At 40.0% G+C, this 144,179-nt stretch overlaps 2 protein-coding genes across 2 annotated transcripts; one reads left to right on the top strand and one right to left on the bottom strand.

Moving 5' to 3' along the window:
- Positions 1-63,620: 63,620 nt before the first annotated feature.
- ATP11B (ATPase phospholipid transporting 11B (putative)) lies at positions 63,621-116,505 on the top strand. Its single transcript, XM_086468609.1, has 30 exons — positions 63,621-63,653; positions 68,864-68,980; positions 69,814-69,903; positions 73,050-73,130; positions 77,367-77,474; positions 77,643-77,771; positions 77,898-78,001; positions 79,265-79,312; positions 82,362-82,426; positions 82,989-83,070; positions 84,222-84,372; positions 86,541-86,738; positions 87,009-87,167; positions 87,466-87,638; positions 88,030-88,098; positions 89,028-89,101; positions 89,188-89,291; positions 89,422-89,603; positions 90,335-90,538; positions 90,810-90,963; positions 91,811-91,913; positions 93,562-93,707; positions 94,964-95,023; positions 95,328-95,455; positions 96,290-96,428; positions 99,705-99,770; positions 100,066-100,169; positions 100,821-100,986; positions 112,574-112,707; positions 116,386-116,505. Exons 1-30 carry the CDS (start codon positions 63,621-63,623, stop codon positions 116,465-116,467), a joined length of 3,453 nt encoding a protein of 1,150 aa, XP_086324735.1. The 3' UTR covers positions 116,468-116,505.
- Positions 116,506-123,168: 6,663 nt separating this feature from the next.
- On the bottom strand, positions 123,169-143,365 carry DCUN1D1 (defective in cullin neddylation 1 domain containing 1). Its single transcript, XM_086467686.1, has 7 exons — positions 143,354-143,365; positions 134,427-134,643; positions 132,984-133,152; positions 132,276-132,406; positions 127,799-127,881; positions 127,468-127,564; positions 123,169-125,956 (listed from the first exon to the last, which is right to left on the bottom strand). The coding sequence occupies exons 1-7, from the start codon at positions 143,354-143,356 to the stop codon at positions 125,877-125,879; spliced, it is 780 nt and encodes a 259-aa protein (XP_086323812.1). The 5' UTR covers positions 143,357-143,365; the 3' UTR covers positions 123,169-125,876.
- Positions 143,366-144,179: the final 814 nt, after the last annotated feature.

Here is a 144,179-nt window from a genome sequence, read left to right as displayed (position 1 = left end):
GGTATTTATTCAGTCTGAGTAAAATACACTGCAGTTTACTCATTAGCACCCAAAATGGCACATTTAATTGGAGAAATATATTGATACGAATAGGGGATTACAGCCAAGCAGGGTTCTTAACTGTCCACAGTTAATTTATAGTTAACCAAGGTGCTTGTTTACCCTGGTAAGAGTGTACATCCATACAGTAGCTTTGTAAGAGAAGGATTTTGTCATGCTTTAGAGAAGTGTAGGTGCTGGGTCTTCTCATGTTTTATCTGACCTTATCAGCTTTAATGCATTTCCAATAGGAAAAGCCACTTTTCCTTTGCCCAGGTAAGGTTAAAATGGACGTTCTCAACTCAGCTTTTCTTCAGCTGACCATCTAATAGCTAAAGCACAGTAAAAAATACAGTCTATTTTCTCATGACTTGTATTTGCTGAATCTTTCCTATGTCCATAATCAGGGCTGATCCTCAACTAGTTTAAAAGAGATTTATTATGAGATCATAAGCTGGTTTCATAAAACTCAGACAGAAGTCTATGTGGGCACTTTTATGACTGATGAAGCTTAAAATTATTAGGAAACAGTCTCAGCTCAACACAAAGCAATTATTATAAACCAACGTAGAAATGTTTTCTCAGGGATTTGTGCTGATTGAAGTTCATGTGTACATTCATCTGCTGACTCCTTGCTGTGTATTTCACCATGCTACCTGCAGATCAGGTGGAGAACATCTTGATCTGGTTGAGTCTTTCAATTGTTCCATTGAAAATGGAGAAGCAGACCAATAGAAAAAGAGGGTGTTGGGTTTGTTAACCACAGGTGAGGCAACTTTCTGACTATTGGGATGGTTGAGAGGCTATAAAAGGAGGAAAAGATATGGAAGACATTTTTGTCCAAAGTGAGCATGTAGGAGTAATTTTAGACAAAAAAGAACTTGGGTAAGGGTTATTGTATGGGATGATTTAATTCACTGAGTTTGAAATAAAAAAAAAAGGAGTTGCCATTTGAATTCTAATCTGTTCTTTCTTTTTTTGACAATCGTTCTTCAAGAACTGCTCCAGCATAGGTCCTTTCCGTGGGGTTCAGCCAGTCCTTCAGGAATGGACTGCTCCAGCATGGGTCCCCCACAGGCCACAGTTCCTGCTGGAAAACCTGCTCCTGCATGGGCTCTCCACAAGCTGCAGCTTCCCACCCTGCACCTGCTGCAGTGTGGACATCTGCTCTGATGTGGTCTTTCATGGGTTGCAGGGAGACAACCTGCTTCACCATGGTCTTCCCCATGGCCTGCAGGGGAATCTTTCCAGGACTTGGACCTCCTCCTCCCTCTCCTTCATTGACCTTGGTATCTGCAGGACTGTTTCTCTTGCACTTTTTCCTCACTCTTGTCTATCATAGCTGTTGTGCAGTGTTTGTACCCCTTCTTAAATGTGTTTTCACAGAGATGCCACCAGCATCGCTGACGGGCTCAGCTTTGCCCAGTGGCGTGTCCACTTTGGAGCTGGCTGGAGCTGGCCCTGTCTGACATGGGGGCAGCTCCTCCTTTCTTCTCACAGGTGCCACCCCTGAGCCCACCCTCCACTACTAAAACATTGCCACGGGAATGCAATACAACTGCCTTAAATGATACTCTTCGGTTTTGTGAATGGGTGAAAAAATCCTGAAAACACGTACATATATGTTCTGTATTTCTGCTTGGCTGCATTTACTGCGTGCTCTCCGTAAGCTCATTTTAACAGCTGTTTTTTCTTATTAGCTGTTCACACTAACTAGGTATTGCTATGCAGTGGGATGTCAGCACAGTGTGCTGGGCTTTTTATACCACTGGTCACTCTGCCCTAACCCTAGATGTATGCGCTGAATAACCACATTGTTCGTTTATAATGTCCTTGGCTTTTCTATAGCCTTGTCCCTGTGATATTACTTGTGGACACAGTGGGCTGGATTGAAGACAGTGAAGTTAAAAGCGGTGATGTATGCAGCTATGTAACTGTGAGAAGAAATGTATTGATTCCACATACTTCCTTTTCTAACCTGCTGTAAGGTGTTTCATCATGTAGGACATCATGGAGATCTTATATTTGTTACTTAACATACATTGAAAGGTCGGACTTTTTCTTGCTGGCTTTCTGAATGGAAAAAGCTGTTGTTAGCATGTCTTGCGTGTCAGAGATCAGGCTGTTCATGATAGCTTATGAAGCTTTGAACATATATAGTAATAGAGAGGAATGGCAAACTGTTATATTAATGTAGCTGAAGCACAAAAAGTGGAACTATTGACCTTGCTAGCTCTGCATTTGGGGCAAATGTTACTGCAGTGAATAGAGTAACTTCAACTAGCGTTAAACAGACGTTGTACTGAATTTTGGTTTGCATGTTTTGCTCATTTATAGATAAATGTGAATGCCTGAGAATGGCTGGGCAAAATGTTAAAGATAGTTACAATTTTGCGAACGTCAGGAATTTTTTGGTAAAAACTTTACTTTCGGACAAAGAAGCCAATAATGAAATAGAAGCAAAAATTATTTCCGTGGGTCCCTAGGTCACTGAAAAAGCCTCTGTTACTCAACTTCCTTTTCTGAAATAATGCCCTTTTAAATCAAACAAACAAAAAGCTTTTACTATCACTCTTGCCTAGCATGCTGTTGATATTGCCTGAACCGAACCAGCAGGTATCCAACAGGTGATTCAGCACAGTACAGCTCTTGACCTCCCTCAGACGCTGCAAAAACAGATGGCAAGAGACATTAATAAGATTGTGTTGTGAGGTATGCATGAGCTACAGGGAGAAGCAAACTGCTTAGTTGCTTCCCGTTCTTTTTACACAAATCCAATGTCAAAAATCAGCCTCACAGGGGCATATAAGAGAAGATAGAGCTTATCAATGGGCTGCTTCCAGGCTCAGTGATGTTCTGTTCCTGCCCAAGGCCCTTATTCCATGGAAGTGATTCCTGCCCCATAGCTGATTTACGAAGTCTTTCCCCTGTGTGCAGCATCATGTTTGCTTACGCAGCTGCCGTCCCAGCAGGGGACAAAGAAGTTGAGGGCAGAAGCACCGACGCACCACGCTTGGCCAGCCAGCCGTGGGTTTGCATGTCTTGCATTGCTCGGTGCAGCCCAGAAAAACTGCCCTCTGCCTTTTCCCCAAAGGAAAGCCCACACGCTCGAGCCCAGCCCTGTTTCCCAGTCTGGCACCGAGTCTCTCGAAGCAGCCTCCTTTCACCCCGCTGGTGTGCCGCAGCACGGGGAGCGTTCTGGGGAAGCCCGTGCCGTGGCCATTAGCGCTGCACCAACAGCAGCCTCTGCGGATAACGAGAAGCCCTTCTGCCTCGCTGCTATTAAACTGCTGCCTTTTCACGAGAGGAATCCTGAATTCTTCCTCAAACCTAAACAAAAAAGTCAGCCTTTCATTCGTTTCATCATTATCTAGGGCTGCCACATTCAAATGATTCTCCAGCAGTCCCTTCATTTCCGAGTGCACACGTCGAGAAGGGATTGGAAGCCTTTTGATTAAGAATAAGAGGTGATGACATTACAACCAGTGCAGGGTTGTCATCATTACCGTGTACCTGCACTTCCACAGAGCTCTCGCTCTGGGTTGCCTCTGATATAAAGCTGCTGTACTCTGTGCCCTAATTGAATGGAACTATTTTATAAACACGCATTCCCTGAATCCCAGAAAAGATCCTTTTAGAGGGGAAGATATGGGGAGGGTGGTGGGGAGGTGAGGAGCTAGATGGGCTCAGTTCCTGGCAGACCAATTTTGTCTGTGAGAGAGATTTCTTTGTTCCCTGCAAAACTGCTTGTCGTCTACGAGCAGATATCGTGGGGATTTTTTCCCCTACAAGTCAAATGAATGATCTGACCACCCACTTTTAATCCTGTGATTTTCTGCTTTTGTCCTGGATTACAAGTCACCTATGTCCACCTTTAGTGTGTAGCAGGCTGCAAGTTTACACAAGGCACCTAAGGGAAAACATCCGTTCCTCCCTGGCCCCATTTGTTAGCTGTTCATGTCTGATAATTTAACTGTCTGACTTGGTCACAATATTGACCTTTTGGTAGCAACACAGGGAAGAAACCTGCCATCTACCCACCAGGATGCTCTCATCTGTCTCATGAGATTGTATTCCTGTGTACATCCTAAACCCACACCACTTATCACGGGAGCAACACTCTGCAGATGACTTGTTAAGCAGTGTCCCTCTTTTCAAGCACTCTGTGCTCATGCTCTGGAATGTCTGCTGGTGATTTACTGTTTTCCAGGTTAACTTTTAAGTGCTGATTTTGACCCATATTCCTGTCCTGGCTATTTCTCTGTTCCCATGCGATATAACTGTAGCTATAGAAGACAGAAGTGCTGTGCCCGAGCCTCGGAGGATGCAGGATCTGAGCCAGTGCCTTCTTGGAAACCGGTCCCTCGGTTGCAGTTCAATAGTTAAACTAATCCTCTGCTATCTGTGTGTTTAAAGGTGAAAGGCTTTTATTGTTAAACAAGCTTTCCCTGGAGCCTACATTTCAGTAAGAATACTCTAAAACTGCTATATGAAATTATATTAATAGACAACAAAATTACAGCCAATTCCTGGTACTATTTCAATAGCTATGTATGAAATTTACTGCATAAGGGATGTTGAGTTAAAAGTGGTCAGAGGAGTTACTTTTATCTTGGCTTACATATAGCATTACATTTACACCTGAACACAGGGTGAATTATCATCCAGAGGAGTTGAGAAGGAATCTCTTTTCTCCAGGAATGGCAATTATATTTGATTAGGTACATGGGAGCTTTTTCCTCTCCTGGCCAAGGAGCTGAGGGCAGTGCTTTGAAGATACCCAGCCTCATGATCAAGGTGTAAAGCATAATGACAAATGTGAAGTTCCTGCAGGGTCAGAGTCAGCTACAATAGTTCAGGGGAGAGGGCATCGGACTGGGACTTAAGAGGCTTGACTTGACTGCCCTGTTCTTCCACTGGGCTGCAGGACAAATCACTTCCTTTCTGTGCCACAGTTTCCTTATCTGTGAAATGGTGGTAATGAGCCTTTCTTCTTCATTTCTCTTTGTAATCACTCCAAGAGCTGCAGGTAAAACATGCTATACAAGCACTTGGTATTACTGTGTTTGATTTGCGGGATTTTTCTGTGTGATATCCTAACGCAAGGAGTTGTTTCAGATTTGCACACACAAGCTCAAGGACTGTGGTATTTGTCATCCTGCTGTTAACAACTCTTCCCTGAAATCATTTGGATGTATAGGCAGTACTCTGGTTTTGTTTTTGTTAGGATATCTGCAGTCTGCAATCTTAGTGCAACAGGACTTGTTAGTCAAGCATAGCCCTTAAACAAAAGCACTCAGAGGATGTGCCTTTCTAGATGCTCTCCTTTGCACAACGAACTCCCCGGCCTTTTGCCTCTGGTCTCTGCTGGTCCCCTGTTGAGAGGCCTCCATGCCTGTGGTCATCAACAGTTTGCCAACATGTTGAGGAGGAGGGGAAGGAGGAAAAAAAATCCTCTTGACGTGTGTAGTAACCTAAGCCTCATTCCAAATGTGTTTGCTTAAGCATTACTAAGGGTTCCCTCCTTCCCATCTCCATCACTTCTCCCCTCAACCTGTCTTTGTTTCAGGACGGGAGGAGGCCGCTGGAGGGGTGGGGGGTTTCTGTGGCGGTGCCTGCTGTGATCTGGGCACTCTTTGTTTGACAACGTGTACAGTCCTGGCCACCGTCTCCTCTTGCTAATGAAATACATTGGGATGAAGAGTCCTAATTGTGAGGTGATACCCCACTGAGTGTCAGAGCAGGCGGGGTGTGCATGATGCTCTTTAGTTTGGGTCATTGGAAGTGACAGATGCAGGAGGATGGTAGATTAGTTCCTGCTGAAACCTGAGAAGCTGCTTGTGCGGGTGAATGTCACCCAGTGCTCGGCAAATGCATTCAGATGAAATCGCTGAAATCTTGGGTTTCAGGCCTAAGTGACCACTACAGGCACTAGCAGTTCCTGCCCGTGGAACAAACATTTGCTGAACATGCTTCAGCATAATAACACCTTGTGCAGCAAGCAATCGCTCACCACCCTCTGCCTCTCTTCACTGTTGTGACAATCCAAATGCTACTCAGACCACAACTATGTCAATCTCTCCTAGAAGTGTTTTACTAATAAATTGCTTAACTTCAATTCCCTTGACCAGAAGTCAGGGTGCAATATTTGCTTGTTGAATATATTTGAGCTTACTGTGCTGTTTTTCCCTGATCTGTTTCCTGGAGCTGGAGAGCAGGGCACTAATGGGAGATACAGGAGGTGCAGCCTTTCCACTAACACAATATGAAGATAGTGCTTGGTGCGATCGGTGACCTGAAATATAAAATTACTTGTCCAAGGCCACACGTTGCCTCCCCTTCTCCACCTCTCCAGCTCAACTGCTGAATACCATTAGCATTTTGGGGTAGCAGTTGTACAATGTTGATCGTTTATCCAGTGCTGTGGGATATGAGCTCTCATTCTAATACAACCAGGTTTTTTTAGTGGTAAATCCATTTTCAGGAGGTCCAACAGATGAATCTTTTCTTGACAGAAAACTTCACTTGCAGAGTGAGGACTGGAGACAATTCTCTTGACTCCTGGCCCAGTACGTCATCTGCAATGGGATCTCGTTCTGGGGTTGGAAATCCATGATGCTACTACACATTTATGCAAGAGGACTGCTCGCAGTAAAAGATGACAGGGTCTGCTTTGTAAAAATGAATCTGTACCTGTAAAACTGTTATAACAAAGTGTGGACAACGGACAGTATTATGACTTCAAGATTATGAAGATTACAAAAATGGAGAAGTGCTTCTCTTGCATTTTATCAGGCAGTATATAACTATGGAATCAAATTTCTCCTCCTGTTTTCCAAATTTATAAAGCCAGCCATGAATTAGGGATGTGTCAACTGGAAATAAGGAAGCATTTGACTTTGACACTAAAATTAATTAAACTGTTACTACATTGATCTTTACAGCATCTGTTCCACTTGTATTCAGAAATGCTAGTGTACGCTATGGGGCCATTTCATACTGGTGAAATTGGATGCTGTGATCAGCCATATGCTGATAAAATTATTCTTTTGTCAGCATGTCTGCCTGGAATTGCTTCAGGACTTGGAAACATTCAAAGCAACAATGCTCAGTGCTGAGTGCTTAAGATTCCTGATGTGAAAGGGACTTTTGGTCTAGTTCCATGCTCCACATACACTTCACACCTCACATACAATTTGGCCAGCCTGTTTGTCCTGGTTTAGCTGGGACAGAATCACAGGCCAGCCATTCTAGGCAGGCTCAAGTCAGCCAGGTCAGCTGACCTGAGTTAGCTACAGGTGTAGCCCACACCATAATGTCATGGTCATTATAGAGGGGAAAGGTTTGCTAAGGAAGGAGAGTTCCTGTGGGGTTCCTGCCGGGGTTCCTCTTGCTCCTCCTTTGGCTTCTCCCGGCTCCTGAGAACTGGATATTCATTTGGCTGAGTATAATTCTGTCTACCTCCGTTGGTATTGGTGTTATCTCATTGAAATCTGTTTTCACCTCTACCCATGGGTCTGCTCTCCGTTTTCCTGATTCTCCTTCCTGGCTGGTGAGGGGTCATTGGGTGACAGAGCAACTGTTTACAGTTTAGCCCTGGGTACAGGCTAAACATAGACACTGTTCCTGTATAAGCATCTAAATATGGGCTTTTAAAGCACTTGAGTTTTGAGACCAAACTTTGTCTGCTAAATGGGATATCACTTGTCGGCAAAGCTCCATCCAACTCTAGTCCAGGTAGATCTGGTAGTTGCCACTTCAGGGGAATTGGGTCAGACCCCAGAGAAGTCAGGGTAGAAGAAAGCTGACATAAAAACCCCGCTGACTGAGCGTGTCAGGTGGAAAGTATAGGTAAGTGGGTTTGTTTGTTGGATGGTCCTTGGTGACCTCTCAGTGTTATGCTTGTGAAGCTTATAGATAGATCAGTCACAGGCACCAAATTCCATCAGAATATAAAAGGTTTGTGTGGCAAACAGAGCTGCATTCATGCTTTGCTTTTCTCTACAGTTTGCATCCAGAATTTGCAATGAGTCCCTATTTCACTACGTGTGAAGAATGTGAGATTTGCTAGGTGCTGGGAGGGGAACTGGGGGGGGGAAAAACAAAACAAAACAGCTGTTGCAGTGGTTTGTAAAGTAATGATAAAGGAACTGTCTCCGTCCTGAGGTGATCTGCATTCACTTGGTGAATTCACTGCTTTGCACATGGAGCCCTGCAGGGAGTTTAAACAAAAAAAATGATGATGGCATGGGCCAATTCTATCCATGGGTAAAGACACCCTGATGATGAGCAGAGCCTCATCTGATTGTCTGGGTAGTGTCCATATCTGTAATTAGTCCTGAAATATGCACCTGAAACACAGCTGTTACAAGAATTTTTTTAGGAAAAGTGGTCATTTAAAAATGGGTATTGTGTTGGAGAATTTTCTTTTCATAGTTTCTATTTACAGTTGAAAGCAATTCTCTTCAAGCCTTGAAAAGGATGTAATTATTTGCTTTTACAATTAAAGCCATAAAAGTGGCTAGCTATTGTTGCATGCTCCTTGAAAACATGCTATTGCGTTTGATGACTGTGATGTTATTAATCAGTTAATTATCATCCCTGGATTAAAATAAAAATGCCCAAGTAAACACAAACACCTTCCCTTTAAATAATTCAACTGAACATTTCTGAGCTTGCATGTGTGTTGTTGAGCACTTGTTACGGCTGTGCTGTACCTCTATGCACAACCGCCCCGCTCTTGCACGTAGCGTGTGCAGGCACCACCTGCAGCTCTGAAAGCATGCAAGCCTCTGAAAGGTTGGTGCTTTGTCACAACTCCATCAGATGTCACCACAAGGTATTTGTCTTTCAGCAATGGCCAGCTAAGTGATTAGCTGACACAGCTACTCACTGTATGGGTCACTGGCAAAACAGACAGGTTCAAAAATTTAAGACATTTGTTCTAACTCCTCCTGAATGTTTCACCTGCTTCATTCAGCCATCAGCTCAGTCGCCTTGTGCCAGCAAAATAACACATGTTGGCACTTAAAACAAGCTATTTAAAAACAGCCAGTAAGCTCGTGGTGGGCAGAAACACTGGATTTTGTTTGTCTGCAGGGAAATTTTTTTTGGCCTTCCTAGGGGTGTTTGCTGCCTCTGGTAGAGTAGAAAGGAAACGCAGCCCCATCTTCCATGCTGAGCACTGCGTGTGTCCACGCTTGCCCTAGTGCTACCTGATAACTACATTAAGTTTCTTAACTCTGATGTCAATGTTGTATCCTGTTTTCCCTACAGTGGTAGGAAAACCCACATCAGCCCAGCTGGTTTTAAGAGACAGATAGAGCTTTTCTGTCTCCAGAAGTGCAGCTACCTGAAATGGGAAATTTTTTTCCCTCAACTTACGTTTCAGACTTGTTGTTCCCATCTCCTTTACTCAAGCAGAATTTGTGTGAACAATAACCAAGAGATAGTTTGGTGGCTAAAAACAAATTAGTGGTAATGTCCTAGCCCTGTAAATAAGAAGTGTATGTGAGTGTTATGACTCTGAGCTCTAACAAGCCATAAATACTAATGCCCAAAGGCAGTAATAAGAAATACCAAAGGACTATGGTGGAGCTGGTGGCTTAAGAGATGGACAGCCTATTCATGTTACAGCACAAGGAAAAAGCTTATCGTCTTTTCTTAATTAAAGCTGTGTTTGGCACTTAGGAGGGTTAAATATTTGGTGTTTCATTTTTATGAGAATTACCCTAATGATATGCTACATCACCGTTTCATAAGGGCCTGGTTTCTTGAATTGCCTCCCCTGCACTCAATGCATGTGACTCTCTCTTGAAGTGGTAATGGCTGGTGATGAAAGCTAAGGGACGGGCACAGGGTGATCCTGCTGGCCAAAAAATTTGCATAGATGGAGGAAGCTAAAGAGCAGTTTTCATTAAATAAAAGAGGTAAGTGTGATTGAAAGTCTGGCAATATATTTAGATAGAACAGGATCGTGTCCTGTGTCCAGTTTCCATGGTGTCAGTCTTAGCTAAATCCTCATATCACAAAAATAAAAGTAGACAGACATGTACTGCTTTAAATTTTTATTATGCATCAGAGGGGCAGTAGGATTTGAAGATCTTGTCAACAGACAAAACAGAGAAGTATTCTTTTGTAGGATTTAGCACACAAAAGACACTATTCAGTTGACCACAAATAGACTCACAGAATGAATCATAGAACGGCTTGGGTTGGAAGGGACCCTAAATCTCACCTAGTTCCAATCCCTCTACCATGGGCAGGGCCACCTTCCACCAGACCAGGTTGCTCCAAGCCCCATTCAACCTGGCCTTGAACACTGCCAGGGAGGGGGCAGCCACAGCTTCCCTGGGCAACCTGTGCCGGTCTCACCACTCTCACAGTAAAGCATTTCTTTCTAATATCTAATCGAAATCTACCCTGCAGCTTAAAATCGTTACCCCTCATCCTATCACTAAACTCCCTGACAAAGAGTCCCTCCCTATCTTTCCTGTAGGCCTCCTTTAAGTACTGGAAGGCCACTATAAGGTCTCCCTGGAGCCTTCTCTTCTCTTCAAATTCAAATGTTGAGAGATACAAGCCAAAGAACATTTTGTACCATGTGTGTAAAGCACTTTGTGACTTACTCTTGGCTTAAAATGCCCCCAAAAAGGCCCATGTTCTCATAACATTAAGGGTTTGACTTCAGACTGAGAGAGCAAAGCTATTCAGATCCTGAAAGCAAAATGTTCTGCTGTGTCGGTTATCTGAAAAAGACATGTAGCATCCCACTGAGAGGCATGGGGGAGGAAATATATCTACCACTCCTCCATCCATCTCTCCAGCCCTCAATGTAACACCCTTTTTTCACAAATCTTAGTGAAACTCAGTGGCTCTATTTCAATGGACCTATCTTTTTTTCTTCCCACCAAAAGAAAAAAAAAAAAAAAAAGGGGAAAACCATGAAATCCATGAGTATTCTCCCTTTTTTTAAAAACCTGAAGAAGAGAAGTGTCCCCAGAGGACACATCACTACTCACTTCCATGTGTTTGTGAGCATGGTCGAAAGCAAAGATGGCCTTATTTTGGTGAAGCTCATGTACGCTCCACTGCAGTATTTTAGCTGTCCTGTCTTCAGGACTAACGGAACTCCTTGAAGTTACACAAGTCTATGGATGCCAGCAACTCTGCAGTAACAAGCCATGGCTCTGCACTCAGGCTGATTACAGCTGAAGTCAAAGAGAGACGAATTATTTCCTGTCAGAAAGTGCTTGGGCTGCAGCAGAACGAATTCTGCATGCAGAACCATTTGCAGGAGTCTTACTGTTTCCCATCCCGAATGCTGAAATTGAGGCAGAGCAGAAATTAAGTGATTTGCCAGAGGCTGAATGGAGAGGCACAGACTACAAGGGGAAAAGAGGTGGGGCTGGTGACTCCTGAGATATATTCATCAGCTGGCAGATTGCTCTGTCCTACCAGCATGTGTTGCAAGGAAAATGAACTACCGAAATGAGATGATTTTGAAAAGACTTTTTTTAGCATCTCCCTTGGCTGTTTTTTTGGTAGAGAAAAATGTGGGATGTCAGCCAAAACTATGTATTCCTGTAATTGCCAAATGTTATTCAAGCACCACTACTAATAAGAGCAGGATTTGTCCCTATATGTTTGTCCTGTGCTCTTCTCTCTGCTCTATACTACTTGATGCTGGATCAGGTGTTATCCCCCACCTGTTATTCCTCCTGTTCAGAAAACAGGAGAGGCTTGTTCACATGAGAAGCTCTAAAACTCATTTAATTCATTGTTAATTAAGAAGGGGTAGAGGAGAGAGCCCCACGTCTAACTCTCTTGTTCAGTTCTTGCAAGAAAAAGTCCAGCCTCAAGTATATTTAAATTTTTACTGCCAAGTTAAACCCTTGCACAAAAAAAAAATCTTACAATGGAAATGCTGACAGGTCCTTAACTGTAGTAGCAGTAGCAGTCTCTGCCATAATAAAGATGTTGCATGTTATCAATAATCCTCTTTTTGCCTGAATCCCTGTCTTTCTAAAGAGAAAGGGCTTACTGACTGGGCAAATCTATTTATAAATTTTGTCTTGGCACAAGAGGAACATATCGGCAATGCAGTAAAGATCTTGGGAGGCAGCTGGTCTGACTGCACGCAAGCAGCAAGCTAAGTGTCAAAACAGGGCACTTAAATTTTCTCTCATTCCTCTGAAAGAGGGAGTGGGGGGAATTAGGAGAAAAAAAAAAAAAAAAAGCTTTCCTTTGAACAAGGCAGGGCCAGAGGAGTTACAAAAGATTGAGTAAACTGTCACACTTGGCTCACTGAAGAGCTTTGAAGGGCTTTCACATACTACTCACCATTGGACAGAGTCATCTGAACTGGGAACCAGGGTGTGAGTATATACCGTACAGAGGCACGTGTACCATGACAGCCCTAGCTGATAAGGATAGCTCTTCCTGGGGTTTGATGATACTTTGCTTTGAATAAAACAATGGAGGGGTAAAGCTGGAAGGAAAAGAGATAAGATCTCAAGGAGGGCGCTTACTTTTTTTTCTCCTCAGTGCCATTTGAAAAGGATGTTTTTCTTTGAATATGCTGTGGTGGATTTCACATCTATTCACATCTAAGCGAAGTCTTACAGAGAAGAGGTTGGATTTATCTAATCAACAGCATAAACTAGCATAAAAGTTGAAGTCCTGTCATTTACCATCCTTTCACATCAGTGATATTCCAGTAAAAATTGGACTTTTTCCTTTCAATGGTAAGAAACAGAGATGTCAGTGCAGCTCTACACCTGCATCTGAGCACTACCAAATAATTATTATATTTCCCCAGGTCATTGGCCCATTTCTAGCCAGTGTGATAGAGGATGAAGCCACCTAGATATTTATTAAGTGTCCACGTTCCTGTGACAATCAAGGCTTTGTGAATTTTTTCTTTCTCTTTTCTGCAGCTACCTTTCACAATTCATTGTATGCATAGCATCGATACCGCACATGTACAAACACTGAGCTGCAGTGTCCTACGACTTACCACCTTAGCTCTGCCTGCAGACTTTCATTACAATTCTTTGCAACCCTTTCTGTATGTACTCTCCTGGAAACACTGAGCAGTTGACAAGAGAAGACCCTCTTACTGGTGGGGTTGATGAAATGATGTGGTAATGGAGTGTGTACTGAACAAAAAAAAAAAGGGTGCGCTGACATAGTCTGAGCAATAGCTCTGGTAATAATAAGATGGGTGTTTGGGTGGAGGTGAGGATGTGTGCTCTTAGCTTTGCTTCTCTTTTTTTGGTAGCTGTGTTGCTTTGCAAATCCCATGAGTGCTTCACAACAAAGTACTTTATGTATTGGTATACCTTGGGCAGGATTTTTTTTTTAAAAAAGAGCTCACTGTTGTCCTAGCAATGTTTGATTTCAGGCCAGGGATGAATGGTTTTGAAAAATCCCACTCTGAACGTATATGGCTGTCCGCTATTACATGGATGTCAAATTTTCCTCTTATACTCAAAGGCTAAAGTTTACTCAAAGCAGAACAGCAAGGATCACATTGCTCTCGTCAAAATAGCTTACAACGTGCAACCAATAAGTAGGTCACTTATCTGAATGGGATACTGTATAAGTAGCATGTTTGCCACAAGAGACTTATGAGCGAGTCCCCTATGGTGTATATATAATAGTCTGTCGGTCTGATTCAATTCCCACAGATGTTTAAACTAGACCTCGGTTTAAATGGAGATGGATCAAGGGGTATGCATCATGTATGAACTATAGATGTCTCTTTTTCCACAAGGGCTTACTGAAGTAACTGGGGATGTCACAAAAGGCCAAAATTGATTGTTCACTTTCAGTCTTCACAAGCCATTTGAATGATCCAGACCTATTCCTCCAGAAAATGCAGGGTATGCAGGGGAGGAGAATAATGCATGTGGCAGCATTAGCTTAGGACATCGATGAACTGTTCAAATCTTGTAGGTGACCTGACTCTGACCCTTTTAGTGACTAAAGAGACATCAGTGTTTCTTTTACATTTCTGTCTTCATTCTCAGCTGGCTTTGGCAGAGTGGCTCAAAGTTATGGGGAAGACGATAAAGACAAAATTCCCAACTGAAGTAAAGAAATGCTGAAAATCTTGCTGGAGAGGCTGTAATTTGGGCAATTGATTGCTGACTGCATTTGCTAATGGAGCACATTACATCCAACAGCCCTAGCTTGAGAAAGGAGTCATGATTTGGGGCCCGGGAGCTGTTAAGTTTCTCTTCCATCACTGTGCATTTTGGGAGCACTAGAGGAAATCTCTCTCCCTCTGCAGTGAAATTCCATCTAGGGAAGAGCATGACCCAATGTGTTTAAACTTTGACATGGCTTGCGTGAAAGATAACCTTTGACTGCAAGGACCCAGGAAAGCACTCGCCACAGGAATCATACAGTTGAAATCCCAGCACTGAGTTTTCTTCCCTCTGAGTTTTGAAGACTGTGACTATAATTAGGAGGTGCCTTTGATGGATTCCACCAACACCTCTTCTCCCAGAGGACAGAAGTCAGGCTTGTGTGGCTCGTGGGAGATCAACTGTGAAAGCCGAGACTCCAACTGTATTGCACTGGAAAGCTGCAAAGAAGGGGACAGCGTCATCATTAATTTAAAACTATTTACAGTGGTGATAACATGACACAGAGAAAGGACTGGCACTGAGAATGGGTTGTTCTGCAGGGACAAGTTTAGTTCTGCAGTTATGACAGGAATTGCCTTGCTTTGAAGAACGCAGCAGTAAAGTACAACATTTTCAAGTGATTTAAAAAAAAACAACAACCAAACACTAGAAAAAACAGCCATCTTTGCTCTTTTTATAATTGCATATGTTCGAAGAGTGGTTGGTCAACCTAGGGTAGAAGAGTTGAGCACTGAACAGAACCGAACAAGATCAGATTGCCTGGCTGTACACTCTCTGCAACTATTCATTTTTTTTTAAAGGACAGGAGATGCATGTGGATTTATTCCTCTGGGTATCCAGGGTTATCTGATTTCAACCAACATAAAAAGGAAGAAAAATTATGTGCCTTTTTAGATGCTCTGTACATACCTCCGTGACTGGGTCCTCACTCCTCACCTTGTTGTAGCTCTCCCTACTAGCAGTACAGATTTTATACAGGCCTACCTTTTTGCCCGTGGTCTTTGCACAAAATTTCAGTGATGAAAAATATGCTTAAATCAACTCTTCTGGTGAAGACGTGAAATTAATCGTGATTTTCTTTCTCTTGTCTGGACTAAGATACTTCACTTCAAGGAGCGCCCTTTAAATCTCTGTACAGGAACCCTGGCTGCCATCACAACAAACACTGTGTATGTGGTGCGTTACAGAGCAGGAACAGGTGACCATGACCTTAATTAGATGGCAGATTTCCACATTAAAATGAACATTAGCAATTTCAGCCTCAAAACCACTTCTTCTGAACACAGTTAAAAGGCACCGAGGGCAATGAAATATTAATCATTGGCAGTTTTAAGAAAGTAAAAGCATTTCCCAAGGGGCATCTTGTGGTGCTACGGCCTTGCCTAATGCACAGTTTCCTACCTCTCACTTCCTTCCTCATTAGGTTGTCATTGGGATAAAAGAGCAGAATGGGTCAGGAGGTCCCGTTCCAAGTAATTAGAGAGTTGCTTCTTTTATCTAAGTGTACCTTGTTAAAGTATATCAGTGTCAGCCAGGTTAATTGGAACTTTAATACATAATTGATGCTAATTTATGGCCCTTTTTGTTCCAGGATGCTCATGTGGACCCCAAAGTCAGGATACAGTTTTCTTGTTATTAATTATATACTGAAAACCAATATCCCATTGGGAGGAGACCCACAACTTATTACAGTTGCATAGCTTTTCTGCCCCTAAACTCCTTCCTTTACTAGTGTTTCACATTTTTTTTAATAAGCTCCTACTTAGCCTCAGCCTAAAATAAATGTAAATGTTTATTTCTGCTTTCACTTGTCAAGGTACTCAACTCAATGGAAATGTTCTTCAGTTGTGTCACTGCGAGAAGGGTAGGACTCCAGTGCTGTAGCTGACGCTATTGTTCCCACAAAATGCTTTTCCTCATCAAATTGACAAAATATCCATGAAGAGAGAAGTAAATGTTATCACTGCCTTTTAATGAATTTAAAGGATGAAGTCAGGGCTGTGCCTGCTTTTCGAGGTGGATACTACTGAGAAGAAAACACTTAAAGGCAAATGAGGGCTGAGTATTGTCACCTTTGAGGCACATTGTTTTGACTGTCTGAGGTTTGGACTGTCATTTCACTGAACAGCAGTATTTAGCAGAGCTAGAGAACCAAGCTTCTCGCAGTGATGTTTCATCTGAGGCACCTGAGAGCCTAAAACTTTTTCCTTCATTCCTCAGTGACCAGGAAGGGCAGCAGAGGACATGTGGGCTGGTCTGTAGTTCCCATGTAAAATAAAGACCTGCTCATAGGACGGCTGGTTTATTCATTTTCCTTATGGTCTGCATATCTCAGATTCAATGTCTATGGGCTTTCAGTGCTTGTGCAGGCAAAATGTGAGGACTACTTTTCCCTCTCATCAGTATAGCTGAGATTTTAGTCAGATTTTCTCTTAAAAGGGTTCTTCTATCACCTAACTACAGCAGCGGTTGCACAGATAATATGGTGTTATCAGATGTCCCTGCTTATACATATCCAAAAATAATGCCATTTCTGGGGTTAATGATGGTCCTACAAGTATGCTGGAAGTTCATCTGCTCCTGTATGCTGCCGGATATTTGAACTGGTTAGATCCAATACAACTACAACTGGTTCCTTCTTTAATTTGCTCCTAAGTTCATTTTGTTCTCTGGAAACCAGATGTGGCATAACATGATAACATACCTGTAGTGGGTTATGCTGGAACATGACACAACATGTGTCAAGTTTCTTTTGAACCTTTCTGAGATCAGGTATCAGTCAAAAGGAGGTCATTTTAATTATCAATGATTAATTAATTAGATGATTGTTTGACAGATGAATCCAAAGATTATATAGCATTCTTGATCAGTGTCTGTAACGTAGAAGAAAAATGAAGATTTTTTAAGTTGAATGAATGGAAAGATTGGTGCTCAAAATTTCAGCTACTCCTGTGACATTTGTGTAGCATTTCAGAGGGTTGAAAGTGATGAGGTGAAGTAGCATCTCTTAGTACAACCTCATGAACAGTGGCAAATAATTAGGGATCACTTTGTATTTTAGAAATGACTTCTTGATTTAAATATATTCCTACCCCTTTATGGGTTTGCTTTCTAGATGTCCAAACTGAACTATTTTTATTCATACTGCTATTTAGGGATTTGAGTGCTGCACAAAGCTAGTCTCCGCCAGCAGTACTTGCCCAGTTATCCCACGTGGATTCTCCTGCTGATGCTACCGGCTGGTTTGGGTGGGGACCTGTAGGACAGAGTGCTCCCAATCAAATCAAAGGCAGCACTGATCGCAGAAGGCAAGGCACAGACATTGGAATAAGGGTGTTTTGGCAGCAGAAAAATCCTTTTGGTCAGATCTGCTGTTTTTAATTATGCCTCGTGTTCTGCAGCTCTGTATATGCCAGGGCCCTGCGGCCACTAATGGTCCTTGCTGACCCTGAGCAGGCCAGCGACCCCATTTCAGCCCAATAGTGTGTACACAACTCAAGCGTTCATGCACCCAATATTGTACACAACCTAAAGTGTGGCCAAATTTTGATATAAGAATAGTGCCTTTGATAGGACAACCTTTTGGAGACCAGTTTACCCAGGGGGAGATAAGGACATGTTAACTCTTTGCTTTCTTCAGTATTTCATCTGATGCACTGTTTGCTTTTGCAGCATGTGAAATGTTAACATTAGACAAAGGTCCACCACTGCCCCAGGTGTGGTGCAGGTCATGGTGAGAGACAGCATTATGAAAGCCTGGAGGTCAGTCCATGGCTTCCATCCTGAAGAGAGAAATACAGAGGTGAGCTCCAGCTGCTGCAAAGTGATAAGAAGTTTGGGCTTTTCACTAACAAAACTGCATTTGTGAGTGCCCACTCAACAGAAATTGTGTTGTCAACTGTGGCAAAGAGGGCTTAGCAGTTTGATTAGGTTCATTGTTGCCTGGATGGCTCCATAGACCAGTGTTTAACACACCAATCTCCATGTGACTACAATCACTTGAACAGGCTTCTTTGCACTTCACACTTTTTGGGTGCCAGGCTATACAAGGTAACTCTCTTCACAAAGTTTGGGGAGGTCTAGGGATAGCATCTTGAGCAGTTCTGTTAACTGACATGACATTACGCTGTACCTTGCTATACAGTGTTTCAAGTGTGGCAAAGACTGGGTGCTCTTGGCAAATTAAAGGTGCAGCTCAGTAGTCGGGTTTTTTTATTTAAGAAATTATATTAGTATCTAGAAGCATACTTTCCAAAGAGGGTGAGACTGAGACAAATACCATTAAAAATTGAAGCAATCTTGAGGCTATAAGGATTGCATGAAAATCCCCATTGGCTTTTTCTCTCCTTATTCTTTCCTGTCCGAGGATTTCATGAGAGAGCACTGAGTGGAATCGATTAACCTCACAGAAACTCCAGCAAGACTTAATATTCTCAAAGGAAGGTCACCAGGTTTCAGTTTGTGCCAGCACTCACTGTCCCGAGGTATTGAAGGCTGGGGAGCTGGAAGTGAACCTTGGTCTCCAGCAAAGGAACTACAGAAATCTGCCAAGTGATTTGAATAGAAATTGATGTGGCAGTAATTTTTTCTTTTTTCTTTTTTTTTTGGAAGTTGCTCCTGTTTTCAGGACCGTGCTCACCTCAGAAAGGAGGCTGGGGAATAATGCTTCACACAGCTGATTGTCATGGCTTTGGTGGCACAAAATAAACAGAATGGGGAAGGCAGCGAGTGCATTAGGGCAGGAGAAATAAAGAAGCATTTCTAACCTCTCGCAGCAATAGGCAGTAGGGTACATAATGAGCTCTGCTGCACTAGTGTGAACTAAGGGAGTTTTTTTTCTTCCCTCACCTTCCTCCTGATGCCACATCTACCCATGTCCCATGGAGAGCAGTCAGCCAGGGTTAGCAGCAGATAACCCTGTCTTATTAAGTGCAGGGTCTGAATTTAGGGGGTTTTATTGAATTAGATTGGAGGATTTTATTCTCCCTAACGGGTAGCTGAGAAACCTGCAGGCCATCAACTTGGATGGAATTGGCTGGAGTTTTTTCAAAGTTGGGCCAGAAACTGTCCCTTGTGTCCATTGTAGCTGCGGCACAACTCTTCAGGTGAGGAGCCAGTGCTGGAGTAAATAGCCCTTAAGAAAAACAAAGCCCCCATTTTCCTGTAAATGTCCACAGCGATTAAAAACAAGTGAATCATGAGTTGTCTGGCATACCCACAGCTTTGCGTCTATACAGACACGGGCTTGGCATGACAGACAGGCTGGTGGTGGGAATTTCCTTTCTCTGATACTTCTCAGCTCTTTCTGAGACTGCCTGCTTGTCCCTACTGCTTTCTGTACTGTATGTACTGCTTTGCATTAAATGAATAACGATAATGAGAATATTATTGAGTCATGAGTCTCTTTAAGACAAAGAATGTGCAAAAAGTACCACAAGGTTGCCTGTTTCTAACCAGCCCCCCCCAAAGAAGCCCAAGGATTTTTTTTTTTTTTTTTTTTTTAGGAAGAGAATGCAGAAAACAGGGGATTTCACTTATTAATAAACAGTTGACTCCAGCAGTGACTGAACAAAACTGGCTAATCAGAGCTCCCTCAGGAGGGCCAGCAAAATTGGGAAGGGCACCATTGCTCATGCCAGGAGAGCAGCTCCTTCTATAGCTCTATCACCTGCTAGAAACACTTAAACAAAATGAGAAATACTCTCCCGCCTGGTCCCCAGCCCCAGGAGCAGCCCTTCCCAGCCATCACTTTGCCTACGGAGGTCCTTTCTGGCTGTTACGCATGTTTTGATTTTATTTTTTTTTTACCTCAGGGACACTTAAATCACGAGGCTACGCCTGCCACACATAGCGGATGCTGCTCCCTGGGGTTTGTAGCTGCTTGGATTTTAAATCACGCTGCTGTTGCAAACCAATTAGGTCTTTTTTTGCTGGTGTTTTCCTGGTCACAAGAGTCCAGTGGATGTTTCTGCTTGAACAGCTCTGCTTACCTGTTGCAATGTATTTGCACTAACAGGCACCGATTGCACTGACGATGCTACAGGCATCTGAAACTGCCTTGTGCTTCAGTGTGAAAGGGTGATGTGTGACTTGGCAGACACTGGCTTTGTAACTCTAACGTATTTAGGTGTTATACCACACCCCTTCAAAGCTGTTCACATTTAGAAGAGATGTGCTTTATTTCAGACTCGCATGTTTCTGTTGTAAGCATCACTGTATGTGTTGCATAGCAGCACTTTTAAAATCTTAGCCTTCAAAAAGAGGTGAATGGAATTGGAGCTTTATTGAGTCTCTATTGACAAGCTTAGGCTATAAGTACTTTCTAACACCTATGACTGTGTTTGGCTCCAAAACAAAATGCATCTTGAAGACATTCCCAGGCAACACCTAGTGAAACGCTGTATAAGCTTCACACTTCCTCAAGGTGTACGAAGCTCCCAAAGGAGTTTGCAGCTGCTCTATTGCAAACACAAAGTTAAGGAGCAGAATTACATTTCACAAATGTCCCTGTAAATGCACCATTAATTCTCTGTACCTAGTTACTGCAAGAGGAAAGAAAACGGTTCGGGTGACATTTACTGAAATGGGAGCCAGTGCCGAGCTCTGAGCCTGGAGCTCCCTTTAGCGGAGCGAGGTGTGCAGTGCACTGCCTCTTGTGCTCGGGCTGCTGGTGACTCCAAATCGCAGCAGCTTAGACAATACGAAATGCCGTTATCCAGCCCTGTCAGTGTAGAACTGTTAACAGAAATCCCCTTTTTCAGCAGCGCTGACACAAATCTTAAAATGCAGCTCTGTTAAAGATGGGGAGAGATGCCAGCTCTCACAACTTCCACTGGGCAACAAAAAGACCAGCCTTTCCTACATTTGCAATAGTCTGCTGAGCAAAAAGCTGGGGTCCTTTGTTGGTTGCAAGTCTGGACTTGAACCACTGCCCCCCCTCCCCAAGCTGAGCTGGTTCTCCTGCTTGATTTGGAAAGCAAGTGCCTCTTTAATACTAAGTTCATAGATCTGGGACTGCTGGGACTTGAAACAGCTCTTTCCTTCCTTGGTCAAGTGGGTTACAAAAACAAACGTGCTCTGTTACTGTGTGCCTCCAGCCCAGGATAATGGAAGGCCTCAAGACCCAAGTATTTATCCGTAGAGAGCAAGAGGCCACCTGAGGAGGTGACAGGTGGAAGGGAAGGAATTGTCTCCTCTCCCCACTGGGTGTGAATTAACCTGTCACTAAAAGGACACACCATAGGCCTCTTACATCTCAAGTGCTGAGCGTGTGACTTGCTTGTTTCACCTTCCCTCTCCCCACTTACTGCGATGGCTGCATCTCGGGCATTTGGAGCACTCTATCATATGGTCTCTCTCCCCCTTCTTGACCCCATGGGCAGACTGCTGACTTCTCTGGAAAAGTAGGACAGGATGTAGGACAGTAATGTCAACAATGCATCCTTGGAAATAGATGGGCTGTCTCTGGCATGTGACCTCTGCTTACCTGAGCCCATACTTTGGGAGTGGGTGCTACTCAAGCCCCTCCCGCACACCACGGCTGTCTATGTGGTGAGGAGGGGGAGATCTAGCAAGTTTGTACTCCAGCCTATTTCCAGCAACTTGTACACCATCATTAAGTCCTTGAATTGATGATGTAGAGTCCTTTTGTTTATACACGCGAATATTGGGGGCAAAATTGTTAGAAGCCTGATCCTTTGTAACTTACCCTGCCTGCTGAGGGCAGTTAGAAGCTCCCAGGGATTTACCTGCTGCTGCAAAGCCTTGATATACAACTTACAAACCATGATACAATTCTGGAGTTAAAAGTGCTCATTAAGAGCTATGTGAATGACCAGAGCAACTGTGAATGGAAATATTGAGAATGAAAACCTGAATGAGTTACGCTTCTGCAGATAAAAAGCTTGAATTTCAAAATTTTGTATTGACTTTTTCAGGTTATGACAAAAAGATGTCCTTCTAAGATTTCTTTTCCCTCATAGATTCCATGCAAATTTTAGATTTGCATCCATTATTCATGGGAACTTTTATTTTTATTGGTTCTTTTGCTATGTGAGTGAAGTCATCTTTATATGAAAGCTAACATTTGGCCTGATCATTTGGGTGATGAGTATTACTTACACGTCTTTCTTGCATTTATTTCTTTGACAAATAGTTTATTCTTATTTGTACACACCCCTTTCCAATCCCTTACCTTGAGTCCAGCATGCCAAGAGTGCTTGTCTTGCTGAAGTTCAGATTTACCATTAACCACTAAAATTCACACTGCAATGTATGTCATCATTTTTAAGGAAGTAATCTATACCACTGATAATAAATACTCAAAGAGCACTGATAAGTGTGTCTTCCCTGAAAGTATGTCTTGGTAAGGAGAAGTCTAGTCTCCATATCCACTGAGTACAGATAAATGAAAACCAATGGTCTGAGTTGCTGGCAGCCTATACTGAGTTTGGACTGATGGCCTGTATGCAAAATGTTTGATTTCAGTATCAACTGCTTTGGCTGTCTGGTCCCCAAAAGTTTTTCTTTGCCATCCTTCACTGTGATGTGATGGAAAAATGCCGGTAACATGCAGGCATATTAGAGTAAACATGCGAATTTGAACCCCCACATATTATAGAATTCGTTGCATTTTGGAAGATAAAGAATGAATGGCTTCCTTGGGAGCAGGAGCCAGTGTCTGGCTTTGGAGGAGAATCTAAATTTCCTAAGTCCCAGGTGTGGTCAGCTCTTGTACTGGAGCTCTCAGCTCACAGCACAGTTTGGGAAAGACTAGTTGCATGGGGTAGCACATCCAACAAATGTGCAGAAAATCAGCAGCAAGTCTAATTGATGACTTTGAAGGATGGGGGAGCCGGCAGGAGAGAGCAGGGGATAAGATCTTGACAACGTTGCAACTTTCCATAAACTTGTTTTGTTTAATTCCATGGTTTTGAACATATGGTCTATCAGCTCCTCATGAGCATTTAAATTACATTTCCTAGTGACACTGAGGGATACGTTATTAATGCAGGATGGTGGGAGGTGCGTTCACAAATCCGTTTATCAGATAATGGGATTAACACACATACCTTCCCAGCGCTGCTTTAAAAAACTTACTTCTAAATCTACATATTCAGCGACTACAGCAGCCACATTACAGCACAACAAATGAAAGTGCTGGTCAAGCATTTTGAAGGCCTTCTCTCACGGTTCTGATAATACAGCAGCGGCCTGAAAGGGGGGACAAGCTCTCGTGTTTCCAAGTCAGTTGGAGGATGTGAGCTCCTGAACTACTGATAAAGTGAAACAAAGGCAGAGGAGATTGCAGCTACATTTGAAGCAGAAAAGAGCAGCACTAAACACTGAAGGACACAGTCCTGGCTGTACCAGCATCTCATTTGCTGCTGATTTCGGCAGGGGACGGAATGGGCCCAGGCAGAGAAGCAGAAAGATGCAGATGACTTAAAGATAGGGTCAGACCTAAACTTCACAGTTAACTTCTGCTGTGTCCTATATAGGTCTGGCCATGCCACAGCCTATGTCCGTTTGCATGCACAGGTGTATTATGACTTTGTGTGTTTTAATTTCTTATCCCACCCAAATTCTATATTTTTTTTTTCTAATTTCTCCTTTATTCTTTATAGTTAATTGTTTTTTTAATATGTAAATTGTGGTTTCATATGTTCCTTTTCTGAAAAGTCTCATCTCTAGAAGCAGTTCTTTGAGTTTAGACTATGATCAACCTCTGCACTTTTACAAGTGGTCTACTTCTATTGTAAAATAACAGGAAAATGCATCAGAGACAGGTGATCTATGCGAATTAGCAGAACAATGTTCTGTTTCTACAGGGACATGTACCTTACTTAGCATGAACTTCTGTTTTGTATGTGGTCAACCACAAAGTTAATTGAAAAATTATTTCCATAGGAAAATATCGTTTAATTAAAGCTTTATAAGTTTTCTCTCTCTTTAGAAAAAATCCTCAAAGGGAAAAAGAGTATGTTTTTTTCAGAAAAAGAATGGCAAGTTTAGTTTCTCTTTATCTTTGCTGTTAGAGACCTGAACAAAACTCAAGCTGACACCGCCAAACCTGTAAACGTTGTAAACACAACCTGTGGCTTTGTAGCACCAGCCTTTGTAGTTATCTCTTTGCTTGTTTCTTTCTTGCAAAGCAGAGACAAAGGAGCAGTTTCAATATGCAAAGAACATCCCACCATTTGCAGAATGAGATGGTTTCTAAGAGATGCTGGTCTCTGCATCAATAACACCCGGGCTTTGGCAGGACATTCCCCTCCTCTACACAACCTGCTGCGCCTGCTTACTTTCCTGCTGCAGTTCCTACCCCAATCCCATGGTGCTGACAGTGCTCGTGGGGTAGGCCTGGGTGGAGGAGGCATGTCTTACCCTGACTTAGCTGCTGAAGCCAACACATCAGCTTAGTCTAAGTTTAACGCTCTCACAGTGCATGTGTTAATGTCCACCTACTGAAGAACGTGCACAAATTTAAAGATTAGCAATAACACAGCAAAGTATATTGTGAGATAGGATATGGAGTTTTATGGAGGAAAAGGATTAGTAGATATTTCAAAAAGCCACTGCAGTAAAAGAAGTGCTGAGATTTTAATAACTTAAGGTATTAAGTTTTTATCTCCGTTTTTCTAAAGCTCTGCGTCAAGGTTTTTTTGGAGCCATAGGGAGGATTTACACACACACATCATCTATTAATGAAATCCGGATGCCAAGCAGAAAGTCCGGGCATCTTGAGACCAGCCAGGCTCAAACTTAATGGTCCTTCTCATCACACAAGTCCAGGGTGCAGGCTGGGCCATGGCCCTATTAGAAGTCAGTGTTCTGTTTCGGCTCCTAACCTTCAAAATGCCAAGGCAGACTGGATCTGTGTGAGCCCAGCACACCCATTTCTCCCTTTGGACCAAGTAGAATATAGAAGAGTAGACACTGTTTACTCTTCTTTTGCCGCTGCAGGGCCAAATTTGGAAAGAATCAGTCTGGCATAAGTATGGGATCCAGAAGAAAACATCTTTATCGCAAGCACTCACCTTAGCTGTGGCACCTGCAGTGTGTGACTGCGCTTCCCTTCCATAACTCTTCAGGGATCTCTACCCTTAAAGAAAATTCTGGCAAGGCACTAAAAAGTGTAACTACTGGAGTACAACAAGCTGCTGCTGTCTGTGTTCATGATGAGATTTCCCTTGCTGACTTGTCTTCAGGAAAAAACGGTATGCAAAATGAGAGAAATGTGTTAAAAGACTCTACAGTTTCATGAACCAATGCTGAAGACAACTGCTCCAAATTCAGGAATAAAAGTTATGTAGTATATTTGAGAAGCTACGATACCACATACTACAAATTAACCTTGTATTAATCATTGGCTTATATCCTGGTATACATGCATTCTGTGTCCAAAGGAACCAAGAAGGAAAATTTCTGGGGAAATTGTTTGGGTTTCTTAATTGAAGGTAGACTTTTTGAAATATGATGTGTAATTGAGGTTCTTAGCTGGGTGGGTAGGCCCAGCAAGATAAATAGTGCAGCAGCAAGTAGAGGTGGCAATAGATGAATAAACAGGGACACAAATATTGGCCGGGACTCTGCTGGGTTGGCTCTCTACATCCCACCAGTACAGCACAGACAGATGCTTCTAATGACATCTGGCAGTGGCCTCAGAGGTCTCCATCTAAGACCTCTCTGTTCTGCCAGCTGGGCAAGGTGCTAGCTGACATCGCAACTGTGTCTACTGGAAAAGTCAACCATTGCTTATAGACCTTTGTACCACCCTCAGAGGAGAAAGACTGGTCGGTTCACGTTGTCCTTACTGGGAGAGCCCTGGCTATAAAGGGGTACATTCAAAGAGCCAGCGGGACCCCTGTGCTGTTGGGCCCTGCGTGTACCAGGAGAACAAGGCCTGCAGAGACTGCATCACTGCATGTGAAAGGGTGGTTTACCACTCCGTTCTGATACGGTAGCACAGAGCCAAATGAACAAAAGCTTTTCCTTAAACCCCTTTGGTCCTGCTTGCATGGTCAGCCCATGCCAGTGTCGGGGAAGGACTGCAAACAGCAGTGAGAAGCTCACGGTGGATATGGCAGGAGCAATGGAGAGTAAAATATATGTGCAGGGAGCTTAAATCCTTAAATCCCAGTAGGTAGTCACCTTTTGCCTTTTTTTTCTAGCTCCAACTTGTTTTCTCAGTTATGATGATACCCTGACTCCCTCACAAAGAGAAACGAGGACATTTACTCCCAGGGAATCTCAGCTTTGTTTCTTTTTTCTTTAGTGCATATCGCTCCCAACATTCCGTGGCTCTGTCTGACCTTACACGGCTTTTTTTTCCACTAGATGGTGCTTGAACATCTCCTCACTACACGGCCCTGCCGCTACAGCTCTTCTGCCAGGACACCAGCCCTCTGCCCAGGGAGCTCAGCTCAGGGGTTTGGAAGCAGAAGCATCCAGCAGTGCAGGTTTAGCTCTGTCCTGCTTTGGCTGGGACAGAATCACAAGCCAGCCATGCTAGGCAGGCTCAAGTCAGCCAGGGCAGCTGACCTGAGTTAGCTATAGGTGTAGCCCACACCATAATGTCATGGTCATTATAAAGGGGGAAGGTTTGCTGAGGAGAGGGAGCTCCTGTGGGGGTCCTTCTGCTCCTCTTTTGGCCTTTCCTGGCTCCTGAGGACTGGATATTCATCTGGCTGAGTATAACTCTGTCTACCTCTGTTGCTATTGGTGTTATCCCATTAAAATCTGTTCTTGCTTCTACTCGCAGATCTTCTCTCCTTTTTCTCAGTTCTCTTCTCTGGCTCGTGAGGGGTTGTCAGGTGATAGAGTGACTGTTATGGTTTAGCCCTGGGTACAGGCTAAACGTAGACAGGCTCTTGGGCTGCATCATTGGCATCGTGCTTGCCATGCCATATCATTAAAAACACATTTATTTTCCTCTGCTGAAAATAACAGCAGCAACAAATTATTACACAGTGGAAAGCCAGAGACCCTGCAAGTTAATTCCTTGTGAGAGGGTTCCTGAAGTCACAGGCTGTTTGCAGAGCACTATCATGTCATATATATAATGAGGCAATTTGCATGTCTTTGAGTGTTTTCATTTTGGAGTTCTGCAGTGTAGCTATGTTCCAGCATAAGCTTTGGGCTGTATTGTTTGGGAAAGTCACTTCCAAAATACGGCTGGACTCTGTTTTGGTACAATGCCATTTGATGGCAGATTGTCTGAATCCACAGACCTCTAGCAATGATAGTGTTGGTAGAAGGAGCAATGCCTGCTAGTCAGGCTGTGGGGCATGTTGGCTCAGAAGCTCAGTTACAGTATGGTTCATGTCAGTACTACAGTTCACTGCAAGTGGTTCTAGGCAGATATGAAAACTGCTCTGTGAGGGGCTCTGCAAAGAACAAATGGATAGTCACTGTTATTTTGCTGGAGCCTGATGGGAATGAGAAGTTTAACTGTGTTTCCTGGGGAAAAAAAAAAAAAATAATCTGATTTTACTGTCCATGAAGAAAAATGGAAAAAAAAAATAAAGTCCCTTTCCTCGTATCTTCTGACAATCAGCAGTAAGCCTACTGGGTATTTTTCTGAGTTTTTAGTTCTGTGTATGTGCCTTTCTCAACCTTGGCATGTGCTAATTTCAACTGCTTTTATACTATGTATTTGGACTTCCATGAGTGAGATCTTAAAGCTCTCTGAAAGGTAAAGGGGTTTCTGTTAGTGAGGGAGGAGGGAATTACCAGCTGCAGAAGGAATTCAGTGCTCAGGGAAGTAAAGCTTAAAGTGAAGCTGCTGATTTTCCCAGACTTGGTCCTCTCAACATCACTCAGGGAATAATAAATCAATCATTTAAACAAGCTCACACAGTTGAAAAGATGTGATTCCTTCCTTCCTATATAGGTAACAGCTGAGAACTTATTTAACTGAAATGGTCCTCTCCTAAGCATTGTTTCCCCTACACAGTTAGGAAAAAAAGTGTGTTATTAATCTGTATCTGTATTAAACTTGTGACATAGTACTAAGGAGAAGTGATGCTTCTGTAATTTTTGACAATTCTGACTATAGAATTGAACACCTGCAGTAGTACTGAGCCCACCTCGCTGGTTCCTGTGAACCTGTACAGCATCTGGCTCAGCCTAAATTAACTGAAATGTCTTGTAAATCACAGTAATACCACTGGGAAGCATGTGTAACTGCAGTGTGCCCTGAGCAAGTGCAATTCCTTATGGAAACATCAGATAGTAAATATTATTGCCAGGCTATTTTATTCTAAATCGAAGCTTTAGCTGCCAGACAATTTATCGGCTTAAAAAACAAGATGCTCCTCAAGCTGAATTTTACTGACCATCATTAAACTCTGTAGAAGAGGTGTTTTCCCTTCTCCTGAATAGGAGATTTGGAAACTTGCTGTTGACAGCAGTCATTCTGCTGCAAGTGAAGATTTCTGCCCCAACTGCATCAGACATCCTTGAAAGCCCAGGCACGTCTGGCAAGCTTGACAAGCAGCTCACCTCTGAGCCTTCTGCAGCCACCGGTGTAGCTCAATGTGGGTGTCAGTTTTCTGACTCCACTTGCAAAGTCCTTAACCATGATTGAGCCAAAAATGATCAGCCTATTGTGCAGTGCCCTCCCCAGCAAAGGGTGTCCTCCTGAATGGCTCCTGTTACATTAGCTCCCCCAATGTACTGATTGCAGGGATAAATAATGTATGCTGGGAACTACCCAAAGTGATGGGTGAGCTTTTTAGAGCCTGCCTCTGTCACAGGCTTCAGTCACAAAGGCATTGCCTTTTTTCTTCTCTTGTTCTCTGGTTATTTTGAAAGCGTGTTTGGTTTCCAAAGCTAATAGCAGCATTGCTTGCTTGCCAGTCAGCTGATTGGCTATTGTTCTTTTAAATCAGAGGGATTTAAACTAATGCTCTTTAACTGTTCTGGAAAAAATATAACTTTACAACTGGTCTCAAACAGATAATGGCAGTGAGAAATGCCACTCAGTATTCCAGGAGGGCTGCTTTTAAAATGATCTGTGGTTGCAGTGGAAAAAAAAGCTTGACTGGCAGCTGGTAATGTAATTATCCACCTGGTATTTTGATTATGCTGTTATAGCTCGTTTGTCAAGAGCACCTGAAGAGTCAGCTTTGCACTGGAAAAGCAAGGGAAAAGTTATCCTGTGAATGCTCAGAAACATATCGCCATTTCAGGGTCACCTCCCCAGTGTTGCTTTGCCATTTCCAAGACTCATTTCTGAAGGGAAAAGTACTTGGACAATATTGCTCGACTGTGGTGTTTCCAAAGGCATCTCAGTGGGTTGATCATGACAGATCAGCAGGACTGAAGCTGGCCATATGAGTTAAGATTCTGTAAGTCCTGTCTGAAAGTTGGGGAGACAAGTATATTTAGGACTGAAGTCAGAAAAAGTGCAAGATTTGTTCAAAGGGAAGTAAGAAGTCTATCACATACCCAGAACACATCCTCCCCACAGAGTGCCAGAGCTGTCAGACAGACATCTCTGATCTGACTATTTAAAGCATTTTCACACTCCTGTTTTTTCCTATTTGTATGCATGGAGAGGGACAGAGAGGGTGCTTCTGCTTCCAAATGAAGCTGGAGCAAGAGAGTAGAAGAGCATGCCTAGTGCTCCCAAACCCTATTTATCTTCCATCTTTCCATCTGCCTGCTTGCAGTAATGATAATATCCACAGAGATTTGCACCTTTCAGCTGGAGCAGGGGATGTCCTCCGAGGAGGGGTAGGCATGCAGTTTCAGAAAATGCTATAAATATATCCAGGCTCAGGGGAGCACAGATTGGAGATGTTGATTTGCAGAGTTAGAAGGTGTGGAGCAATTCATCTGTGGGGATAAGGGTCCGGCTACAAGGCAACAGCAGTGCTAAGGGTGAATGTGGAAATCGGAGAGAGTCAGTGCAAAACTCTGCCATGTGGCGGGTCCTTGGGCACTGGGCTGTGTTTCTTCAAAGACTGCCATCTCCTCTGGAGGGGAGTTCTTCATCTCGCAATCAGTGCATTAGTTTGTCAGCCACCTTCACACCCTTCCCTCCATGCTCAGCACTGACTTTCTGAACCCTCTGATGCTCCTGTTTTCAAATGTATTTCTTTATTATTTTCCCCAGAGATGAATGTCTTTTGTCACTTCACTTCAGGCTATGCTGTAAGTTGTTTTTTTGTTCTGTTATTCTCTGTAAGTGCTGGTGTGTAACTGAGCTGTCACAAGAACAAATCGGTGAAATAATTGCCTCTGACGGGGTGTTCACATCATGTAACTTCCAGTGTCTGGCACAGATATTTAAACTAGCCAGAAAAACTTCTCTGAATCACAGAAAGGCTTTGATTTTTGAATGTGTTGTAGGTCTGTGTGTTACCTCCCCATCTTGTCTTGCCCTCAAGGTCCCACTCGTACTTGCCCAGTTTGGAAGCAGCTTTGCATTGCTACCATGTCCAACCTGGAATATTAATTGCATCTGTGAAAGATGGAGAAGAAATAATGACAACTGTCTCAAAACAAGCCTCCCCCTGCTCGCTACCTGTAGTCCTGTTTAGTGGCTCCAATTCACACCAACAGATGGGGTTAAGGATCTGATTTAGGGGTGGGGCTGCCTTAGTCCAGGATGGCTAGTGGGGTTACTGCTGCTGGCTGCCTGCCTGCCTGTGCTGCTTGGATGCTGGGATGGGCTGAGGGTGAGCTCCAGCTCAGCTGCAGCCTCCAGCTCAGCACTGCAAAGCCAGGCAGAACTGGTAATGGGGAAGATATGAGAAAGTACACTTCTCACATGGGCATCTTATTTAAGCACACAAAATTAGGCTGGCTGATTACATGCTGGTTTGTAATTTGTCCTTTCTCCCTTCACTTTGATCTTAGAAGGAATAAAGACTAAACTTTATGAAGTGTGTTCAAGTATTTAACTATGCAATTAGGAAATGCAGTTTGAAAGTTCCACTAATTGCCTGTCTGCACCATTAGCCATTTAAATAGCTTAAAAATCTATCCCCTCAGTACTTGACCCTGTTTCATAGAGCAACTTCCTTCCACTTGGGCACCCAGCCTGTATTCTGGGTGTGAAGGCAAGTAAGTAACACGGTGCAGGGGGTTCTGCCTTTAAGGGAAGAGTTTATCCTGCAGCCATGGGGTTTCTTTCTCCTCCCATTTCGTCTGCAGTCACTGTGTCCTCACTCTTCTCATTGCAGACAGACTGACTCTAGCCATGAGTGAGGGAAATACATGGCAGTAGCACAGGGAGTACTGGAAGGGATGGTTAGGAAATAGAAAGGCTTGAGGTTCCTGCCACCTAGCCAAGATCAGTTTCAAAACTACTGCCCTGCAGAATACCCCAGATTGTCAATGACTACAATGTCCAAATATACTGCCTAAAACTGCCACCAGGTTAAAAGAAGGGCTGCTTAATGTGTCTCTTGTTCTTAGTCTCCTTCCCTAATCTGCTGCTAACTATTTTGGAAGACTAATTCAGGTCAGCTGTTCATATGTATGTATTTGTGTACATAAATATTTTCATATGTGATCTCTTCGTGGCTATCCCTGATAGATTCAAGAAAGCCGATTCAAGAAAGCCATCAACCTCAGACAAGGTTTATTAAAGGTTTATTAAAGGTTTTAAATTAGCAATTTTGTTTAAATGACATAATTGGTTTTAATATGATGTATATATTTATGAGGAGAGAATTGTACCCAAGATTCATGTATGAAGACATGTAATTTCAGAGTAGCTCAAAATTTGTGGTTACTACCGTGTATAAAGAAAAGTAAAGATTTGTGATGTCTTAGGCAGATTTTAGTACTAGAAAACTGTGAGCTGCTAGCTAATTATCATTCTTATTAAATGTCTATCTTAGTGCAGAATACAGCTTATGAGCTTTAAAGCTTACACTAATCAAGAAGCAAGATCAACCACTGATGTAGGTCACTTGTAGCTGAGCTGATACGTAGCTGCTCCTCATTGATGTTACCACTTAATCATTTATATTGACAAAATAAAAAGTTACAGTTCTACAATCTGAAGGAGGAGAATAATTACATTTAGATTATTAGGAAGTCAGTCAGCAGTCCCATTTGCACAAACACTCAAGCAGATGAAAGGACAGAAAACTAAATGGATTCAATGATACATCGTCTGAATTGTATCACTAAAAAAAAGTATTGGCACTCCCATGTAAAAGTCTTAGTTGCTGTAATATTGTCATTTTAACCACAATGATTGATTTATATTGCAGAATTACTTAGAGACATGTAGTCACTTGGCTGTGCGCTATTGAGAGGGAATCTTTTCAACTCTCTCCTTTGTTTATGCAGTGCAGAGATGGTCCAAGGCTTTTATGGAACAAGGACCTGGATATACATCTCAAGTGAGTGTCCTAACCACCGTGGGATGTAAACCAGCCTCTCTTTCTGTCCCAGTGATTATTTTTTTCATTCACTGAAAAACCGTTTCAGTAGGCAGGCTGCATCCCACAGGACACTGTTGCTTGATAAGCAGAGCTTTCTCCTAGAAGAGAAGTGATGCAGATTCTGGTCTGCATTTCATTCCTGGCTCAGGTTGCTCTCTTTTGGTTTCTAAGGATATCACCCATGAAGTGTTTAATGTGGAGACCTTGGACTGAGGCACAGAAATGAGTAAGAAAGAAATTGGAGTATGTCAAGCAACTCTAGAGTAACTCTGCATCCTTCTGTGAGCTACTGAGCTGCTAATTCCTGCTTATATTTGTCCCCACGGAATCCAACTGCATTATTTTTATGTATTTTTCATATTATGAGAACTGCTGCCTTAGAAGTTTACAAACTTTCATGCATGTTAGTCATCATTAGTAGCTGATACTTATATCTTGGTTCTCATTTCACTTGCACTAGTGTAACTGAGGAGTGGTTTGGTGAAAGCAGATCCAGAGTGGATGTAGATCAGCACAGCACCACTGATTTATAACAGTGGATCATAGTAACTATGGCTCTTCCCCAGTGGAGTTATACCAAAGTGAAGCATTACAATTCAGTTCTTGAATTCAATACCATAATTGACATCTAAATGCGAGGTCTAAGTCTACTTAGCAAAAGTATAGAAGGAGAACATTGCAGGAAGAATATAAAAAGATTGAGAGTTTATTAAAGCTTAGGAAGTCATTCCCACTCTCTCCTTGGATTACTTGGACATGTATTTTAATACACTGTCTTGTTTAAGTAACATTGAGGTCATAAAGTAAAGTAGCAAAAGCAAGAAAGTTCACAGTTAACAGTGACATTGTCCTTAACTTGCCCTGAGCTGGAAAGGTGCCTTCATGACACAGCAGAGTACTCTAAGGACACAGCAGCAAGCTCAACTCACGTTTCGCCTCTGGCAGTGTACAGCGCAAGTGTAACATAACTTAACTTGTTTCAGTGGAGGAGCAGGACGAGCAAACCAATATCTGAAATGGGCTGCTAGAGATACAGCCAGTCTCTGGTCCTCAGTTCTTTACTTAATGGTTCTATCCTGGATTTTCATTTATGTAATAACTTGGCCAGGGTTAAAGAATCACGTGAAGGCTTGGTTTGCCATGCCTTGCAGTTACCAGTGATGGGTTTCCATGGAGTGCAGCAAGTACTGGGTTAGACCCAAAACTAATTAATTTTCCAATAGCTTGTTCTATAAGTTATTTTTAGTTTATCCTGACCTTGCTACATTGTCATTTTGTTAAGAGCACTTTGATAAAGCAATTCAATTGGATGGACTACTACACAGCAGAATCCACAAAGCAACATCTTGTGTAACAAGAGAAATGTAACAAGAGTTACCAGGCAGGAGCTAGCGTTTCTGTCTGTGGTCTTCAGCTCATAGTACGAGATTCTCAGTAACGTTAAACGATCACGTTTTACAAGTTGAAACAATCCATTGTTGTGAAAATAAACACTCACCAAGGATGATAAACGTTAAATCTCGCTTTTAGCTGTCTCTGCTGTAAGGACACATCTCTGTCTTGGAGAACCTCATTTCATTTACCAAGCCTCTGCACCAGGAGGTTTGCGAAGCAGTGGCTGCCTGAAGTTCTTACCATGTGGCAAACGGCCTTTTCTTTTTCCCAGCTCCGTTCTTGGAACTGGCTGCAGTTTTTTAGAGACAGCTTTCTACTCCCCCAGAACTTGGCCTATTGCTGAGCCCAATGTGGGAAGTCACAGCACAAGTTTTAAGGTAGAAAATTTGGCCTTACTCCTTTTAACAATTTGTTTAGGCCACAATTTTCAAATCAGACTGCCTAGATGTAGCTCTCTAGCATACATCCTTTGAATCCATCTGCAAGGATTTATGAAGCAATTGCCCACATGTTGATGTGGCCTTTCTGACAGAAGTTGCCATGCATGCCAAGGAGGGCACAAGTTCCTAATTCAGGGACTCCAGTCCATGCTGTGGTACTAATGTAGGCAATCTAAATTGGCGATTTTTGTTGGATCAACAGTGAGAATAACAGAACTTGGAGTTAAGCATCTACCTAAAGTTATGCATGATACCAAACTGGCACCTTAAATCTGCACTGAGGCCTCTTAACATAAAGCTGAGTGCCTTGGCAAGCTTATGTCCACATTAATAATAAATCCTGGTGACACAACCCCTTTAAGAAGAGTAGTAAGAGCTGAAGCCTCCTTAGTGGAAGCCATCTGCTTTGTTTTGTTTCAGTGCAGCCAGAATACTTTGAAAATCTTTCTATTTTATTCTGTGCACTCTCTCATTATCAGAGATTCTAAAAACAGTATGGTTCAGGCAATATTCTTTTACTTTATCTGGTTAGTCATTTTAAGAGCTATCCACTTGCCGATGGATGTCTGTGTGTTTTGGTTTTGATTTTTGTTCTGAATGACTGCAATCATCTGGCTGTTTATGTGAATGATTAAAGTCTTTAAAAGCCCTGATGGATTTTTTACTCCCTTGCTCCCATTACGTTCCAGATTCTGCAAATGCAGACAAGTGTATGTCACTTTGTTAAAACAAAGGCTATTATTAAACAGTAAATAAACTAAACTCAACTGGACTTCTATTATAATGACAGGCTAATGAGCCAAGTAATTTGAGTAGTATAAATAAGGAATGGCCAGAAAATGAGGGAGGCTATAAGAGAGTCCATTGTAACAGGAGACTGAGTTTACCAAAGCCTTTCAGCAGAGTGATTATTTTATAAAGAGCCTTATAAGCAAAGGTCCCAGGCTTGAGCCTGCTCCTGCCTCTGTGGTGCTCATAACAGGAGAACCCTGCAAGTGTTAGTGGGCTCAGGTTCTCTTGAGTTCCAGTAGAACTGGAGGGGAATCCAGTCGCATGGCTGATGTTGCTCATTGGTGGTGCCTTTTGACCTGGGGTGCAAAACCAGGCTGGATTTCAAGTGAAAGAATCATTTACTTAAGTTGCCCGGCTCAGACATGGCCCTGGCAGAGGAGGTAGCACAGTAAAGGGCCCCCCAGCAGCATGGCGGGACAAAAGCACCACTTACATGGAAGAGGGTATTGCAGGAATCAGAGGAGTTGCAAGATGCGACTTGAAGTGGGAGGCTTGGTGGAAAGACAGTGTTAAACGACCTTGCCCCTGAGACGATGCAATATGATGCATTTATATGTGTATATACATTAGTTTCAAGAGCTTGCTAAGATTTTGAAGCATCCAAGTACAGGATGGGTAGTACTTGGAGGATCCAAGTACATAGACACTGGAAATGACACTGTGGGTGTAGTAACAGGTGAGCAGGACGCTTTAGGGATTATCATCCACTATTTGAAGATGTCAATATCAGCTAGATGACAATAATAGCTAGAATTGGTTTACGGATATATTTAAGACAGTGTCTTCCTTGCAGAATGGCGTGACATAATGTGAGACACAGGATCAGACCAGGAAAATGTGGAAAAGGAAATCCTGCCAAGGTGTGCATCTATCCAGGATTTGTGTTTGTACAGGCTGCGCTGAAGATGTGCTGATAAAGGGTAGTCCCTGCTATGCCTGCATGAGCTCTTTCTTAGCCAATGTTAAACATTTTTCCTAGTGTATTGGCTGCCAACAAGTGGCACAGAATGCTATAAATACTTTTCACTCCCATCTCATACTTCCCTGACGATGATTTTGACTGTGCTTACTTGTGTTCATGTTGAAAGAAGATGGTGTAAATCAGAAAGTTTTAGCTGTTTTTTGTTCAGTTCTGTGTTAGGGTTTTAGATGATCATGAACTCATGCCTATAAAACGTCCTTGTTTCCGTTACCTGTTTGGCTTCCAAGCTACATACCATCGCTGAAATTTATAGACACCGTGAGGCTTACCAATGTCTTGTGGAGATTTTTGAGGAACTGTGTTCTCCATAGGCTTTGAAACTGAGACTGTATTTGAGTGGAAATGGTGTTCAGGGTCCAGAAACAAAGAACAGGCAAAGTACAAGCATTTTCTTGTGAGCATAATGACTGGAAGTTTAAAGCCATTTAAAAATGCCTGGAAGAGTCTCCTGGATTATTTCAGGCATTCCAGAGTAAATGATCATGCCCCATTTGTACAGCCTATGACGTGATAAGAACAGAGATTCATCACCTCATTCCTGAGGTGCCCTTGAGCTGGTTGATGCCATTAAGATTCATATTAGATTTTCTGTGTGCCACTGAGTGCCACGAATGATGCAGTGCTAGCGAGACTGGTCCACAGAGAAGGACCAGTGAATGTCAAACTTAGAGCAAATGTCTCTTTGGATTTTGCTTTTCCCCAAAGATAAATATGGTGTTACTCTCTTCTATTTATATGCTGAATGCCACCAAGCAACAGTCTCCACTGCATGCAAGAAGTGGCCTGTCCTCCCATGACGTTTCTGAGTTCTCAGATATGACCAGAGAGCTCTCAGGACCTTGCTGGGGCAAGCAAACAGACATCAATGCTTTTACAAAAATACGTACAACTAGCATTTTTTTTTTCCTCTGATTCTTCACTGTGCTTTAAACTGAAAAAAAAAAAAAAAAAGGTCTCCTTCTTGTAATATCTTTCAGATATTTGTAGCAAGTGTCAGAAAACGTAGCTTGAGAAATGCTGGTAATGCTGCTTAGTGTAGCTTATAGTACAGGAATATTTGCACTTTACAAATACTGATGACTCTTCTCTGGAATGGGTCAGCTTACTTTTGATTATATTTTCCAGCCACATTGAATTTTTCTCTGTAGCAGGTGCTGATGAGTACAAGAACTGAAACAGAAAGCAGCAGTGTGCTTCTTGGGGAAATGGCAAGTGACTATATAATTTACTCAGTAGTGTATTTCTACTTATAATTATTGCTAATTTAAAAAAAATTCAGTGCAAATTGCATGACAGCACTGTGTAAGACCAGTGTAGAGATAAAACATGAATACAACTCCTGCCTTGTAGGCTGACAAATGAAGTGTAAAATGCTATTGTTTGTTTACTGACTGCCAAAGCACGTGATGAACGAGTATCTCTGCCTCAAGAGGTAGCCCAAGGTTTCCAGTGATATCAATCTTCCTGTTTCTGAGTCATTTGTGCTAACAGTGGAAAGCTGAACATGTAACCGTGCAGGCAATTACTTCTCTGCCCCTTATAAATTGGTTGCTTCTCCATTCCCTTTCAAAACTCAAGGTTGCACTGGAGTGAGCCTGGGAGGTTGAGCCCTGCACCAGCCTGAACATGACAGGGCAGGTCCAGAGTTGCAGTCACACCTGTAAACCTCTCTGCTTCCTGGCAGCAATATTTTCCTAATGAGCTCATGGGGAGCAGGAGGAGAAGCTGGATTCACCATGGTGCATCCAGGGCTGCCGAGGGGTGGGACCAGCCTGTCGTTGTCCACGTCAGAAGACTGTTGTACAGGGTTGGTCTTAGGGTGTGACATCCTTTTTCTGCTCCCTGCGCAGAGGCGTGAGGAAGCCGCAGGGGGTGAGGCATTGCCCCAGCTTGCACCATGGCTGCAAGGGCAGGCTGCGCCTCTGAAACAAGTGAAGTCTTGGGCCTGCTCTAAGTTCTCTGTACTAGCCCAGCTAACGGCAAACTCAGTGGGGAAGGTGGTCTGGGCAGTAAAAAATAACTAAATAAGAAAGTCAGGTGTGAGCCTGGTGGGTGTCTGAGTCCACTTCCACCCCCGGTGTAAGGTGAGGGTGAAGCAGCAGTGGGTTGGGGAAGCTCCTGCCATCTTAACCCAGCTGCAAAACCATTGCATTGCACTTACCCCCAGGGGCTCAGCTCACAGCAGCTCAACCAGGCGTTTTGGGATGAGCCTCTCTCTCTCTCCCCCTATACCATGAATTATCTTGAGGAGCATTTCACTTCCAAAGTGCCATTGCGTGAGGTCTCTGCAAAACCTCCTCAGCAGCGTGCACTGCATGGGATCTTGGTCTCGGCAGCGTGAAATCCCTGGTTTTGCCAGAACGTGCCAGGTAGCAACACCATTTTCCCACACCAAGCAATTATGCTCAAATGTTGTTTTGACTTGGCAGGTGCTTCTTTTTTTCTGATATTGATCTGTAATATTTTATTCATTTCACTTCTGGCCATCTGATTCCCCACAAAGCACTGCCTGTCTGCAAGCCAAGCTGGAGGAGTAAACCAAGCTTTGGAAAATAAACAAAGCTCCCAGTGAAAACAGTGGAAAGCCTAATCTGTTTAGTGGATTAACATGAAGGTGAAGCGGCGACAGTAGTTTGTAAATATTTACATAACTAAGATATCTGATAGTATTGGACTCTGTAGACTTGGAAGTACAAGGGATGCCTAAATCCAGTGGACACCTTAAATCAGATTCAGGGTGCAGTCTTGCCTCCATTTTTAACAGAGGTGACAGGACACTGTAACTGCTTCATGAGGGAGTGCTGGGCTCCTTCTCATTTGAAGTCATTAAATAAATTATTGGTATTTTTTTCTATTAAGGACTGAAAATACCAAGTTTCACCAGAACATAGGGTCTACATACGGGAGGTACTGAATGAAACTGGTTGGCCTGTGGGAGGAGAAACTTTAGACTAAATGGTCTGACTGGCCTGTGAATCTACACTATCATTAACTACTAAAATAAATGCTTTAAAATTAACTTAGCAATTCCCCAACAGCTCTTGAAGAGAGCATTAAAATGTGAATTGTGGAAGTGTAATGAAAACAACACTATGACAAGACACAAAGCCCTAATCTCCCAATGCACCAGGCTGTTGAGGACCCAAAGAGAGAGTGGAACAGATAATTTTCCTACAATCTGCAAAATGATCAGTCATTTCTTGGTGTGTGCGAAGTACCTCAGAAGAGCACCTCTGTGTGGCAGATCTGCTTATGGAGGCAAATAAAAACCCAATGATTTAAAAATTTATTGTGTGGTCTATGTCAAGTGTTGTTAATTTTTGCTAGAACCAGAGAAGCTAAATTTCACCTGCTATTTGCACAAAATGGAAAGCTATAATGCAAACAAATACAAATAATTATTTGACCATACTAGCTTTCTGCTGGAACTCAGTTTGGGTGCTAAAATAATGTGCACCCTGTTAACTTTGGTCCTGAATGCTCCTGGTTTGCACAGTCCTTGCTTGCGTTGCCCAGTGCCTGCAGGAGCATCACTGGAGCCCGAGGATGATGGAAAGAGCTTCATTTCCATGGTCCTGTTAGAATTGATCTCCCAGGAGATTGACTCTCCCTGTCCACACATCATTTCCTTCCTTTTCTATCTTCAATTTGAACACAGTTGTCCAGCCTTTATTAAAACTGAAAAAAACATGATGAATTATTCTTCAGGAAATAGGGTTCTCTCATGGGACCTTTTTTTTTTACTACTCTTAACCTAGCAGCATCATTACATCACTACCAGAGTGGAAATGTATACAGTACAGGCTGCAGCCTTAGCTATCTGATCTTACATAATACAGTCTACGCATGTACCAATTTGTAACATGTCCAAAGCCCTGTGAAAGCATCCCCACGTGTAGAATTACATTTGTGTCATATTTATTTAATGATAGATTTGCTAATTCAGCACCTGCCTAACAGAATTGCAGACTACGTTGAAATCAATCACCGTACGCAAACTGCTTGTAGCAAATGGGGTAGGATTTCTGCCCAGCTTATTTCTAGTCGGACAGTTGAGTGTACTTTTAACTATGCGTATCTGTGTATTTAGTCATCTTTTTTAACATAGCTAATAATCTTGGCTTTAAGACTTTTTGGACCCATATTAAATGTTTTTCTGTTTCTACTGTGGTTAACTGAATGAAAACTGGTGCCCCCTCTAGAATTGGAACCAAATTGCTGGGAAGTCAGTGGATGCCAGGAGTCAGGACCTCTATGTAATTAGGAAGAAAATTCAGTTTCCATCTAGAGCTCTAGCTAAAGCTAGACTTTCTTCTATGTCTCTGTGTGCATGTCCTTGGAAATGGATTTAGAGAGGTTTGAGCTTGAAAAGGTCATGTTGGGGTTACCACTTTCTGACAATGCCTTTCTGGGATGCTTGTGGGTACAATGAAGTATGGCGGGCTCTGACCTGCTGTCAGACTGGGGTGTATTCTGCTTGCCCTCCAAATCATAGATGCCTTTGGGAACATGTCTAGGAGAGGGAAAATCCCTTTGCTCAGAGGTATGTTGAGATAAAACAGCCCCTGGGGAGGGAAGCACATCTGGGAACCCAAGGGTCTAATTCTGTTTCTATTTACATCCCTGTTGTAACTCCGCTGGCTTACCTAGACTTCTTTCTGGATGACTACCGCTCCTAAATACCTGCAAAACACATAAATAAACATTTGTCTCTATAAAATTCAACAGAATTTCCTTGCTTTGGAAAACTGGTTTATTTAATTTGTGTTTTTAATACTCACTTGTAAGCTGGAAGCACTTGAGCTATAAAAGCAGCTTTGTGCACTTGGTGCAGCTGACTTGATTTCCATCATGAAAAATACATTAATCATCACTTGCAGGGGTGTGTCTCAAACATTTCTGATTAAAGTGCTCCCCAGAAAGATGTTCTAAAAGTTGAGGTAACCAAAAGAAATATTTTTTTTTAGGTGCTGGTATGAATTCTAACATAAATCGTGTTCTATTAAATAAATATAGTGTTATTATAATTAATTAATGATTAATTATTGATTCAGTAAATAAATCAATGATTTCATATACTATCAAAGACTCGTGGTCAATTCAGGCCACCACTGGAGAGACAGACAGAATCCTTCCATGATTAATCTTAATGTCTTTTTTTCATGGCTCTGGATGAAAAAATAAAGTGGGTATAAAAACTGATGGTGTTCCTTTAGCTTTAGATATAATTTTAATATTGTTATCACAGGCCCTCACCGTCATAAATCAGCCAAGACGGTACATCAGTTCCTTTCTGTATACACACCTTGCTTTCTGGTTAAAAGACTATTTTTCAGACCTGCCAAGACAGAAAGCTTTAGCTACTCAAATACTGGAGAGCCTTTCTGTAACAGATGACACCAACAGAAAAACTGTTGCTCAGCTGTATGCCATCATTGTCACTATACAGGGCACTGGCAACTGAAAAATATCTGACAAATTGACAACTTGACAGGCACATGAGATGCTGAATTAATCTACCTTGGCAGAAGGCTGTTAGTGAATATTTAAATAGGTTAATAGTCAACATTAGAACTCTGAAACCAAATACAGGCTGGCAGCAGAAGAGAACAGGTAAATCTGATATCTAAATTATGCTGTTAGTAGTGTGCTTCAATCGCAGAATGAAAATCAGATTCTCAAATCTGAAATGGAAGAGTTAATAATCTTTTCTTACAGATTCTTTCCCGAGCAACAGTCTTTTCTACCAAAAGAAGGATTTTTTTCAATTAATTTACGTGTGCCTTTACACAGGCAAATCCCCAGTTCCTTATTCAGCTCAGAGACATGCGTTCAAATAGGAAGATAGGTAAGTTCAAGAAAGAAAATTCTATTAAGAATAAATAAACCCTGTCTGGATTGGTTTTGATAAATTTTGAACATGTCCATGAGTCCCTCAATTTCTCTGTTCTTTCTTCCTAAACATCACGAGAAATGCCTGCTGGTCTGACCACGTATGACAGACAAGCACATGTCTCTTTGGGGTGACTTTCATGGCGGTTTTACAGCCAGGATTTGTATTCCTGAGGGTAGCATCAATCCAATACCAGAGCTGAAATGCAACAAAATGAGAAGTGAAAAAGGAACATAAGGAAGCTTAGTAGTTGTGTAGATGATCTAACCTCAGCTGTTAACTGCTATACTTTCTGGGTCACCAGCAGTATCTTTTTGGCAATATGCAGATGGGCTAACTCAGCTGGCACCACATAATTTACCTTGCAGAATATCATTAAAAATGTACAAGTTGGACAACACACTTTGTCCCTATCACTTTCAGGTACTTTCAGATGGCATTTCTCCAAAGGGCTAACACAGTTCAGTTACGATTGTTTTAGCCATCTGTGTGCTCTGTAATGGATTCTTTGACTAACCCAGAATCCTGTTTATCTCAAGAAAGGCTCCATGCAAGTCAGATGCAGAGGAAACTCTGTTTTCTAAGCATAACTCAAATCCAGGTTAATAATAAGAGCTAGTGCTGGCCAAATCCATTTTCATTGTGAAAATGGAAGGATGGTTCTTGTGGGAATCTGTTCTGGGTCCAGTACTAATCAGTATTTTCATTAAGCATTCAGTTCAGGGAATACTGTGTTATTATATTTGCAGATGATACCAAGCTGGAAGGCACTTTGAAGGAGAGGAGCTAAATTCAAAATAATCTTGGTAAACTAGATAAATAGTATGGGTGGTGCTAAAAAAAAAAAAATGAAAAAAATAGGAATTACTTAAGAATAATAAATTGCATGAATATTAGATATCAAGTGGCTCAATTGGCCTGCAGGAAAAAGGATAAAGATGTCATGGCAGAGCATACATTGAGCAGTAACCAACAGTGTAATAGCTATGGGGGAAAAAACCACCATATCTTATTATGGGTTATACAAATGTATGCAAGATAAGTGAAACAATTTTTCCACTCTGTGCTGCAGAGATAAGGCCTCAGTTAAAGTACCAGCCCTGTTTGGTACCTGGCAATTTGGAAAGCTGGTGGCAAACTGGTAAAAGTCCAGAGGAGAGCAACAAAAATAACCACAGATTTTATGAGCAAAACTTGAGTAAACTGGGTGTTCTTCAGGTTAACAAAGGAATATTTTCAGATAGCACAAAGCTGTTGCTCACTATTGTTCCTCATATTTGGGCCAGGACAAGAAGCAAAAAAATCTACCTTCTGGTGAAGAAGATCTAGGTTAGAGGTTCAGAAAAACTTAATGCTTCGGGGAATGTGGAGCCTTTGTAATTGATTTCTAGGAGCAGCTGGATGACCAGGATTGGCTGGTGCAGCAGGTCCTGCCTTGGGCAGCGGCGTGGGGCTGGAAGACCGCTGCCCACTTTATTTTCTAGAAAACAGTTGCTTTTAGCTCACAACTGATGTCAGTGATATTGAAGTATCTGAATATATCTTGTGGAATGAGCAAAACTGAGGATTAGCAAAACAAAAGGAAATACAGCTATTTAAAAAACATGAAATGCTATTGTTTTGCTTCCTATTGCTCGTCATCTAATAACATATGCTCGGATACTATATGCTGAGCTGTCGCCTTACATTTCAGCACGGGGTTGTAGTACCTGCCATGAAATCTGTAAATTATCAAGTGGCTAGTAAATTCATCATTCAAGAAGCTTTACTGTTAACTATAATCTCATATTAGATTTGAAGTCTTCATATATTTAATACAAGTAATCACGACACCATCATTATCATTGTGATGCTATAGTCCTAGTTGTGAAAGAAGCACAATTGGTGTGGAAGTGCAGCAGCAGTAATTAAACCAATCGATATAACTGGAAAAGACAACAGACACCTGAGCTCTTATTTCCATTGACAGGCACTAAATTTTTGACTGCACGTGTTCTTTTAGCCTTGGACCAGATAATATTACACATCACATCACCAAAGATTAGTTATGCAAGGCAAAATTTAATTAATTTGTGTGGATCCCACAAAAAGAATTAATATAAATGTAAGTTTCAATTTGTAAATACATTTACAGTGATTACATTGGGTTTCTTCCACATTTATTTTAGCAAAGATTCATGAGAAGGCATGATAGTAGAAAAAAAAAATTAACCTGGAGAGTATTATACATATCACAATATATATAATAAAGATATATATAAATATCACAACTTATAAATATGAATATTCTCTGCTTAAGAATTATTTCTGTTTTAGCAAGGAAGAAATAGAAGGAATAATATGTCAAATGTGAAACTGTTCATTCTTTCAGTACTTCCAAAGAATAACTTCAGTAACATTTACAGAGGGATAAACCTCCAGTGGCCTAGCACTTTTCCCACTCAAGTCAATGAAAAGCCTGTTATTTATTTCGGCTGGACTATCTCACAGCTATTTTAGCAATTAGGTTCATGTAATGAATTAATTACATAAAATTATAAGCAATTTGTAGACAAATACAAAGAAATTAAATTAACTGGATAAATTATATGCTGTGAACCTCTCAGCTGTAGTACTTATCTTTTCCTATTGTGCCCCCTGAGAAATATTCCAAATAAAAGATACAGTTCAATAAAATGACTTTTTCATAAAAATTAAGAATAATAATTGTCAGAAGATGATTTAATTGATATGTGGATTAATTTATAATGTTTTTAGTGAATATTATGAAGCTTGTAAATTCCAAAACACCTCCTGGAAATATATCACCAAACACAATCACTAGCACTCTCTCCCTTATTTTTCCAAGTCCAGCATTTAAATCTGTACAGGATCCTGACCCTCCTGGTCGTTTTTCACTGAGCCAATGAAATAATTTCTTATTATTCCAGTGGCACAAATCCTAGGGTAAAATCAGAAACAAGGTCAGGTTGCCCACAGAGAATCTAGGGCTCCAAATCAGTTCTATTTATTACCAACTAGTTTGTTTATAGCTATCTTTGATATCTTCTGGCTACTTTGAATTATGCATTTGTTGACATACCCTCAGCCAACCTCTACTGATATTAATAAAACATTGAAAATAATAGACATTCAACTAAGGACAGAGTAAAAAATGTTTAAAGACCTCTAGATTTCTTCCAATGGGTGCTTCAACAGGGTGAGGCTTAACGTCTTATAGGACTGGGCACCAGTATAGCAATAGCATTAGTAAAGCACCTCTGCTGTGATCAAACATACAGTACAATAAGGAAGCTGGCAGTAGACTAAAAACCAGACCTCTCACTCCATTAGAACCATTACGAACTAAAAATGTATGCTTTCAGAAAGACAGGAGATTGGGAAACAAAAATAAAAATATGTGGGGAAATCACAAAATATAGGAGATTTATAGATTTACAGCTGCAGCAGGCCTAGATGGAGAAAGTGAGACAGCAGAAAAGGGATTAGGATTAGGATTGCTTATGCACTTATATAACGTTTGTTCTAAATTTGATTACAGTACTCAGTAAAATGAGAACTCAGTATTCATCACGCACAGCAAAAAACTTCATGTCAGCATCATCATTTACAGTTGCAAAAATAATTAGGAATCATTTGTAAAATGTTTTAATTATGTTAATCAGCCAATGTTTTGCTACACTTTGAAGACATAAAGCATTGTAGGAACTTCAGACAGAGCAGCCATATGTTTCTTTATCTCGTATGGCTGTGGGAACGTCATCTGTCATGTTCACAGCTAGTTTTTTTGTCTGTGCAGACCACAGACATCCCTGCATGGTAGCTTATTGCACCCTACCTCTAGAACACTAGGCCACAAACAGATTTTTTAAATAAAATAAACACATACATATACATATATACATACTCAAATTTTGAGTATCCAGTTTCAGATCTATAAAGCTTAAGAAGTACTAAACACTTCCTGTGATGTTATTCATTACTGTAGTTAGTTCTGAAGTTTGAATCTGACATTATACACAGGCTTTGAAACCCTGAGCCCACGTGACTTTTCTTGAAGCTTACCCAGAAGTGAAATGCAGAGGTGTTGTGGTATCAGTACTACGATGATCTGTCATTAGACTGTACATATGCTCTTGCTATGTGATACACAACTTGTGCTCAAAATCACCTTTTAGTTATGGTACTCCATCCTAAAGGCCAGTAAAGTCTCACTCCCCAAGAGCAGTATATATAATCCCCCTTTACTACGTTTACCTGAAAATAAAGAGGGGGGGGAAAAACTGACCAAAACCCTTTTTGTGATTGCTATGCAAAACCATCAGAGCACATCTGTGCTAACTTAAACTAAACTACAACGTGCTGCGTCTGGGGGTGAGGAAAGCATGACTGACGTGCACAAACCAGCACAGGGTGCAAGCACAGGACAGGGTCTCCTAGGGGGGCAGGGAGCAGTGGGGGATCCCCAGACTGACAGGCCAGCACCTATCCCACCACCCTAGCAAGGGAGCAGGGCCAGCCTGGAGATGGTGGCCACTTTCAATTGAGAGACCAGATCATCAGTTTATGATGATGGAGCTGAGATGAGGTCAGGGTCCGGATCAACAGGTCCAACACTGGGCGGGGCTGGAGATTGGCATCCCATGGTCAGGGCAGGATGGGTAGCCCCAGGCTGATGAAGCGGAGCCCCCAGGCCCATGGGCAGGATGCGGGGAGGAGGCGGGGGGTGTCTAGACAAGGCCACTGAGGTCCACAGAGGTCCATTTAGCACCCTCAGGGTCCTGACAGGGTGAGGGAGGTGAGCAGCTGTTTGGAGGCAGCATGGCATTGCTGGTGGACACACCTACGCTTCTCAGGAGATCTGCCTGGAGATATGGAGTGTGTTATTATCACATGTGTCAGCATTTGGTTTAGGAAGGAAGGATGGTGGTGTGTAAGAGACTGAAGATACTCGTTCTGAGACGCAGATAGGTCCCATACCAAATAGCAGCTGGAAATATGATTAATTTACAATTTCTGAAGTGCCAAAAACTTTACTGTAAACACTGTATTGGAAGGAAGAATTTTTTGCCAGCTTATTCTTTGGCAAATACTTTTATTAAACCCTTTTGATGTATAAAATGCATCTCAGAAAAAATTGCTTTTACAGATGTTGTAATGAACAGCCTGAATGGTGTTGAGTAAGTGCAAGCTAGTGATTTTGTCTTGATCTTCTCATACCTGCTGATATATCTGAAACCTGTGTTCATGGCCAACATTGGCAAAGCTCTTTTATTTTGTCCTTTACAGCCCGAGGTGGCTGTATCAGTTTTAGATGAGACACTGAAATTTTCTTTACCTCTCCAAGGTGTCTGCCTTGCCCCTCCAAGCTGTCTCTGCCTTGTTTGCTGAGGCATTTGCGTAACCCAGACACACTGGAGCCCTGTGCTTTGTCACGGACATGCCTGAGCAAAGGAGTAACCATTACTCTTTAAGGCACCTGTACAAAGAGTTAGTGTCACCATCCACCAGTTTAACCTCTCACACTCTTGAGAAAGGGACAAACTCACTGATACTGGGTAATATCCTGTCACTTATCATTGATGCACATGCTTAACCAGTGGGGAGTTGATGGAGAGTGCTGAATTAAGGCACTCCTAAATTGTTTTGCCTTTATCTTTGGATGAGTTGAGAGAAAGGAAAAGCCTTGAAGAGGAGCCTGTGTAATCACAGCTCATTGCTGCTGGGAGTGGTAAGATCCACAGGCACTCAAGGCAGGTTTTCCGCGTTCAAGCTGGACACCACCCAGCCAGCAGCACAGCAAGGAACACCTTGAGGAATATGTGCTTTGTAATTTGAGTGCAGTATAGCAACATCTGAGCTAGCTTTATATCAGCTAGCTCAAATATTAGAAAAGCTGAGCCCTGGAAACATAAAAAATATATAATATAGATATACCCTTACTATGACAAGCTTACTTCATGTCTAAATCCCATTGAGATTTAGTAACAACGCTTTTTCCCGCTTATGTGACTTGTAAAGTCTGAACCAGAAGGTGCTCTCAGAAAACCTCTATCAAATTCAGTAGTTTGTCCTCCAAGACATGGGAAATGGAGGTTCTACGTGAAGGTGTTTGATATCCTGCCTCCCACTACCTGGAGAATGCCCCACATAGTCGATGTGTTAAACTATTTTGAAATAACCTATAAAGCCAAGAGAGAGTATGTACAGCCATGAACAGAATTCCTGTGTTCCTTTCCCACAAAGATCTCAAACTTCTTTCCAAAGTAACATACCTAGGCGTGTAAGTGTTTGTATTACAGTTGTCACAGTAGCGTCCTAAGAGATTAGTGTCAAGAGACCTTGATCCTAGTCCCTATGTTTATTTTCCAGAATTCAATCTTTCATTATCCACTTAGCGGTCTTAACTGAGACGCTACAAAGCAGAAGAAAATTCCCTGTAGAATATATTACAAGATGAGTGTTTGTTAGGAAATCCCAACACTGAGATGCATCCTTTTCTGCCTGGCAATATTTTACAAGGGCTAACCATGAGGTGATGTATCAATGTGTCCAATAATCACTTGAGCATATAAATTAGAAAAGTAAATTGTTAAAACAGGATGAGTATAATAATGAAATACTTGTAAGAGTGTATTTTTGTTAATCATTAAATAAAAAGTCTGGAGAAAAATTAATAGTTTATAATGATATCCATATTTATAATACAGAATAGCACAATGATGTCACTGTCCAGGATATAATAGCAATTAACTTAATAATCTTAACACATTTCCTCACAAAACCCTTTTTTGCAAGATTATGAGTCCTCCAGTTTCCATCAAGACAGGGCCACTGGAGATGTTTCAAACCTTAAGAGCCATGGGTTCAAAATTTAGCTCTTTCTTAAAAAAAAGAAAGGAAAAAAAAGGTGTGAGGAACCAGACCATCCTGGTCATACTCAGCTTCATGAAGATAAGGGATGGCTTTTAAACATTTCCTCTTTCCTCTAATCTTGGACTGCTTCCCTAGGGGGAAAAAAAAAAAAGCAGTTATAGAGGAAGCCACAAGCCAAACGTTACAGCTTACAGACAACACATAAATGAAAAATTAACAGTGAGGCTGAAAGGGAGGATGAACTGTAACGTTTTCCACAGCTTGCTGTTACCTTGGGGCCTTGAAACCAGGTAGCACTGACCCTAAACTCTCTGCCTTGCATTCAACAGGCCAGGCTATTCCATGGAGCCAGGAGATCATGTAAGCGCAGGGGGCCTTTTTGCGGAGCGTGGTGCAGTGCAAAGTCTTCTGCGTGCACACAGGGGACCCAACAGGTTTGACCTGCTGCAAGCCCCCAACCTGGCACTCTGGGATACAGCTCTGTCGAGCTTAATGTGTTGGGTAGAAGCTGAAGCTCTACACTGTAAACAAAGGTTTCAAGTGAAAAGAAAAAAAAAGACAACACTAGAAAGGTCAGGTTTTATGTCAGGATACAGGTTTTGACAATTGAGAGAATGGGTTAGAGGAAGCAATAACAAAATAATGCACTATTGTGTAGATCTAGTAAGTGTATTGGAAATGTCACCTTGTGCATCCTGTAATTTAATCTGATCTTATTTCTCGCAGAGCACAAAAAAGGAATAATAAACTAATCGCAAGGTTTTCCTTTAAAAAGCTCAGTTCATTTTCTAATTCTCACTTTTTCCCTGCAGACTGGTTGCTCTAGGCAAGAATCCACATGTGTGTTTAGATGAAGAGCCTTGTAACTGAAAATCAGCCACTGACTATCTATGTATAATTGGTGCTTCTGCCAGTAATTGAATGCTTGTGGAATAAGGATGGCTTGAAGAAACCCTGTGTCTCTCAGGCAGCTCTTTCTCTCTATGGATCAGAAATAAAACGGGCATTTTTATAGTTAGTGTACATTTTAATTAGCACCATAGTTACCTAAGTAAATAATGCATAGATTAAAATACTCATTTAAAGACATGACAAAATATTTAATTAAAAACAAAATAGTGAGTGATAGGAATTCTCCATCAGGAAACTAGCATGCCGTAAGGAACTATTACTAGTACTTCGCTACACAAATCCACATGCCAGAGACATCATAATAGAATGACTCAAGTATTCAGGAAGAGCTTGGGAAGTATGACTACATTCCAGGGTTTGCCATATGTGGACTTCACTATGATATACAAGTCATCTCACAAAGATCAATGCTTTCCATTATGTCCAGCTGGGGACAGCATATAGAGGACTCCAACCAGCACCTGATGAAGAAGTAATCGAACTCTACAGTGGTACGGAGCACATGCCCCTGTACCAGATGAGCGACTTCTATGGCAAAGGTCCGCCACTTAAGCAGTTTATGGACATTTTTTTTTCTTCCTGAAATGACACTGCTCTCTTCAGTCATTGATTACTTCATAACTCATGGCATTGAGTTTGACCAGGTGCATCTTTACAAGGATATATCTGATGCTATTAGAGATGTACATGTGAAAGGAGTGATGGACAAATGGATTGAAAAAGGTATGGAACAGTACATTCTGCACAGGGATGAAATCTATGCTGTACTAAACTGACTCGTGAACAGAAGAAGAAACTCTTCCTCATTAGAGCTTTCCTGTTTTTCTGTTTGGCCCCAAAGGCCAGAGGTGCTCATTAGCTGCAACGCAAGACCGGGGCCGTCTCACTGCCAGTGCACCAGAGCGCCCCAGCCCCTTTGCTATCACATGCCTCGTTTGCACAACCTGGGGTGTGGCTGGTGCACCCAGGGATGTGGCGGGCAAAAGGGTTCAGCTACCAAGTGTTTCAAAGCGTTTCAAAGGCAGGAACGCTGGAAGCAGCTCACCCTCTGGCTTCAGTGCCACATTTCCATCTCATCTCATCATATACTAGATGTGGCCACGCAGCCATACAGCAGGCCGACGCTTCACCAGCTCCTGCTGAAGAGTGGTCCCAAAACACCATTCAAGAATAATGGAAATGCATGAATGTCTCGCACAACAACAAGCTCAGGGAGTACGATCAGCAGCCCCAGTGCCAATTCATGTTCAGGTTGCATGTCCAGGCAACGATTCTGTGGTTACCAATGTTTCATTTTATAAACCTAAAAGTAGTACCATTGATTACATAAGAATTACTCACTATAATTAGAGGCTGGCTGGACCTAACATTTCAGTGTGTGCTTTTACGCTTGGGTACACATTTTTATATTAGACACCATTTGTGCTCTCATCTTGCTAAACAAACATCTGAAATCATTGCTCTCATAGATAATTAATTGGAAAGCATGGAGTCTCATCAAGAAAGCCTAGGTGATGGGTTAAACCTAATCTTTGTATCAGAAGGTAACTTTTTTCTTCAGCAGTTGCTTTTTTTTTCTGTATAAGCCAGCTGTGCGAATTCAGGTGAGGCTTCAGGGCAATATTTTAAAGTGGGATCTCTGACATGGGAATCTTCATTCTTAATACGGTTGACCTTTGATTTCAGAAGTGCTGGAGCATTATTGGCTAATCAATATCTGGCTTGGCTGCTCTGCTTCAATTTTTCTCTTCTGAAAACTGTTTACCCCTCAAGGGTGTGATGAAACTTCAAAAATGTCTAGTGAGGGCTTCTGAACAATTTAAAAGGTGCAAAGTTTTACTAGCTAGGACGCTCAGCAAGGATGTTATTCTGCTGGAATTTTGCTGTATATTGGAAAAGGAATGCGGTCAGAGCCTTCTGCTGGACACAGCAAAATAATTTATCCTATCAATATACTTTCATCCACTAAAACATACACTATTCAAAGTGAAAAATATAAACTGCAGAGTTCAAATCACTTGTAAATTGCTTCTATGTTTTGTCTGGCGAAATAGTATCATTACAGCAACGTGGAACAGGAAGCACAAAATAGTTTTATGTAACGCAGCTGCAAGACATGGAAATAGAGGCTTGCAGAAGGTGCAACTCACTTGAATTTGGCAGGGACACAGTGACAAATATGCTTGCACTTCAGAGAAATGGCATATGGTTTTTAGTGTGTAGTGGTCAGGACTCTGTTCTATATCTGATGATAAGGGAGGAGCACAAGAATATTGATTGTATCAGTTAAGCTCCTGGCTTAAGGCCACTCTCCAGGCAATGTGCCATAGCTATGAAATCACTCTGTTATTTTAGACTTCACATTAGACAAATAGGGTAGTGCAAGCTGTATTTGATGTATTTAAATGTTTTGAAATAATGCCTAGCATTTAACACAGTTTTGCTAACATTAGCTCTTCTAAGCGCCTGATAAAAATAGTCTTATTCCCCACTGTTTTAAGGTTATTTCTTTAATTAAATGCAGATCTTAAACCATCAGCATTCACAAGATTCAGTTGTTCAGACATTATATCATCTGTCTTAAATCCTGAAATTTCTAACTGAACACTAAAAATGACATTAGCTCGATGGCAGATATGGTATGATTCATTGCTATATATCATAATTACCTGGGAACAAATGGGAACAGCAGGAATAGTACTCACACGCAAGAATTCTCTTTAAGTCAATGTTGTCATTGACTTGACTGACAACTGTATTTGGTCGCAAATACCCAGGTCTTTACTTCTTAAAATAATCTCCTTTAGTTCTTAGCTGCACAGGCCCAGAAACTGCGGACTTGTATCAGTGTATGAAAGCGTTTGAAGCTAGAACACACTCTTTTCCTAAGTAGTAGCAGCTGTTTTCAGAGCAAACCAGAAGGTTTCAAAGACATCGCCACCTGACATCAGCGCACTTCAACACTCAATTCTAACCAACCAGCAGCTCAGGACAGTAGTGCCAGTATCAGCAAAAGGGAAAGGTGGCAGACCCTCCCAACACATGTACCTTGCTTTGGGATTGCACACTGTGCACTTGCATTTTAAGTTTAAATCAGTGCTTATCAGTCTTTCCAAAGTCTTTATTCCAACACGTGCACGGTCTGCACTTTTTTACAAGAAAACGAAGATAAAAACAACGAAGTAGCTCACTACAAAAGAGGAGCCCCAGAAGCGCCGAGGCCCTGGCCGACAGGCCCAGAGGCCTGACAGGCCGCGGCTGGAGTCCTCCGCGGGGAGGGTGGGATTCTTTCCACGCCGCCCCTGCCCAAGTCCCTGCGGAAGGCCGCTTGGATTCCGGTCACTCGGGCCAACGTGTGGCCCCTGTGCTCCAGAAGCGGCACCTGGGGACAGCGAAGACACCAGGCCCAGCGATCCCCCTCCCAGACCCGGCCCGGCTGGCCCAGCCGCTTCGCCCCTCGCCGCCTCCCTCCATCCCTCCTCACCCAACCCCTCTTCCCGCCTCCCCCCGTCCTCACACGTCACTTCCTGGGGGTGGGCCGCAGCGCCCTGAGCCGCGGGGTGTCGGCGGCGGCAGTGTGATGGCGGCGGCGGGGCGCCGGCAGCCGCGGCGGCTGGGGGCGCCGGGGGGGCTGTGCCGCTCCTAACTCGGCGTCGGGCCCCTGCGCCATGGGGGGGAGCCGCGGCGGGCGGCTGGCCTGAGGCGGCGGCGACAGCGGAGGGCGCGGCACTGCCGAGGGGGCCCCGCCGCGGGGGCCGCGACCCGCGCCGCCGGGGATGTTGCGGTGGGTCCGGCAGCAGCTGGTAGGTGCCTCCCGCCGCCGCGGGGCGGGGAGGGCGCGGGGCCGGGCCGCGGCCGGGGGCTTCCTCTGCACCCCACGCACCCCCGGGCCGGGCGGCTCCTCGTCTCGCCTCGGCCCGGCCCTCCCAAGGGCGGCCCCGTCCCGGCGCGTGTGCCCGGGCCGCTGCCGCCGCGGGGTCCCCGGAGGAAGCGGGGGGCGCGGGCGGGAGGGCTGAGGGGGAGCAGGGCCGGCGAGTGTGAGGGAGGAGAGTCCTTCCTCCCGCCGGCAGCGGGGAGGTGCAGGGGCTGGGCAGACCTGCAGGCTTCTCTTGGATCGTTATCATCATTTTTAAAATCTATTTTATTTTTAAGACGTATCGGAAGGTTTGGAGTGTTTCGTTTGTTGGTTTTGTTTTTTTTTTTTTTGCGGGAGGTGGGTTGGGTTGTAGGGGTGTTTTTGTGTTTTCTTTTCTTGAAACCACGTTGACACAGGGGAAGGCACATCCCTTACCTGTGATCCCCTTTGGGAAGGGCTCCCCAAACTTCTTTTCACGGAGGAATGACAGTGCCTTTTTCTGTGACCGACACTTCAGAGGTGTGCTGGCCTCTTCCTCCTTCACGTTGCGAAATATTCCCAGGCTTTTTCACCCGGCGTGCGTCTGTCTCATTTTATTTCCCTGGACCTGAGAGCTTGGCAGCCGCCTGCGTGTTAAGGCTTTGAAAGTGACGAGAAATGGAAGAAAAACATCCGTGAAATGCTTTTCGCGGGGGAAACCACTTGATAAAGGCTGCAGTTACAGGGTGTCTTCCTGTAAATAGGCGCTACTTGCTGTGCTTATGTTAGACAGCGTGCAAAGGAAATAAGGCGGCCGTGCTGTAGCATTGAGTCTGACCTTTCTGATCTGAAGTGTCGGCCGGCTTCCTGCCCCTTCCAGCGGTATTTCTCTTGCATTTTCTCAAAGGGAGAAATTCCTTCTAAATGATGTGTTTACAAACTTTTTTCATTCATTGGTGTTCTGTTGCATCACAGATGTTGCCCAGGTTAGCACGAGAACTTACATTAGTTCGGTTTTTATATTTTGATGGCTAAAGTTTCTGTCTTTTTGTTTATTTTTTTTTTTTTCCTTCCCCTACCTCCTTTCCCATGGCCCATAGGTTTTCCCAGATCTGTGGCTGAAGCACAGAGCTTGTGGTGATGGTCTCAATGCCAGCTTGACAGTCTCACTGGTTAGGTCTGCCACCAAGAGTTGCTGACCTGGAAATTAATTGCTCTGGCTGCACTCTCCTGTTGTGTTACAGTCATACACATGTTTTTTAGAATAAAGCCTGTTTGGAGTAACATAGCTATCACTTTTTCACCTTGGAGGTGGCTTCACATTTGCATGTGTGGTTTTTAAAGCAGCATTATGTTGTCTTCTGTGGTGTTTAGATCAGGACTGTATCAGTGCTAGTAATTAATGAATCAAACGTGGTTGCTTTTCTCCCTGTGAGTACACTGACTGGCTTTCCAGAAATATGTTTGCCCTTAATAGAAAGTAGAAGCTTAGTGTAACAAGAAGAGCAATAAACCTAGCACTAAGAGGGTTTTGTTCTTCTAAAGGAAACTGCTTGATGGCAAAATAACTGTTTAAAACTTGCACTACTTTTGACAGGAAAGGATTGGTGTAGTAGAAGAATGAGATGATAAAAAGTCAAGATGCTTGAACAGACGTTTAAATACAGGACTAAGGAAAAAAATTATTGCAATGATACCTGATTTGTGTTTTCTTTGCTGTAAACCTTGCTTTGACATTAATGGCTTGGTCGTTTCACAGCTCATGAAAATGGAAAATGGCGTAAGATAGGTATCACACTGCACGCTGCTTCTGAGGGACACTTGGATGACTCATCCCTGTGTGTAATCGTTGGTTTAACATAGATCCCACCATACTTTTGCTTCTTTGTATGTCCCTGATGTTTAGGTTCTGAAAGAATGTCAAAGGGCTGAGAACCTGAGGAAAGATGCTGAGAAGATAATCAGAGCGAGTGGGAAGAGTGGGGTGGCAGAAATGCTTGAATCAAAGGGTGGCAAAATCTGTGTCTGATTTATTCCTGATAGGAGAAGAGAAGAATGTGTGGGTTTGGATGCCTTTAGAGTGTGTATTTGTACCTGTGCTTGATGTGGCAACAGGTTTTGAAAAAAGTGTTCCCTTCCGTACAGGAGGGTTGGAACCAGGCAAATACGTGGGAGTGATTTACATGGGTTAGTAGTAGTAGTACAAAAGAAAAACGTTGGTGTGCAGAAATGTTGGAAAGTAGTGAGGGACTGGGGAAAGGAGGAAGGACTGGTACTTTGCTGAAGGTGCTTTCAGGTAGTTACTAAGCGCTGTCTGTATGTTTTGCTACTTCTTGTTTGTTTGAGAGGACAGTATTTCATATACTAATTAATGAGATTGTCCTGAGTGTATGTGATCTTGAAAGCTTGTGTTCTGAAGAGTTGTAAAAGGGTCAGGGAAAATGAAGCAGGTGATCTTGAAAGTAAATACAAAAGGACAAACAGACGTTTAAATACAGGACTAAGGAAAAAAATTATTGCAATGATACCTGATTTGTGTTTTCTTTGCTGTAAACCTTGCTTTGAATGGGATTCAGATTACTTCAGCTAAGTTCTTTAAGTGGTGACTTTGCTGTGCTTTATCTGTGAAGATCTATGCATGCCTGTATAGCTGCATAAAGGGATGACTAGGCCTTTGAGAGCAGGAGACATGCTGAGAATGTAAGACTTTCTTCATCTTACGCTCTTACAAGTCCAAAACAGACTGAGGTGTTATTTGTCTTTTCAGTGATTTGTTGTATAACAGAAATTGGTGACAGTAATACTGTTCCTTAGTCTTCAGTGTCTATGTGGGACTCTTACAAATTGTCAGTTTGTTTTGGTATTTTGGCCTTCAGTCTGCTTTGTTTGCTCAGAATCAATTAATGCCACCCTATGCAGACAGTTTATAATTTTTTTTTTCAGCTAATGCTGTCCCATACTAAAAACTTTGCATGTTAAGTCATTAACAGCCTGTCACTTTCTAGTTAATAGTATAATATCAGTATCTAGAAAAGTACTTGGAAGTACTTAAGTTTTAGTAGTAAAAAAATGTGGAGACAAATGGAGTTACAGATAATTGCTCTGACTAAAATGCCCTGATGTATTTCAAAGACAAGCTTTGAGCTCTGTTACCTTGAGATCTCAGAAAGACAGTAGGCATGTGGATTTGCTGAGGGTTGCATAACACCACAGGCACAGCCAACTCTGCTTGAAAAAGGCAACCGGGTAAACAACAGATGATAGGAAACATCATTAATATTCAGGAATAGTACAGTACACTTTTATTTGCATTTCCAAATATGAAGGATTAGACTACATGGCTGTTTGTGTACAGCAGAGCGGTACTGTGGCTCTCCTGATCAGGTTTGTTCAGTGACAACACAAAACGAGTACAAAGTGGCGTTTGTAATGCTTAGTGACTTTCTGTACCACTTCTAGTCTGATGGATTTATGTCAGTGTTTGGGCTGTGCTAATGTCCTGATGGTGGATGTGAAGTATAGGAGCTGTTGCCCTGGTATTAACAGAAAGCAATGACAACTTCAATTGTTTGGCAAGGAGGTCTCCAAAAATTGTGTTAGAATATCCTTGTATGTGTGATCTTAGCTGCATACTTTTGAACTGTTAGTCCTGTCAAGTGAAGAAGGGTCTCTGGATTTCCCTTCTAGTTGCTGTTCTATGGAGTTTGAGCCTTTTGATCTGTTATCTAACAGTGCAATGATGTACAAAAGATACTGTGCGGAGAAAACCTAAGAGCTGCCTGCCTCGTCCCTCTTTTATACGTGACAGTTCAAGAGAAGATGAATTATGCTGTATTTGGCAGCATATCTTCTTCCTACAATTTAAGAACCTGAATGCTGTTGTGCACTGACAACTTTTACACTATGCAGAGCAAGGTATTCAGGTAGAATGCAGCTTTGATATTTAACTGGAAGTCAAAGACAAAATGTATACATTAATTCCTTTGGATTGATGTCTTTTAATTGGAAAACCTAGTTACCAGACTATTTTATTTTGTGACTGTAGGAAGGTTCAGATTGGGAGGGAAATCAGGAGTTCGCCTAGTCTGAAAGTTCTGCGTAGCCTCAGTTGAGAGGTGGTCATAGGGAATGTTTTTGAATATTTTGTGTTGGTTGTCGCTGTCACAACCCACTCCCCCCCACCCAAGACAACTACCTGTAAGAGTTTTCTTGTTCATCTTTTGGATGTGTTCTAATGAAAAGTTTGTTCTACTGGTAAGGGAAATGTCCTCAAATAGATTAGCACTAGAGGGCTGTATGTTTGGGATGTTCTTCCCTTTCCTTCCAGGTGTTGGTATCTCTTAAGATGGTCTGAGAGGACAGATGGTATTCTGTGATAACTTGCAGTTATGGCATTCTGAACAAGGCGGGTAGCATTTGATCTCATTGTTTGCACTGACACCTGTATTATTTTCACTTAATCATTTTGTAAGATGCAACCAATGCTGTTACTTCTTCCCCTGTACCCCCCACCTCCCAAGAATTCCCTGTATTTTTTGAGTGCTGAAAGTACTTTGAACTAATCGAGTGACTGAGAATCCTAGCTTCTGAAATGACATTGCTTTTCTGGAGTACCGTTTCCCTCTCTCTTCTTCCTTGTCATTGAAGCCTTGCCCCTTTTTGACTAAAATTCGCTGAGTGTTTGTTATTGTATACTAGAAAAATAAATGCATATTTGCTCAAAAGAGTTCCTCTGGTTCAGGCTGCCCCACTAATGCCTTCTGTATGGTCACTGAAGGATCAGTGAGATACCTGTTAGAACAGCCCAAAGGTTGCACTGCTTTGGTTAGAGTAGTTTGAGAGCTGGGTGTTAATCACTCCCCTCATTTAACTTCACACAGGACAAAATGTGGCCTTATTTTTTTGCTAGAGGTGTTCTGTCATCTGCTGGACTAGTCCTCCCATTGTGTTTGGGTCTTTTAACCTTATTTTCTTTTTTATATTCTGCAACTGCTGAGGGCTGATACATTTGCAGCACAGTGTGTTCCAAAGCGTGCAGAACCTGGCCCTGTCTTCAGCCAGCTGTCTGTTCCAAACGGAGACATCCGTTGTCCTGTGTGTAATTCTAAAATCTTACCTCATAGAAATTAAAGTCTTAAATTTCTTAAGTTTCCGAAACCTAATCAAACCAGTCTTGACATGGTTTCTTTCAAAAACTATTTTTAAAATGGGAAGATCAGGGTCCTGGTTGTCTGATGTGCTGTCTTGCTGTGAGACTTGGATGTTTGATCTGTATCTTGTCCCACCCTTTTTTTTTTTTTTCCCTCTAGCCATCAGCCTTTTAAGCAGCACATCTTTATTGTGCCAAATTTCCACTTGTCACACAATAATATGACTGTTTAGTTAACTGTATGATAATCCGGCACTAACAGGGTCCTGCTCCCTTAATAGCTACTGTCTATTTATGTTTTATGTGACTGAGGGAGAAAAGTATTATTTTGTTTATAAAGAGCAAAAGCTTTTTGTGTGCTGGTCAATAGGTGGTATCTGGTGGGATGGGGGGATGATCAGGGTGCATGCCTCTGCTCGTTGCTGAGAGATTGCCTTTGAACTCTCACCAGAAAGTAAAATTCATAATCTAAGTCAAATAAGTATGTGCTGCATTAGTAACATTCAGCATGTGTTTTGGATGTCATTGGTGTTCATTTTTCTAGTTTTGGATGGGTTGGCTGAATTAATGAAAACTTCTGTTTGCTTTCTTCTGGGGTGAAGAGATATAATAATAAGAGGAAAACATAATAAATGTGTTTAAATTTCATTAAAAGCGTCATGACTTGTGCCTTTAACTAGTGATCTGCCATCTGTTTTTCTTTATTGTCTTGTGGTGTCCTCCGTAGTTATGACTGGTTTTGTATCTGTTTCACCAGGAAAAAGGTACCTACAGTATACCTCTTAAAAAATCCTTTAATTTCTAGCATAAAATCTGCTTGTAAGCCAGCAGATAAGAACTGCAGCAAAATAGATCTGACGAAGTCTGTAAACACAAGGTCATATCTTCCAGCAGAACACAGGTGACATACTTGCAGGTAGACTTTTTTTTTTGAATACAAACCTCTTTTTAACTGCTCTTGAAAAAAAAAAACCCTTATCAATAGCACGGACCATGGTAGAAAAGCTAGAAAGTAGGACCCACAGCGACACTGTGATTTTAAAAACCAAAACCCTGGGATTCCTTGGCCTCCCACATGCTGTGACTTAATAGGATTTTTTTTCTTGTTTACTTTGAGTAAAAATAAGCACGGGAAAGGAGAACTTCCCTGTAAATGGGAAGGAGTGGTAATGATTTAACCTAAAGGCAAGCTGTTTGTTTTCATCCTGAAGTATTTTACCAGGGAAAGAAGCTTTGTATGGTTTATACCAAAAAGTATGTTTTGTTTTATGTCGTTACATTTTGTTACTCCTTTACTAACCCATTTGCATATTTCGTGCTAGTTTTATGGGTGGCTGTGCTAATTTTTGCAGACACTTAGGTATCTGTTTGGAGAAAGAATTGCAACAAAATAGAAAGGAAGAGTAAGATCTAGCAAGCTTAAGGATAAACTAGTTTGTAGACATGTCTCAAAGCAGGACATTAAACTGATACTTAGGTCATAAATCACGTTTGAAATGGAATTAAAACTTAGTGATATTTGATGAACGGAGTAGACTCAAAACCGTAATGTTAAGTTTCCAGAGCAGGTTTTATCAACGCTTGTTAAAAGGAAGAGCCAGACAGTTCTAGCTATGAACTAGATTCTCTTCTGTGAAATTTTTTGAGCAGCAACTGTCAGAGCAATTTTCAGTATCATTTTGGCATGCATTTTGAAAAAGTCTTAAGATTTATTATCTAGGGGTAGGTTTGGGGGAAGAACTTTTCAAAAGGTTTTCATACTGAAGGAAAATGTGAGTTAGATTTGCAGTGCAGGAGCGGATCAGTATAAGTAGCTATTGCCTGCTAGAACCAATCTAAGTATTGAAAATGGTAGTTTTCAGTATTTGTATGGGCTGACAGTCATAAGAGTAGCCCAGAACAGGAGCTCTTCATGCTTGGGTAAAATAGTTTTATAAATGACTCTTCAACGCAGCAGGTAAACAGCATTTCATTTTTAGATGACAGTGCATGTAGTATGCAAGCACGTGAAGGAATATATGATTCTTCTGTATTTGTCCTGTCATGGACTTGAGAAATGTAATTTATGTATGAGGTGAAATCACTAGCTAAAAAATTGTAACTGCTTTCTAATTTTAAGTGAAGGTTCATAACCTGTCACAGACTTGGATGCCTTATTTAATATTGAAAATCAAATAAAAATATTTCTGCTATAAAATTACTTAAATGAATCCAGGGACTGTGCAGAAAGGATACAATTAGATTATTTTCTTTCTTTCTTTCTGAGATACTGTGGTTATTCAAGGTATATGAAGGATTTGTGTGTTGAATGTTTCATTTACTGTACTGGTTCTGTATTTCTTAGTGTGACTTTGTTTAAGAACTGCTATTTCTGTGTGATTGATTATTGCAGAATTGTAGCACTTCCCATGCTCAAAGTACTTTACGTATTTTAAGCAGTGTTCTTAAAAGTGGCTGCTGATTTTTGAAATCTCAATTCTTATTTTATAAAATACAATGCCCTATAGTTGCCTCCTGATGGGTGTCTAAAGTCACCCTTCAGCTTTGAAAAATCTTTCTTACTCTCCATTTGTGTATGTCTGAGAGGGAGATGGTGTTGCAGATAAGGATAATTGCTGGAGCCCACAGGGAAAAACTGTTAGTTCTGAAATTAAAACTGTGTAGTTGGAACTTCAAAACCATTTTCATTCCCACTTCTTCAGAATGGTGGGCTGCTTTGGGAATCACCGCAAAAGACCAGACATTTTGGACCGCAGGTAGTATTAAGCCTCAACTCCTCTTGGACCGCTTGGACTGTATCATAATGCTGTTTTTTAAAGAAAGAGCACTGAATGGCCTTGCGGAGTAGTTTGGGAGCCACTAGCCATTTCTTTGAGATTAAGGCTTGCTTCTTAGAATGTTAGCTAAATTGCTGTCTCTAATAGAGACGAAGACAGTTTGTTGTAAAGTCTGTTTTCTGTCAGAAAGCATCTGAGCAAAAGTACCACTGAATCTGTTCACTCTTGATAATTTTCATAATCTGTGTGTCTGAGTATGAAAGAGAGTATCTAAAATAAAGCAATGAATGAAGAATGTATTAGAGGCATTTGGTTAATTAAATACATTGAATGCAAGAGGATAAGAATTCTAATAACCTTGTAGAAAAAAGGCGAAGCTTGGAATTCTGTTGAAGACACAAAAGAGTAGCTGTTAGAAGGCATTAGGTTTGTTTTATCGTATGAGGTCCAAAATGGATTATGCTTTGTAAATACTGTGATTTGGATTGTAAGGGAGGATAAGGCGGTCGGTTCCTTAGTTATTGATACAAAGTTGGGCTGCTTTAAAATTAAGCAGCGTACACATATCTCTGTTAAAATGCTTCGCTGCTAATGGAAACTGGACATGTCGTACAGTCTTTGAGAGCGCTCTGTTAGAAAGCCTAACTTGGCTGCTCAGCTCACTTCGCCTTTCTGATTTGATTGATGTTCAAGACCAGTGTGTTTGGCATCAGTCACCTGAGCAGAGAAACTGGCACAGGGAAGTATGTTAGCAGTGAATGAGGCCAGTTTAGCTTACTTGTTAGTTTTGCAGATAAATAAAGAGAAGATAGATGGTGTTTTTAATTTAAAGTAGGGATTTTTCCAAGTTATTTTTGTGGGCATTTTGGCAAACTAAGGTAAAATAAGGACAACTTGAGCTGTATGTAACCAGGACTTTGTTCTGAGCATGACTTTTCTAAAGGCAGTACTAGGCCTCTTTCTAGCTTTGTGAAAGGAAGGGTTATTGCTTCATGATTTCTCAGGCCTTATTTCCTAAGTGTTTGTTTTCACAAAATAAAAGACCTATAAGCAGACTATATTAAGAGGTTACAATGTGATTTGTCATCAGGTATTTTAATCAACTGTAGATATAGTAAGCAGGAAGTTGCATGAATAGTGCATGACTTCTGATACTGTTTTATTTCTTTACTGCAGTGATATTTAAAAGAGGAGGAACAAATTACACGGCACTGTGTAAACCTCAGGGTGCTTCAGCTGATTCACTACTTTAGTTGTTAGAGCACTGTTTAAAATGGCTGTGAGAGGCTGTTTCTTCCTTCACGCTAACCTTTGATACGACAAATTCAGTTTGACTACTGCCCAGTTATATGACTGAAAGAATTATTGGCTGACTGTTTTGAGTACAAATTCGCAGAGACTTCTGGAAATGTGCATAGGCTATGAATATGTCATCTTATCTGACAAAGGGAAAAGTATTGCATGTATATTCAGAAAAAAAGCTAAAGAAAATCCATTTCCTCAAAACGCCTTTAATCAAAATATATCTTGGCAGCAGTGTAATAACAGGCTTTTGGGCTATCTGCCAATCTGCCTGGTGTTCTGTTTCTGCCGCCACGGTCGGTCAGTCACCTCCCTAGGAAAAAGGCTTCCTGAGACCAAGTTTTCTTTGGTTTTAATTAGTTTTATTAACTAGTACGTGGTGTCCAAAGGGCTTTTGGGGGAACTACAACTTTCCTTAGCAATGTTCAGTGTGGTTTTTGAAAGGAGGAAGAGGCTCTAATTGAGACTTCCTTCTTTCAAACCCCTTTCACTGAAAACAGGTCACAAGGCAGAAGTTCTTTTAGCAAATATAGTTTTGCCTCCCCCCCCCCCCCCCCCCATGTAAAATGATGAATAAGAAACACTGGGAGATAATGTTAAAGTATGCTAGCTTTATGCAAATTGTAAGCAAAAATTACTTGTCAGATGGCTTGTAATTATAGATGCATGTATTGCAAAGCTTGAAACAGCAATTGGTTTGTTGTATGCTGGTCTCATGTCACTAATAATAGCTGAAAGATCTGTGGATTTCTGCTGTGTCACTTAACAGTGCCATAGAGTGCACGAGGAGGGTGTATGTGCATGCTGCCGTAAGTTAATAGTGGTATTGAAGGGCCTGCAGTAGATAGGGTATATCATATCAACAAGTTGACTGAGAAAGCTTTTTTTTTATTATTCTTTGTTTACACTTGCAGGTGTTGGGAGGGCAGTCTCATCCTTTGCACAGTTCTTTTTCATAGTACTGCTCATTTGTTTACTCTGCCTGTTTCTCCAGTTGCCTGATTCGTTGTTCGTGCTAATAATGCTTCCTCAGCGGCAATATAAAACTTCTTCCACAGCGAACTCTTTTGTTCTGTCACCAGGCTATTGGCATGACCATGCAAATGTTTTAGAGAACTGATACATTAAAAAAAAAAGGCCCAAAAAAACCCCAGGGAAAATGGTAGGGTTTTGGTTGGATCAGTTTTCCAGTCCACTTTACTATATGGCTGCATGGGCAGCACTTCTAGCACAGTGGTGGAGATGGAGACAAAATGTGGAAGGGGTTATTTGAAGGAGAGGTGGCTGATGAAGCCTGTTTCTTTCATCCCCAGGATATGCTTCCTATGCTGTTTTAAAGGAGCCTAATTATTACAGAGAGGATGTCTTTGTCTAACTTTTAGAACACTAACGAAATCACTGTAAAAGAGGTTTAGTAAAAATTATTTTGACTTTGGTTACAGTCATTATAAATTTATAGAAAAGGAAAACTATGAATCACTTCTTTCTTTCCCCCTCCCCAAAAAGTTACTTTTGTTTTTGCTTTATAAATCAGCTTGACTCAAACACCCATGTATTGTGTGTAAATGGCATTCATTTAGACTGTTTTCAAAACCAACGTGTCAAGTCTATCTGCTGCAAAATTTCTGTTGGGGAGGTGTGTATTGAAGGTTAAATATGAGAGCTGTATTCTAGGGCTTGGTAATTCCTGGTTTATGTTGATAAATCAGCTGAATGGCTGAACTTAGACAATAAATGTAGATTTAATTTGCAGCATGAAGGGGAGAAAAAAAATCAGATTTTTTTTTTTAGTCACTTAATCTAACGATCAAATTTTATTTTATTTACGGTTGATTCCTGTAATACACCTGATTAAGAAGCCTTAAATATCAGGTTTTGTAATAAATTCAGCTTTATTTATTAGAAAGTCAATAATTATGCACTTAGGTAGAAACCACTTCACTAGATAAATGCAGGAAAACTAACTTTTCTTTAAACTTATTGGTGACAGCTGAATCTCTTTGCAAGACTCAAAATTTAATTTAGGGACTGTCTGCTCATGCTATTTAGCTGCAGAAATCCTTTGACAAGGGCATGTTACTCTAGTTTTGCAGCTGAGTTTGGTAATGACATTAGAAAGAAAAAGAACTGTCTATTAAGTGAAATTAGGAAACTGCTTTCTGCACCTCTTTGCTGGCTTGCTTGTAGATACTAAGCAAAATCCCTTTTCTGGGCAGAAATTTGAGCTACAAATCAGTTTTGTGTCAAGAGCAGGATCTGTGAGCATAGTTACAGGAAAGTTAAAGGCATTTTAATTTTTGAACAATTAAGTTCAATGTCTATGCAGAATTTTCCTTGGAGAGTTGTGTAATTTGTGGGGAAAAAAAAAAAATTCTCTGGAAGATCTGCTCGATTGCGGTCTCACCAGCTAATTATGTGATGACAGGGTTGTTGAGTAATTTCAAATGATCTTTTGTAGTTACAGACATGAAACTTAAGTGTCAGAGCTGGGAACAGAACTCAGATCTCTTATTTCCTGCTGTGACTACAGTCAAATCACTGAGGTTGTCAAGGATGTGTCCTTCTCCAACCATAGCTCTGACACCTGAAGAGCTTCTTGTTCCCAGCCTGCCTTGTTCGTGTGTTGCTGTCTCCATAGATCTGGTGACTGCACAGCTTCTGCACTTTCTCTGTGGTAAATTTCAACAAAACAGAGTTAAATGTGTATAGATTGCATTTTTAAGCTGTTTTAGCTGCACCTGTAAACTCGTATGGTCTCAGATTCTGGTTTGGAAAAGAAATTCCTCACTTCTAATAGGTTGAGTCTGCTTCAGTGGAGGTCTCTTCCTCTGATAGAAGTGCTTGTGCAGTTAGGCTTGAGTTGAACGGAGGTCTTTTCAGAATAAAAGTGTCATTAAACTCATCAACTTTCAGGTGCTCAGATAGTGGCCTAAAAAGGGCATATAAATACTTCAGAAAACATTCAGTGATACCCCAGTCACTCTGAAATTTTTCATGTATCTTTTAATAACTTTCAGCAAGTGACATGGAGATTAGCATTTATCACCATCAGAAGACTGCCAGGCACTTTCTATGCTTTTTCTGGTGGTTTTTTTTTTTTTTTTTCCTGCTTTACATCTGTTTGGTTTAGAGTGGAATTTTATCAGGCTGTAGAGTATGACTTTTCAAAGTGAGCATGCCTGGCATTTTGTGAGTGCCAGACATTTTCTGAGATAGAAAAGAGCTGTGTACCTGGTCTTACTAATTAAGCACTTTTTTTTTTCTTGCTTGCAAAACGCTTTTATTGTGGCATCTTCTGGGTTGAGTTAGAAATAATGTGTTACTAATGCCAGATATCTGAAATGCTTCTGCTGCAAACAATGTTTTCTTTTTAAATTTTATGTCAGCATTTAACAGGTACCTTTTTTTTTTCATCTTACTTTCATGCTTGTGTTTCTTAAAGTTGCCAACAGTTCCTTTATTTTTGCATTTGGCACCCTATATATTTTTCCCCATCCTTTCCCCTATCTGCTTTTTGTCTCCCTGCTCCACCCTTATCTTTAAACAAGCTTTCAGGGTGGATCATGTGACTAGAGCAGCCTTCCACTGCTTGCCATCTAAAGTTTGTTCTCCTTCAAATCTCTTTGAAAAATTCCCCTTCCTTTCTCCCTTCTTTTTTTCTGGACATCTTTCTTTCTGAAGCAGAATGTTTCTGTAGTAATGATGCGAAATACAAAAATTTGTATGTTTTGAAAGTTTATTTTATTATTATTCCTTTACTTTAAAATGACACCATTCTGAATGTGAACATACCTAATGTTCTGTGTTAGAACTCGTGGATTAGAGAAAATTCTTGGTTGGTTATACCAACCATTTTTTATGTAGCTCGTTGCGCTCACTGTTCTTCATCCTCTGTAGTTAACTGGTACAGAAGTATCTTCTGTTGGAGTTCTGCCAAGTGTCAGGTTTTATTTGATGTGGATCAAGGTCTGAGCCTGGTTGCACAAGTGGAGCAACACAACAGCAAAGGTGGTTTCCTCACCTCCGGTAATGGAACTGGTAATGCCTTATCTAGCTCTTTCATCAGTTGTCCTTTCACTTGGCATCACAGAACAAGGAGACTGTGTATACAGTGCAAAGTTGGTGCTAAGATTAGGAATGTGACGCTGGTGCTGAAATTCACGATGGACGATCATTGATTCCCTATCAAACAACTTAGCAGTTCCAAATTTAATTTCACTAGTTTATTCCATGTCTAAAAGCTTTTTGTTTTTTATTTTAGTAATTTTGTTGGCCTGTTATCTGAATTATTAATGTCTGGCTGCTTGTCTTTTGCCTTCACCTGCTTCTCCAGGTTGGAACATTAGAGCTAGGAGGGGTTCTGGTGAGTCATGTAGCCCCAGGAAAGGCTCAATTAAAGATAGACTTGAACGACCTAGATATAAGCCCTTGTGTTACAGAGACATTGCAGTCTTCCCACGTGACTTATTTTGGTTTTTAATTATTCCTTTCCGTAAGAAAGGAATTTTTGTTCATGTTTCCAATATCCAAAGTAAGTTTTCCTAGCTGCAACTTAAGCCTGCTTCTGTTCTTCTTTGTCCTTCAGATTTTTCTCTGTGGAACAGTCGTTTAGATGTCGGAAGATGTGCTAGTATCTCACAAGTTTCCTCTCCTCTGGGCTAAATGACTGTAATTTGTTTTCTTTTTGCTTTTTAGATTGTTCAGCCTTGTGTTATATGCCATGTTTTCGGGATCTCTTGTGGCTTGTGTTCCACTCCTTTGGATGCTGTCCAGTTGGTTCATAGTGCTTCAACTGCAGCTCCCACTTCTCCAGCCTCCTTAGTACTGAAGGCCTTTTTCTCAATGGGGTGACATTACTGACTCGCGTTCAGCCTGAGAACAGCTACAGCCTTTCGATCTTTTTCTACGGAGCTCCTATACGGGCTTTTCTTCTCTTTTTGTAGATGCGTTTAATTGTGTCTCACTGCTGTATCTTTCAGTCTTCCGTGCATCTGCTTGGTCAAGATGATTTTGAATTTTCTCTTGTCGTTCGGTCGTCTTGCAGTCCTGAGGGAGTGTCACCTGCAAATTTAATACCTGTATTCCCCTTCCCCTTGCAGGGGCAGTTGATGAAAATACTGACCATTAGACCTGAAACAGGGCTTTAATTCCAAGTGACCTCACTCAGATCTTCTGTTTTGGCAGGAAACTATTGATAAGTATTTCTGAGTATCCCTTTGGTTTTTGTTGTGTTTTTTTTTTTTTAATGAGGTTTTTTTCAGTGTTGCTACAACTCATGTATGAATTGGTGGTAATGACAGGAACTTGCATTTGAGGTTAGACAAAATGTTAGTTCTTGGAGATAAAACTTGTTTGGAAAAGTACTGTTGTCTGGTCAGATGCATATTTTTGGGTTTTTTTGGTGTTTTTTTTTTTTTTAAGCTGGTGAGAATCTTTTCAAAACCCAGTTATCACAGTGTACTGGTATGGCTTATTTGTTTCGACCTTTTACTTTTCTCATAATCTGTTTTATTAGGGTTATCATGATGTGGCTGTGAGGTTTTGTAATTTATATGTGTTCATCTCCATTTCTGTTTCTTCTTTCTTAAGTTTCACAGAGCTTTGAATTTGCATGGTACCAAGCATTCTCTATCCTTTTTGAGACTTAGGATTTTTTTCTTTTGTTTTCCAGGATGAGTACACAACCTCAAAACCGAGAATATTTTTTTTTTTAATTTTTTTCCTCAATTTTTGAAAATTCTCTGGACACAGCAGAATTTAATCTACATTGAAAAGCTATTATTCTAAAACTGCTGCTTGATATCTGGATATAATTTTTCAGTACAAAGATAAGAATTTTACAGAACTACAGTTAATAAAATAGTCTTTCTTGATAATATTTTTTTATTATTATTTTGTGTTTTAGGGTTTTGACCCACCGCATCAAAGCGATACAAGAACTATTTATATAGCAAATCGTTTTCCCCAACATGGCCATTATGTTCCTCAGAAGTTTGCGGACAACAGAATCATATCCTCCAAGGTAAGGAATCAATTTGGCATGGGAAAACCACTTGATACGTTACTTGAAGTTGTGTAGAAAATGTGCATGTGTATATTATGTCTTAACAGTGCATATACAATATTTGGAATGAAAGAAGCTGTAAACTTCTTTGAGAAAAAAGCTAGGTTGCTTCCTATGTAGTTTTTTTTCCTGCCTTCCCTCTTTCCTCCTCACCTAAGTACAGAACAGCTGAGCATGTTGGTCAGAGTTTCTGAAGAAAAGTAGTTTTTATGCCATTGTTGCCTGTGTCTGGATGTGTTGTGCAGAACCACTCGAAAGGAAGGATGAAGCTGCGTGTGAGGATTTACAAAATAGCTAGATTGTAAGCTAGTACTCTGCATAAAGTACATCAGCAATGGACTGCAATTGCAGATTCCCTCCTAGTGTGACCTTGGATTGGAATCAGTAGAACTGATGGTGGGGATGTGTCTTGTCGCTGTAGTGTAGGAGAGAAAGTTACAGCTGCAAGAATTAATTTCTTCTCTGCTACCGAGGTTGCAAGCAGCCAAATGACTCCAGCTGCTCCTGTGCCAGTTGGTAGGAGAATATTTGAAACTTTGACTGTGAAGGCAATGCAGCTGCTACCCCTGCTTTCCTGCTAGCTGTGCTTGAAATAAATAAATAAATAAATAGCTTGAGTACAGCAGTTCTGTGTGGGAGTAGGGCAAAACCAGAAGAAGGTTTGGGGGAGGGGAGGTGGAAAATGAGGAGATTTAGGTTGAGAGAGTTCAATGCCAGCAGAACTGAATTTTGCTGAAAAATTCTTCAGCATGTCATAACTGTTCTTTTCTCTCTCCCTTTTTTCCTATCAGTATACAGTGTGGAATTTTGTTCCAAAAAACTTGTTTGAGCAGTTCAGAAGAGTAGCCAACTTTTATTTTCTCATTATATTTTTGGTTCAGGTAAGTTGAGTAATACTCAGGAAATGGCAATTTATGTTGTAAATTCTGCTGCTTATTTTTGTTCTATGAATTTAACTTCTATACTTACATGTTCTGTCTATAAAACCAGCACATATGCAGTTTCTCTGAGAGAATAACATAACCTTAAAAAGAATTATGTCCAAATTTAAGTACTGTCCTTAGATTTTTATCTTCATGAATGCTAATATGTTTAAGTGTGCACCTTCAAAGTCCACTGTGCTGCCAGCACAGGGATGCAGTTGTCTGCCTCAAAATCCAATTTAAAATCTGTTAAGTTAATAATAAAATTCCAGATAGGCTTTTTTATTTTTGTGGACACTGATGGTGTTTGAATAAACCAGGAGTTTTACTCTGTGCATTTTTAAGTGCCTCTTGGACATCAGTGCAGAAATGCAGACATTCAAGTTCACTTGCATCAAATTGGGCAGTGTGCTTGCTCTTGAGCTGAGCATAGTGTATATTCTGATTGTAGGTGGAATTTTGCTTTTGTGAATCCACACACTATTGTCTCACAGTTCTAAGATCCTCGAATTCCATTTGTTCAGATAAAATGAACACAGAAATTTACAGCTAGGATTGACAGTTTGTCGGTTTTGAAGACACTTGTTAGTGCTGTCATTGATACAGTATAGGTCAGCAATATGGCTGTGGCTCTTGTAGCAGAGTATATTTGTTCTAATTAAGAACATCCACAAGTATGTTATGACAGTCTGTAAATTTTGTGTGATCTTTGCACCTCCAACTCTGTAATTATACTCAAATTCTGTTGAGCTATTGGAGACTTAGTAGATGAAGGAGAAGTGGGAGAAAGGTTGTAAGGACAGATGATATCTTTTGAAAGACAAATTAGTATCTGAGTTAGTAACAAGATTTGGGGTACACAGACTTTTCTTTCACTATAAAATAGAATGCTTTGGACATGTACAGCCCTCCACAGTGGTTAACCAACATGGACGGTATGCATCTGAATAAGATGGTACCTTGTTTAACAAAAAACAGGAATAGTGTAGAGTTCATAAGATTTGTCTGTGATTCTGCAACATGTCAGTAGCAGGAACAGTTCTGCAGTTTTTAATCCATTGCCTCCTGTGTCTCTTGCTCTTATTCTTTTAGATTTCAAAAGGATGAACTTTCTTAAGAGGCTGAGAATTCCTGTGTTGGGAGTTACTAAAGTCATATAGATCTAACTTAGACTAACAGAATGTGTTGCCCATTCTAGTTAAGAATATTGACTTTGTCGTTCCTGTTGTGATGTTTCGTGCTGTTGAACATATTGTAGCACGAGGAAGATGTGGGCATGCTGGAGATGGAACGTAAATATTACTTAAAGTAACCACAGATGGTGTTGGATTTTTAAAGCTTTTATTTCTTTTTAATGCAAATTTATCTCTTTAGTACAATTTTGAGTCACATTCCTTTCAAACTGTTAGACTTCTGTAATATCTAAATGTGATGTCCACGAACAAATACGGATCTAAAGGCAGAACTGTTATTGAGAATGTAATCCTGGTCTTCTCTCACTTTGTGACTCAAGTGGATGCCCTAATTTGTATGGGAAATGTCTTGTCTATATGTCTGTGTTCTTGGAAACAGAACAGGAGAAAAGCTGTGGTCATTTTTGTTCGTTTGTTAGAATGGAATTCTGGTTTTACTCAAATCCCATTTGGAAGTTCATCAATATCTAATATTTTTTCTTTTTATAAGGCAAGGGTGCCTTTAAAAGTTGATCACCATGGTATCTTCTGTGTCATATGAATCTCATGTGACCAAGACGCAGTGTCTGTCATTACCACCTTATTCCGCTGGGGATGACAGAGCTGGGGTGAGTTCTCATGGTGTGATTTAAACATGCAGCACAATCCGGTCCACATTGTTCACCACACATATGCATGCCAGAAACATGGTGACAGACTGTATTTTGGTCACATGAGGCTCCACACCAGTTGTGTGATGGATGCATGTCCAGCTGTGTAGCAGGCAAAGGGCCACGGTGTTCTGGTGAGAGAGGCAAAAGGAGCAGGCTGCCATGACAGTTCCAAAAGCAACAAACTTGCTCCGTTTTCACATATGAGCCTTCTTGAGAAAGAAGGAGAGAGTGTAGATGGCAGAAATGTCGTGGTAACCCTACCCAGCCAAAAATTGGATGCTTTTGTCATGGGTTTTCTTGAACAACATTCTGCCAAGCTGAAGTTGCAGTGCTATAGTTGAAGAATAGACAATATTGGTCTGATTTTTGTTGTATTCTATAAACTGTCTGTGTTTCAGTGGAGGGGGGAAAAAAAAAAAGCTCATGCATGTGTTGTAGGGTGACATAATCTGTTTTCTCTATGAGGTTTCTTGGCTCTTAACAGAGTAAGCTTCATGTATGGTTTTTTTTTTTTTCTTCTTTAATGGTTCCCAAAGCAATGCCATAAGTCTCAGGTAAAGTGAATAAAATCAGTGTCTGTGGTTTTGAATAGTTCTTGTGTACATTTTCTTTACAGCACTTGACCATGTTGTTTTTATTCCTGCAGCAGAGGAGAACCACTAACATTCCCTCCACTTACAGAGTTTTAGTGTATACACTGCACTTTTGGCATGCCAGCAATAATAGCACAAATTGTAAAAACTGCATGTTAACTTGGGGGAGCTGGAAAGGAGCAGTTTCAGAAAGTGTTCTCTAATATCTAAACTGAAGGAAATTATTATTTTTAACTTTATTTTCACTTCTGAAGTGGATGTTGTTATACTCTACGTTGCTGTTAAGCAGTAGATTATACGGTATAGAGTATTGAAACAGCTTCACGAAAATGTACATTTCCTTCCTTTGAAGGGAAGGGGCTGCTATACCCTATACTTTTGAATTCATCTTTGTAGGATGAAAACATATGTTCCTTTTACTAAGGACTCTTAAAATTGGCACATGCATTAGCGCAGACTTAATCACATTTCTATGGCCTGGAACCACGGTTTGCATCATTATTGACATGTATTATTTAGGTGTCGGGAACTGAGTTTTGCTCCAGAAATACTGCAGAAAGTGCAGTAAAATACAGGTTCTAATGAGGAGTTTGGAAAGTAGTTGTCATCTTGCTTCACTGCAAAAATGAAATTGGGGCTAACTTTCGTATTTTCTTCTCTTTTAGCTCATGATAGATACCCCTACCAGTCCTATTACCAGTGGATTGCCATTATTCTTTGTCATAACTGTGACAGCCATAAAACAGGTAAAGGGAAAAAACCTTGTAGCATGAGGTCTTTCTAAGGTAAAGTTACTTAACAAAGTCTGACCAACATAATGTTTAGATACTAAGAATGAATAAAAAAGGTGTCCTTTTTAGAAAGGAAGTTGTATTTAGTTTCTTGTTAGATGCTTGAACTTGAGTATTTTGGTTAGTTGTCAAGTGCTCAATGACTCACTGTGGTACCCTTAAATGGACAGTGAATACTGTCAGACAGTATTTTTGTCTGAACATTACATGTCACTTGTTATAAGACCTTTTCTGAAAGCTCCTCACATATTCCTTTGGCACACCTCGCTGCGTATTAAAACCAGTCCTCCCACATGACACACTGAGAAAGGAGCTTGGGTAGATGAAGCAATGGTGCAATCCATGTTTGTCAGTAGTTTAAAGGCGAACTTTGCCCCAAGGAATGTATTTCATGTGGTAAAATATATATTAACTGTAATCCTGGACCAGGTAAAGGATCCAGTTTAGAAAGCTTTTGGTTTTGTTTTCTTTTTCGTTGGTTGCATAAAATGTTTTGGAGTGCTTTATAACACTTGAAATAAGAAAAATGTTCTGAGTTTAATAGAAACCTTGTTCAAGCACCATGCTACATTCTACTAAGACCTAGAGACCCTGGAAGGAGAATGTTAAAAAGGAAAGAAGGGGGGGAGGAAAAAAAGAAAGAAAAAATACCTGTTTTCTTTAAACCCTTAAAGCAAGAGGAGAAGGAAGCAAGCACATAAATAAGAGGTGATGCAGATAGAAACTATAATACCTTCTGCAGGGAGGTAATTCTCAGGAACTATCCCCTTCAAAGGGTTTGACAGTGCTGTCTGGGGAAGAGATGCAGTCATAGCAACTGAAAAATAAGCAGGAAACTGTTATGGAGCTACAACTGGAATTTCAATTTGCCTTCTGTGCCAGTAAGAGCCAAAGCCACCCTGAAATAGGGCAAAAATAAAAATAGCTCCAGCTTTCAAGCAGATAGAATGATGTTTTGGGGCAGAAGGATCTTAGTGCTGGAGTAATATTTGAACTAACATTTCATCTTGTTGCTGTGCAATTTGTCTATGGAGAGTGCCCTAATTCTATTCAATTGCAGTTGTTATCATCACCTCCAAAAATCACGTGTTCAGGAGGTATAGTCATAAGTAGGCAATGGAAAATATCCCTTAAATCTGTGCGAACTGAAAGAGATTGTGTAATAAGTATTTTTTTCCAGAAAGAATTTGGACTTGTGTAAGTCTAAAATAGTCCAAAATAATCTGTTACCACCTTGTTTCCTGTCCGATCTTATATTGGGAAATTTAAGTATCTTCAATTGCAAAGAACAGAGACTCTGGCATTCCTTGTAGAAGTTTCAAATGATTGATGACTTGCCAAGCATCAAGAGTTTTTCTGATTGTCTCAATATCTCTGCAAGGACTATTGGAACCACCTAAACCGATCTAATGGACTCTCATATTTATCCTACCTGCTGCAAAGTAGGCAAACAGTATTCACAAGCTGTTACCTTGGAAAGACAATTCAGTGTGCTGTTTCCAACAGGCTGCCTGCGGACAAGGAAGAAAGAGAAATCTTCTGTTGGAATGCAGAAGGGAAAATACCCAGTATGGTCTCAAAACTAGGTCCCATTTTCTCTCAAACCAGAAGTGGAATAGGAAGCAGATTTTAGGGGAAGAAACGCCTTTTGAAAGCTGCAAGGCACTGGTTCTGTACAAAGTTACATCAGGATAAATGTTAAACTAAACTTAGTAGTCTCTCAAAAGATGAAGGGGAAAAATAGAAGCATTAACCGTATGCAGGTTTGAGGAGCTTAGCAGTGGGTGGAAAAACTATCCCCTGCTTCCAGAAGGCCAGTTAACATGACACCTCTAGCAAACCTCAAAACTTGGCCTTATTTTAATCCCAGACAAGGAGATAGAACCTTTTCGGTTTAGAAGTGTAGTTGCACCTAGGTCAGAAGAAGGACATACAGGACTGCAAAGTGATGCAACTCATGCTGTGTCATTTTCTCTGTCTTGTTAGCCAGAGCACTTTTCTCCTTATGCCTGTGAAGATGCGTATGCAGTCCTCAGAGGAGTACAAAATTAGAAAATAAAATAAATAAAAATAAAACAAAAAATTAATATTAAAAACCCCCAACAAAGTACAATAAAATAAAGGTATTCCTGAGGAACTTTAGAGAAATTAGTCCATTTCAATAAGTTCATAGCTATTTAGCGAACAAGCTGATAGGGCACAGATGTTTACTTGACTGTCAGGTAAATTAGAAACAACTACTTTGCAGGTTTTGGTTAAATATAGACTTAAACTGAGAATGAAGAACCTGGTAATAAAATATGCAGGCCTGTTTTAATTTTGTCTTTTTCTTATGTACATTGATCCAGTTATTTAAGCAGGATTTAAGAATATAATTTAATTGGAGGATTTTAATCTTTAGTTTCTGTTCATAAAAGTAAACCAGCAGTCCCTGTTTTCCCGTTGCATCTTTCTTTTTAACAGTGTTTTTGCAATATTGACAACTGAGGGTAATAAACTCTCAAAAATGCCGCAGTAGGTACATTTTTGGGGAATTTAAGTTGACCACAGTAAGTTGGCTCTTAAGAATTCCCTGGTGTGAGGTGTCACCCTTGTGTTGTAGGCAGTAGGTGTCAGATGGAGAAAGCGCTGAAATCTGTACTTTCTAAAGAAGGTAAATTTCAGTTCTTTGCCAAATGCCCATATTGCTCAGCTGTTCAGGTTTATGAGACAAATGCCCCAAGGTTACTGGATGTTAGTTAAATCCTTGTTTTCCTCTGTCAGTCACCTTTAACAAGGAGCTGTATGTACTGACTCTTACTTTTTCATATGATTAGGAAGGACTCCTAGAGAGTCTTACTTAGGGGTTTAGGATTCTGATTTCCCAGTGTCTCTCCATGTGGCTGCTATTACTACATGCTTAATTGTTAATTTTTAAGCAGTTGGCATATAAAGATTCCCTCTTTTATTCTCTTTTTTTTTTCTGCTTCCCTCTGCCTTTTTTTTTCCTTTTTCCACCAAGGTAACACAGTTGTTCTGTCCTTACTCGTTTCTGCTAGTAACAGTGGAGGTACATGAAGGCAGAACTGCAAAACTGTATTTGTAACATACTAAATTCATCATATCACTTTCCTTCAGACTCCAGTCAACTGCAGAATTCTCCAAACTGCATCTGCATTAGTACTTTTTGTGTTGTGACATTCATGTATAATGTTTGTGGTATTCTAGGATGAGTTGGGATTACCTGCTATTTCAGAGGGCCCCCTTCGTCCATCTGCAGACTTCCACAAAAGTGGTTTTAACTTTCACATTTTTATACCTACAGAAAAGCATCTTAAGAAATGTCTCTATTATTGCAAATCAGTTGTAGGAGTCTTGTGAGGATGTAAGAGAGAGTTGAACTTCCTGCTTAGATTGATCCATTTCTTGTGCTTGCTTGTGGGTCTTTCCGAACAGTACCTAGACTGTGGGGATCAGAAATCATGCTATTAGATTAAATAAGCAATGTATTAATAGTTTAGGAAAATAGGAGGGGAATAATATACCTGGATTCACTCTCACAAATGTTTGCACGTGTGTGTACATGGGATATTTAGAGGTGCCAAATATCGGTTAAAGGAAAAATGCTTAATTTATCCATTAAAAACTCAGTTGCTGTGAACTGTTGCATTAGGACTCACAAAGAACTAAAAACCTTTCTTCTGCTGTACAGAGTCATACAAAATGAAGAAATCCTAAGATTTCATGAATAGGCTATGGCAGTAACTATAAGAGGAGCTATATGTTATGACATGAAGTAATTTCAGTCTGTTACTTCTCTTAAAAAAAAAAAAAGAAAAAAAAAGAAATCCATAAGACAGACTGGGAGTGATGTTCCCATTTCTGTGGTATATTAATACATGTAGATAAAAGATTGAACGGGTGCTTGTTCATCTCATCTGCAGAAAATACCACTGCCTGTTTGTTTTAACAGAACATGGGACTATTAAGTTTCTCCACTGCTTTATTTGTATTTACTCATTTGTGTGAAGTGAGTGAAAATTAATTCCCATGTTCTTGAGTAACAGCTGTGTTAAAAACTCAAGAGAAGTTAGTAACTGTATTCAGGCTACACAGCAAGTAATTTGAAGAACATTTGCTTAGATGATATTTGTTATGCTTTATAGGTTTCTTGCTTAAAAAGTAAATTTGCGCTGTACCTGCTTTCCACAGGGTTATGAAGACTGGCTGCGACATAAAGCAGACAATGAAGTAAACGGTGCTCCAGTTTATGTTGTTCGAAGTGGTGGCCTTGTAAAAACTAGATCTAAAAACATTCGGGTATGTGCCTAAGGACAAATTGAAAATTGTGTTTATCGCGTAGCTAAAGCTCTTATTTTATTAGCGATCGTTGTGGCTGTTTCATTATGATTCGGTAACAATGCTGAAATGAATTCTTCTCTTTTGAAACTCTATTTGTACACTTCTCATTTATGTTCACTTCGTTAGGTGGGGGACATTGTCAGAGTAGCCAAAGATGAGACTTTTCCTGCTGATCTGGTGCTTCTGTCATCTGATCGAGTCGACGGTTCATGCCATGTTACTACTGCAAGTTTGGATGGAGAGACCAACCTTAAGGTCTGGGTTGCTGCTGTGAAATACAATGTAGTTAATTTGCCATGCCATTTTCATTTCAGCCTGTGAATTACCCCCCCCCCCGCCTGGTAGGTCTGTGTCGTTGACTTAATGAACTCTGTTTTACAGACACATGTTGCAGTCCCAGAAACAGCAGTGTTACAGTCCGTTGCCAACCTGGACAAACTTGTAGCTGTTATAGAATGTCAGCAGCCAGAAGCAGATCTGTACAGGTATCACTTTATTAGTAAATATTTTGAAACTAAATCAAAATGGAGTGTTTAATATTAGGAATGTTATGGGTCTTGCTGGAATTAAAATAGCTTCAGATAGGTGCTTAAATTAATGTGTCTATACACATACACTTAAAGTTGCAAGTGACAAGTTAAATTTGAGTATTTCAGTAGTAAACCAGAAATTATAGGATAATATTTAGCTTTTGTATTTTAATCATGGCACTTATCTACATTTCCGTTCTAACCAATAAGCTTGTTTTCAGACTTTAAAAATTACATGGCCTTTGAGTATGAGCCGGTTGGAGAAAGAGTTGTATGAGGTTCTGCCAGGAGTTTTCAGTACTATATAGTATATGTATTTTTAATGGAATTAACTCAAACCGTAGCAAATTTTGTAAGCTTATATTAATTCTTGGGATACATGTTGGTCACATCTGTTTTGCTTATGCTCAAGAGAAGATTTGAATTCCATTCTTCAACAGCAAAAATTTAGATTAAAAGCAGTTGTATCTGAGTGTGCTTCATTTCAGCTTTTAACATCAGCAAGCAATGTCCTAGACTCTATAAACCAGCATCATAGGTAACAAAAGTTATATTCCCATCCACGTTTCTCCTGAATTGTATAATGGAATATGGTAGCTATACTTGGGTTTTGAAAACTGCTACTTGATATCACAGCAGTTATTCTTAAGTAAGCTTTCAGATCTTTAAGAAATATTAAATTCTTAAAAATTAAGATACTTAGTTTGAACAGCTTTTCAGATATTTGATCTTTAGTTCAGTTTGTAGAGAACATCAAGTTAAGGTACATTAACTATAGAAGTTTGTCCCTGTTTGTAGCTGGGGTCGTGCTAAATATGCAAGTGTCAGATTTTAAAAGCAGAGTAGATTGGCTTTACTAAATGAAAAATTACTGTTTCTGATGGATAATATGCTAGCTTATATTTGTTGAGGAATTATTTCTTACTGAAACATCAAAAAGTCACAATCTTTTAACTGAGTAAGAAATATAACGTTTTGTGGTTTTATTAATGAAACCTAATAGGCTTTCTCAAATGACTTTCTTTTGAAGGATAAATGTTTCTGTTGTTAAATCTCTATTGTAAAATTATTGTCAGTGGGGCCATGTTGGTTTTGTTTGTTAATAAAAGTCCATTATTTTGTACTTGTGAACCTTAATAACTTTTCGAAAAATATGGAGATTTTTTACATTTTTGAGTCTTTATGTAGATATTTCTAACACATGGCTGTCTGTCATAGATTTGTTGGAAGAATAACTGTAAGTCAACAAACTGAAGAAATCGTACGGTAAGCAAAATTTTCTAAGATTAATGTTTAGAACTGATGGAGGTGGTTAAAATCATGACCATAATGAAAAAGAGTTACTGTTGAATGTACAAAAGGGAGGGGTATTTTTACTGAAAGTATCAATTGTAGCTGCGTATTTCAAATGGAGGTGAGAAAAAATTAGTGAAAGGAAGTTCATTACTACACAGTTTTTCAGATTTAATGACACAGTTCTGGAAAGCTCAGCTGTTCTGAAAGGGGTAATTTTTAGGCATGGGTAGTCAGCTGGTAACTTTGTTGCTATTTGTTATTTAAAACATTTCTTGATCTTAAACATTTTTCCAGTGGCCTGTTATGTAAACTACAACAGATCCCCTATCATCTGTTTATCAGAGGCACTGAACAGGTGTTCCTGCAGCTGAAATTCCTAGAAATTATAGGTCTGTTTTAACAAAGCCTCTGCTACAAATTTGTAGTTTTTAGTATATATTTCAAACTACTGTACTACTTGGACTGCAAAGATAAGTGCTTACATCTGTAATAGTCAGCACATAATTGTGTGCACGTAAAGCTGTGTGCACATAATCACGTGCTCACAACCTTCCTCTGTGCAGTCATCGCCAGTAGCATACACCTAAACACATGTGAAATATAAAAATAAAGATGGGAAGCCACTTACAGACCTACACGTGGACCTCCTCAAAAGTTTGCTAATTGTGGTGGGTTGGCCCCAGCTAGCGGCCAAGCGTCTTTACAGCTGATCATTCACTTCCCCCCACCACAGCAGGACAGGAAAGAAAATAGGAAGAACAGGAGTGAGACGGGCAAGTAACTCATAAGAAATGACCAGATTTTCAGGAATATTTAGCATGCAAGTTATTTAATAGTTTTCTCTTGAGACTTGTTGATAATAAAGCTTTCAAAAAAATTGGTCACCTCTTCTGAAAATATGAAGTGCTGTGTTATGGTGTATAAATGTGTCACAGATAGGGAAATCTGTTACTATTCTTTCACTCTTCTAATGTCCAAACTGTTATCCTTTATACTTTTTCCAAAGTGAAATTTCTACCTGAATCAAATCTTAAAGCAGTATTATTTTCCATGTAATGTGTGTCTTCAGTCTGAAGAACTGAAAGTGTTTTCAGACTGAAAGTCCCAGACTGAAAGTCTCGGAATCCATCCTTCACCTGAAAATGCCCCAAAATATTTGAATGAGGAGCTCAGCGTTTCACTCCCGGTGCTAACCGATGGGCAGGCACCGGCACAGCCAGCGCTCGCCTCTCCCCAGGCACACGGCCCAGAGACATATTGCAGAAGTGGCCCACATGGCCTGCTCGGGAGGAGGTGTCCCTGATTGACGGTTGTCTTGAAGACAAATGCCTTCGCACCCCTCTGGGATAACTGCTTTCAGCTTTCAATCTGAGAGCCTCCTATGAAGCTCTGTCAATCTGCCAGTTTTAGATAGGAGTAACATGGAGTTCAGAATGATCTGCAGAATGAATCAATGATTTGTCAATGGTTTTCTAAGAAATACGGGAATGTAGAAGGCAGATCACTTGGCTCCAAGTCCAATGCCTTAGCAATCCCCACAAAAAAAACCCACCCAAACCCCCCAAAAACCCACTGAGCTCTTTTCTAAGATTGTTTCATGTGCTACTTCACTTAGAGCTTTTCATAATCCATTACTGCCAAGCTTGACAGGTTCAGCTTTGGGATAACCTATCAAAATAATTTAGTTGACAACAGAGCCAGTTTAAAGGGAGGATGAAAAATAATTGCAAGGTCTGACTACTGGTGGAGCTGTATCTTCTAACTGTCAAAAGATAAACTTGTCTGGTCTGTGTTGCACTGATTCAGATTTTGTGTTTTGGTTTTACAAACTGCAAAAAATGTTTGAATCCAGAAATATAAATTACATTTTGTATAAGAAAATGTTAAATGCTTAAGCATGTAGTCCCTTTTAGTTCCATTTTTCAGTTAAAAGTGTGTCTAGCCTGAAATATTAACGTATGTATGTGTCGTTTAAAGAACCTATTGGTAACTGTCACATTTGCAGTAATATTTAAGTTAAATGTTTCACTGTGGGAGGTGGGGTGAATTTGGGGTGGGTTTTTTGAGTAACTGTGTTACGCTTTTGAAGGAACTTCAAGTATAAGAGTTTTGTTTATACAATAGTGTTTATGGACTGCTTGTGGTACAGCTAATGGAAAAGTAAGACAAACCCAAGGCCTTGTATGCCATGGCGCCTGGCGTATGATCTTTAATTCTTTTGCTTCTACCTGGTATGTCAACCTGGCCACTGCAATTGTTCGGTTTCTGCTTTCACTTGAAACACTGGCAAAAATAGTGAATGCACCTTTTTTTTTTTCTTCTTTATTTCAAACCAGCCCTGCTGGCAGTTTCTAAAGATGATACAGCCTCTGGAGTAGAACGTATGGCTGTAACCGTACATGATCCTTGATTCTAACTGGACCTTTATTTTCACAGCACTGTTAACTTAGTCAGTGAAATGAATCTATATGGTGGTATTATGAAATTTCACTGTCGTGTTAGGAAGCAGAACTTGGACTGTTGTGGTGTGTTCATCTAGTTTGTCTTTGATTCTCTGGTATGAATAGCTTTTTAACTTGCTAGATCATTTCAGTTTGACAGAGGGGTAGAAGTAAGATAGGTAAAATAGCCAAACCTGAAACAGCACTCTTGTTGCACTGTGAGCTCCACAGATTTTTTGCCTGCTGGCTTCTCACGTAACTTGCAGGTCTCTCTGAACCAGCCATTTGGTCTATTTGGCTGAGTCATTAATTCTGGGATATTGAGCAGTGGTGGGAGAGTATGGCAGTGACCAAAGGAGACATGAAAGAAAGCTGAGAGCTCTGCAGATGTGTGGGTGGGTGTGGTGAAAGGGGTAAGAGGGTTGAAGATGGACCTAAGCGAGGGTGGGGATTGGAGTTGTTGCAGTGGAATTTCATAGGGGAGATAGGACAACTTTGCATAGGATGCTCGATTTCACTCGTCCTACAGAATACAGAACAACTAATTTTTAAATGCTGATATGTCTGTTTCTTTTTAGACCTCTTGGGCCTGAAAGTCTCTTACTTCGTGGAGCAAGATTAAAAAACACTAAAGAAATATTTGGTTTGTAGATATCTAAATACTTAAAGAGTATTCTCTTCTTAAAACATGTTGGTGAACTGTGGTTTAATTCTACTTGCACTGAAGAAATTGTAATAATCTTACTGACTGTTACCCGAGGGGATATAATTATAGATGAAAGTAATGATATGCTGGAGAATCTCTAAGGATATAAAGTTCCAGCTCCACTCCGTGAAAATATTTGAAGTGGTTTGATAAAGGAATAACTTAACTTCAATGGATAAATGACTGTTGTTACTGTTATCCATTATTCAAGACTTTCTCCTGAGATTTACCACTCTGATTTCCATAAAATACATATTGAAGAGCAATACAGTCATAATAATTAACTTTCAGTAGGTGTTAAAATTACTTCAGTAGAGCTACTTTACTATAGCAGAATATTGCAAATAATTACAAAATACTGTTTCACTGTTGTACTGAAGTAAACACAACAGTAATATCACGACTTGATTTTATCCTATGTTTCTTAAAAGGAAAAATTCTGAAAGTTGTATGTATGCAGAAAATAAAGTATAACTCTTCCCCTCCCCTTCCTTCCCAGGTGTTGCAGTGTATACAGGTATGGAGACAAAGATGGCATTAAATTACAAGAGTAAATCTCAGAAACGGTCAGCAGTAGAAAAGTATGTTTATTTTCTAATATCTTTCTTATTTGTAGAGTTTTAACTTAGTTTTTCCTCAGTAACTTTAAAACCCTGATGACCTCTTCACTGGGTTGTAGGCAAAGGAAGAGAGTGTAATTGCTCTGCCTTCAGTAGGAAGCTATAAATATAAAATCTGTTTCTTGGTATTTCATCCTTTATTAATTCTTTCAGTAGTGTGCAAAGTTGAAGTACCCAAGCTTAAAAAGGCCTAAAGCAGAAGTTAGTTTGGGAGGTTTGTTTTTGAGATTTAATGATAGGTGAAATGGTGCTTGAACCAGATGCTCAGAGATAGTTTTCACAACAGTCCCAGCCTCTGCTGTTTTCTGCATCCTTTACTGTAAAACTGCAGATATGTTTTGTAATGAGTCTTGCTTCTAGCACAAGTCACAGGCTTAGTTTTAAAAATCTTCACTCACAGTTACAGGACAGGTATTACAATAATAGACATTATATGTTGAACCTTTTGAATTATTTTAAAGGGAAGAGGAGTTCTGATGTGTTGCCTTTACTCAGGTAACTAAAAATCTGAGAGAGCCTCCTCGCGTTCTTGTGTAAACATGGGATTGATCATTCTTCTATAGCCAGATACAAACAGAACTGTAGACTGCACCAGAAAAGTTCAGTCATCAAAGTAAGGGGTGGAAAGATGGTCTAGCTAGCCTTACAGAGTATAGAGGCAAGTTTGACTATATCCTGGTATAGAATGGGATTAAATGATCAGATGCACGTGGTAGTGCTCTTCTAACTGAAGAAAAAGATGCAGCCTTGGATTTCCACTGTCATTGTTTGTGCTGCCTTCACAACCTTGCTAGATAGTCGAGGAAGAGAAGAGTAAGTCAGCTCCCAGAATCTTGTACAACAGGTGTGACACAAGTCACCTGTTGGGGTATTGTTGCACCTAAATCTAGTCTTCCTGTTGCTATATGTAGAGTATATCGTAGATGTAGAATTGATTTTTCACTTCTTTTGCTTGCGTGTCACATAGAAACTTTATACTCATATCAAACACAGGATACAACTTAAAAAAAATTGTCCAGGAAGTTTTTGATCAATTCATGTAACCACAGTGTGTCAACAGATTAGGTAGAATAAACTGAAGTTGCCTTTTTTTTTTTTTCCCCTCTTTGTAGGTCCATGAATTCCTTTTTGATTATTTATCTAATAATCCTCCTCTTTGAAGCCATTCTGAGCACTATTTTAAAATATGCATGGCAAGCTGAAGAAAAATGGGATGAGCCTTGGTATAATGAAAAAACGGAGCATGAAAGAAACAGCAGTAAGGTAATGTAGCTCTACCCAGTTGCATATCTGAGGAACGTTCAACCACTGTATACTGAATGTGATATTTATTATGTCTCTGTTCCTGGATACAGGTGTTACTACCACATGATCCACTTGAATCTGTGTGTTGTCTCAGTATTTTTGAGAGCTGTTCCTATGTAGCCTCACCCTTGAGGAGAAGTATTTCACCTCTTGTTACTGGTTGGACTTTTTTCCTTCATGAAAAGACCAAGCTTTTTGAAAATTTTGAGTTTTGTTAGAACTTATTTCTGATGTTCCGTGTTCTTGTTACAGTTCTTGTTCTTTTGGGTGTCTTTTGTCATTCCTTAAATGAAAAGAGGAGGAGGGTGGCTCTTCTTGTGCACGTTCCATTGCAGTGATTTCACAGTTCAGGCATTTTGGACATTCTGTGATGTTGAGATTGTTCAGACAGTTTTGTAAGGCTGTAATTTTGCTCAAGCTCCTGCTTGCCTTCTCACTTTCCTGTAGAGATTAGGTGCATACTTTGAAGCGTTCCTTAAGTCTGCAGTTCTGAGAAGTGTCGTTTTTTTTAATCATTCTGATTTTTCTGTGTTCTGTTTGATTTTTTGATTCTGTACGAGTCTGCCTTCTTCCAAAGCAGTTCAGGAGCTGGCTGAAGCTGATGCTAAGAAGCAGAGGGGATTTTCAAAGCACAGAAGAATTGGAAAGCTAGTTTGCATACGTGATGTGGTGTCGGATATTTGACACTCACACCCCCTCACAACCTCCCCACCTCCCAGAGAGCTGAGAATTGAATGCTCTTACTAGGTGCTGTGTGTGCAAAAAGGTCCAAATTCCAAGTCAGGAGAGTTCTCTTCTGCTTCACAAGTAGAGGCAAAGTTGCAGTTAGTACGTAGTGGTTCAGGAAGGAAGAAGCAGTAATTTGAGAATGTCTTTGATTCAAGGAGAGTTAAGAGTTTACAGGCATTTCAGAAGAACATGCAACTTTCTCAGAAGCTTGTCATGCAAAGTGATTTTGTGGTTTAACTGGGAAAATATCTTTATCTCAATGCTGTGTTTCATTTAAAACTACTAATTCAAGTTACCACTACAGTTACTGAAAACTTTTTTGTGCAGTGAATTACTGCTCTCAGTCTTTATCTGTCTTTTCTGGTTTAGTTTGGAAGATCTCTTAAGGCATAGAACTTCCTGAGTTTTTGTCAGACACCTTAATTATTGGTACTGATTTTAATTATAGCAACACTCCCTAATTAGGAAGAACAGACGTTATTTAGCTTTGCAAACTGTTGACTACTTTTATACTCCCTTTCTTCAAAATGTTCTCCTACACCAATATCTAGTAGAGTTGAAAGAGATGTCCCAGTTCTCTCGTCTCTAATCTTCCTTGCTCAATATTCAGGTGGTGTTAAGAGCCTTCCCAAGGTACAGTTTAGATACTGAGTTTGTGCAAATGAAAAAGACTTCAAAGAGACCGTAATGTTGCATTTCAGAATTCGTTAAAATTGTCATACTGGATAAAGAGAGATTTCTAACCTATTGCATAGCTATTTACCTGAAACATATGTGTTAAACACAGCGATTTGAAGAGGCATAGGAGTCTGTGCTATTGAAATCCACACGGTCTCTTTCTTGTCACGTAGTCTGGATCACCCACGTCACTGGGGAGTGCCAGTAGGCAGGAACCCTCTTGTCGCTCTGCTGTCCTAAGCCAATACTTGCAGATTCCTCTGACAAAGGGGAATATCAGTTGTTTGCCTTCACCATTTATGGTTCCTTTGAAAAACCTGTGAATGGTGCTGTTTGATGGAATAGGGAGCATGTTAGTTTTTTCAGACCCGAGTCTTTGAAGGGGCCTGTTTGAAAACAGAATCTCCACAACAGTTAATATTAATTGTCAGCCCTCCTGACAAATCCAGTAGAAAGGACAAAAATTAATGAACTTGAGAATTAAAACATCCAGTCATAGCTTAAGGCAGTCTTTTTGCATCAGTCTGGAGGCGCGTTACTGGGGCAACCTGGCAATGCCTGCGTTGTCTTGTGTGTGTTGTCTCTCTCGTGTACGTGGGACCTGGTCTCCTCCAGCTCTGTCAATTTGTCATTCTTTGTACATATTGAAATGTAACTAAGTAACCAGGTTTCACCTGATCACTGCAGTAATCTTTACATTTTCTCTTTTTGTTTTGTAGATTCTGAGATTTATTTCAGATTTTCTTGCTTTTCTGGTACTTTACAATTTTATCATACCTATTTCACTTTATGTGACTGTTGAGATGCAAAAATTTCTTGGATCTTTTTTTATTGGCTGGGATCTTGACCTGTATCACAAAGAAACAAACCAGAGAGCACAAGTAAATACTTCAGACCTTAATGAGGAATTGGGACAGGTAGAGTAAAAAATTTGTTTTTTGTTTCTTTTTTAAAATCTTTTATTTTCTACTTCTTTCTTAATATTAAAATTCATTACTGCAGACGTTTTATTGGTTGCGCTTTGGTTTCTGATTAATTTAGAAATAAGGTATAAATACCTGATGGCAGAAATTAAAATTTTTACATGATCAAAAAAAGATGTGTAGTGGAGAGTCTTGATTTGAGATGATGTTTATTTTTTACTTCTAACCAATACAAAGTCTGTTTTTCGTTTTATTTTACAAAAGGTAGAGTATGTGTTTACAGACAAAACTGGTACATTAACTGAAAATGAGATGCAGTTTCGGGAGTGCTCCATTAATGGCGTAAAGTACCAAGAGGTCAACGGTAAACTAACTCCAGAGGGGTTTTCTGAAGATTCTCCAGATGGAAATAGGCATAGTTTGGTAAGACTTCCCCCCCGCTGCCCCTGCCTCCCCACCATTAGGCATCCTAGATAGAAAGTGTTTTGTTTCAGAGAATTAGTCTTCTAGCATTAGCATATTTTAAAAAAAAAGAAAGAATTTCTGAGTAGTTTGAAGCTATTAAGTGTTACTGAACAAATAGTATTTATTAAAAATATTGAGATGTGATTATTTAACATGGAATACTTGGCAGATTTTTAAGTAAAAACCTTTTTTTTAAGTATATTCGAAACTTGGTTGATAAATGAATGTTACAAATAAAGTTATTTCTTTCTTACAGATGAAAGAGGAAGAACTGTTCTTGAAAGCAGTTTGTCTTTGTCATACAGTGCAGATCAATGCAGATCAAACAGATGGTGCTGATGGTCCCTGGCATGCCAATGGAATGGCATCCCCCTTGGAGTATTATGCTTCTTCACCAGATGAGAAAGCTTTAGTTGAAGCTGCAAGCCGGTGAGTTGTACTGCCAAAACTCTCTAATGTAGAAATTGCCTACTAGGGCAGGCAATTCACAGTAAAAGCAAGCTTAAAAACGGCTCAGAAAGATTGTAAAGCCCAGGGCCTGCACTGTCAGTTTACTATGAAAACATACAAAAATAAAATACACAAAAACCTAGGCATATAATAAAGTGATGATTTAAAATATTTATGGAAATTCTTGAGAATTTATAGTGGGCAGCATATATTGCTATGAAAATATTGTAGAAAGTGGGCATTCATTTCCTCTAGAAATAGAGAGCAGTGATGAGGTATAAGATCCCTCTTTTCTTTTCTCCCCCACCCCCCAATCAATAGGCATTATGTCTAAAGTGATGACTAAATGTCTGTTTTCTTTTCCTTTTAGGGTTGGAGTTGTATTTACTGGAACTAGTGGGGACAGTATGGAAGTAAAAAGTCTCGGAAAACCAGAGAGGTACTCGTTTTTATTCCTTGTTTCTTTTGCAGGACAGAACAGCAGTGAAGATTAGTGTAATACTTTCTTAATCCTCACTGTTCATAAGAAAACCTTGCCTTTCCACAGCGTGCTCTTTTTAATGCTTTTCCCTTGATGTCTTCAAGACAGCTTGCATCTTATTCCTTACCAATGGAAACTGAGATGCAAGAATTTTGTGTGAGTTACTCTGTGTAGATGTGTATTATAAATTTTTTTTTGTCTTTGTCCATTCCTCAAAGGTTGAGACTGTAGTAGAGTTGCAAAACTGGGTGGCTTATTCAGCTTTTACAGTTTGCGATTTGAGCTCTTAAGTTCCCAGAATCAGTTTCATGTATGCATGATCTAAAATCATATTTTAAATTGTCCCCGAATGAGTAGAAATATTATTGATGACTGTGTATCTGCAGTATGTCATAACACCTTTTAGCTATTTGGTCTGTGTCAGTTAGTTGGCAGAACTTTAAACATAATGTCTAAAATTAATTTTCTAGATTAGTGTAACTTAACAAAAAATAGTCCAGGTATCAGGGACATGCATTCTTGTTTAACTGTGTAGATTGTTTACAAGTGTTAGAAACAAAATGTAGTTTTCAAAGTTACATTTGAAGTAATGATAGAAGGACAAAGGATTGTCATCTCCAGATGTAAAGCTAGGATTAAGGAGACTATTCCTGTTGGTCGAAGAACCTTTTATTCTTGTAGAATGGAATTAAATATATAGATAAAGTGACGAAAAGCAGTCAATTTGCACAAACACCGATAACAGAGATTGTTCCTCAATGGTGGTAGCATTACTTCTAGAGTTTCTGTATAAAAATTACACGTTGGGGAAAGCTCTTGTCTTTGGAAATCTATGTCTAAGAATTTTTTTCTTCCCCCTCCCTCCTCTATTAAAACACAAAATACAGGTATAAATTGCTTCATGTTTTGGAGTTTGATCCAAATCGCAGACGAATGAGTGTCATTGTAGAGAGTCCCTCAGGTAAGTGATCAGAAGTTGCACAAGCTGCAGTTGAGAACTCCTTAAATAGTATATAACCTTAATTTCTGTTCTATTTTACTTTTTAGGGGAAAAGCTTTTATTCACAAAGGGAGCAGAATCTTCTGTTCTTCCTCGTAGTAAGAGTGGAGAAATAGACAAAACAAGGATACATGTGGATGAATTTGCGTTGGTAAGTGTATATACTTGCCCAGCTAATCGGAAGAAAATTCTGTGACTTGAAATGAACAAGTTGCAGGTGACGCCTTCTTGTTAGTTCAGAATCTTGTCTGCTCTGAATGTAGTCTTTTATTTTCTCACAGAAAGGACTGAGAACTTTATGCGTAGCCTACAGAAGATTCACACCTGAGGAGTATCAAGAAATTAGCAAACGCCTTCATGAGGCCAGGACTGCCTTACAACAACGGGAAGAAAGATTAGCAGATGTATTCAACTTCATAGAAAGGGATCTGGAGTTACTTGGGGCTACGGGGGTAGAAGACAAGTATGCAATGGAGTTTCTGCTAACTACACTCAAAAACATGTTTAGGATTTATAACAGATATGAAGTATGCCGTGAGAAGTCTTCTGCCACGACCAAAAGTTCTGTGCTGTGCTTGTTTAGTGTGTTTACTGCTCTTTGGATTGAGGAGCGCTCAAAACACATGTAGTACCAACTGATTTTGGCTTAATATCGATGGCATACGGTGTGCTTCATCAGGAGAGATTTAAAGTCTGTGAAATGCAATAATTGCAGTAAATATTTAGGGTAACGGCTAATTCCTTGGGAAAGCTTCTATACATAGCTACTTTGCAAAGCATTCTGCTTGCGTGGCATGTGCTCTGTAAGTAAGAGAGTGTATTGTACACTGGAGTGTACAGATGGAGCACTTAGAGAAGCTTTTCATGAACCACAGTAGATAGTAATTGCTGTGGACTGTTCTAAAGCTTCTCAAATGCAGCAGTGGTGCCTAATTTAAATTAAGATATGCTTATTACAAATTTTTGATCATTTAGCAGGATTGAAGTTCAGTTCTTGTTTCATCAAGGCCTTTGTTTTATTGCTAGTAACAAAATGTTACCTGCCAGACTCTGATTCTCTGAAAATATGAGTGCATTGGAAGTGCAGTCTTAAATCATCATGACAGTGGGGTTACAGGAGTAACATGGAGTTACAGTGTGAGCTCTTTTTTGTAAAGCGTTTACTTGGTTATTTAAGATTTTTCTTGTTTCTAGACTGCAGGAAAAAGTCCAAGAAACTATAGAAGCGCTCAGATTGGCTGGTATCAAAGTGTGGGTACTCACTGGAGATAAGCACGAAACGGCTGTTAGTGTCAGTTTGTCATGTGGACACTTTCATAGAACCATGAACATCCTTGAGCTTGTGCAACACAAGTCAGACAGTACATGTGCAGAACAACTGAGGCAGCTAGCCAAGAGGTAAAATACCTGAGATATCATTATCTCAGTGATGATCTTAGCTTGGTTTTCTATTTTCAGATTTTATGACAATCTCTTTGATGTATGTGCCGAACACATGAAGTTGCCTTTTTAAAAGAAAATATTTATCAATGTAATAACAGCCTTGAAGAAGCAGTCTGTCTAACAGGTTAAATGCTTTGTTTATTGTATGGGCAACCTCATAGTTCGTAACAAAATTTAAATTTTTCTGTCACACCGATACAAAACCAACATTTTTGTCCCTGCATAGAATAAAGGAGGACCATGTTATCCAGCATGGACTGGTTGTGGATGGGACCAGCCTTTCTCTTGCACTCAGGGAACATGAAAAACTGTTCATGGAAGTTTGCAAAAACTGTTCTGCAGTGTTGTGCTGTCGCATGGCACCCCTTCAGAAAGCAAAGGTAAGCGAGAGTATAATCAGGATTGTCTTGTAAAAAATTTTTTTCATGTTTTGGGGAGGCAAGGATTTATGGAACTGCTTTGTCTGTTTACCTGACCTTTTCTGTGACTTTTGAATCCTTCTTAAATTCAGTTGATATGGAGTGTTTTGCTCAGAGGTTTCTACGTGCGTGTTTGAAAATTTGCAAGTGGATAGAGAGAGTCAAAATACTGCCACTGTGCAAGAAGGCTAATCTTTAATCAGCCTCTTGAGTGTTCTGTAAGGCAGTAGCTATCCTGATCACCTGTGTGCTTTTGCATTCCCTGCTCATCACTTCTCCAAAACAAAAAATTTAAGTTGCAAGTTCGTGAAGCTGTAAGGAAGAAATGTACATCTCTAAAGATTTAAAAAATACATATTTGAAGAGGAAGTAGAAGGGAAGGAAAGCTGAGGCCTTGTCTCCAGGGGAAGCTTGCCTTAATGTTCTCTTCTAAGACCATTTTTACTTCACATATACTTAATTTTATTCAAATACTTTTACTTGGTGCTTTATCATACAAAACAGTCAAATTAAGAGTTTTAAAAGAGCATCTAAATAAGAACAGCAAAATAAGCTTAAGGCAGGCATAATATTTAATTAAGGGTTGTGCCCGAAAGCAAGCAGCTTTTCTTAAAGGAGCAGTGAATTTGCCTGTGTGATATGCAAAGCTGTTTGTTTTTTTTTACCCAAGCGTGCACATTCATAAAACATCTTAATTATACTTACAGGTCAATAACTAAGATACTTGGGAATTAGTGGCATGGTTTATAGGTAGACTATTTGTCTAATGTGAAAAATTTCTGCCCTTTTTTTTTTTTTTTTTCTTCAGGTAGTGCGACTGTTAAAAACATCTCCAGAGAAACCTATAACATTAGCGATCGGTGATGGTGCTAATGATGTGAGCATGATACAAGAAGCACATGTTGGCATAGGTAACTTCCTTTTAGAAGAGATAAAGGCAAATAAGATTCAAGTTTTAGTAGAGGATTAGATCACGAATAGCGTTTAAAGCAGCTAAACTTCTAACGTCTTTGCACCTGTGAATGACTGGGTGTTAATCTGAGTCATCTGTTATAGGAAGTTTTAGTGAAATTTAAAATTTAAGGCTGTTGGCTTTCACAAGTCTTAGGTTTATTGTGTAGTCTACTAATGGTGCTTTAAGAACAGCAAAGATTCTCTGTAGCTAGAATCTCAGAAGTACTCTGCTTCAGATTATTGGAACTGGATATCTCTAACTTCAGACTTTGTCAGGTTCTAAGTTCCTGTGTAAACTTGATCTTTAAACCTTTCTTTGCGCTAAACCGCTGTTTGCACCGCATCTGTTCACTGTAGAGATGCCATTTGCGTCTAGTTTGTCTTTGAGGAGAAGACTTTCATTATCTCTCTTGAGAGACAGGTACTGATTCTCAGCTAAGCTTGGTAGTTTTCTCTGTTCATGATGTTTTCTGTGATCTGGCCAGGACCTTTAAGCTTTTTATTTTTTTCTCCTGTGTAATGTAACTGAGTACAAAACATACATCTAACCGAGCTGGTACCCGTCACGTACTGTTCTGTTACTTCCTTTGCTGACTTTATTGGGTGGTGTTTGTTACAATAGTAAATGCTGAAAGTTCTTACATACGGTATTGGTCCATCGGGATATTCAGTCGCCCTTTGTGTTTAAAAAGGTGTATGTAACGTTCATCTTGTAAATCATGTGGCCGTGACTTTTAAGACAATGAGTATAGCCTACTTGAGAAGGTTACAAGCCAGTAGCAAGTGATACTTTATTCCACAGGTAGTTTGGCAACTAACCAAAGCTTATAAAAAATAACATTTGTAATTTGTAGCACGTTAGACATTACGTGTACACTCATCAGAACTAGCAAGTCTTTGCTATCAGGGGTGATGGGACTTTTAGGCTTTTTTTTTTTTTCTTTTTTCAAAAGCAACCAGCACTTTTAAGTGTCTGGTTTTCAGGAATCCTGGGCCACTTTTCTTCTGTAAAAGAGCATTTTGTGTTCTCTATGTGTGCTTATCGTAATCTTAATAGTAGTATTTAGCAATGAATTTGTGTTCAGCTGTGACAAGTGACAAGCATTGTCCAGCCCATCAGATTAAGTAAACTGCTATTGTAAGAACACAGCATTTCTTTCATTCTGCTGTTCAGTATAGGTTATATATGATTCCCAGAGAGTACTGTAAGAAATACCTCTCTGGAATAAAACATACAAAGTAAATTGATAATGGATTGATAATGGTTTGCTTGGTTTGGGAATTTTGGTTTCGTATGAGTGTTATTTCTATGTCTTCCCATAAATCTTTTCGTAAGCATAGCTTACAGAAGTAGTAGCTTTTACTTTTTTTTTTTTCCATTGACTTGGCATCAAATGAGCAGTTTCCCTTAGTTGTGAGTGTCAGGAATAAAGCCTTCTTTTGGAACTGAAAGATGCTGAAGTTTTTGTAAAGTTAAAGGGCAGGAAAACAGAACTGTAGCTTCAGGTATGTGTTGTTGGTTTGTTGGTCTTTTTAAACTTCATTTTTTATAATGTTTAACCTATTTTCTGTTTGTTTTTGTTTTTTTTCCCCCAAATATTACAGGAATCATGGGCAAGGAAGGAAGACAAGCTGTAAGAAACAGTGACTATGCAATAGCACGGTTCAAATTCCTCTCCAAGTTGCTTTTTGTTCATGGGCACTTTTACTATATTAGAATAGCAACCCTTGTACAGTACTTTTTTTATAAGGTAGGTCTTCAAAGAGTGCCAGTGACCTTCACAGAAAAATGTGTAACTTTTTCCCAGCAAGCAATTTGTTTCAGATCTAAGATTTTTGTTGGGAACAGGTTAAATATCTCTGTCCAAACATGTTTTCTGGGCTTTTTTTAAACATATTTTACAACCACATGCAGTAGTTTAACTGTGAAATTGTTTATTACTTCCACCTGGAAATAGGTTTTAAATACTGCAATGAGTTTGCCTAGGCTGAGGGGCAGACGCGTTTGCTCTCTGAAAGCAGTATTACTAGTTTGAAATTAAATGCATTCTTTAGCAGGATGTAAAAGTATAACCTTATTTCTTTATTGATTTTAGTATGAACCAAATCCATTCATCTTTCTTAAAAGGAAAAAGGAGCCCAGGAAGTAGTTGAGGGAGGGAAGGGCTCACAGAAAATGTGTCCCGAGTGCTGGCAGGCTCACCCTAAGAAAACTTAACAGTCCCAGCCTTGACTTAAGAAATCCTGAGGTGAAACACTGCAAGAGGAGTAAGCACCAGGGACTGAGTTATTTGCAGATATCTCTTGGGGAGCTATGGACGTGGAGCAGCAGGGTTATCTTAAGCAAAATGCTGGAGGGAGGAGTGAGGTGACTGACTTTGGACCTCTGTCCTGGGCTGGGGTGTTTGGAATGCTAATAATGTCTTTTTTCCTTTCCTTTTTTTTTTTTTTTTTTTTTTTCCTTTTCAACTTGATCATCACTTTTGATAAGAAGTCAATATTCACTATCTTTGATTTTTGTCTGAGATTCTAGCATTAGCCACCAAGCCCTTTTTTTATCTCCTATTGTTTGCTTTATTTAAAGATTAACAGCATGGTGTTAGGTTTTGGTTTCTGTTTTGTCTACTCCCATGCAAAAAGCTTACATGAGCAAGGCACAGACTTTTCTGAATTAAATGTGGAAGCTATTTTGCGAAGAAATTCTTGAAAAGAAACTGAGGGGAAAATGGATGGATTTCTCTTCCTTTAATATTACTTGTAGTCTCATAGTGAGATGTGTTCATGAAGCACATCTAATTAAGTTTAGATTTTTTAGGTTCATGGTCCCAAAGGACAAACAAAATATGCTCTCAAGGAAAGCGTATTGCTTCACTTTGCCAACTAAAATGCTGAAATGCCTTATGCTCTCCCTCTGTATTTTTACCAGCTTGTAAGAGTTAGCAATTTCTTTTAGGGTTGTGAGGCATATACTGAGGATTAACTGTTTCCTTCGCTTTTCTTTTTTCAGAATGTGTGCTTTATTACACCACAATTTTTATATCAGTTCTTCTGTTTGTTTTCACAACAAGTAAGTACTGGATGCCTTACATCTTGGTAAATGTGTATGAAACACTCAGGATAAATAATAAAAAAAAAAAAAAAAGAGAAAGAACTACACAGAAGCAGCACAGATTTTACACTTAAATATCCAGCTTCATTTTCTCTATTTGATAGCCTGATATTACTAGATGGTTATGAGTACAGCTTTTTTCTAACTAGTAAATTTACGTAATTAATGATTCATTGCTGCTATTAGTATGCTAATAAATTTTAATAAATATAAGCAACTTCTTTCTACAAGACTCAAAATCTTTTTTTGTATCTATTTTCAGACGCTGTATGACAGTGTATACCTGACTTTGTACAATATTTGTTTCACTTCCCTGCCTGTCCTCATATACAGTCTTTTTGAACAGCATGTGCATCCGCATGTACTACAGAGTAAGCCTGTGCTGTATCGGTATGTATATCTTAGATATATTGTCACAGTAGCACATAGTTTAGAACAACAGTGGCATCTGCAGAAGTCTGAACTTGCTATTGCGCATTCCTACAGTATTTTTATCTGTAATTTATGCCATTTTTAGTAACTATCTTGATGAGGAAGAACTGCAGCTACATAAATTTTCATTCTAAAAGTTAATTAGCATGAGTGTTTTAAGAGAAGCATCTTTTCATGTCAGTCATGTAAGACTGGAAGAGAGTTGAGCACTTGGTCAGCTCACATGATTGGCAGCCTTCTCCTCCATTACATGTAGGAGGTGAAAATCACTCAGACAGGCAAATGAAAAAACTAGGACACTGGTTAGGTGAATCACCACCAAAAAATGCTTTACTAAGAGGGGAAATGATTTCCTGTAGAATTAGGTGTCTTCCCAGTGGTAGCGTGTTGCACTGCATACTGCTTTTTGGACAAAAGAGAGTTACGTATTTTTGTAAAAGAGATCTCTCTTAGATGTTTCTCTTCCTGAAGGTCTTAAGGGGCAAGCATCAGGAGACCTGGCTTTTTCATCCTCTTGCAATTCTATCTCCAGGGGGAAGAATTCTAGTTTGTGCTATTCTGAATTTGACCCATTAGAGACCCTTGCCATTGGTGATCCCTGCATAAAGCAGAGGCAAATCATGAGAGCTCAGATTTCTTTTTTTGCCTGTGATTTATGTATTTTTTTCATATGTCAGCATTCGTTAAATCTAACTTGGTGCAGTTGAAAGTTACATTTATTCAGAGCAGTAGCGGTCGTGCAATGTGAATAGCTGATGGGTTATATAAAGACAATCTGTTTTATTTCTGCAGAGACATCAGTAAAAATGCCCATCTGGGGTTCAAACCATTTCTTTACTGGACCATCTTGGGCTTCTTTCATGCGTTTGTTTTCTTTTATGGCTCGTATCTTCTAATGGGAGAAGACACTTCTCTGCTGGGAAATGGCCAGGTACAATATAATAGAAATTATTCTACCACTGTATTTTTGGTGATATTTCTTAATGTTTTTTTCAAAAATCCTCTTGTGTCAGAAAAATCTAAGATTTTTTTATTTTTATAAGCTACATAATTACCAAAGATGCTTTGCCAATGTTCATGTGTGCTCTCAAGAATAGCATTTCTTAGTGTGGAAACTGTAAGACATGTTGTCAGGAAGCATATGTCCATGAAGAACTTATCTTTCAAATAATAAATATATCATGATTGCCTTAAACTTTATTTTGTGTACTGTTTTTGTCAAAATCATATGTCATAACTTTTTTAAAAATTAAGTGGTGCAAACTGCTTTTAAATTTTTGTACAATAGATGTTTTTAAGACAATAACGATGAAATCATCAAATGCTAATTTGATACTTTCTATTTTAAAGATGTTAAAGTGCATAGGAAAAATCATATACAAAAAAACCTCTAAAGCTTGGATGAAACCATTACAAGTCTGCTTCCTCATTTTCCCTGGTTCTGAGTTAGTTAACCCAATTTAGAGCAATTAGATACTGATTTTTCTCATAAAACTGTTACAGGTAGCAATGCAAAAATACGTTTGCTTCTCGATATGGCATTCTTACTACTGACATGAAGTGCTTACTGGTTCTTGTGTAGTGCTTGGTAGAGTTGCAACTTAAGGCACAAGGTACAAAAATAGCATCGTGCTGTATTCACAGAGGTGACCTGGTGATAGGGAGTAGGCCTGAGCTCAGGTAGTTTAGCCAAAAAAAAAAGGGGTTCCATGTAATGATGTACAGACAATGGCCAGAATTGTCTTGAGTGACTAAAATCAGAGAGCATGTGAGCTGGTGGTTAGCATCCCTTCGGAGAAGAGAGCCAGTAAAGGGGGATTGATGCAACTAGCTGGAGTACTTATTTCATCATGAGATGCTTGATAAGAATGTTAAAATAGTTGTGCTGCAGGATAACAAGTCTCTTACAGCTGAAGTGTGAGTGGGACCTCTCTTGCCGTTTGTTACAAGCTGTATGACTTTAAAGTTCTTGTGGCTTGGTAAAGGACCTTCAGTATTCTTTTAATGAAGTAGTTTTATGCTATGAATTAGCGTGTTTCTGTGCATCTGTCTTGGTTGTCAAAGCACCTCACTTTAACATTGCTTAGTAAAAGTCCACGAGGCAGGAAGAGACTTTTTTCACTGTATTTAGTTATATGTTTAGTTTGGGGAACAGATTATATTCTGTAAGTCTAGACCAGTGTGTTAATGTAGACTTTATGGAGAAAGTTCTTTTAATGGTGTCTTGTATAAATTAACCTCAAGGGTTTTTAAATATACTTAGTGATTGAGCATACTGGAAATAAAAGCTTTCAGATGCTCTTTGGCTTCTCGTGTTTCTGTAATGTGACTTAAAAAGTCTTAGAATTTATTTGGAGTTACCCTCTACCTCTCTGTGTTTGCTGAAAGATGGTTATTGGACCTGGTAGAACTGTGTGTCGCAGTAAAATACCTGCAGTGCATAAAGTATGTTGTGAATTTAATGTGTGCCTGAAAAAGCCAAAGTTAAGGGCAAGAGAAACTCATGTACTGCTGAAGTGCTTTCTTGTGAGAAGTCCTCAAGAAGTCATCACTTGGTGCGAACGTGTGATACAGGGTCGTGTTAGTGCAAGGCCTCAGGTTTTCATCCCAAGTTCTCAGTTTGGAGCAAAGTGGAATTAGAAGAGATTGTAAATAATTTGTTAATGCTGGTGGTTTGTTAGGTTTACCTCAACACCTTGATCTTTTAGTTCTTTTTTTCTCCCCCCTTTTTCATGCTGTGCATGTCGCCAGATATTGAAACCTAACAGGCAAATGGTAAGAGTTTAGAAGAGGAGAGATACAAAATATTGTATCTGTTACTTCACAGGACTAAAGGATGCAGCATCCGCAGTGTAAACGTGTTCAAAAATAAAATGGTGGCAAGAACTTCTTGTTCATGTTTTGCATTCTAACTCTGTGACCTTCGAGAGCAGTGTTAGCAAAGACACTTTCTTTCACGGGTCACTCAGGAGCAGTAGTCTAATTTTACTTTAAGGTTATTATTGCAGCAGTTAACAAGCATGTGGCTTGTTAAACGTTACCATCGGTGTGAGAAGAAAATAGAAGGCTTCAGAAGACGTGTTATAACAAAGATCTTTAAAATTATCAGTAAATCCTGACTCATGGCTGCCTTAATTTTGTACCTCGTGTAAAGATGAGAAAAGCAGTTGTGAGATCTATCATCAGGCTATTGGGATTTATTTTTTTGGTCAGAGCTCTGTAACAAGGACTACAACTGTGCGAATCCCAGTTCCTTGCCTCTGTTCTGTACTAACAAATCAACTCTAGGATGACTGCCTGTCTGCATGTGATACTTTTCTCCTTGCTCGCTTAGTTTGCTACCAGTAAGTAGAGAGTTGAGGGTTAGGTCATTGTTCAGTGTGTCAGTGGCAAAAATAGCTACGAAACACCAACGTCTTCAGTTTCAGCACCCAGACTGCTTACAAGAGCAGAGCAGTTAGACCTGTTGTAGAGTGGCAGCGTGTGTCTGAGTAGCATGTGTGTAGATGGATAGATTACAAACTCAGCGCTCCTGCTTGGTTGTCAGAGCTGAGATTTTATTGTTGTAGAACTTGTTCAGAGTTTTGATGGTTTAATTTATATGTACAAGACCACACAAAAGTGACAGATACAGCATTTTAGAATTGAAGCTTAATTTTGTGTTTAGTAGCCTTGAAACAAAGTGTCTTTTCCTTAGAATTTTCTTTGAAAAATAAAATGACACCATTATTTTTGAATTGTAAAATTGTGCTTGGGGTAAAAAGTGAAATTTCAGGTGATGCTGCATGTTGAAAATGATCTGGAAATGTTTAAGCTCAAAGTGCGAATACCTTCCACTCAATACTTGCTTTCTGTTGGATGCTTATACTTAACTGATACCTTCATTTTCCTATCATTTCATGTTACTGTTTAAGACTTTATTCATATTTCATGTAGCCTTTGTGGTGATTTGTTTTGAATCAAGAAGAAAGATGACTTGTGGGTGGTTAATTTTGCTCTTATAAGCTGTATTTTTTCTAGTAGTTTGTGTTGTATCCTTCTTGCTTTTTCACAATGATTAGTTGCTACAAGCTTATGTCCACAGACTTGTTTCATTACTGTAGCTGACTTGAGAAGAATCTAGCTTACCATGAATGCTCTTAACTGATTTTTTTTTTTTTTTTTTTTTTCTTTTGGTTCCATGATTTTTACCTTGCGGTTTTCTTAGATGTTTGGGAACTGGACATTTGGTACTTTGGTCTTCACCGTTATGGTTATAACTGTTACGATGAAGGTATGATACCATACTAATCAGTCTCTCTGTTTGGGTATATAAGTAAATATGTAATAGAGCAATAATTTAAAATTGATCGAAAGTTGTACAGAAGTAATTGATTCTTGAGGATTCCAGATAAGTGATTGTTATCTTTGGTTTCAGTGGTGGTTAAAATTTTTCTTTGTAGTTTTTGCATGCTACAACAATATTTAGTGTTTGAGGTGGAAGTTCATAAGTACATTCAGACTGGTATTTATCATTTTCTGTGAAGTGGGGGGGAAAAGGAAGTTCATTGAAGTTGTCTTTGTTTTAGATGGCACTAGAAACTCACTTCTGGACATGGATAAACCATTTTGTTACTTGGGGATCCATTGTATTTTATTTCATATTCTCCTTGTTTTATGGGGGAATTATCTGGTGAGTGATTCCTTTTTTTTTTTTTTTTCCCCCCCTCTCCTTTCTATAGCATATATGATAGATGAAGCCGTGAAAAAAACACTGAAGTATTGATTTCTGCCATCTTACTCTGAATTTTGTGACAGGTGTTGGAAAATAAATTTTTAAACCTAGAGGGGCCACTCACTTTTGGAGATTCTTTTAGGAATTTGAGCAATGATGCTAAGCTGTCCCGTGTTTAAGGACAGGCATTGCTTGTCTCTGACAGCCTGTGACTGTAAAGGCATTTTTGTTTTCAAAAAGTTCCCAGAGGTGCTATGTAACAGGTAAATGTTTGCAACAGAAATGAAGACACGGGTTAGAATCAGCGAAGTGATATATTTTTGCTTGTATTTTGGGGTCTTGGAGGGATAGGATGGTGAATGATTTTCCACAACACCATTTAAAACTAAACCAGAACGTTTCCCTCCAAAGTTCAGTACTCTCCTTCCCTAGAGTTTGCAGGTCAGGTCCACCAGGTTGCTAGACTGCTTCACGGACGCCATGCAGTTGTAACTGCATCCCGAGAGACTTGCTGATTGATGTAAATTGAGACACACATGAGCCTGCCTGTGCTGTACTTTTGCTTCTAGAAGTTCCTTTTAGTAATTACCACTTCTTTTAACTTTTCAGGCCATTTTTACATACCCAGGACATGTATTTTGTGTTTGTTCAACTGTTGTCAAGTGGTTCTGCTTGGTTTGCCATAATCCTCATAGTAGTTGCTTGTTTGTTCATTGATGTTGTGAAGAAAGTGCTGTACAGACACCTACAACCAACAAGTACTGAAAAAGCTCAGGTAATGTTATGCTTTTGTATCCAACTCGATCAGTAGTTAAAAGAACACATTTGTTAATATCTGTCTCGTAAACTAATTACTTTCCTGTGATATTTAATTATCCTATTACATTGCTGTCATGCTTAATGCATAAAATGTTCTCATTTCAAAATATAATTGTTAATGTACAATTACAAAACTGAGGACACCATTTTACAAGGAAATAACATTTAAGTAATTGATATTAACAATAGTAGAATTATTTATAAAGGGTTCACTCAGTCTTTTGCATCTCAGCCTGCAACAGTATGAGAGGATCATACTACGCATTTTTGAACTGCTTTAAAGAGAGTAACTTACTCTAATTTTTGTCTAGGTATTAGAAGCTTTCTCTTCGACTGTAGTTGGCACTGAATAGTTCTTAAGATGTGATGAAAACAATAATTTTTAAAATTACTTTAGTAGGACTTGTTTTAAATAGTATTTCTTAAATCTTGATCATGTCATATATATGTCATGTATTTGACTGCTGATTATGTAATTAAAGATAATTACCCATGTGGCATTTTCATAAATTCATAGAAGAGATCTGAAGATATGCTGTGATAATAGAATCTCCCTCTTGCCTCACACAGGCTACAAAAAATCCTTGAAAACATTCTGTTGAAATTAGGCTCTCTTAGGTAAATCTCTCATCTATGTTTCAGTGTTTTCTTTTTAGTGACAGTTATGGAGAAGTCATCCTGACCCATTGTTCTAATAGTTACTATCCCTGGTTTCAGTTTTGAATATTTTAGCTTTTTATCCTTTTTCTGCTAAACTGAAAAGCCTTCTATTAACAGTTTTTTGTTTTATTCACAGTTAGGTTTGTGGTCGAGTTAGTTTTCTCACTGATAAGTAGATTGAACTTGCATCTTTTGTCTGAAAGGTTGTTTTCTAGTCTTTTAATCATTCTTGTGTTTCTCCTGTAATCTTCATCATTCCTCAGCCTCTTCTTGAATTTCGGGTTACACCAGTGGACGCAATGTTCCAGCACGGCATACATCAATGCCAAGTACGGAAATAGTGAATCCCCAGCTGTATTCAGTTTGCAAAATGATACACATCAGTAACCTGTCATCTTCTGCATCTTCTTCTCATCTGCAAGTGATTATGTTGGTTTCTTCCAGGTCATCGATAAGAGGTCAGATAGCATAGGGCCAACAGAAATGTGAAAGTGAATGAGGACTCCGCTTGACAGAGATAGCCCATATACAGTTATGTTCTGAATCCTGTTAGAGCTTTTTAGTCCATTTGCGTGCCATATTGATTCTGTGGTGTCCTAGATGCTTAATCCAAATTACACTGAGCTATGTGCCGTACAGAGCTCTTAACTGCATTACATCAATAGTGTTACCTTTAGCATCTAGCCATTACTTTGATGTAAGTGCGTGTTGATTTATTTACCCTTCTAGTTTGTGTGTTAAAAAAAATCCTTGTGAGATATTCTCTTAATTTGCCTAGGATCAATATCATGCTGACAAACCTATTGTTAGCCAAAGTATCCCATTAGTGCCTTCTCAAAACTGGAATAGTGGAATATTAGGAACTTTTTCAAATCTTGGAATTTAGTAGTTAAAAGCCAAGGTAAATAACCACTAGCTTTCAGAAAACTGTTCCACTAGACCTGATAAGACTTTTGATTGCATGTTACTGCACTTTTTGGATTAAAGAGTCTTGATGTAGGAAAAATTCTATAGGTAATGGTACTTATCTTTTTTTTTTCTTCAAAAAACTGTGGCAATATCTATCAAACACTTCCCTTTCCTTCCTTCCTGTACATCAGCTCTTTCTCTTTGGCAGTGTATTGGTGTGGTCGTTGAGGTTTCTCATGTTCCTAAAGTGCTTGAATTAAAAACTAAAAAGCCCGCATCATTTTTCTGTAGCTTTATCCATATACTTCTTGTTGCATTCTCTTGCTTTCTGAATCAATTCTAAAGAATTTCAGGGTTCAGTTTGCTTCCATTACAGTTGTATCATCAAGGACACAGTCAGACTTCTTATTTTTAAGAGGAATGTTGATGAATGTCTGGCACCTTTCCTGTGGCTATAGCTTGTTTCATAGCCATGGGGATTTTGCTTTGAGCATCTCTTATTGATCCTTTTTTTTTTTTTTTTTCCCCTTATTCCCATTCTACTTTGCCATTTGACAGAGTTAGCATTAGGGTCTGTGTTTACCAAAATACTGTCTTTTTCTGAAAACAATTCCTAATACTGCAAAGTTCAAGTAGCTAAAGCCTGATTTGACCACAAATGCTTCAGCAGCCATTCAGTGGTTTCTCTGTGTGTGTCTGATAGTGAAATCATAGTTAAAAATGTATCTGCAAAAAGGCGGCACCTGTCTGTTCCTTTCTTGAGGTTTAATCTGTTGAGATTTTCCCACTCTTGCTTTCAATAGGACCATCAGCCCCGCTGCATTTCATCGGCTATTCTTGTAGTGAGGAAGTAGTCTGAAGATGAACGAACAATCAACTTAGCACATTTACTGTCTAGAAGAGACAGAATGCTGCTTTCATGGTTATACCTCCTTAGATTTGTTTAAAATTTCTGGTAAATATTTTTCTTTCCACTTCAAAGCAGAGGAAAGGACTCTGACTTTCAAGATAGAATGAGTTTGGAGGATGTGTTGGTCGTAAACTCTTAAGGAATTTTCTGTGGTAGTCATTGGAAGAGTAAATATGGAACTCTGTATATTACTCTTTTAAATGCCTTTTTCATAGTGTAGGTGCACCCTCTGTATGACTGAATATTTTTAATTATTCATTTTTAATTGTAGGCCTAAATTAGTATATTTGGGGAAAGAAGTTTACAGTTACTAGTTTTTATCAGGGCAAGATAAATTGTTATGTGAACTAATCACTGATTTATAAATGGCAGCTATTTAAGTTATTTGGTTTTGTCTCCAATCGTTTAAATTCTAAAATATTCCCAGGAGCAGTGAGCAAAACACAGGTTTCTCAACTGAAAATGCTTGCTCCTATTGTTTTAACTTTTCAGAAACTGAGAGCACACTAGTTGTGAGGGTTACCCAACTTAGTGCTCTGAATTCACTATATCTGTAGGCATCTGCCTTACTCTACTTAGTATATCAAGAACTTGATTTTATATCTCTCATTTGTATATCATAAGGTCATAATATCAACAGTTAATCTGTCTCCCATCAGTTAGATGTTACAAATAGCTAGGTTATTCATAAGAGAGCAAAGAAATTTAACTGGTATGAAACACTTGAGAAATCCTGCTAAAGATAAACTTTTAAATGTAAATATTTTCCTGTCACAACTTTAAAAAGTCTGTTCCATTTTGGGAAGTCAGCATCTTAAAAATTTGACAGGCGAGCATCAGTTGTCTTTTACAGAGGGGTGAATTTAGTTAACTTTACCTACCTTAATGCACTTAGGGTGCCTGTATGTAAAAAAAAAAATTTTTTTTTTTTTTTTTGTGGCCTTAAACAAAATCAATCTTATTGTGTTTGACTTGAGTCAGTTGCCCTGAAGCAGTTTCTGGGTACTTTCTGACTATAGGTCTGTTACAGAATCATACAAGAGGAAGTGGACAATAAGGTAAATCTGAATCAAAATATAAATCTTTGGGTAAATATAAATCACAGCACTACTGAGAGGAGAAGGTAATACTGAATAAAGGTGCCTGGTGAAGTACAGATGTAAAAGTGTATAGGCCTTTTTTCTCAGTATGAAAGCTAAGGTACACTTAAGAATGGTCCTACCAACCAGTAACTGGCTGTGGTGATCCCAGGAGCTGTCCTGAAGGTACCAGGCTTCTGTTCTGTATATGCTGTGTATTCCACTTAAATAACAATGTCTTGTCCTGTGTCTTTCTCTAAGAAAATTACTGCTGCTACTTACTGACATGTATGTTCCATCCCTTCTCTGTCCAATTGTAGATGTACTCCAACAGAGTTGCTTTAAGTGACGAGTTCATCGCACTGCAGCCATTGTCCAGGGCAAGGAATCAGCTGAGCAAAATTAGGTAGAGTAGGAGGGACAGTTCCTTATCAACTCTTATGCATGCTGAAGGTGAACTAACCAGTGCTGAGAGAGATGGGAAGAGGCATGAATATTAGTGGGTTGAGAGGGCAATACCTGTAGTGCAGATACATTCAGTTTGGTTATTTCTTGGCTTTGCTCTGTGTTTGAGCCAAATGCTTCTCCTAAGTAGCATGTGTTGGACGTGCTTTTTTTAGGAAAAAACATCCCTAGCATGATGCTCAACTTTCAGAATACAGATCTAGCTCTTCTTGCATCCATTTTTAAATAATCACAGTTTCTAGCATGGTTATAATGCTTTTAATTTCTTTATGATCAAAATTAACAGTGCTTTTTGCATGTTGGATAATTTGAGCTTCATAAGGCCGTGACAGGAAGGTCCATGTGTTTCAGGCAGTAATTTCTTGCAAGACGTTTGCCCATTTTAATTTGCTTTCACTTGTGTTGAAAGAGCAGAAAACGTTTACGTTTGGAAGCATACGTACACTTGTGCAGCTAAGGCTTGTTGTGTTTGTTTTGTGCTTCTATAAAGTGAGTGTTGTTTGTTTTCAATGTGTATAGATACATATTCCGAAAGGCATTTGGCTACAAAGTCTGAGAAAATGATTCAAAAAAAAGACCAAAGCGTACATGTGTCTGTGTAGATGAGCCATTATGATTCTGAAACTCTTCAAATGCACTGAGTTCAGTACACGAAATGCTATCCAATGCTGATTCTGTTTTGTAAGACTGAAACATTCATATGCTTCAATAATGTCTCAACCTGTTTGATGTTTTATCCCACCCTTATCTACTTCTGTATTCTACAGCACAAATTAATGCAAAGACCGGATTCCTTTGAAATTTTTTTAAGATTACTATGTTGTTTAAAAACATCCAAATAGGTGCTGGGAGAACCAACCAACCTACGTTTTTGTAACTTAATTGCTGTTTGTTTAACTGAGGGGAAAGTAGGAGACAGGAAGGTGACATGGTAAACAATTAGCAGATAATTTTTAGTGGTTAACTGAAACAGATGATACAAGTCGTTGTAAAAGAGAAAAGCTTTGTATCTCCTCTGAGAGTGTGCTACACCTTTGCAAGCCAAAACTTGAAACGGCTTTTGTGTTTAGCTGTTCGTTGTCCCGCTGTGAAGCATATCAGCTTAGATTTGCAGACACCCCAGGGAGGTAGTAGTGGGGTGTTCTTGTTTTGTTCTAAATTCAGCGCTTACTAGCTTTAATACAGGCAAACTGCCGTATACCTCTTGAATTTTAGCAAACTTAGCAACATGTTGGGGAGATTGCTCTGCAAAAGCTTTTACAAGTTAGCTTTTAAAATTACTGGTTTATCAGTGTCATGAGAAGAAGTTACCTTTTTAAAACTTTGGGTAAATACATTTCTGGTAAACATCTGTGTTCTCACTGAATTATCAAAGTGGATTACTGGTGCATCATGTCTACACCAAAGGTGTTATGACAAAAGATTCTGTTAAGCTTTCTTAAAGCTAAACCCATTTTAAGGGTTGTGCAGCTGGCTGGTGAAAGAGAAAGAGGTGTCTAGGAACGCAGCACAGTAGCTATTAAAATACTAAAAACAGGAGAATGCTCGCTAACTTCAGGGGATTTTCTTCATATTATGTTTAAGGAAGGGCTTGAAAAAAATGGGAATTTGTTTTCTCCCTGAGTAACAAATGATGATGCAAATCCAACTCTCTTGTATGTCAGAATTTTTATACTTAAGTATCTGCTGGTAAGGCACCTGAAATACAAGCACTGAGTGCCTTATACTATGCAGTTGAAGTTGTGAAGTGCAGCAAAAAAAACCCAAGGATTTGGGTTTCTGTAGTTCTTTATTTGTAGCCCTCAGATGAAGTTTTGAAGCTATCCTGTGGATCCTTACCTAAAATAGTAAAAAAGGAAAATTGGTTAATAGATGGAAACTACTCTCTTCACTGTATTAAACAAAAACTAATTTGGAGTGAAGACCATGGGTTAGTTTCTGTGGTGTCCAGGGCAACTGTTTTCCAAAAGCAGTAGAGCAGAGAAAGCGAGAAAAACTAGGAACATGAAACAAAACCACTGCTTGGTGAATGTAGCTGTAAGCAGTTAATAGTGTCACACCTCACTTGTACATGCCCACTCAGTCATTGCATCCTTTGTGACTGCAGAACGCTTGTAGATTGATGAACAGACTTGGGCAGTTCCTTGCTGTTTGTTAGAGATGTGTTAAGAACCTCAAAAGGAGTACAGCCCCGGGTTAAACTGAGTGGTGCCTCGTTCTGCAGATGGGCTCACTGTTCTGTTGATACGCAAAAGGAGAATACCTCTATGAATGCAAATTAAAAGACAAGTACGGTGTTATAATCAGTTTTTATGTCTATAGGCTTCACAGTGTGCAAAAAATGTTCAAGTTCGTATTAAGTACATTTGTGCTGTACAGTTAAATCTTTGAGGGGGTCTTTTAAGTGTCTGTGTCATTCCTGTAAGTCAGAAATGCAGTCTTGTGTGTGCCTGTTAAACTCTTGCCGCTGAACTTCACTGTCACTTTTGTAATTTGGGATGAAGAGGAAATTGGGCAGCCCAGGTCAGGTGCAGGCTTTATGCTCAACTGGAGACTGAGGACTTCACCTTTCCTCTGTAGCTGCCTCTCCTGTTCTGTGAACATGTGAAATATCTATCTTAGGGTACTAACTGGGCCCCATTGTATCTCATTTCATTTTTTTTCTTTGTAAACAAAGTTTTGTGTGTGTATGTATGTATACAGGTCTCTGTGCTTTATAAGGACTGTCAGAAATCTTAAGCCGCATATGAGAAGTGTTCCTGACAGATGTTTTTAGATTAACTATATTTGTAGATTATTATTTTTTTTAACCTTTGGACAGTTTTTTAACCTATTTGCAGGGAAGGCTGCCAGCGCATAACGTTGTATCTGGGACTCTCAGACCGTACCATATGCCTTAGCACAGCCCAGACCCTGTTCTTTCCCCATCTACAGGCCCAGGAGTCTATTGTTGCCTGATTTTCCCTTCATCTCTGCACAGATCTGCTTTCTTTAGCTGACTCCAGGCTCCTGGCCCTGGCTTTATTACAGCCTTAATTGCTTGCCTGTATTTTTTTCCTCTAGTTACTGTTTCATAGGATTCCCCTCCTAATAGCTTTTGTATCTGATCCAGCCTGACCGTGCAGAAGTTGAGGGCAGACAGGTTCCTGTTCCTTTTACAGCATGTGTTTTCTGTAAGGAACATAAAATTTCCAAGAAGTCTATTCAAGCGCGAACATGCATTCGCACTAGTGAAGTACCCCAGAATATCTTAATATGCTAGACTTTGAACAAGGGTAATCTCTTCCTTTACAGGTTTGTGTATCGTGTTAGCATAGTGTGGTGCTGATCTGTTGGCTAGTCCTTAGGGTCTATTGCAGGAAGAGGGAATAAATGAGAGAAGAACAAACTATTTTGTATTTATCTTCAGTCACAAAAGTGCACAGATACACTTACCTGAAGATACTTTTTGTCGAATGACTTTGATATATCGAAATAATTTGGCATTTGTAAGTTTGATTCAAAGAGCTGAAGAGTAGAAAAACCAGAAAAATGTTGAAAACATAAGTGCCAGTGAAGTTGTTAGATGTCAACATTCTTGTACTTTCTTTAAAATTTTAAATCTAATTGTCTGGGATTTTGGTATACAGTATATTAAGGGTTAAAGTGAGGTTTACAGTAGGGAGCAAGTTTTAACTTAATTGTGGAATAGTAATAACCATCTCGTATATATTTTTGGAAACGTCCATGTGGCATCGGACATATTGGCAGCCAGGACCTGGGCTCAGGAAAATACCTGCAGTGCTCTTAACTTGATGTACAGGATTAAATACCTTGCCTGTTCAAAAAAATCCCAACTGTATATTTCAGTGTCATTGAATGTTTAGTTGAAATGTCTGTCTTGTGGCATATAGAATACCCTGTAATAAGACAAACTGAAATGGTCCTTTCTATTAGAAGGGGGAGAACAAATAAAACCCCTGAATCTGAAATCAAAATCTGAAAATGTGAAATAGTTTTCAAATTCGTTGGGGTTTCCCCCTTTTGTAGTCTACGGTGCGCAAAAATACCGAACTTCTAATACTTGTGCACTGATAAACAGTGTTTGATCCACCGATTAACTTGAAAAAAAATGCCTTTTTACCTTGTAAATATGCCTTGTTCTCTCAAGAACAAATCTGCAAAATGAAAGTTCATATAAAAAATGGTAACTGTTTTAAAGCAATGCAAGCATGGTGCTTTATAAGATTTGTTGCTTTTCTGTCCTTCTAGATGGAAGAAGATAAGGGTTCAGTCAGCTCAGCATGTGACTTTGCTGAAAGCAGGCACAGAGGGGAGGACAATAGGCAACTGCTAGATCCATCTAGCCTACCCGACAGTTCTTACGTTCACTAGGTAGTACTCCCACTCTACCCTAATGTGTGTGTATATATATATTTATATATATCATATATAGACAGTCATGGAGCCATCTCCAAAATACCCATATTTTTGGTATCTACAAGAAATTTTGCATCATAGTATGTGGGTTTGATTTTTCCTTATCAAGCTGAATCATTCTTTTAATTCTGCACTTCAGTTGCTTTTTGGTTTATTACATGAAATGGGCCATTGTCATATCAAGTATTATGTTTATTGTGATCCTGGATCTTGCCTTATGAAAATACTTTATTTGCAGCCCAAATATGAATAATATCAGCTATTTCTCTGTACTTACTGATTTATTTTATTTTTAAACCATTGTCTCTATTGCCTTTTGTTTCCTGAGAGTTTGTTTCAGGTCTTCGGAGATCATTATGCTCTACTGCCTTACCATGCCAGGTTTTACTTTGATATAAAACTGTGATCATAATTATCCACACGGAGAGCAAAGTGAGGAAAGGGACTCTTTAGCATAATACAAGTATCTTCCTTTCAGGTGGTGGATATAAATATGAAAATCCATGTTCACTAAGCTGTGATAAACAATATATCTACACATAAAACTGAATTTATTTTTTATCATTAATACTCTCCCAGTATTACTTTACACTTGACTGTGAGTTGATAAAACGTAAATGTTGTTTCTAGGCTTAGGTCACATATGCTTTTTTTTAGAAAAGGGTAATACTAACTTTTCCATAAATTGTGGTTCAAGCATGATCCTAGCTTTTTATGAGTATCTAACTTGAGAAGAACATAGGAGATTATAGTGAAGAACAGACACCAATCCTCCAAAATCCAGAGCTGAGGGTTCACTCCTTGGAAGTTAGTTTGGGTTACTCTTGGTTCCTCTTTCTGCCAGTCTTTGGATAATATCTAGGACTGCTAGCCCTCAGGTCAGCAGATTGTAGGAGAAAAAATGTCTGATCCATTCGATCCTACATAAACCCACTGTAATATGACCTTTTCCGGTAACTTTAAAGGTGTTACTTGGTCTGCTTCAAGATAACAGATGAACTAAATATTCTTTTTGAAATCCTAAGTGTAGGAATGATGAGAGTTTGTTTTGTATTGCTGTGAACACAACCATGAAGACCTCTGCATATGCAGCAGGAGCTTGCTTTCTGACCTCCAAATAGGAGTTCCCTCTGCTCTGTGTAATTTCTTGTCTGGCACACTGGGAGTGCAGTATGAAGTGGCTGTGGAGGTCATATTTGCTAGTACTGCAACGCTGCAAATTGTGCTGTTCCTGTTTACAGTATCTTCTGTGACAGTACAACTGTGACCAGATGTGATGGTCATCAAATAAGGGTGTTCAGGGACTCAAGCTCTGCTCAGGTGTGGTGTGGTTTGGTTTGGTTTGAACTGAAACCCCTTTTAGACTTGTCAGTTGCAGTGGTCCTGCTCCTGTCTCAGGTATTTACAGAAGTTAGCTGTCACAGTAAGTGTTCGTTTTGTGTCCAGAAGACCTCCCAAACGAGTGTGAGTTAGTCAGAAGTGTACGTTCTGCCTGCACTCATTCACGGCAGCAACCAAATCAGGGGTTTGAGTTTGTAATTGCTTTCTGTAAGTTCATACAACTGTTAGCTGACAGTCCTGTCAGCATCACATTGAGGTGTGACGGGAAGATCTGGAGGGACCATGGGGAATGCGGAACAGAGCTGAGGAAGGGGCAGGCAGAGGAAAAAGTGCATGGAAACCAGTTCTGCCTGTGTGCTCCCTCCATGTCCTACCAGTTTGGATTTTTCTCTTGGATTTCCAAATGCCTCACGTTTCTGTTAGCTGCCTCTTCTTTGTAGTGTAGGAATTGTTCTGTTGTGAAGCTGTGAACTGTCCGGTTGCCTGTTTTGGTGGATTAGGAAGGAATGCGTCCACTCATAGTAGACCATTCTCACAGGAACCTCTGAGGTCCTTTGCTTTCCTTGTGGCGTTGGGCAAGTGTGGTGGCAAGAAACCAAGAAATTGGGGTTGGAAACCAAAGTCTTTAGACAACAGTCAGCGACCTTTGGTCACACAGAGAAAAGTGGGGGGAAGCTCTTAAGGGAGCTGTGTCCTGTCGTAGGCTAAGATGTCTCCTCCTAGATGCTTCATTCACTGATGTCTGAGAGTGAGGTGAGGATAATGGATGCTTAAACTTAGCCTGTGTGTTCAGCATTTGTTTGACAGGGTGCTCTCGTGGAGAGTTGCAAATTACATTAAAAAGCATCCCCACACTCCACATTTTTATTTCCTTTTTGGAAATGATACTGGAGTCAGTTTTGGATATTCTTTCTGCAGCAGTACTGGATTTCAATTGGGTTTTAGTTGTGCTGCGGTTGACTAGCATGCAAAAACAATGTAGAGGAGCATACTGATAGATGGCACTTAACTTAGACCCATACATCTCTTCTTTTGTTTTTTTCACCTACAAAGAATGAACAGTAGAAAGTTTACTATGCTAACATTGAATTATTCTTCATGCTGGCATGAACGTGACTGAACCTTTCTAACATCAGCCTTGTTTGCATGTAGATAAAAGATATTCACAAAATTGGGAATGTGCTTTTGTTCCTTGCCAAGCCAAGGGTATCTATGGTAGCGAGATAATGTAAATTATTTTGGGAAGCTGCATTCTCCACTTCTCGTGGAAAAATTATTACTTACGGTCAGGTTGCTGCATTGTATTCTGCAGCCCTAGTTTGAAGCTTTCTCTTGATAGGTTTCCCTTAAAGTAGGGCAGACCTGCAGCTGATATAAACTGTTGTCCCTCCACTGAGGTTTATCGAGGCATCACAGCTTAAACTGCATGACGCTGGGCTCCAGAGATTCATTATAGCTCTAACGCAGGGAATTGCTAACCAGTTTGTTTCCAACGTTAAGCAGAGACGGTGCTAAGCGATTTCCGTACCCTCACCAAGGCTGCATTCAAACCTTGGGAGGATCAAATTTTAGCGTATATAGACCTTAGGAAGGGAAATGGTCATGTTACTCATCACTGTAGTTCTCCTATAAAATTGAAAAATATTCAACACTCTAACTTTAAGAAAACCTGCTTTTCCTAAGTGTTTTCTGATAACATCTTCATTGCTAGAATCTGCGAGTATTCTAATTTTATTTATTTATTTATTTCCTCCTTCCAGCTTACTGAGGCAGGTTCAGGTATCAACTGCTTGGACTCCATGTGCTGCTTCTCAGATGGGGAAACAGCATGCACATCTGTTAGAAGAATGCTGGAACGACTAATGGGAAGATGTAGTCCAACCCGGGTCAACAGGTGTGGCATTTCTCTCAATAGCCTTTGCTGCAGACGATTCTCCTATAAACTGGAACCTGATGAGCCTGCAGCAATAGATGTCTAGCAAACCAGCTGCAGGTTTTGCTTATTTAAGTAGGAAATGCAACTCTCTACTGTACTTTTTTCATCCTAAAAGATTAGTTTCTTGTTTCTTTTTGAGTGCTTTCCTTTGGGATGGGGAGGGGGGAAAAACAGTTTTCAAAAGATTTCTGTTAAAACGTTTAGTTTGGCTTACTACACGTTCTTGTGTTGTATCTATCGTAATTTCTCTTGATTTGTACATTCTTCTCTTTAGAAAATTAAGCCTTGCTGCTGTTTCTGTTCTCCTTTTTTATTTTTTTTATTTTTGTTTGCCTTCACAAATCAGGAGTTTGTAAAGTCAAAAGACTTTTTCCCTCTTGGTTCTTGATGTACAACCTCCAAATACTTACCTTGGAGCTTGTATTACTCCTGAAGATATACAAAAGGCTCACACTCCCCCCCTTAAATATAACTTCATTGCTAGAAGGAGAGTCTTTAAATCTTTCAGCCATTGATTGATATGAAGATGAAATATTTTTGTAGTATAACTTTTATAATCGATTTCTAAAATCAGAGTAATTGACAGAACAGAGCCTTCAGGTTCTAAGGATTTTGAACTTTTTTCGGTTCTAGAAGGTATATTGTCAAAATCATGTGTGCCATTCCAAAGTATGTGCTAAATCTTTTTCCTTCACAAACCACGTGTGAAACAAACCTCAATGGATAAAAGCACGTTAGAGTAATCGACTACGTCTAAGGAGCAATACTGCTCTTGCAGTCAGTGTAACTGTGAGAAAAGCTCTTACTCAATGTGCTGATGTGCCATCTCCCCGCTTCCAATTAAACAGGGATAGCTAACAAGCATGGAAATATTTGGGGGTAGAAATAAAAATAGTCTTTTGTACATCATAATCGCTCGCTCCCTGAACGATACCATGGTCCTTGGTTGGTCAAAAGGCGCAAACCTGAAAAAGTGGCATTTCACGCGCTTTCAAGGAAACTCATTTTGTGTTTGAACAACTTTGTCTCTTTCGGTTAAAGGTTGTGATATCATTCATTCAGTATGAAATCTTGTGTGGGTGATTTTCACTGACAAGCTTTGTCAGTTCTGATTCTGCCTTTAGGTATTGACTTGCTCTGTAGGGCATCTCTGTTCAGAACTCTTGTGTTGAACACAGTGTCTGTGGTTTCAGTCAGTTTCTCTCTTCTGGCTTGCTTATGAAATTTATTCCACGATTCTACAAATCTAGGGTATGATTATGCAAAATGTTTCATTCCATATGAAAAATGAACTGTTATGATTAAATAAATTTTTAATTCAAACTCTTGCTGTATAGAAGGTGGGCATGATGTATAAAATAAACAATTTAATAGATTTTTTTAATCTACAAGGTGAGCATTTAATTGGTCTAAAATCAACATTTTGGTAGCAGTTGCTCTAAGTTTTATGGGGGTTTTTTCCACTTTTTTGTAAAACTGTGCTTTCCAAGTGAGAAACTTCTCATGCTACTTCTTTCATTTATTGTTACTGAATTGGGGCAGATTTTTAGTTAACATTTTCCTTAGTAATATGTAGTCTTATAAGGTAGGTATTCTGTGTTTTATTTTCTGCAACGCATTTACATTTTTACAGTTTCCTAATTTTTTCACTCAATTTTTCTTTCTTTAAAACTTACAAATACTTATTGAAGATAACTCATATTTGACAGAATATTAAACACTTTTTGAAGATTGCTTTTTCTCAGGTTTCTTGTCTGCTTACCTCTTGTAATTTTCAGATGACCTTCCATCTAGCCGAATAATTTTTAGAGTTGCTAGAACACAGAAGTTAGTATTATGCTAATGAATATGCAAAACTGTCGGTGCTACACTAAGGACTTGAAGTTCTGTAGTTTTGACTTCTGCCTCTGGTTGAAATTACTCTGAACCATCTTCTGGTTTCACTTAAATTTATGTATGGTACAACTAGAAAAGAAACTTTCTAAAATTTCAGTCTTATTTGCTTTCTTCAATTTCTTCTACTCAGCATTGACACTTAAAACCTAGTCTAAAAGTCCAAGTACTAAGACTATACTTTCCCCTACACTTTCCTGGTAATACGTGAAAGTCTTTTGTTTATTTTTTAATGTACTAATTGCTTAAATCACATGAGGCAGTTACAAGTTGTGAGATGCTGAAGGTACAGTTAAGAAATCTATTTGGTGATTTAAAAATGCCTGTAAAATGGTTTAGCCTTTGTTTATGAGCTTGAGATGTTTTGATTTTCACCTAAAGCTGCTGCCTTCAGATTGCGCAGTCCCAAGGAGGATGGTCTTTTGAGTACTTGTGCTTTATAAAACAGCTTCTTGCTCAACCAGGAGGTAGCTGCAAATTATTTTTGTTGAATGAAGTGATGCTGATCAATACATTGTCTGTGAGAGTGCTGTAGAATGAAGGGCACTATTTTAAGTTAACATTGCTGTAGCTACTCTGTGTTGTATTCTGTACTCCTGGCACTCTGTCAAATATGATATTCTGTCAAATATGATAACTGAGCATGAAATCAAACAGGGTATGAAATTGAGAGAACTTTGGTGAATCAAAGTTGTACAAATGCTTGGAGTAGCGGGCCACAGGAATATAGTCTCTTGTACTTAATTTACTGCTTGTAAAATGTATTCAAGAAGTATTTTCTGTAGCTTCATTCACCAGTTAGAATATAAAATGTGTGGTGTGGTATGATAAAATGCATTTTTGTCTGTCTGTTCCATTAAATTGTCTGTCAACTCGTCAGTCATAAAATATTAGGAATCCTGGATCACACACATTTCTTGTACAATAGGATTCATCGCTGAATTGTTCAGGTCTCTCATTAGTGGTACCTGTGTCAAGGCGCTGCATGTAAAAGTTCTAAAGAAACAGCAGATTTCTGACAGAGGCAAATTTGGAGGATAAGTTCGTTACAGTTGGATTTCCTGCCTGCCATCCTTCTGGTTTTCAGCATTTCACATACAGTCCTATAATACTGTTCAACCAAGGATGGGATTCCTTCCTAACTAGAGAGGGACACTGCGAGATCCCCTCTAATCAAAAGCTGTGACGTGTTCGGTAGTTTTCCTGCTGCCTTGATTTTTAACTTAAATGTAACAGTCGAGGGATGAAATAGTCTTGGCTGTCGGTAAGTTTTGCTTTAGCCCGCAGGGCTGTTTAACACAAGAACGCCAGTACGCGGTTAGCTGGGTTTACTAGAGTGACCTTAGGCTGTCTCAGATCGTAGCATTCACAGGGCCTCACCTTACACATGCCACAGGCAGGTTTTCCTTGGGGCAAAATATTAAAATTTTACAACTTTATTTGTAAAACTGGCATATAAACCTCTGGTCATTTCAGTTCAAACTATCTGTAGCTGCGAGTAAACTTGGCCAGAAAGGGAAATGTGGAAGTGTTAGTTACGTAGTTGGCATGACTAACTGCAGTCTGTTTTCAAAGGCTTGAATGCATTGCAGGTGCCTACATGGAACTAATAGATCAGTCTTTTAAAGAGCTACACTTGCCTAATCTCGTAACACTCTTGCCTTTCACTTTCATAGACTTTTCTCCTCACCTCTAAATTATAAGTTCCCAGTCAGCCAAACTTTTCTTTTATTGTTACTTTAGATCATGGAGTTCATCGGATCCCTTCTATGCCAACGACAGAAGCATCTTGACTCTCTCCACAATGGACTCGCCCACTTGTTAACAGGGACATTTGTAAATGCCTTGTGGAAGCCATGTGGTGCTCACACACCTATAGTAGGTTCTGAAGAGAGTTCAGTGCTACATCCCTGCCCTAGAAAAGACTAGCATGACTTCTAAAAACAAACTGTGGCTTGTCTTGTGGCCAGGTGTCTCGACAGTAATTGCTTCCAGTATTTTTTTCTAATTATATCCACAGATTGCTGATTTTTTTTTTTTTGAAGGAACGCATTTACTCTGACAATTTAATCTTTTTTTGTTGCCATATGAGCATATTGGAATCCTGCATTTGATACCCGAGACATCACTGTAGCACAGTGAGAAAATCTTTCTCCTCCCAAATTCAAGTGATCCTATGGAACTGAATTTGCACAATGAAACTTTAAAAAGTTGCATTTTTCATGATGACCCTTCACATTAAACACACAGATTAATTTTGAGCTGTTTCTTATAGAAGCTGTCTTAGCGGTTTGCAAATCAATTTTGGTATTTCCATGGACGGTTACTGTATTCTATAAGCAATCAGTTTAGTAATTTTAAATACAACTCAAATATTTATGCTGGTGTATGAATGGCAATATAGTCGTCATTGCATTGAAAACCAGTTATCTTTGACAAATCAATAATTTGGAATAATAAGGGATATAACAGTTCACTGTTCTCTTAGTGTATAATTCAGAAGCCAGGCATCTTTTCTAACGCCCTGTGTGTTTTGTTAACAGTTCTGATCCTGATGTGGAAAAATGTGTAAGAATTGGTAGATTGTGCAGAAGTCTCACTAGCATAATTTTTTTTAATATTAATCCTTTTAAAGTTGGGGAATTTTTGCATGGTTGTTTTTTTTTCATGTATTTATATTTGGTCATGTTGTACTTTAAAGATACAATTAATGCTTCATTATCTTTGCCTGTCTGAAGGATCTGAGGCATTGATGGCAATGTTTTGGTACCTAAGTATGCCAATAAAAACAAATTGCACAGATGGAACTTCGAATGGTACATCCTGCAGGTACAACTGTTGTCCCAGTAGAAATGTCTCTGCATGTTTGGGGCTGGGTAGCGACATTGGCCTGTTCGTTCAGCTGCGGCGACTAAAGCTATTGGTTGTGCTCAGCGGTGGGAGACGAAACGGAGGCACTGCCGCCAGGGACAGGGTAGGGCGTTGCCTTAGGTACGGCGCTTCTGTGGCTGGAGGCTGGTAAAAATGCTGCTGCTTCTGGACCCTTGTTGATACCCACTTTTAAGTCAGTCTCTGACACTGAAGCCCCATCGATAATTGGAATAGTCTTCCTGTCAGACAGTAAAAAAGATGTCAGGCTGCATATTAAAATGCCCTCTGGGTGGAATAAACTGAATTGAATGCAGACTGTAAATAACACCTACAAGAACTTCTTTAATAAAGATGTGCTTAAGCGTAGGCTTTGGACAAAAGCAGTATTAGCTGCTTTCACCTTGCCTGCACGAGTTTCCACTGTTGGCTTAAGTGCTCTCTCCCAAGGACATTCTATGGCGAATCCTTTTTATTTTGTAATTCAGGCAGACACGTCTTGCCCCCCTGGTATGACATCTCAGCGGGGCCTGGGCTGCTGCCAGAGGAGTGTATCCCTCATGTTACAGTCATCCCAAATTCTGCCGAGTTCAGGGAGCTGCAGGTCTAGAGGAGGTGTTCAAGAGGTCCAGCTTGCCTTGTATCATGTGTCGGATGTTCATGCCTGTAAACAGCTCCGCTCTTCGTTATTCTCGTTCATGACTTTAGCTGGTATTATTTAAGTTCTCCTTGTGGAACTTTTATCTTTGCATTAACGGCTGGAAGCCTCACGCTGAGCTGAAGGATGCAGATGCTGCGGGATTTTCAAGATCTCACTGTTGAAGGCAGCGTTAGTGCAGTAAAGACACTTCCCTGCAACCTCGTTTGGAAACCTGTAGTGACTTGAACATCCAGTACCTGAGGGCTTTTGTCCCACTGGTATAGGTGAAGACCAGTTCACAAGTTGATTAAGAATGGATTAAAATTAGTTACAAAACAGAAGAAACAAAATCAAAATATAGCTAATTTTCCTTTTAAATAAGTGTTTAGTTTGGTGTTCATAGTTCCTATCTCTATCATGCAGAAGAGCAGTGAAGCTTAAGCTTGAAAGTTTCAGCTGTACACTAGAGATCCCCTCCCTTGAGCGTCCAGATGATGAAGAATCACTGAAAACAGAGCCTTGCATACTCCGAGCGATAGGCATTACCCTGCGACTCGTCCAACTGCGTGCTGTTTGAAGCCCAGGTCCTGCGTGGGGGTACAATAAACTGAATGCTCACCTCTCCAGTCCCCAAGAAAACTTCTATCCAGATACACAGTCCTGAAAGACACTTGGGTTTCACCTACCCCTGTAACTTCCTTTATATATCATATATATATATAGTATTAAATCGGGTTTTAGAGTAATGATTTTCTTCTTGGTAGTTTCTCATTCTAGGTGTCTTCGTACTGCCATGGATACCTAGGAAACAAAGAATTTTCTGAAATACTCTAATCAGAGATCTGCTGTTTAGCTGTTATCTTCTGTGTCCAAACCACCGTGTTGCACTTTTCAGAAGTACGTGTTTGTCTGTGTCCACTGTAGCACTCTACTCATCGCGTCAGTTGGTGTGACCATGTAACCTCATCCGTCTGTGGCGGTAGTTGCCGTGTATCGAAATACAAACTGGCGTTAATTTTGTGCAGTAGAAGGCAGAGGCTTTGACACGCAGCCCCGCTCCAAGCATTTAGATTGGCTCAGCTCTGTACATACCTGTATTTTGGCTTTTACCACACAAATATGTTAATTGTATTTGCACAAAAGAAGCACGGTCCTATATTTGAAGAATAATTTGGATTCATTATGTGTTTCTTTAAAACCTTCCATCTCTTCTCCCTTTCCCCCTACTTTCCCTTTTCCCAGTGTTTGTAAGGTTACCGAAGAAACATGCATTTAAACAATTCAGGAAGGACTTAAGAATCCATCAGTCTGCCAAGGTATATTTTTCTATTTGCAGTAAATCTAAATAATTTCTCATTTAGTAAGAATGTAGAGTCGGTGTGCATAAGACCAGATTTTTTGGTCTGACACGTATTTTGGATGGAAGAAACGACTGTGGTTTTGTACCGATGTCACAAATCTTTTAAAATTGCTTCTGTTCAAGGAAGAAAGATTTTGTGTATTTCCTTGACAGTAAAGCGTGTGAAACCGGTCACTGTGCACTGGGCACAGTGTAGATTTCTTCGTGAAGAAGACTGAGCAAAATACAGCTAATTCAGTGTAACGCTAGCGTTCATCTCTCTGATTTGGGTGAGGGAGAATTTGCCATAGAGGGGAAATGTTTTAGAATTACCTCTTAGCCTTGAAATCCACAAGGTGTGCCAGAAAAGCCTACAGCAGAGGGTCGTAGTTAAAAGGAAGAGTGGTGTGTGGTCACTTTACTATGCAGTGTCTCTGAAGAAGCACCTTCTCCGTAGCCACGTTCAGAAGGGGTTCGAGTTCTCAGCAGATTTTAGTTCTTGTTCTGTGAAAAATAGGGTTTGGTTTTGTTAACGTAGAAAAACAGTTTTAGTTGCCAGAGTTTGCTTTTTAAAGGGTGCAGGGGAAAAGATTAAGTGGGAAGATGCTCTGAATTGTTTCACAAACTAAATGTAAATATTCTGCTTAAAATACTCTGTATATTTTTTAAGGTGGGGGGGACAAAAAATTTGCAAAGGAAGGTTAATGCTGGGAGCTTTGGCTTTACATTTTCAGACTGATTTCTTGTTTTCTAGTGCAAAAGATGATTTGAGAAAAGATGCAACTTAGAGTGCATATTAGGCAACTATAATTTCTTACTGGAAACCTTTGGTAATACTTTCAAACACATGTTTTTTAATGACAGTATAACTTCTATATTGGGGGAAAAAAAATCTCATTTTCTAGTGTTAGTAGAAAGGTCTCAAAGATGTAGTGTACATTATTTTTAATAGTTTTATCTGCACTTCTAAATATTAGTGATTTTGGTGAAATTCAGTGTTCAAAACTGCTCAATCATAACGTGCTTTGAACCACTGATTTTTGAGATTCTTGTTTTCTTTGTGTAGAAACCTGGTAACTCTGCCTTGTTACACAGACACCAGTGATTCAAAGGAGTTGTCCCTAGAGCTGGGCAAACTGTTCCTTGTGGGCTTTTTTTTTTTTTCTCTGTTTCTAAATTGTTTCCCAGTTAGACTTGCTTCTTGGCAGATCTGGGGTTTTTTCTGTGAATATTTTTATTGGTGGTTGTTTTGTATGTTCTTTGCTTCTGTTGTTAGCTTCCAGTGGCATGATTTGTCTGGTTTCTGCTCTCTATGGGAATGACCCAATTTGTAACAGGAGGAGGACGGACGGGATGCTCGTGGCTGTACCGACTCTTGCTGTCAGTCGTCCTCGAAGCGCAGTTGCAGCGGTATTTGCAAGGCTTCTGCTTTCCGTAGATATTTTTTTTTCCCTTCAGCTAAATACTGCTCGTAGAGGCATCAGAAATGACGTGGTAGAGACACCTTGTGTGCTGCCCAAGCTTCTGTGGCTTTCGTTCAAAGGAATGTTCTCATCACTTTGAAGTTCTCGCCTTGCTCTAGCTGTTGCCACGCTATGATGTCGTATTACAATAAGTACGTACAATTGTCACCACTGTAGATGACGACTTTTTTTGTTGTTTCCAGTTTGTATAAATGCTTGGACATGAATAAAAGCTGAGAGGGGGTGGGGGTGAAAGACCTCTACACAAAACGTGAAGTGGAAGGAAATTAAATATGCTGCTGTTTGTGACACAGTGTGACTTGGCCGAAAGAAACCCTGACGTACGCTGAACTGGCCTGTGCTGGGTATCGGTTTTTCCTCAGCTGTTTCAGAGGAAATTATTTCATATGTCAGGAGGTTCTCAACCTTTTTACATGTTGGCAAGGGGATAAAGGATAATCCATGGGGCATGGAGCTTAGAAAGGGGAAAATGGTTAAAAATGAGACTCCCTTTCAGGTATAAATAAGAAATCATTAGAATTCCTCGTTACAGTCAAATACATAAAAATAACAAATCATGTAGACTCCTGTTGTTTTCACTGAAGTGTGATCAAGTTCTGCTGCCTTTTTTTTTTTTTTTGAAGAAAAGAAACTTGACTGGTATCTCCACAAGAAGTACCTTTTAAAAGATTTTAGACAAATAAGGGGCATTGACAACTGGAAACTAGCAATAATTAGTCCAAAGAATTTTGGACCTCTGACACTGTGGCTGCCTCATGTTATTTTTGATTCTTGGACAGCGGGTCCGTGTGCTTGCTCATTGTACAGCTTGGTCAGTAGTTGTTGTTTTAAAAATGGTTTATGAAAATTATATTTATTAAATAAAACTTTCACTTCTAGCTGAGTCATTGTTTTAATTATTACATTTGGTTTAATTATTACATTATTGAGCACCGAGGCTGAAGAGGCAGGCACAGCTGGAGGACCTACACCCATGGGGATGGGCCCCTCCCCAGATCGCAGGCACGAGCCGATGTCTCGCTGCCATCTCTGGCTGGAGACAAGTGCAAACCAACCGCAGCCTCCTTGACACACACACACCCCCCTGTAGAAGCGTGGGGCAGGGTCCCTCCAGCAGCTGAGCTCAGTCCATCTGCCCCATGTCTCCAGCTCACCCTGAGCTCTGCTGCTGGCAGAGAGCTTCATTCCCATTTCTTCAACAGCACCTCTAACCGGCTGCCACAGCCTTGTCCCTTCCCTCATCTCTCACCCTGTTCCTCAGCTGATTCCCATTCATCCTCCTGTCAGTTGTCCTTTGAACTCTTCAAGGGAGGAGGGCTTGGCATTTTGCACTCTGAAGACATAGAATTGAGTTCAGAAAGGAAAGGGTTGTCACTTCTTCTAAAAGAGTCAAATGAGAGTCAGTTAGGCAGCTTTTGTTAACTGAGAGCTTGAAGGGTACTGGAAGAACACCAGTTTCATTGTCCCGACTTGGGTTTGAGTTACAGGTGTCTAGTGTTTAAACTGTCAGGAGCAAAACTTAATGGTTACTCATTCAGATGCTAAACATGTTGGTACCAAACCAGTCAGCTAAGTATTACAAAGCTAAGGCCTAGTTCTGATGGCCAAGATTATAATTTAATGGTGTGGTCTGCTCTTTGAGAGCTCAGAGGACTGAATGGCACCATGGGTTTAAAAACCAAATGGCATCAGTGTACCATACTCAAATAAAAATCTACAGAGACTTCTGGCAACATGATTTAAATAAAGCGTGAATGACAAAAGTTTATTAAATGCATTCTTAAAAAACTATATCTTTCTTAAATAAGGATTTCTCAGCATGGATTTCATTGTAAAACAGTTCTGAAGCAAGTCATAAGTTACTTATTAACAGGTTGAGCAATAAAAAAAAGTCACATCTGTAGGGCAGTCTTCACCCCTACTGAAACAACCGCACTGTGTGTGGTGTCCTCCTTCACATGCCTGGGAAAGATCAGCTCCATGGTGCAGCTGTAAACACTTAGAATCAGCTGTAGGCAAGGTGTTAGAGCAGTTCTTAGGTTATTTTTTTTCCCCAAAAAAAGAGACTTACCAATAAAGCATATTTTATGCAGAAGACAAGTATTCCATACTTTTTTTTCCCCCCCTGCTTAAAAGCACATTCTAGAAATAAGTCTTACAAATAATACACTGAAACAATGCATGAGAAGACTTAGTCATGGCAATTTCACTGGAGCTTTATTGCCTCTGTTGGTAATGAGAGGGATTGTAAGAAGTTACATTTGAACTTACAGAGATATGTAAAGGATGGTTTTTTACTAAATATAATCTTGAGATTAAATGTTTTATATCAGGGCACTTCTAATTTTGTACATATTTAATGTATAAAAACAGGTTACAAACTTGATGTTCGCCGCCTTTTTTTCCCTTGACATTTGGCAAAATTAAACTGATCCATTGAAGGGGAGATCATCAAATTGAAGACATAAGCACTTACGAATTAAAGCAATCCAAGTAAGCAACTGTCTGCATTCTTAAAGAAAAACCACACAAATATATAAAGGAAAACACACATGGCCACATCTGAGCACGTTTCAATACAAAATATTCCCTGTAACCAGGCATTTTGTCCTTAGAACAACACCCTGTTAAATCAATGCTTCTTTCAACTTCAGTCACTCGTTTTGAAAAACTTTTAAGATGCCATCATAGCACAAATAACCCTTTTCTGCAACATAATTAGTCAAAGATTTATGTATTTCTTTATAATTACACAGTAATTATAAGCGTGTAGTACCAAACTGATGACAACACTATCTTGTTGAAAAGATCTTGCATTCAAAAGGAATATTCTTTAAAATGCCACGGCATTACGCCACTACCCAATCTCAGACTTTTCTGAGGGATGAGTCTGTATTGGGATAAAAAGCAAGTCAGTTCTCCTCTCCAAACACAGCATACTTGAACTAATCAATCTGAAACTGTACCAAAACCCTCAAGACAGAAAACAGCACACATAGATACCTTGCAGAGCTTTTTTCCACTGCCCCCCCGCCCCCCATAATTTCAAGTCCCCATTTATATTTACACAGAATTGAGAAAGGAAATACTGAAAGCAGCAAAACACACATTTTTTGGCATAGCCAATTCCAGTAGCTGGAGAAAGTCTGCAATGTTTTCGTAGTCTTGAAATCGATGCGCAACTGGACTTTCTTAAAAGGGCACTGCTGTAAGAGGAGCTAGCCCTACGGTCACCTTCACAGAGTACAAAGAAAAATTTTTTAGCAGTCTAATAGTCAATTTTTTCCTAAAATACTTTTAGCATCTGCATAAGAGTGTTCTGGTATTTAGTGCAAGTACCAATTACTCATTTCAAAAATAATTCTGGCCTTACGGCACTATTGAGAGCACGGACTTAAACCTCTATCCTTACTTGTCACTACAGTCTTTCTTTTCTCCTGGAGCTTGGTATTTTCCAGCTTGTTCTGCAGAGCAGTATTTGTCACGCCTCTTCACAAGTAGCTAAGTGAGGAGTAAAAGACCATGTTTAGCACAAAAGTGGCTCAAGAGCTCTTCTAATATTAAAAATAAAGAAGAATTGCATCTGATAAAACCTGCTTTGAACAAAAACTTTAGTTAAATGCAGTAAGACAGTAAGAAGTAGTGATGATCAACAAAATAATTTAAGCAAACAAAGCCAGTGTAGTATTTTGTATCTGATCTGTGCTTGTTTGGGAAAGCTTTACTCCTAATTTCTGTATTTGGCAACCACAGTGATATGTCAATTCAAGGAAAACTCAACAAGAGACGTAAAAAATGGGTGTCGTTCATAATGGCAGTACCTCTACGTTATAAAGAGTTAACTTACTTCTCAGGATAATGGTTTCAAAACCTAGCTTCACATCAAACTCACCAGCTTCTTGTACAACAGGGCCATTTTTTTTTCATCATACCTCAACCATAAAAATTACATGTCTCGATTTAAAATACTGTATTGTGTAGCAAACATTTAAGACACAAATTCAGTATATTCAAGTTTTAGATTTCCACAGAAATGAAAAACCTTTTTGACAGACAGATAAGCATTTCAAAACTGTAATGAAATCTGATTTCTTAGATAATAACCTAGAGAATATTAGATTCTATCATGACGCACACAGCTTATCTCAATGACGCTCACTGAAGGCTGACTATAACATTAAACACGGGTGCTTTAAGTGCACAGTAGTTGTGTCGTACTTCAACTGTTCTCACAGCCAGCTGATGTACAATCAAACCATTCAGATAGGCACCTAGATACCCCAGTATCAACAACCTCGGGTTTTCTTGGTTATTTCTGTAATTGTTTTTACCAAATACTCAAACTCACTTAGACGATACCTGTACTTTTCCAGAAAAGAAAAAAAAAATATCAGACCCAGTACACTTAAATATATCACTCTTACAGGAAGTGCTATCAATACAGTCTTTGCAACTAGCCCCAAGTGTATATTTAAGGATTCTTTTAAAAATTGTTTTGATGTTGATCTGTATAATTCAGATGCCATACAACAGTTGTCTGATGATGACCAGCATTGTGCTTTATGTGAAAGCAGAAATCTCAAATTATAAAGCTTCTAGGACTTATGGGAGATGAAACTAGGGTGGTCCACAAAAAAAAAGCCCAACCAAAATCCATGATGAAATCCACAATGTTGGAATTTTAACAGGCAAGAGTGGTCCAGACTAGAAGAAAAGCCCAAACCACCAGTAGAAGAATGAAATATGATATGGTCCAAGATGTATCCTTAAAGGTTTGTCTCAACCCTCAGCCATATTGTGAGGATTGATCTTCAGTTCAGTCCAGCCAGCAGAAATTGACTGTGCAATTTTCCATTTCAGGTATTTGTACAGACTATGTACACTCTAGAAGGGTCCTTTAGTGCTACACTGTCGTACTTTTTGTCCCAGCAATTTGAGGGCGTGCAAATTCCACAAAGTCATCAATAAGAACTGGCCATGCCCCTAAAAGGAAAAAAAAAAAAAAAAAAAAAAAGACCAGAATGTAAGAACTCAGTTCAACAAGGCATTCTTTTTAAAGCTTCAAATCTAAACAAGTTATTTACTGTCCAGTCTTAACTAGGCATAGTTTCAAGCAAAAAAACCACACCTGTAATTTGATTTTCTTACTTGAAATTTAAGAGCTGGTTAAAGATTTCTACTTCTTTTAAACCCAGTTAATACACATCCCTTTCCTACTTCCTTCATCTTCCTGACCAAAAAAAGAAGAAAAGAAAACACCTGACAAAAATCCTAGCTTAAAAAACTGTCGTGGTTTTGCCACCAGGACTTAATCTCCAGGATGGCAATAGCTACTTAAAAAACTGCACGTTGGACAAAGCAGTCTACACTGATCAGCAGCAACCTCTCTTAGCGTCCTACAGCCCTTACTGCTCACGGTTTGATTTTGCATTAACGCAACGCTCGACTGTTCGGATCGCCTTCCTCAGCCACCCCTGAAAACAACAGCAAAGCGCCCTCCAACAGCCCGCACCCCAGCAGGATGCCCTGGAGGGCTGGTGTTACACTGCCTGACTCTCCCGTGTTCCTTACCAAGGGGCACTGACAATGCCTAGCAATATTTACATGTCACCAGCAGCCATGTCCAAAGGGGTCCCCAGTCATGTGAAGGTTAAAAATAATTGTGGGCTTGTTTGGGGTTTTCTCCCCCCCCTTACAATATTTGTATTCCAAATCATTAAAACATGTCTGCCTCTAATCTTTCTAACCTACATGGATTTATTGTGGGCTGCAGCCCATCTGCTCAATGATAAGGGAACAGGAACTGTCCATAAGTATTAAACAAATTTGTAGAAGTTTGCTCCCCTCTGCGCTGGAAGTAGCAGAAGTGTACAGTTTCCTCCACTCACTGAACTGATCTGCCGCCAAAGACTGAAGGGAATTAGCTGTTCCTGGCTACAGAGGGACTGGAAGAGGAAAGATCAATACAAAAGTTTACAAAACACATGTTCGGTAGGATATAACTTCTGTTTAGCAATCCCTGCATGCTGCCAGCTTCACTTTCACATTACTACGTGTCCAGTCTTCACAAAAACTGAAGCAACCAACTAAAAAAAATATCGTCAGTTAAGAAATGCAATAACCAGAGGACCCTGTGAAGAAACGCACAGGCCACGAATCAGTTACTTCATTGAAGATGCCAAGAACTGCGCTGACAGAGAATCTGTGGTTTTTAAATGGACAAGTATCAGGGTTTGTCTCAGTAAGAAAAAATTAGTATTTGAGCTCAGATGGAAGAAAAAAGAAAATGGATTCAAGAAAGTTTCAGCATTTAGTTTTTAAAACTGCAGTAACAGATGATAACGACACGCACTAAAGTAGCTCCAGCTGAACTTCAGATCCCAGTGATACTCTCACCATGCTGTTATTAGAGAGCTGTGCCAAAGCAGATATACAGTAACAAATGTAGCATAAAACACAGTTAGAAGTTAATGCAAGAAAATGGAAATGTTTACCTTCCTCATCATAGTTAGACATATCATCTGCTATCATTGTACTAAAGTCTAGAAGAAGGTTCCAGGTATCCTTAGGAATTGATCTTTTATGATGTTCCTGTTTGGAGGGGTGGAAAATTTATGTTTAAAAAAATAATTTCAAAACCCTTATACACATTTTTACTGTCTTGGACACATCCATATCCCCAAAATGTATTTCTCTTACACACACTATGAAGTGCAGTATCTGGGATCTGGGTCAAAATAGTCTATTTCATGTACTCAATTTAAACATTTATCCTCCAAGTTTTGAAAATACTGCAGTCCAGTTTATGTAAAGATTTAAACTTACCAACAAAAATTTGTTCCACAAGTCTAGAAATTTAAATCTTCCATTAAGTACTAAATTCCAGTAGGCAATGGCCATTTCTAAATCTGTAATATTAAAATACATTACTTTTAGAGATACACATTTCAAATATATCATCTCCACAGGTATCCAACACTAAGATGAACCACGTATTCACAAAGGTGAAAAGATTAATCTAATGCAAATATACTCGTGGATCCTTCACAAAAAGGCAGTCATTCATAAAGCGTTACACAACTATTTTACAGATTTCAATAATATCAGTCGAGTACAGAAGAACTGAAAATTACCCATATTAATAATTAAAATTTCCTTGTGTGTTTTGGATATTTCATAGGCCTACCTAACAATACTTTCATTAAAATTCAGTGAAACATTTGTCTTAGAAAAGCTATTGACTTGAAAAGAAAATCAGTCATATTTTGTAGTAAGATCTGTTTTAAATTTTTTTAATATATAAAATACAATTTACGTTAAACTAGCTTTTTAGGATTTCATTTTTAGAGCAACCTTGTTACAGGTACTGGCTTTTGTCAAGTGTTCATTTCTACAATCAGGTTTCCTTTGGAAAAAAAAAAAAAAATTAAGTACTGCACAAGCAGATGGTTTGTTAGTTGGTGGTATTTTTTTGGTTGGGTTGGGTTTGGGGTGGGGTTTTTTGGTGAGTTTTTTTGGGTGTGTGGGTTTTTCTTTTCCCTTTTCTTTTTCTCCAAAGACTCCTGTTAAGCTCTTGCTTGTTTTGAATCTGTTTCTCAGGACGACTGAGAAACCTGAACTGACACAGTTGAGGAACGAGAACAACCTACTGCCTGTCAGCCCTGGGTGCTGGTACCGCATCGCAGGGAGAAAGAGACTGGTTAGTCTAGCACGTAAGGAAAAAAAAATCCTCACCTCCCTGGTATTTGCCAGCGGCTAAACTGACCTGCATTTACTGTTTATTAGTTGTTAGCTGATAAAAGGAAGTTACGCATCCGAGTTCTAAACCTGTCCCTAGCTGAGCTCCTGGGCCGGGGCTCAGCCAGGACCGCTGTGCGGTTTAACTGTGCTACTAACTCTGGCCTGACTGAATTCACTATCCATGGCCAAGTGCGGGCAGGAACCCCAAAAGGCTACCGAGTTAAGTGACCTCTTTTTTTAACAAAAGCTCTTATAAACGTCCTCCATAAACAATCCTCTTGAGAGCACACAGAGAAGAGGCACATGATCAACTGCCTCTCAGGAGAAAAAAAAAAAAACACAAAAACACTAACAAAATACCCCAACAACCCAAGTAACCCACTTCTTTCCCCCAGATGCCCAAACTATTTAAAAACCACCAGAGGTGGTTCTTAGAGGTAAAATCAAACGCAAACAAAACAGCGTGACCTCCACATTGCTGGAGGGAAAATAGATGGTGATGGGGGGAGTTTCTGAATTGTTTAGTATCTTTGATATTGAAAGTTCTTCTGGAACTGTATATTCACATTATAATGCTTCCTGACCAAAGTAAAGGATAAAATTTGTGGAAGGTATTCCAGCAGCTGCAAAGGGGTGTGATTTCACGATGAGTTTTGAGAAGCAGAGACAAACAGAAGTCACTACTCCTCAGTACATAAGTTGTATGTGAAAATGACAACTTAAAGAGTATAAAGGCTAGGTATCTCCTTAACAGAAGGTTCAGATACAAACATATGCACTTTCTAATAATTAATAGTCACAAACTTCACATTAAGCTGATCAGTTCCTCAAGGAAACCGATTAGAAAGCCAAGTTTTATTTACTCATAATGCATTAATAGCAACATACACAAAATGCAAGGCTACCAGATCCCTGCATATTTACAGTGGTTTATAAACAAACACTATAAACAAACGGTGCATTTCGACATTCTTATGCAATTGTGAGATTATTCCTGTGGGTAAGCAAAGGCCTTTAAAAAACAGATCTCAAGATGCTGCAACTTCAAACTCATTACCTGAGTCCAAGCATGTAAAGCATGAAGACATAATGCCTTAGGACAAACTGCAGGTTTTAAAAGAAATTTTATGAAATCACAAAATTGGAAAGTAAAGATGTAATTCTAGGCTCTCATAAGAAAGCGAAAGAATGCTCAGGAAGTCCTCATGGATCAAATATGAAAGTCTCAAAATATATGCTCCATTTTGACTTTTATCCAGAGGGATGCAAGAGAAGCAAGCAACGTTTGAGATGACCATCAGCTAAAAGGTATTTTCAAGTGATATGCAAGTATCACAAGAACTTTTAAGACATCCACAGTACTTACACAGTAATAAGGAATTATGCAGAGGAAATGTGTTTCCAGATGCCTGAACTACTACACAATGTTTAGAAGATTAGAGACCAATATACATTAAAATCAGTTTGCAGGTTCCTACAAGCAGTTATTTAGACACTCCAAAATTAATTGCTTAACTAGGAGCACTTACTTTCCCGCACTGTACTTCTCCCAGTGTGCTTTTCCTTGAGGGTTTCCAGAATTATCCTGCCCCATTGTAAATTCATGCCTAGAACTGCGTATTTATTGGCACCAAAAGGGCTGGTAAATATCCAGATTTTAAGCTCAGTTCTACATCACTTACAGACCCACACTTAAAAACAAAACAAAAGAAAAAACAAACCCCACAACCCTTACACTACGTATCTGCTACATGGATCTGAGAAAGCTGTACTTGTCTTTGGCACTGTTAGAGCTTAACCTGCATAAAAAAGCTTTAGGATGAATGAGAAATAAAGCAAGGGACTTTTAGATTTCCTGGTTAGTAATTTTTACTGAAGTCTCTTCCATCTGGGATACTCAAAAGATTCATTTCTATACAGGACTGGGGGGATGGATTCAGAAAAAGAATTCAAGTCTTCCTTATATCTTCGAAATATGAAGAAGAAAATAAGAGGCAAGTACTACATCAAACAGTTCTGTTATTCTGAAGCTTTGAGAAAATTAATTAAAAATTATCGTGCAATTACAATATCATTGTAATTTGTCATTTCACTTTTACCACCTTACAGGGATTCTGCAAAATACTCCTTGTTGTGAAAGCTGTTTAAAGATTACAAACAACATACAAATGTTACAATGGTAACCATAAAACAAGCAAACAAACAAACAACTAAACCCTGCAGCTCTTGACACTGCAGAACTGATTCCACACGGACACTCTCCATAACCTAACTTCTGTCTCCTCACAGTTTGGTTGCTGTCCACATTTTCCCTGTTGTAGCAGCCTAAAAAAATAATACAACTTTCTACAAGAAATAAGAATTAGCCTATCCATTTATTTGCAGGATTCAGGTCTGACTACTTGCATGCACAAGTATTTTCAAACAGTCTAGCAGAGCTCTTTTAGCTTCTCCAAAGACAAGGAAACTCACAATCCAACAGAAAACAAGAAACAGGATACAGGAAGATGTTAAAGAATGACAGAGTCAAAACTAAGACATGGAGCTTTTGCTTATTTACTTATTTTTCAATATTCATTTTAAGCCAGAAGTTGACCCACTTATAAGAGATAACCAAACCAAAGCAGAATGCTCATCTTTTCACAGCGCAGGAATGCAAAGGTGGTCAGTGGCAGTCAGCTTAAGGCACTCCATTACGGAGACAAATAAATTCACAAGCTGCCAAGAAAGAACCTACTGGCCTTTCAGTATTTCTTCTCAAAAGCAGAAGTTAACAGTCATTAAATACTAGTTATGGCTAATATCTCAACTACACTGTATATAAACGAATGTGCTTCTAACAGTACTGCTTGGAGGAAGTTTTTGTTCCCTCATTTTTACTGTTTTAACTAGACAGATCTACAGTTTGTTCATTTAGTTCCATCAGATCTGTGGTGTTCTGTCACTATTTTTAATAAGTGATTCTTCCACTTCACTAATCAAAAGCACAATCAGCAGAAGAGCTCTGAAATAATGAAAAAACCCAACCCATTCAGTGAGCAGAGAAAAAAAAAAAGGCTTTAGATAGGTACCTATTACCAACAGGCACCAAGCCCAGGATACAGAAATCTATTTGTGCTATTCTAATTCTATTTTGTCTAGACATTTGCAAGCATTTTTTGTGTTACAAGAGATTGACAAGTGTACTTAACATGGAAATCAGTTTTAAAGCTTTATTTTCTTCTAAAAGTGAAAATTCAAATAGTCTGTTCAGCACTGCAAATTGTAAGTGGTACAGTTATGCCTTCAACGTAAGGCCATAATCCACTGTACTGCCTGAGAATTGCACGCACTCTTAGTGAAAGAATAAACCCTCTCTCATGAAATTTTGTAGTCTATATTAATGATGCAGATACTTCTATCAATTTGAACAGCTTAAATTGACATCTATCTTTCACAACAGAGGTGTATTTTATCCCAAGGGTGTTATCTTTCAGCCTCATTGGATCACAATAACACTTTCACTTACTGCTTTGTCATTTCCCATATTTATGAACAAACATTTACAATTAAGAATACATACCTAAACCTTTCTGTCCCGGATTCTTTGCAAAGTTGAAAGTAAACTGATAAAAATCCTTAAATCTTCCTGGCTCTTTTAATTCTTGTTCCATTTTAGGAATCTGGGCCTTCAGTTTTTCTATGCTGTCACACCTGCATTTTAAAAAGCATGTTTATTTGTGTATTATTCATTTTGCCATAAAATATGAGTTATAACTTAAATAAAAATTTCTAAGATTTTTGCAGAATACAATACAGTTATCAAAACAAAATTCTAGCAGCCTTTAATCAGTCCGCACCTACACAACAATTTAGTTTCTTTGTTGTTATTTCTTCGCATTGCCATCTGCACATACTAGTGATACATCAGATCTATAATCCATAAGATTTTTAGAAAAATGTGATAAAGACTACTACATTCTCATAAGGCAGAGAAAACCCAGGTAGGCCAAGCTACAGACCAACATCCTTGCTTTACCTACCTGAGTAGCTCTATGGCAACTAACCGAAATACACAATCAAGGCAAGCAGCACTCAAAGCTGTCTCTCCTTGTTTTAGCCACTAAGCATCTAGCACGTGGACAGCAGACAAGCGATGCTAGACTTCGAAAAGTCTCTGAAGTCTGAAAGGACAATGTGATTGTGAATTCCCCAAAACAGGGCTGCTTCACCCAACATTCCAGTTTCTGACACTGGATTACACGGTCAGTGCCTAATACTGCACACTTACCCTAGCTCAGTCATTCCGTCCATGAATTCCAGCTTTGAAAATTCACACTGTGTTGCAGCTCGGAATTTCCATGCAATGATGAGTACAGTAATGCTGGCTGGGTCAAGAGCTAGATCATCACAGAACTGCTGTATACCATCTATACCAATTTTATTTTCATCTTGAGGATCTTTGGGATATAAAAGTAAGTATCAAGAAAAACACATTTTTGAAAAAGCTTATTTAGTCAATAAGTATATTTAAGATAAGCAAACATTTTCAAGAAGCCATGTCTGGGTTCAGCCCTTATAAGGCAATATTTTAAAAACAAAATTAAATTAGTATTTTCAGTGGTTAAGCTTTAACAATTGTGGCAGTGACTACAATAGAGCCTTCCATACAATGAAGCTTACGTTATTTTCATTGAGACACAAAAGCACCACAAACATTTGGGTTTTGCCTAATAATATGCATAATATTCTGACTCATTCCACACAGAGAACAGTGGCCCTTTCCCACCAGCACACTTAATTATTGGCATCTTTGGTAAGACTGCCGGTCTGTGTGCCATTACAAACAATTCTGCAGTGTCCATTTGCAAGCTGTACTGATACAAGGAACAAGTCTGCCCATAAACTACGAAGTCAACACTAGGTTTATGCGTTTTCTGGCATCACCAGCATGCACAAGATTGGACATGGTAACCTCCAAGAGGAAAGTTACGTTGCCCCATTACCCATTCCAAGTCAGCCAGGCACACTCCTCTTTCCCCGAAGGAATCAACATCTGGTCTGGAAGCAAGATGCTCACATTTCAAGTGCACTAACAAAGATCTACTAACATAAGCCAACAAAGACTTCAGGAAAATGGTATTTGAATTATGCATGCATATGAAAACTGACAGAAAATGTAGCACTCATTTTTAGATTTTTTTAAGTGCTAAACCACAGAATTTGTTCTACTGTACTGACTCCACTTTACTATTTGTGGTAGAATATCATTGGTTGAATCCTGGCTATATAACAGAGAGAGATTTAGTTACAAGTGGAGCGGAAAAGAAAACAATCTGATAATAAGTACAAGGTCAATAAAAATTAAACTAGAATCCATCCTTGGCATGCAACCTTTCCCTTTGTCAGAAGCAAGTCCCAAGTGATGTGCCTTCCCCAGAAGAACCACCTAAAACGTTAACCATTACAGTTACTCACTGTACCCACAATTCCAGTTCCACACCCTAATCTTGTATAAATGTACGTATATTCAGAGTACCTAAAGCAGACACATGTAACCCTTGTGAAGCAGAAGCCTACATATACTGCCCTTCTAACTTACATCAATAGCAATGGGAAACCAAAGCTGGAAGGGCTGGTAAGATTTCCAAGCACAGCACAGTAGCAATGACACGTGTAATGAAGAATACACACATGCAGCTAGGAAATGAGCCTTAGAATTCAGGGTACTCACCTTTGTATCTGTTATATAGTTGTTCTAACTTCTTTCTGTCCAGTGATCCCTTAACGCTCTCTCGTATATAAAGTTCTGGATTTTGGAAAAAATTGTCTGTTGCAACATCTAACTTCCAGTCATTTTGAGACAGACAACTCACTGCTGTCTTTTCACTAGATTGCGTGAAGACCATGAACTGACGCACTTTATCCTTCTGTGACGATTTCAACTTGTTCTAGTTAAAAACAGACAATACTGTAACTAGAAATGTTTTACTGGACAAAACAGAACAAAAACATCAGTACTGTTAATTTTTTTTAAATCAATCCTTTTATAATTTTCCCCAAGCAATTAGACTTCCTCTAACTGACGGGGCAGTTAGACACTCCAACCGACATTTATTTTCTGGTTGAGGTTTTTTTTGTTTGTTTTTTAAATTTAAACTTACCTTCATCCTAAGTACTTTACATTGTAACAAAACTGAACCATCACAAAAACCAGGCTGGCAAAGCAACGATAGAAACAAAAAATGGGTATTCTTATTGCTTATTTGGAGAGAGGGCTGAAGGGCACAGCAAATTCATACACAGCTGTAAGCTGGGACACCTTTCCGTTTAAACCAATTTTTGGTTTTTTAAAAAGAAAAGGAACATTCTGCTCTTAATAGAAGAATGCTACACCTACCAAAGAAGGCAAATTGAGATGTCTAAATAAAGCCCATGGCTATCAAAATATATGATAGACTTAATTGCCTCAACAGATAGCTTGCCAGCCCTGACTGAGAGGCTGGCACTCATCTAGTCCCAACTGACCGAACTAACAAGCACCAGCTAGTGCAGGCCGAGGGGCGAGACCACTCTGCCGGGAACAGGAGCTCTTGGTGCCTCTTGATGGCAGCAAGGCACTAGGCTGGGTCATCCATTTCAGGGAGCTACACGCTGAAAGAGCTTAAAAGACTTTTTTTTTTTTTTTTTTTTTAAGATATTTTTCCACTTTGAAGGTGCTCAACTCCACCTACATAATTTGCAAAACATTCCTGTGAGGAGGCATTGTCTCCATTTCACAGGTGCAGCAACTGAAGCTAAAAAAAAGGGTAAGTAATTTTGCCAGAGGCGGGCGGGGGAGTCAGTAGCCAAGGTGAGAGCTCTGGAATTTCAGGCCTCCTGCCCAGACCAAGAGACATCCCTCTGCTCTACTGCAAAACTGCATGGAGAACTTGCTGCCCGTAATTTATCAGCACAGAGGGATTCCCAAGGACATTTTTCATGAGGAGAAGCACACTCAGTATTTCAAGGGTATTAGTTACACAAAACTAACTGCTGATGAGGAGAAAGCAATCATACAGCTCTTGCACTAAATCCAAATTCAGTTCTAAAGTTCACTCAGTATATGCAAAGCAAGAAGACTCCTAAAGTTACAACTTGGTAAATAAAAGTTCTGACTTTTATCAGGATTGGATTTCTTACAGGGCACAAATATTTCATTTGTCATTTACCCTGCATTCTAACCAAAACTTGTATATTCTGGTCATTATTGTAAGTTTCAAGTGCATGACTCCTTCTCACGCAGTACAGGGAAAAGGGCCAAAAAAATTCTCTAGACATGATAAATTATCCTCAGCCAAAGAACGAATGGTTTAGGAGCAGTGTGAGCTCAAGCTCTTCATTCCAAAGGATAATTAGTGTCCAATCACATTATCATTAGGAAAAAAAAAAAAAACAAACCAAAAAAACAAAAACACTAACACTTCAGAACACAAATTCATCTTCCCTAAAGGTCAAAATCAGTTTTCTGCTGTTTGATGACAGTGAAGGTGAACACTATTATTCGTAAGACTGGTTAAGTTACCAGCTTCAGTTATACCTTTAAAAAAAAACAAATACAAGAGCATACATTTGGCTTAAACTGATAATGCACAGAATACACTAATCAGACCAACACCTTTTCATTTAAAATCCCTTTAATAAATAAAAAAGAATAAAAAACCCACCAAAAAAACCCCAAACCAACCCTGTTTCTACAACATTTAGCTGAAGTGAAAAATCTTAGCACACACTGTAGACTTCAATGCAGTGATATTAGTTAGGCTACACTACTTATAAAGTTACAATGTCTTGCTGCTTTATTTCAGTCTTTTGAGTCAGTTTCTGACACTGGACCTTTTGCTATAAACATGTTTCTGAAACTCCGATTTTCAGAAGTGGTCCCAGGTAAAGGTCAAGCCATCAGAGCAGGTCCTGCACAGACCCACTGCTGATAAGCTGTGCATGCTTTGAGTTTCACGGCAGACATGCCACACCGTACAACATTGAGCTCAAACTTCCACAAAAATCACTTACACTGACAAAGCCATGTGGAGCGACTTCCAGAAATTACTAATGGACTTTTAGTTGCAGTCCTTAAAAATGCATTGTAAACTGAGATATATCAAAACAAATCACTGAATGACACCCCAAATGAAGACTAAACAACCCCAAGGCTAACTTTCCATATCAATTACCAGCTTCCTCAAATCAGTTCCCCACAGCCAGACTGCTGCATCACCACAGACTCAGCGGCACTATAGGGCAGTCACACTTGTGACCTTAGCACCCTTTTTCTTTTTTTGACAAAGGTGGTGCCTTTAATCGTTGGTTTGTGTTTTGTTTTTTTGGGTGGTCTTTTTTTTTTTCCTTAACATGTACGCATAAGTACGCATAGCCGTTTTAATAGTGAGTATTCTGTAAAACCTCAAGAGGCTTTGTTCTGCCCTACTCCTGCAAGGGTAAACTCTAAAAGCAATGACATACAAAAAAAAAGTCAAGGAACAGGTTTAAAAGGGCTTCACCGTGGATACCCAAGACCACAAAAGGCAGTGTGTTTTGCATGTTGTCACATAAAAGGAGAATGCAATTTATTAGACAAAAAATTGTCCCTTAAATCACTTCTATGATAAAATTTAAATCCTATATAAGCATATGAGACCTTCCTCTGCTTGGGGCTCCCTAAGTGATAATAACAATATAAAACCTTTTAAAAAGAACATTGAGTCTGCCAAGAGTCAAGCAGCTTATAACACTAATCGGTATACCATTCGGTCATATATTAAGATGCAATAAATCACACTGTTCAGCCATAATCTTTTTCTGGTCAAGTTACTGGTCAAATACGAGTTTATTTTTAGTGAAGAAGTGCCAAAGCCCTTCCTTTCTATTTGATGAATGTTTCCACAGAAGCTTGCCAATGTGGACGAGACACTCCACATCCTAAGTGACTGGACAACTCTTTGAAGGCCTATTACAGGACAGCAAGAGATGAAATTACTGCTGAGTTTTTATTATCCTATTATAGCTCTTCTTTCATCACATTAAAACCCCACACTTCAAGCAGGAACAGGTTCCAAGCCTTCTGCACTTTTAAGGGCTATTTCTAGAAGCCAAGCTCTAACAGTCTGTTTAAAGTGTGCAATACAGAAGCCAGAGTACGCTATAACTTTTAATCCTGTAGTCATCAGGCATCAAACACCTTACACTGCAACTGTATGTACTGTAATGTAATGCCATCCATTTAAAATCTCAACTATAACACTAGTTAAAAACGAAGATAGGATTTTATTTAACAGATATGTCTTGCTAAAATATACAAGTGAAAACCAACGGAAAACAAATGCAACAAATTTTCTAGTAAGTCTTACCCCTTGGGGTAAGAGGAAAAAGGAAAATTCAGATCTGCAAGCCTTTGATCAAGTTTGCGTGGTATCTAAGTTACCTTTCATAATGAGGATGACATAAGAGACAGAAGGTGAATTTACTTTGAAAACACAGAATAACTTCTCCAAAAGAAACACTACATTATGTAGATTCATAAAACTACAATAATTACAACATTCTAATGAACAGCTGATGCTGTAACATTGATTTTAAAATTAAAATTTGCCTCTCCCCACAAAGTATCAAATTTGTTAATTCTAATTCAATAACTCATCCTTGATCAGATACTTCAGTGAAGTTATGGGGTTTTTGTCCTGGACTCTGACTGAAACTCCCCCCATCCAGAGGAGTAAGCTTTCCCAGTCTAGGAAAAAAAAATAAAAATGCTAGAACTGATCTATCAACTCTGACTACATGGTCGTTTTTCCTTGTCTTCTTCACTCACGTTTTTAGTCACCTCAGATTAAAAGATCAGTGGTCACCAACGTTTTCCGGATAGCTAATAGCCATGCGAGGGCTCCACTCTCCTGGGTAACGTCCATGGGAAACAGCAACAGCCTTCCTCTCACACTGCATGGACTAGAGGTGAGGATTCGTACCGAAACCCTGTTCTTGGACTTTGCTCAAAGCTTATAAGCAGCCACCAGCTAGACAAGGAGCGCACCATCAGTTTGAAGTATCACTGTCCAAAACTCCTTATGTCCCCCAAAGGCGGCACTCACACAGTTACTCCTTAATGAGTAACTGCTTTTCACCTTTCCCTTCCCAGCCACTGCTCACAGATGATCTGGTTCCTGCTACTTTCACTGCTAACGAAAGCAGTCTGAATGATGTGACATCTGTGCTTTTGTTTCAGCCAGCGCTCAAAGAAAAGCCCGTTAAGTTCTCGTGCACGTGGCAGGTAAAGCCTTTTCTAAAGCAGCTATCAACCTCCACAAAGTCTAGGCTTTTGTACTAGCTGCACTTAAACTTTAGCAAGAGATCTGGCTGCGAGAAGCACCCTTGCACTTTTAAAGGACCCCACTGACCTCAGTTCAGAGCAACCTCAGCCCGCATACACAAGAACGGGCTTGTGCCTGTAATAACCTTACAGATCACAACTGTCACTTCTGTCGCGACACTAATGGTCGAGAGAGCATTGCTCCCTGACAGCGTCTGAATCATTCCACGTTGTACATTCCTTTAACAGGTACAGCCCAAGACACCTGTAAATAACCTGGTTTACTGCTTGTATTCCACAAATACATGGCTAAAGCTTAAAAGGCATTTTTCTTTGTTTGATAAGAAAACACAAGTTAATAACAACAGAAGTCTATGAATACACTGAATTACACTTTAATCCACCAACTGTGACGGCATACACATATCCTACCAAAAGACCCATCAAATTCAAGTTAAAGACAGAAACAATCAAAGTAAACAGCCATAGTTTCTGTATAATGTAAACAAACACACCCTTCAACTACGTTTTATTTTCTACAGCAGTTTCTTGAAAAGACAGCACACTAAGATTGTCAGGAGATTTTTTTAAGCTTCTGTTTCAAACCGATGTGAAATCCATTTGTCTCCAGTGGAACCGAACAAGACTTAAAAATTTACAAGGTCTGTTGATATAAAATTCACGGGGAAAAAAAAAAAAATCACAAGCAATATAAAATCAAAGTTGCTTTTTACACCCTCTAATGTTCTTTTAGTGGATAAAATCATTTTAGTACTTGCATATGGACAGAAAGTCTTTTGTAGAAGATCAATACACAGCTCCCCAGAAGAATGCAGTAGTCATAACAGTGTTTTAAGGTAATTCATGTTAACCTGAGAGGTAAAAGAAACATCTAAAATCAGGGCTTTTTCAACTAAAAAAAAAAAAAAAAAAGAAAAAAAGACAAAATAAAGCTGTCAGTTGTTTAGCATTCTTAACTCTGGTCCTGGGCAGAAGCTCTATTCAGCCATTAGAAGCTGCATTCATACCTTGTATTTGCATTGGCACCATAAAACATGAGTAAAACAGCAAGAGCTACATAATAAATTTCACACCTTGTTCTCAGAGTAGTTCATATTCCTGAATAATTTTTTCATGGCTCTAGTTAAAAGTAATTTTACAGTGTAAGTTCAAAGGGTTCTCTGGTAAGCTGAGAGAGGAAACAAAATCATGCACCATCTTGTCTAGCACTCCAACTACTCTGTCCTAAGCGTAATGCCAAGAACCTACAAGTTTTACTATGGAAGAACCAAAACCAAAAACATTTAATATCAACAAACTGCTACAAACATGAACAAGCACCATACCAAACAGCCTTGCAGAATAGCTTGTTGAGTTAAACATGACATAACAATGTCATGAAGCACAATACAGGAGACAGCGTCAGACTTGAAATTCTTGTAATTCTAAATTTTTTACAACTTCCTGTGTTTGCAGTAAGAAAGTATGTATTTATCAGCGTAGAAATATTATTTGAAGAACACATATTGGACAATATGATAGATAATGTAAATAGAGGTAAGGTTACCATTTGGCTCTGGAGAAAGATAACAGATACTCACACACTTGCCTTGATTACCGCACATAGTCCTAAATTCATTAAATCATTCAGAATAGTACAAGGTAGCAGTTCTTCTCCTCAGAGAAGATGTAGTAAAATGGACCAGCTTGCCACTCTGTCTTGATTTGCAGGCCCATTACATGTCCTCATGATGAGATGAAGCAATAATATACTAACAGGTATGGCGAAGGAGATCATTTCTACAGGTGCTGCTCAGCTCAAATGAAAATGTGGGTGAGAGGCAGATTGCTATCAGCAATTCAAGGAATGGTGCCAGGGTGGTGTACCTGAGTGCTGGACAGAAAACCCTTTTCAAGTTACCTAAATGGCCAGAGAGAGCCTAACAGGCTGCTGTAACGGCCTCCCTTCCAGATATTGGACAAAGGCAGCTCAAACCCCGTAAACCTTTGCCCTGAAAGCACTGGCCGTATGAACACTGGTGAGACCAAGTCAGAGCCAGAAGTGCTCTCACTGGCACTTTTGCACAGGCGAGCAGGAGCCAAGCCGCAGCGGCAGCAGCCTCTACCGTAGCATTTGCTGTGCTGCACAAGTAACCTGGCCCCAGGAACCTGCCACAGCCACTGGAAGAACTAGCCAGAGCAGCAGTGCACACAGGCAGAAAAATGGGATGTCGATTCTCATGTTTCTGGATGGACATCTTCAGATCTCTGTGAAAAAGTCTCCTTATCCTTTCCCCTAACTAAATAGAGGATTCTGACATACCACAAGTATAGATACAGAATCCTACACCTGGGCACTAGAAACAATTCGTACCTGTATTTAATCCTTATAAAAGCTGCAGCCTGTCATTTAGTCCCACTTCAGTGTCTATGTCATCCTTTCACCTGGGTGCTGGAGTCAACAAACACAACCTGGAAAACAGTTGTTTGCATAGAATCTAACAACTGCGCTTGGGGCCATGACTAGAATATTCAGATACTCTCTCCAATCTGATAAATACCAATCTATCAGTATAGTGTTGTTCCACAGAATGTATCTGCTAGTTCTTCAGCGAAGTATTTCCACGAAGACTAATTCAATAGGATTCTGCTGTTTCTCACAAAAAGCTATCCTCAGAACAACGTGCCTCACTACTTCTGTTATATTGCCACTTACTACAGTATTGTTCAATTTAAACGTCTAACCACGTAGTCAGTCAATAATATACCTATGTACAAGACATCAACCGTGTATTTAGTTTGCAAACCTGCACTGGATATACTGTGAGACAGCTCTAGGTGTTTTTTATGGGAAAAACTCTTCATAAAAAGTTGTGTAACATTACTGCCTAAGTGCTGTTTGAGACAGTCCCAGAACTACAGAATTGCAATAAGACACCTCTACAGTCTGAACTTTACCCAGACTTTAGTTTTAAGCTCCCATAAAAAGACTCAAGTGAAGATCTACATCAAACTACTCAATTAAAAAATTTTACTAGTTAACATAGTGACAAGTTTACTAGAGCTCTACATACTGCACCACTAATTTAAATCCTGGCTAACCAAATTTTTATGCCAACATAACTCCATCAGTTAAAGGTGATTTTTTTTTTAATATGCTTTTAACACTGCTTGCCAGAATAGTATTAACTGCAGGTATAAGATACCTTTTTAACAGTACATGTACACCAGTAGATCTTAAGACTCCTTCTTACACCCTTCCTAAGACAATACAGCTGCTATAGAAAAGTACTACTTTAAACTGTACAAGTGTAGCTAAAGCTGTACAATTTTTGTGTACAGAGAAGGCCTAGAAGTACAACTATAAACATGTTCCCTCAGGTGCATAAGACCCTGTGCAAGAGACCAACGAGGACCCCCTCTTATATAAAGCTAAAGTATGTCTTTTTTCTTTTGCTTAGGTGAACAAAAATAGCAAATTTTGTTCCATCCACTGCAGTTTGCCTCTAAAAGAGGGAAGGGAGAAAGTCTGTTGATTTGAGAGTCCCCAACAAACCCTCAGCTACAAGGAAAAAAATATTAGAGGAAAAGCAAGATAGATATGTCCTCTTTTACACCACTTATATGAATAGGAGCTTTACCAAAACCACAAAACAATGATCCAGAAATTCTCCAACATAATCCCTGTTCAAGAAGGATCAACATATTCAAGATCCCCAGTGAACTGACAGCACTTAACGGGCCCTGAGCTGCCTAAAATCCTGAGAAAAACTCCAAGCAGCCTCCAGTTTCTGGTAGTCCCCTGCACTCTCTCCAGCCTCTGCTGCTCTCCACCCCGCACAGGACACAGACCAGGCTACCCACAAAACACCTCTATTGCCCCTGTCCCGTACAAAGGTGCCTGAACTCTCATACAAAGTGCAAGCGCGCATCTCCTCGCCGTGAGGAGGCCTGACAGAGCCCCGCGGGCCGAAGGCCTCCGCGGGATCCCGGCGCCCCCCACCTAGGCCCCGGCGCTCGCCCCTGCCCAGGAGCAGCCTCCTGCCCGCCCGCCCCGCGGCCAGCAGCCCCGGCCCGCCGCACCGCCCTTCCCGGGCCCCACACGCTCTCCCTACCCTGTTTGGCAGGAGGACCGAGGAGCCCACGGCTCCAGGACACCGTGCCCCGGCTGCGGGGCCCCCGGGACCGGCCCTTTCGCCGCTCTCGGACACCCCAGCCCGCCACGACTAGGCCCCAGCTGCCCCTGCGGCTCCGCGGCGGCTGGCCGGCCCCGAGGCGCCGGGCCGGGACGAGAGGTGACCCGGGAGGACGCTCACCATGTTGAGGGCTGTGCAGGCCTCTTCCCTCCCGGCTCAGGCGGAGACTGAGGGCGGCGGCGGCAGCGGCTTCCTCCGGCGGCGGCAGCTCCCAGCTCCTCACGGGCCTTTCCGCCGCCTCCCGCTCATGCGCAGTGCGGCGCATCCCCCGCGCCGGGAGCCGGCGCTGAGCGGCCGCGGCGCAACGGGCGGGAGCCTTCAGCGGGGGGCGGCCCCGTCCCGCTCCCGGCCCCGTCCGCCTCTCTCGGGGAGCGGCGGGGAGCGGCCGGCGCCCGCAGCGCGGTGGTTGGGGCCGCGGCGCGAACGGCGGTTGGTCGTCGCCGCGCAGCTGAGGTGGGGGGCGCCGCACCGGGGGGGGGGGGGGGCTGGCCTCAGCCCCCAGCCCCCAGAGGAACGGGAGGGAGAGGAAACACACCCCCCACACCCCCTTTCCTCGGTGTTTTTGTGGGGTCGGGAGCGGGGTGAGCTCCCGGCCGCACCGGGGCTGGGGCGAGGAGAGGCCGCGGGGCGGGAGGCGGTGGAGTCCCGCCGCCTTCTGAGGGGCGCGGGCCGCCCGGCGTCCCGCCCGGCTCCTTCACCCCCCCCCCTCCGCCTCCTTACCCCGGGACCCGCGGTCACCCCGCGTCCGTTTTCCTGTCGGGAAAAATTCTTATGTTCTTATGTCTTAAATAGGAAAAATTGCATCATTTTGCGAGGGCTCGGTGTGAACGCGGGCGGCGTAACGGCTCGTTCCCGCCGCGCCGCGCTGGCGGGGCTATTCCGCCGGCTTTGCCGAGGGCAGGCGGGAGCACAGCTCCAACGCATCAGCTTAAAAAGAGGTGAGATG

The sequence above is a fragment of the Leptosomus discolor genome, chromosome 7, assembly GCF_034619465.1.
Source record: "Leptosomus discolor isolate bLepDis1 chromosome 7, bLepDis1.hap2, whole genome shotgun sequence".
Classification (NCBI taxonomy): domain Eukaryota; kingdom Metazoa; phylum Chordata; class Aves; order Leptosomiformes; family Leptosomidae; genus Leptosomus; species Leptosomus discolor.
This window is presented reverse-complemented; position numbering and strand designations above follow the sequence as displayed.

Coding starts and splice junctions, on each gene's coding strand:
- ATP11B (XM_086468609.1), top strand. CDS start 63,621: ATGCATGTATTGCAAAGCTTGAAACAGCAATTG. Junction 63,654..68,863: donor AAAGCTTGAAACAGCAATTG/GTTTGTTGTATG, acceptor TTTGTGTTTTAG/GGTTTTGACCCACCGCATCA. Junction 90,964..91,810: donor CACCCCTTCAGAAAGCAAAG/GTAAGCGAGAGT, acceptor TTTTTTCTTCAG/GTAGTGCGACTGTTAAAAAC.
- DCUN1D1 (XM_086467686.1), bottom strand. Junction 132,407..132,983: donor GACGGAATGACTGAGCTAGG/GTAAGTGTGCAG, acceptor TTTAAAATGCAG/GTGTGACAGCATAGAAAAAC. Junction 127,565..127,798: donor TGTGGAACAAATTTTTGTTG/GTAAGTTTAAAT, acceptor CCCTCCAAACAG/GAACATCATAAAAGATCAAT.